This window comes from Lygodium microphyllum, chromosome 29 (genome assembly GCF_053477565.2).
Source record: "Lygodium microphyllum isolate KBCC chromosome 29, Lygodium_microphyllum_v1.1.10, whole genome shotgun sequence".
In the NCBI taxonomy this organism is placed as follows: Eukaryota; Viridiplantae; Streptophyta; class Polypodiopsida; order Schizaeales; family Lygodiaceae; genus Lygodium; species Lygodium microphyllum.
The window spans coordinates 25,727,131-25,871,309 of record NC_141163.1 but is presented as its reverse complement, the minus strand read 5'-3'; the positions used below and the strand labels follow the sequence as shown (position 1 = coordinate 25,871,309).

At 40.2% G+C, this 144,179-nt stretch overlaps 1 protein-coding gene across 1 annotated transcript; it reads right to left on the bottom strand.

Annotated features, from left to right (window-relative positions):
• Positions 1-111,570: 111,570 nt before the first annotated feature.
• Positions 111,571-114,035, bottom strand: NRS/ER (nucleotide-rhamnose synthase/epimerase-reductase). The gene is made up of 2 exons (XM_087671687.1): positions 112,959-114,035; positions 111,571-112,200 (listed from the first exon to the last, which is right to left on the bottom strand). The coding sequence occupies exons 1-2, from the start codon at positions 113,397-113,399 to the stop codon at positions 111,754-111,756; spliced, it is 888 nt and encodes a 295-aa protein (XP_087527813.1). The 5' UTR covers positions 113,400-114,035; the 3' UTR covers positions 111,571-111,753.
• Positions 114,036-144,179: the final 30,144 nt, after the last annotated feature.

The window sequence follows — 144,179 nt, the reverse complement described above, 5'->3', positions numbered from 1 at the left end:
CTAAAACTCATTGGACCTCTTGCATTTCTATTTCTTGCCTCAACCTTTGAGCTTGCTACTCCTAGTTGTAAACATCTATGTTGTGTAGTGCCATCTTGGCCAATCTCCGCTCTTTCTCAAGGTTAGTTATGATATCCTCAGCCGGCCTACCATGATGCTCCATCTTGGTTTATAAATTGTATTGATTGACCATTTATTGGATACCAACTAGAAACTCTCCCTAGTTGAGCTAGTCATTTTCATGGTTGAAGCTTGGCCTTGATATCTTGTCGGCCTCTTAGTCCACTAGTTTGTCAATCAAATTGATCAACTCAGGTAAGGTTGAGCCCTAATCTCGCTAGTCTGCTCGTTCTCCAAAAGGCTTGCTTTTAATACCCCGTATCCTTGGTTGTGCGTTTGCAATTTGAGGGCCTTCTCCTATTAGTGGGTTCATTTAGGTCACTTATCTTGCATGCGAGTTCCTTGTTAGTTCAACCAGTCCTTAAATTTAAGTGTACTCAAGCATTCATGGGGTGCTTCGTTTCATGTGCAGTGCAAAATTAGGCTATTTGCTTTCTTAGTGCACTTCAAGTGATAATTTAAGCAGTGTGTGACTATGACAAAAACAATGTGATGCAACAACTTTTCTAGTCCGCTCCCTAAGGTGGTCACTCTAATAGGTTCAATTGGTTTCTTTAAGGCGTTTTAGATGAGTGGTTTGAGGGACTTTGATTTGGGTCACTTCCTAGGTGGTTGAGTTGCGATCTTGAAGTATGGAGGCTCTATGAGCCGTCCAATGTGTTTGGATGCCTACAAGGGTGCTTCCTTGCTTCAAGTTTAGAGGTCTAATTTCCAAAATTGGACTATCCAATTTTGGGCATGTCCAATGGAGAAAATCAGATGGTCCGTGTCTGAGTTCGAGTCTCGTGTTTGAGGTGATTGTTCAAATCGGATGGTCTGATTCGATTGGGTGGCATCTGAGTCTGGCTATCCGATTTCAAGCTCGTTCAACATGGAATGGCTGGCATTGTGTGATCAAACAGAGTACTATAGATGTCCGAGGACTGACTTGGACTATTTGAGTTTGAGTGTTCAACTCTGGGAATTGGACTTTGCAATGGTGGGTGTCTGATTCCAGTGGTGCAAATGTCCCACAAGGCACAATTTCAATTCCTTCACCTTCCTTGGTCAATGCCAAGTGTTGAGAACTTCTACAATCAATGATTAGATGCTGATGAAGGTTTGTGTATGCCTAGGGTAGTCGAAATCCTCCAAATTGGTGTGCTTGATTTGGTCTTTGCCCTCTTGGAGCTCCAACACACACACACACACACACACACACTCTCTCTCTCTATATATATATATATATATATATATATATATATATATATATATATCTCAAAGTAGCAAAACTAAAAACAAATTCTCTCCATCCTTCCTCAAGGTTTTAGACCCCCTCTCCAACACTCCTTGGATGTCCTTTCCTCTTCTTTTCTAGATTACAACCCCGCTTTTCTTCGATTTAGGCCTATTGTTACACAAAACCCTGCTATGGTTTTCTTTCCTTTTTCTATTTTCTTACCTAAATGCGTACATATCACAAGCAAACACTAATGCTAATCAAACCAACTTATCCAAACTTCAAAAATCCAAAACACTTACTTGCATCAAAGATCAAATGCCCTTCCTTTTTACCTATCTACCTCAAGCACCAATTTGGAGAAAACTCTCCAATGCTCGATTTGGAGCATTCAAGCACTCAAAGCTTGAATCTATTGGTCCTAGCAATGGAGCCAAAATGTGGGAGCTTTTGCTTGACCGCCAAGACCCACATACCACTTATTGCTCAAGCATTTCAAGCTGAGTGCTAATTGCTACCTCTCACATAGTCGTACGTGGTCTCAAGCCTACAAGTGTAGTGAGCTTGCCTCAATGCCTAATCGAGTACCCTCCTATCTCAAGAACATTGGTAGCTCCATGATCCGCGATGCAAGCTCAAGCAAGCTCAATCCTCCACCTTCAAGCTCCATGCTCCATAGCTGTGCATGCGAGACAAGGGAAGAGAAGAAGAGAGGAGAAGATGGAGAGTTTCACTAATGACCAGGAAATTTGTGCAAATAAGGGCACCAAAATGTGCTCAACATGGAAACATTTTTTGTAAATTGACTCATTGCAATTGTACCCTTTTGTCAAAAATTCAAATATGAAGCAATGTAAAATGTATAGTCCAAAAGGCTCGCATTATAAAAATTGTCCTAGAAAAAGGAAAGGTCAAACACGTTTTGCCTCATGCTAACAATGAAGGGTCTTCTAGACCTTATTCTATGTATGCAAAATCAATTTTAATATCAAGAAAAAGGAAAGGTGGTTGCAGCCATGGGATTTGAGGAGGTGGGAGGTTGAGGTGGTTACACCCTCTCTCTTCCTTTATCTTCTCACCTTACGGTTCATTTCCCTCTCTCCCTCATTTTGGCATGACACTTGCCTTCTTGTTCTTGTCTCTTTCTCTTATGCTTCGTGCTCATTTTTATGGAGAGTGATGAAGAAGAAGAGGGTGAGGATGGTTTGGATCTCTCAATTTCTTGTGTGCCTTCCTCTTGTGTGTTTTTGGAGCAATGGTTTTTTGGTGAAGAAGATGGCTTTCTTGTAGGTTTTGGTAGTCAACAAGCATACTTGCAGCCTCTCTTGGCCAGTATGTGGTTCTCATGGTGCCGTGGCAGTAGGGTGCTACTCATTTGGTGCATTGGCCGAGAAAGAGGTGGTCATGGAGCTTGCAAGAGAAGGGTTTTGAGTTGCAATTTGGCCATGGAATGCTATCTTTCATGGCTGCATTTTTAGGAAAATAGCAAGGGGTGAAGACAATTGTGTTTCATTGTCAATGGAGAATGGAGGAGATGAAGTTAATGAGGCTATCAAAGAGCATTATGGTGTTGTCCTACATACGTGATGCCATCTATGCCATCCTTCACACTCCTTTCCCATGCTCCTCTTGGGAACTAGAAAGCTATGGCCTTGTGCTACATTTGTTGACCACCAAGCCCCCAACCATCCATCACCTCCATTTCCTATCTCCCACACTCTATCTTCCTTCCCCTCCCTCTCTTCCCTTTCCATACTCCTCATTCACCTCTGGAATACACTTTGATTCCCCCAATCTCCACCAGACAGCCCTACTTGATGTTTGCCTTCCCTTCCTAATCCACTCCTGTAGCCAACTCTTTCTACCCCACCTTCTCGCTTCTTCAGCAACCCCCTACCTGTCTTTCATCCATTATCTCATTTGGTTGTGGCCACTGTAATTGTTGGTATCAATTTATTATTCAATAGATTCAAGAGAGACATTGGCTTCATCATCATCATCATCATCATTCGACAATTGAAGGTGTCAATAGTCGTGGTGGCAACCATCGTCGACATCACATGAAGGTTAATGACAAGACAAGAGGTCCCATATAAGTTCTAAACCTTAGTGCATTCCTGTTGTCTAAGAATTTCAAGCCATCCTGCACCATCATCAACATCAGCTGCATACAATCTCAGAATTGAGGGAACAATAGCTTGCTATTGTCATCGTCCTTCTGCATCTTTCCATTCTTTGACACAATGTTGTAGCTACTATGAAAGAGGTTGTGTCCAAAGCTATGTAGAGGGTGGCACCCTTCCTCATCCTCTTGTTTCCACATGGTGGTTAAAGGCGTCTCTCCTTATCCATTAGCAAGAATGATTTAATTTCTTTTAAAGAAAAAAAAAACCCTTTTCGGTGGTTCACATGCATACCTTCTCTTACCTTCAATTCTACCTTTTTTTTTCACTAAGACGCTCCTCACACAAAAAAAACCCATAAATCTCCTTTTTGATCATTTATATTTTATTGTTATTAATTAAACTACCTTCCTTTCTCTTTCCAACAAACATGTTTTTGGGTGGGAGAACAATAATTTATCTTTCGTAAGGGTGTGCTTCAATTCTATATCTTTTTCGGGTTTCTTTTATTGAGCTTTATGGATTGGTTACATTTCAACTTATGCTAAGTGTGATGTTGCTTTAGCATGCAAATTTGCTGAAGAGCCCTATCTTTTGTGTTTTGATTGTGGTCTTATTTGCCATGCTTTTAACCCTAGGCCATATGACCTAGATGTGCAGTTTTTCTTTTATGTTTATGTGTTTCACTTGAATTCCCTCATCCAAGGAAAACAAGGAAAATTTAGAATATTGAAGATGAAGATTTCTCAAGTGCTAATTGTGGTTCTTCTTCAATTTTGTTAGTGGGGATGCTTCACACTTAAGTGTGGGAGGAATGATGACCAGTAAATTTGTGCAAATAAAGGTACCAAAATGTGCTCAACATGGAAACATTTTTTGTAAATTGACTCATTGCAATTGTACCCCTTTGTTAAAAAGTCAAATATGAAGCAATGCAAAATGTGTAGTCCAAAAGACTCACATTATAAAATATTGTTCTAGGAAAAGGAAAGGTCAAGCACCTTTTGTCTCATGCTAACAATGAAGGGTCTTCTATACCTTAGTCTATGTATGCAAACTCAATTTTAATATCAAGAAAAAGGAAAGGTGGTTGCAACCATGGGATTTGAGGAGGTGGGAGGTTGAGGTGGTTACACCCTCTCTCTTATCTTTTCACCTTATGGTTCATTTACCTCTCTCTCACATTTTGGCACAAAACTTGCCTTGTTCTTATCTCTTTCTCTTATGCTTCATGCTCATTTTTATGGAGAGTGACAAAGAAGAAGAGGGTGAGGATTGTTTGGATCTCTCAATTTCTTGTGTGCCTTTCTCTTGTGTGTTTTTGGAGCAATGGTTTCTTGTTGAAGAAGAGGGCTTTCTTGCAGGTTTTTGTGGCCAGTAAGCATACTTGCAGCCCTTGGCTGGTTTGTGGTTATCATGCTATCGTGGCAGGGTGTTGTTCATTCTCCACCATGACCCCTCACCCTCACACACTCACTCCCTCACACTCTCACACTCCCTCTCTCAAGAACAAGCACAAGCAAGCAAGAAAGCAAGAAGAAGAAGAAGAAGAAGAAGAAGAAGAAGAGCCACTTTTGCCACATACCAAGAATGAGCTTCTCTATTCACTTTTTAACTTTTATACATGCCCTCATCCCTTTGGCCATGCATTCCCCCTTTTACATGACCAGTCATCTTGCCAAGGTTGTCTTTTTCTTTTCCCTTCTATTTGCATTATGCCTTCACCTATGCGCGTCTACTCTTATAAATTGCATAAGAGGGAGCTGGTGCTCTTTTACACAAATTTGGGGGCGCATTTATATTTTAAAATGCACCTTTGCCTTTGCCTCGACTTTTAAGGTTGCTCTTGCTCATTTTGCATTTTCTCCTCTTATCCTTCTATCGGGCTACTTTCTTTTTCTTTGCACTCTGCATTTTTGAATTTTCTCAAATTTTCTCGACTTCCTTTTTCTCTGTCTCGAATTTGGGTTAACAACAACTAGGATGGTTGCCTAGGTCAAAAGCACATGACACAAAGGATAAGGCTCTTCATGGAATTATGCAAGCAAGCGTAACTACACAAAAGCAATATGGAAGGAAATGATCCACATGAAGCACATAAATTAACCCATGGAAAGATGTTCAAATTGGAAGCACCCTCACAAAGGATATCTCATGAAATTCTCCATCTAGTTAATGTAACATTTGCTTAGATATTGGAAAAGGAAGAAAAATGATTAAAGAAAACAAGCTATTTATAGAACCTAATAATAATTGGAAGGGATAAGATATAGGGCGCTTTTGGAGTCATGGAATGATTTGGAGGATAAAAGGGATAAGATATAGGGCACTTTTGGAGTCATGGAATGATTTGGAGGATAAAAGGGAAAATAAATGTTAATAGTAGGGTTTCAAGACAATGTGCAATCTACCTCCCTAGATTTCATCTTCTTTGAATCAAAATTTCTCACCTATAGGAAGCAAGTTGCAACCTTCGCTTTGCTTGTCCATGTTGGTTTAGGATTGAAAGAACATGTCAAACTTGGAAACACTCAAATTTATGAATATATGGATTTGAAAACTTGAACGACTAGAACCCCTTCTCCTTGGCATATTGCGCCCTTCCAAAATGATTGAAAATCTAAAGTAAAGGGCACAAAAATGGATTCGACTATTGGAGATAAAAAATGTAGTTCCATTTCTTTTCTTCTAAACCTTGATGTAGATTCCTTTTGCACAATATCTTCAAAATATGGTACGTTTCTTCATATATGACATTGTAGCTGAATATCTCTGCTTCTTTTGCTCAAGATAGATATTTTACTTTTCAATCCAATAGTCATATCTAGAGGGAAATCTTGCATTGAGAGATAAACACATAACACTGATGACCCTAATCAAATTTTTCTACATGTTTCAAAAGCTACCCTACATCCCCCTGGCAGGATCACCAAAAATGGAGAAGTCCAAGGAAGCACTAAAATATGCCTAGAAGCTAGGTTCTAGAGTCTTGTCTATAATGCCCAACCTTCAAAATTTGTGAAAAGTCTTGCTCTTCCACCCTAAATAAACACCTATACCCATTCATCAAGCACACAAAAGATTGACATCCTTATCGTCCTTCAAGTTCCCCCTCTTTCATGGATAGAATTAGAAAGCATAGAAAGAGAGATGCAAGAAAGTTGAGAGAGAGAGAGAGAGAGAGAGAGAGAGAGAGAGAGAGAGAGAGAGAGAGAGAGAGAGAGAGAGAGAGAGAGAGAGAGAGAGTCATGGAAAGGAAAATATAAAAGGAGAAGAGAGAGGAAGTTACAAATTCTATCAACCACTTTTTTCCTCCTCACAGCTCCTAAATCCTCCTTTTCATTTAATACCAAATCAATATTTATACATTGCTATGTTTCTAAGCTTCAATGACCTTTCTAAAAGTAATAACACCTAGGCTATTTATATAAAGAAGCTAATTCCCACATGTAACCATGAAACTAAAAATACAAAGAAATACACTAAATGCCAAGAAGCCATAGCCAAAGTGACTAGGCATGAAATGATATTACCATAATGATTGAGAATCAAATTATGAGAGGTTGCAGCATGGTATACACCCCAAGTTATAGTGGCCAAGATTATGCACCCTCTTAGATGGTGGGAGATTGAGACCTCAAACAACATGTAATGTTATAAAATGACAAAAAGATCCTTCATATGTTACATCTCCACCTTTTATACTTCACCCTAGCCTACCCTAGACTAAGGAATTTATGCTTTATTACAAGCCATCCCGACCTAAGAGAGCTTTGTCCTCAAAACTGGAATTGGGACAATTTACAAGGATAGCTTTGTAAGTAATGGATCCATGCTGAAATGAAACTCCAAGTTGAGTATAATATTTGAGTATACTGTTGGAAACTATCCAAAATAGGCTGTTGCACAAGAATGGCCATAACTTGAAGAAGAAATGTCCAATCTCCATGTATGAGATATATAAATGTAGAGGACAATCCCTAGTATCCAACCATGCCATAAAAATCAAATTTTGATGATAGTAGAGAAATTATTTTTATGACATAATTTTTATACAGCAAGCTTTCCTATTCAGATTTTACTCTGTTTCTTGCAAAAGCCATGGAAAAGAATCAAGATATGATGATGGTTTCCAAACCTCGCCATTTAATAAGGTATTCTAGCAGTGAATGATTCCTTAAAACCTTTTCTCTTTTTCCAATAATATTTTTGAGCTCATAGATGATGAGATCATCTTTATCTATGGGAGGTAACTCCTCTAAAACCTTTATGGCTCGACCCACATATTTCTTAAGTTGGAAAATGTAATGAACGAGGATCACAGAAACATGGCATGGGAACATACCAGTCACATTGACGGTATATAAGGTGTAAGAGGGTATTTTGAGGCATCACAGAAATTATCAAGAAACTCTCTTTTCACCTTCTCAAGCTTCCATGGCTTCTTCTTCTTCTTCCTCTCTCCCTCTTTCTCTCTCTTCTTCTTGCCCTTCTCTCTCCTCTCCCTCTTCTTCTGCAGTCCTTCTCTCTCTCCTTCCCCTTAGTTAGGACAGTTAGGTCTCTTTCATTACAAGTGGTATCAGAGCTTTGTCCTTGATCCTTCTCTTTTCCCATAGATTTAGGGCTCTCACAGTTTCCCACAGTTAGAAAACCCCAGTTACATATTTTTCACAGGTACATAGGAGTACTCAGGCAGGCTGTCAGCCCTCTTGAAGACTATGGCAGCCTTTCTTGGAGCTTTCCCAAGAACCATGGACACATTTGGAGGTGGGCAGACAAATTTGACAGGTCACCACTTCATGCAAGTTTTTTTTAGGGTTTTGGGCAAAAAGGTGGATAGCACAGTTAGTGAAGGCCAAAAACTCAGTTACTTTTCAAAAAGACCTTCTCTCTCCTCCTTCCTCCAAGCTGCCATCGAAGCTCTAGCCCAAGAACCTTAGGAATCTTACTTCCCCCCTCTTTCTCAGCAAGAAGGGCTTTTCCCAATGCTTTCCCCTAAGTTGGAGTAGCATATTGAGCAGCAACAACCCTAATCTACCCTGCCTGTAGCCCCCAGGACTAGCCCCAAAATTTGCGACGCAAAAAATAGGCTACTTCCTGGCCTACTGGACAGCCCCCCCAACCCTTCTCTCCTTCCTGACCTCACTCCTGGCTCTTGGCAACCTTCTTGGGCAGCATTAGAGGCCTCCTCCTCAGCTCTTGGACTCCCTTTTTCACTTCAAGAAACCCTGGTCTGGTATAGTCCATGGCAGTCATGGAACCTTGGCATCAAGCTCAAAAATCTTGAAGATTTTGGTCTTTTCTTGGTCCCCGGGAGTCCCTCTTCAAGCCTAGCTCAAGATTTCAGCCCATCAAGAAGCATGGGAAGAAGATTACAAGCAAGATTTGAAGGCATGCACTTGTGGGCAACCATGGCTATGGGAGTAGAACTTCAATTTCAAGAAGAACTCTTCATGGGAAGGTCCTGAGCCATCTTGCCCCAAGCTTGACTTCCCCCTTTCCTGATGGAGCACAACCATTTTGGAGCTATGGAGCATGCGGGATCAAAGTGGAGCTCTCATGAAGGACTCAGGTGGCATTAGTGGTTGCCTTCTTCTCCAAAAGACTCAAGGTAACCGATTCTTGGCTCTCATTCTCTCTGTTTAAGCCTCTTGTTGAATCCCATCCACTTGTTTGAGAGAATTTATGAGTCCAAGTAGATAATAGTAGTCCCAAACATTGAATGCATGCTGAGCATTAATCCCAGTCATTTCCCTTTGATCTTATGGTACTGAAATGGATTTTACTCATGCTGAAGCTTCATTGTGATTATATTTTTTCTTACCCATAACCCGTTTGGCTTCTTGTGAATTTGCTGAGCCAAGAAGTGATAAAAAAATCCATTGTATAAGGGTGAGTAGGTAGTGAGTCACTGCCGGTAAGCTCTCTATCCCTATTCCCCATTCTAATTCCATGCACTTCATGAAAAGCCCAAAATTTTGATTCTTGAAATGCATCTCATGCTGGGTGTTTAATTAATAAATGTCTGCCATGTATAGTCCGGGTGAGGAAAAGCCTGATGCCAGGCGAGGTGGCAAGACAGAAGAGGGATGACCCCCCCTTGCCATCAAAGACCCTGAAGGGGTGCACAACCCGGCCCGGGGGGGACTTTGCCCACCTCCCGGTGATCCGGAGCCCAAAGAATTATTGCAAGTGTAGGTACATTTGATGGAATAGCCCGAACCCTGATCATTTGAGTCTACAAGCCCCTACATGCATTGGTAATGTCACAAACCACTTGGTAATGTATGGTGGATGCAACGCAAGAAGGGCAGGGTACGCAGTTATGGAAATGGTCTCAGCAATGAACTATGGACAAAAAGGATGTATGGCTTTATGTGGCATTGAGAGCCACCATTGAGGCTCTGGATGTCTGGGATAAGACCCTCATCATTGGGATAAGGTATGCTCCTTGAGGGAGTCTTTGTAGGGTATTGCAAACAGCCAATCCCACACAGTCAGCCCGCAAAAGTTGATTACAGCAAAGCCTTCTTGTGTGATTGGGTATGGTCTCTATAGCTTGATTCAAAGAAGGCATACTCCCCTTCAATCTGAACTAAAAATCTCCCCATTTTGCCTTATGGTTTGGGAGATACACTCAATTTTGTGCTCAAAGGTACTGTGGGACAGAGGCAGCAATCCTACACAGTCAGCCCGCAGAAGTTGATTACATCAAAGCCTTCTTGTGTGATTGAGCACAGTCTCTATAGCTTAATTCGAAGATGGCATCCTTCCTTTGATCTGAACTAAAAACCTCCCCATTCCGCCCTACTTTTTGGGAGATAAACTCAGTTTTGTGCCTAGAGGTACTATGGGACAGGTAGTAGTCCTACACAGTCAGCCCACAAAAAGTGATTATAGCAAAGCCCTGATCATTTACCATCAGAGATATTTTTACATAGCCTCGTAGAGGGGATCGAGGGATTTCATTTGAATCAAAAATTTTGGCGATCGGAGTTCCTTAGCTCAAGATATTGTCATTTCTATAACAAGGAGTCTGGTGGACTGCACTTGGGATGGCAGGCCACAAGGGTAAAGCAAAGGCCCAGGAGGAATTTCAGCGTGAAATAAGGGATTCCCATGCCTCAATGAATGATCCTAGCTCAGCCCAGGAGGATTGTGAAGACATGTTTGAAGAGGGTGCCCCCGAGATAGACCGCTTATCTCCACTCAACCAAACCTTATGCCAACATGAGACCCATCATGCTGAACGACATCATCGAGAGATGGAGCAATGCCACAAGGAGATGGAAACCTGCCAAGATCACCATCATTCCGAGATGATGGCCAAGATGGACTTACTCATAGAGCGCATGGGCGCCCTCATCCCCGCCATTGCCCCCCCTCGGATCGACCCAAGGAGTATATCCCTCCCCGTGAGGCTAACTGCCCTCTCCCCTTGGAGATCGAGCGTAGCCCACAAGGTCTCGGTGGCACCCATGGCATTCCCCATAGCACTTATGAGACGGGTGAGCCCTCCACTCGACATGATGAGCCCCTCCTTCCCTCCCTCGTTACGAATCCTTCAAGCCCATCCTTGGCACCCCAACTCCCCTGTAACGAAAGCTACTTGCACACTCAAGGGAATGGCTCTAATGCAAATCTTGGGCAGCATGGAATGCACAAAGTGCATGGGCAGTATGCATATGGCAATGGGCAGCATGCATATGGCAATGGGAAGCATGCACATGGCAATGGGCAGCATGCATATGGCAATGGGTAGCATGTATATGGCAATGGGCAACATGGACATTTTGGATAGCAAGGTCCTAATGGGCAATTTGGTCCTGATGTAATGCATGGGCAGCATAGCCCCCATGGAAATTTTGGAGAGCCGGGGATTGGACAACAAGGCATGTATGGGCAGCATGTAGTACATGGCATTCATGGGTAGCAAGGCCCAAATGAGTTGTGTGATAAGATTTTGTTTACTAAATTCAATGGGCAGTCCTTATCCCCAGCTGAACTAGAGAAATGGACCTCTAAATTGGAAGCCTATTTTCTCATCTACCCCCGTACCGATGAGGCAAAGGTCATTTTTGCCTCCCTTCATTTAGAAGGTTTTGCCCACACATGGTGGAGATTTGTTCAAAGAGAAAATCAGCAATTTCGTGATTGGGAAGAGTTCAAGATGCATATGATCCAAGTTTTTGTCTCCCCAGTGGAAAAAGAACGCTTGGCTAGGCAATGGTATCAGTTTGATCAACGAAATCTCACCGTGAGGGAGTACACCAACCAATTTATGAACCTATCCATGTATGTTGAGGCAGTCAGTGATGAGACCAAATTGCATAAATACATTTATGGGCTAGATGTGTATCTCTCAGTTGATGTAATGGCTCAAAAGCTAGCCACCCCGTTTGTAGCCATAGAATTGGCCGAACGCTATGGTCGAAAATACCGCCGCAATGAGGGCATGCAACCCATTGCAGGACATCAAAGATACCCTATCAGGCAACCCCCATATGCTAATAATTATCGCAGCAACAATGCAGGGAATGGCAGTCCCAAAATTCCTACTTACCCCACTTTTAATGCTAAAAGGAAATATAGCAGTTTTGGGACAACACCACCCTCCAAAAGTGACCTAAAGTATGCTAAAAATAAGGCAAGAAATGGCTTCAGCCCTAATGGTCAAAAATTCATTCCTCCTAAAGTTTTCAAGGATAGAAAAGCCAAAGGCTTGTGCTTTAAATGCGGGGATAAATACACGACTGATCATGCATCCAAATGCCCCTTTAAGAATGCCATTGTCAAGTTTAATAGCATGTATGTGCTAGAAGATAGTGACAAGTTAGAGGAGGACTTGCATGACAACTCTCCAATGATGACACTTGCTTGGGAATGACCCTTGGCACCCCTCATTCACCACTATATCAGCTTGCTCGATCTCCATGGATGCATGGACCAGCTCTAGGAGTCCGAACACCCTACGAGTGCATGGTAACATTGATGACAAGAGTATATACATCCTCATAGATAGTGGCAGTACACACAGTTTTGTGAATAAATCGACTCTTGGCCATTTGACATGTGTTTCCACTAAATTACAGCAACCTCTTTGGGTTCAAGTGGCCAATGGAAATGAGGAAGTGAGCTCCCATGTATGCACACAAGTGTCTCTTATGTTGGCTGAAAATTACACAGCAAAGGTGGAATTAATCACCCTTGATATGGGCCCCGTGGATGTTGTTTTGGGATGTGATTGGCTTTAGCAATTGGGAAAAATCTCTATGGACTTCTCTCAACTATATATGGAGTTTGTAATGCATGGGCAGCTTGTATACTTGGAGGGAATCAAAGAAAATGCAGATTTTCAACTTATAATAGCAAGACAACTCAAAAAAGAATTCAAGAAACGCTCCCAAATCTTTGTCTTGCATTTGCATAAGGATAATGATGACCAACACACCTTGGGGAAGAAAAATGCAGCACTAAAAGTGCTTTTGGCTGAATATGAGGACCTACTTTAGCCCCCCACTACCCTTCCGCGTGGATCACCCGATTGACTTGGAGCCCCATGCCAAGCCCATCAATAAACCCCCATATCGACTCTCTAAATGTGAAAGAGAGGAAATACCAAAGCAAGTCAAGGAGCTCGCTGAGATGGGATTCATAGAGCCTAGCTCTTCCCCTTATGCCTCCCCGGTTCTATTGGTTAAGAAAAAGGACGGATCTTTCCGGTTGTGCATTGACAACCGTGATCTCAATAAGATCACCGTAAAAAATAGATACCCCATCCTTCGAATTGATGACTTGCTTGATGAATTCAAGGGAGCATGCTACTTCACCAAGATTGATTTGTGATCCGGTTACCACCAAATCCGAATGAGGGTGGGTGATGAAGTCAAAACAGCCTTTCAAACTGATCGTGGCTTGTACCATTTCCTTGTCATGCCATTTGAGCTCACTAATGCACCCACCACATTTCAGAGCTTAATGAACAAAATATTGCAGCCATGGCTTTTCCAATTTGTGTTGGTATTCTTTGATGATATACTCATTTACAGCAAGTCACTGCATGAGCATTTGAAGCATGTCAGGTAAATTTTTGATGTACTGAGAGAGCACTGGCTATTTGCCAAAGAAAGAAAGTGTGTCTTCATGCAAATAGAGGTTGAGTACTTAGGACACATTGTTAGTAAAAAAGGCATCCAAGCTGATCCCAAGAAAGTGCAATGTGTTTGGGAGTGGCCCACCCCCACTATCACTACCTCCTTGTGTGGTTTTCTTGGCCTCTCCTCTTTTTATCGGAGATTTATTCGCCATTATGCCATAATTGTAGCCCCGTTAACAAACAAGCTAAAAAAAGAGGCTTTCCTATGGGATGAATTGGCTGGCCGCAGTTTTCAGAGCAACTGAAAGACTTGCTCACTTCAGCTCCCATCCTCATATGCCCCAACTTTTCAAAGGATTTTACCATCCAGTGTGATGCTAGTGGACAGGGTATTGGTGCAGTCTTGCTGCAAGAACATGGGGTAATAGCATTTGAGAGCCGAAAATTGGATGATAAAGAGAGAGAGTTGCATGTCTATGATCAGGAGATGTTGGCAGTCATTCATGCTATCAAAAAGTGGCATCACTACTTGTATGGCAGCAGATTTAAGGTGAAAAGTGACCATTGTGTGCTCAATACTTCTTGACTCAGCCCAACCTCACTCCCAAACAGCGTAGATGGGTGGCTACCCTACAAAACTATGACTTTGAGATTACCCACACCCGTGGCAAGGACAATGTAGTGGCTGATGCACTCTCTCGCATGTGGGCATGCAAGGTTTCATCCATCACTGAACTCCACCATGATTGGATTGAAGAGGAATTCAACCCTCTTTTCTAGAAATTACAGCAAGGTTTCATGGATGACAATTCCCAATATCGGCTCCACAATGGCCTCATTTCGATCCATGGCTGTATTGTGATTCCCCATGCCTCGCGATTCACCCAAAGGATCCTTGAAGAGATGCATTCTTCACTGATTGTTGGCCACTTAGGGGTCTTCAAAACATATGACCGAGTTTCAAAAAGCTGCCATTGAAAAGGCCTATGGTGGGATGTTAAAGACTTTGTGTCTAGATGTGTGTCTTGCCAACAAAATAAAGATAGCACTCTTAAACCGGGTGGATTATTGCAACCTTTACATATCCCCGAAGGAAAATGGACCCACATTACCATGGATTTCATCACTAGTTTACCTACAACCAAGAAGGGTTGGGATAGCATATATGTGGTAGTTGACTGACTCACTAAAGTAGCCCATTTCACCCCTACAAAATCCCAGTTTACAGCATCCCAAGTTGCCACTCAGTTTATGGAGCATGTTTTTCAGTTGCATGGCTTACCCCAAGTCATAATACATGACCGGGACACCAAATTTATGAGTCAGTTTTGGTAGAAAATTTTAAGCTCCATGGGGACCAAATTAGCTCCGTCCATAGCATATCATCCCCAAACGGATGGGCAGACCGAGAGAGTCAATAAGTGGCTTGAAACTTATTTGCGACATTTTTGTCATGATGTGCAAAATTCTTGGGACGTATGCCTGCACGTGGCTGAATTTTCTTACAACAACTCCACTCATTTGAGCATTGGATTCTCTCCCTTCGAAGCATTGTATGGTTATCGGGTGCCCCTTCCTACCATGATCTTCAATGAAAAGCTCAACCCCCTTGGAAAAGAAGAGTTGGACCGCATGCAAGCTCTACTTCAACAATGCAAGGTAACCTCAAAAGGGCTCAAGAGCACATAAAGCTCCATATGATGCAAAAAGAAGACCCCTTGACTTTCAAGAGGGTGAATTGGTACTCCTCAAGGTCCCCAAGTCCCATTATGCCACACTAAAGGAAAGTTCTTGCAACAAGTTGGCACACAGTTACTATGGGCCCTACAAAATCATTAAGAAGCTCGAGGACTTGGCTTATCATCTCCAGCTCCCTCCCACTACTAAGATCCATGATGTCTTCCATGTGAGCCAATTGAAACCTTTCATTGGCACTCCCAAAGATCATGTAGAGGAGCTACCACCCATAGATGAGGAGGGCCTTATTCAATACATTCCTAAAGCGGTCATTGGGCAACATGAAAAGAAACTTCGCACCCATTCCATACATGAATACATGATCAAATGGCAAGGCCTACCAATAGAGGAAGCCTCTTGGCACCCAACATCTATATTGGATGAATTTCCACACCTCAAGGAGGCCGTATTGGCTGGAACTTAACCATGACACCTGTTTTGGGCTTCAGTCTGCATCTGGACAGCCACTTGTTTTGTACCAGTTTTGGTCCTGGTCCATTTTCAGCCCCATCCTCCATACATGGGCTGAAAGTACACCTTGAGGGCTCTGTGCCAACACCTTCTTGCCCCGATTGGAGTTCCCTAGTGGAAGTTATGACTGTTTTTCTCCAGCCATACCATCTGAGACAGCACACTACTAATTCCTGGACAGCGCTAATAGTTTTGGTCCTGACTTGATTGCAGCCCTGCCCCACCCACATGGGCTGAAAGTACATCTCATGGGCTCCGTAATGACACCTCAACTGTCCCATTCAGAGTTTCCCACAGAAAGTTATGGCTGATTTCCTACAGCACACCCTTACAGTCCATGACTACATCACTTGTTTTTTAGGACAAAAACTTTATGAGACGGGATGGTTTGTAATGAATGAGGATCACGGGAACATGGAATGGGAACATACCAGTCACACTGATGGTATATAAGGTGTAAGAGGGTATTTTGAGGCATCACAAAAATTATCAAGAAACTCTCTTTTCACCTTCTCAAGCTTCCATGGCATCATCTTCTTCTTCCTCTCTCCCTCTTTCTCTCTCTTCTTCTTGCCCTTCTCTCTCCTCTCCCTCTTCTTCTGCAGTCCTTCTCTCTCTCCTTCCCCTCAGTTAGGACAGTTAGGTCTCTTTCATTACAGAAAACATAAAAGGTAGAATGAATCCTTTTTTAAGAAGGCAAATCAAGCTTGTATACAAGCTCGCCAACTTGTTTGAGGATTTGATAAGGCCCATAGTAACAATGAGACAACTTATTATGACCCCCTTTGAGAGAAGCATACCTAGATTTAGTCACTTTGAGAAATACCCAATCTCCTTCTTCAAACTCCAAAGGCCTCTTCTTTTGATTGGCATAAGCCTTCGTAATATCTTGTGCCTTTCTAATGTTTTCTTTGCATTGATGTAAACAAGCTTCCATTTTCTCAACTTCAGCCTTGGCTTGTGGATTCACATCTTCATGAAAGAGAGCTGAGGGTATTTGCACTTTATATCCATAAAGTGCTTCAAATGGTGGCATGCCAATACTCATATGATGAATGTTATTATAACAAAATTCAACAAGATGCAACCAATGATCCCATGAAGCTTGAGTGTCAAAGATAGACTTCCAACCATTTATTGACATACTCCATTTTGTTGAGATATCGAGCTCCACTCGTGATACGCCAGGGTGACCGTTGTATATTTATGTCACCGACTTGTCAGTTGCAGACGCGGTTGGTACACCGCCCATGAATAATAGCTACATGATAGCTATCCTTATCTACTCTAGTTCGTGGCTCAGTTAGTATGCCACCTTAGTTAGTTGAGTTTGGTTTGAGACCCATATATAGGGTTCTTCTATTTCTTTGTACTAGAGTTCTTTTGGCTTACACAACTAAGAAGAGGAAAACTGTTTTCAGCCTCCACCCTTGTGTGTCTTCCCCCATTGTGCAAGCAAGAAAGCTTCAAGCGAGACTCCTTCCTTCTCTCCCACAATCTTGACATGGTATCAGAGCCTTGTTCGTGGTAAGGAGCTCAAGAAAGCAAGCCAAGCTCGCGGTGGTCTGGTAAGAGGAGCAGTGTTGCTTTCATTTCCTGTTTTGGGAGTAGATCTCTGCAGGTAGCACAGCCGGAAATTGCAGGAGTGCATTGTCTCAGGTTGAGACGCCCTTCGCGGTGAAGCAAGAGGGCAGTATATGCTGCGGGAGAGGGCTTTAGCCCTTGGCGACCTTGTTTTTTTTATTTGAGGCCATTTCGGGGCCTGTTTTGCAGACGGAAGTTTTCTGCACGCACTCAAGAAAAGGCTCAGTTTTATGCTGTGCGACCACTGTTCTACAGGTCGGTGAAAAGTTACTATAGAAATTGCATCGTATGCTTGTGCGCAGAGACATTGGGAGTTTCAGAATCATCCTTGGTTCCTGTTTATGCAAAATCGTCACTAGGAAGTGACTGTGTGGTCAAATACCACTTTCGCCAGTTTTGCAGATTTGCCCTTGTGAGGGTGAAGCTGTGTTTTTTGCAGTGACAGAATTTCTTGCAGTATTCTGTAATGGCGTCTGATTCTCTTTCACAGATTGTCACTGAAAAGCTTGACAAGAACAACTTCCAGGCATGGAAGTTTAGAATGACGAATTTCCTTATGGGAAAAGGATATTGGGAATTTGTTGCAGGAAATGAAGAAGAACCAGTTCTTCCTGATGTTCCCAATCAACAACAAATGCAGGCATTTAAAACATGGCATGAGAGAGCCAGGAAAGTTATGTATTGGCTGTCTATCAGTATTTCAGACTCTATGATTGTGCATATTCAGGATGCAAGTACGCCAAAGGAGGCATGGGATACTTTGTCAAAAATGTATAGCACAAATACTCAAGCCAGGAAAATGCAGCTCAAGCAAGAGTTGCATAATGTGCAAAGAGAAAGTATGAGCATCAACGACTACCACATGAAGGTGAAGAAGATTGCAGATGCACTTGCTTCCATTGGGTCGCCAGTGGAAGATGATGATTTAGTTTCCGTGACCTTGAATGGTCTAGGAAAGGATTATGCACAGTTTCGGACATCCATTTCAGTTCGTGAAAGATTTCCTGATTTTGAGGAGTTGATTGCTCTTCTAATTTCTGAGGAACAGAGAAATGGTGGTGCATCTTCTTCAGGAGGAACTTCAAAAGAAGCTGTCTTCTACTCAAATGCTGGAAGAGGTAGAGGCAGAGGTAGAGGAGGCCGATTTGGAGGCCATGGCAGAAATCAGAATATGCAGCAAACTCAAGAAAACCAGTCCTATGGAGGAGGACGTGGTAACTCTAGAGGCAGGGGGAGCCAAAGAGGTCGTGGTGGATGGCAAAGAGGCCAAAATGCAAACAGTAATGTTGAATGCTACTATTGTGGTAAAATGGGTCATATGGCTAAAGACTGCTATAAAAAGCAGAATGACATCATGAATGGAAAACTGCAACAAGGGAATTATGCATCTTCTAGTAGACAGGGTGATGACAGAAATGAGCATTTGTTCATGGTGCAGCACATGAACAATTCTATGACAAGTGCAGAAGAAAGCAATGATGTATGGTATGTTGACTCAGGTGCATCAAACCACATGACAGGTCATGCAGAATGGATGGAGGATGCAAGGAAAATGGAAAAACCAGGATTTGTGGAGACTGGTGATGATACTGCACATCCTATTGTGCAGATTGGAAAAATTCCATTGTCTATGCAGGGTGGGAAAAAGAAATACCTGTCCGATGTATTTCATGTCCCGAATATTACCAAGAATCTGGTTTCAGTTGGTCAAATGGTTGAACAGGGCTTGCAGGTCAGATTTAATCCTCATGGATGCTTTGTTGAGGATATGAAAAATAAAGGTCGCTTGATAGCAAAAGGAAAGAAGAAGGGCAGAATGTTTACATTGGATGCAGACATGTCTGAATTGAGTGCAGCAATGTTTGCACATGGGACCGGTGTAGTTGCAGATATTGATATCTGGCATAAACGCATTGGTCATGTTAATGTACAGCGACTTAAATCAATGCAGGCCCAAAATATTGTTGCAGGATTGCCCAAATTCAAGGTTGCAGAAATGCATAAGGTATGTGAAGCCTGTCAGTTTGGAAAACAGGCAAGGAAACCATTTCCTAGACATGTTCAAGAGAGTGAGAAGCCATTGGAATTAATTCACTCTGATGTGTGGACAACTAAAGCTGCATCTCTTGGAGGCTGTCATTATTTTGTCAGTTTTATTGATGACTATAGCAGAAAAGTTTGGGTGTATTTTATGAAAAAGAAAAGTGAAGTTTTTGGGCATTTCAAAACTCTTAAAGCTATGGTTGAAAAAGAAACAGGCTTGCAGATAAAATGCCTAAGGTCAGATGGAGGGGGAGAGTACCTCTCAAATGAGTTTGCAAAGTTCTTGCAGGAGCATGGCATAAAGCAGCAATATTCATGCAGTTATACCCCACAACAAAATGGAATTGCAGAAAGGAAAAACAGGCATATTGGAGAGATATCTCGTGCCATGCTCAATGAAAAAGACTTGCCAGATTTTTATTGGGCTGAAGCAGTTGCTACAGCAGTCTACATAATGAACAGGACTCCCACTGCAGCAATACATGGAATGACTCCAGAGGAGAGGTATACTGGTAGGAAACCAGATATTTCTCATTTGAAAATTTTTGGTTGCATTGCCTATGTACATGTGCCAGATGAGCTGAGATCCAAGTTGGATCCAAAAGCTGAGAAGTGCATCTTTATTGGTTACTCTCTGCAGCAAAAAGGGTATAGATGCTATAATCCTTCTACTCGTAAGTTTACAGTGAGCAGAGATGTTGTTTTTGATGAGATGAGTAGCTGGTATAGACCAGTAAATGTGATTGATGATGAAGATGCACAAAATGGTAATGCTACACAGAATTCACAGCAGCAGTCACAAAATATTAGTGGACCTGGAGCGTCCTCTAGCAGTGGTTCACATTCTTCGCCATGGACAGGCAGATTGAGATCAGGAGAATCTTCTCAAAGCAATGCAAATAGTGGTATGCAGGTATCACGAAAAGGAAAAGAGAAGGTTGATCAGCCCATGTTTGATGTGAATGCAGGTCACTCTTATGTGGATGGTGAATCCAGTGGCTCAGAACAGAGCATTGATGATGAGTTGGGTATTCCTTCTATTGTTACACCTGGAGTAAGGAAGACCAGGGATGTTTTGAGAGCACCTGGGAGCGAACCTACTTTGCGCAGGTCTACAAGAGCTAGGTATCCTGTGGATAGGCTGAAATATGATGGATTTACAGCCATTCACTATGCATATATGGTCAAAGTGATACAGGAACCAGAACCCACATCTTTTGAGCAAGCCATGGGAAAAGAAAAATGGGAGAAAGCCATGGATGAAGAAATGGATGCCTTGGAAGCAAATGCTACATGGGAGTTAGTACCTTTGCCTAAAGGTAAGAATGCAATTGGCTGTAAGTGGGTTTATAAGGTGAAGCACAATGCTGATGGTTCTGTGAACAGATACAAGGCAAGATTAGTAGTCAAGGGGTATGCACAAACATATGGCATTGACTATGAAGAAACATTTAGTCCGGTTGCAAGGATGGCAACCGTAAGAGCAGTCATTGCTATGGCTGCATCAAAGGGATGGTCTTTACATCAGATGGATGTAAAGAATGCCTTCTTGCATGGTGATTTGCAAGAAGAGGTCTATATGGAGCAGCCACCAGGTTATGTGCATGCTGTTCATCCTGAGTTTGTTTGCAGGTTGAAGAAAGCCTTGTATGGCTTGAAGCAAGCACCTAGAGCATGGTCTGACAAGATAGGACAGTATCTTGTCACTATTGGCTTTCAGATTTCCAAGGCAGATTTCTCACTTTATGTGAGAAAAACAGAGAAAGGTATTATGCTGCTTGTCATTTATGTTGATGATTTGATTATGACAGGTGACAGTGATGAAGATATCCTTCATGTGAAAATGCTATTGAAGCAGAAGTTTGAGATGAAGGATTTGGGAGAGCTGCGTTATTTCTTGGGCATTGAAGTGATTAGATCACCAAGTGGGATACAGCTCTTGCAGAGGCAGTATGGATTGGACATGCTGTCCAAATATGGGATGACAGGCTGTAAGCCTATTTCAGTTCCTTTGGAGCAAAATGTGAAGCTGAGCACAGATGCAGGTGAGCTTCTAGAAGACCCTACTATGTACAGACGCATAGTAGGAAGTTTGATTTATATGACTATTACCAGGCCAGATTTGAGCTATGCTGTTGGATTGGTAAGTCAGTTTATGCAGGCTCCAAGGAAACCACATTTGGATGCGGCTAGACGCATACTTAGGTATGTGAAGTCCACATTGCAGTATGGACTATTTTATGAGACTGGGGTTCAGATACAGTTGCATGGATACACTGATGCTGATTGGGCTGGTAGTATTTCTGATAGACGATCTACCAGTGGATATGTATTCTCTTTTGGGAGTGCTGCAGTCACTTGGAGCAGCAAGAAACAGCCTACAGTTGCCTTGTCGAGCACAGAGGCTGAGTACAGGGGTGCAGCAATGGCTGCATGTGAGGTAGCTTGGTTGCATAAGCTACTTTATGATATGCATCAGTCTACAGATGGGCCAGTTGTCATTTATTGTGACAACATGAGTAGTATACACTTGGCAAATAACCCAGTCTATCATGCTAGAACAAAGCACATTGAGGTGCATTATCACTATGTGCGAGAGAGGGTTTTACTAGGTCTTATTGATCTAGTTTATGTCAGCACAGAGGATCAGGTAGCTGACATATTCACGAAGGCATTGGGCGCAGAGAAGCTGCGCAAGTTCAGAGACCTGCTTGGTGTGCAGGAATTGGGATTGAGCTCGAGGGGGAGTGTTGAGATATCGAGCTCCACTCGTGATACGCCAGGGTGACCGTTGTATATTTATGTCACCGACTTGTCAGTTGCAGACGCGGTTGGTACACCGCCCATGAATAATAGCTACATGATAGCTATCCTTATCTACTCTAGTTCGTGGCTCAGTTAGTATGCCACCTTAGTTAGTTGAGTTTGGTTTGAGACCCATATATAGGGTTCTTCTATTTCTTTGTACTAGAGTTCTTTTGGCTTACACAACTAAGAAGAGGAAAACTGTTTTCAGCCTCCACCCTTGTGTGTCTTCCCCCATTGTGCAAGCAAGAAAGCTTCAAGCGAGACTCCTTCCTTCTCTCCCACAATCTTGACACATTTGGCCATCCGTTTGGGGATGATATATCATGCTAGGAGTCAAAATTATTCCCATAGATATGAAAAAACTCCTCTAGAAACTTCCCATGAACTTAGTATCACGATTGGATACGATCTTCAATGGCATATCATGAAGCTTAAAAATACATTCCATAAATTGTTCAACCACTTGCTTTACTGTAAATTGAGCCTTGATAGGGATGAAATGAGCCCAAATGTATCAACTGCAAAGGTTGAGAACTATTTTTGACATTTCTCATGGACGGGAATCTCACTTTTTTCCCAAACTGACAAGCAAAGCATACATGTCCAAGATCAATGTACTTGAACTTCGGCAAGCCAAGTACAGCCTCTTTATGGGATGCATATTTTTTAGCTTGTGTACATTAACGTGACTGATGCATTTGTGCGATATTTCTTACATCTCAAACTACTCCATTATCATGGGCAAGCATGGTTTCCTTCAATTTTGGGATAGATGCATCCAAAGTAAATATTTTGTCATCTCTCTTTCCTTTAGCAATCAATTTATGACCATTGCCATATTCTTCAATAAAACAACCATCCTTATTGAATTTGACTTGCAGATTTTGACAATAAATTATTGGTAATATAAGGTACATGTAGTACATCATGTAGGCTCTTCTTTTTGCTATCGGGTGGTATGAGCAATGAAACCACACCCCTATGCTGAATATTATGCTCTGTATCATCAGCAATACATACAAATCCATGAGACCTTGCTATTAACTCATCAAACCATTCACCATGAGGAGTCATATGATTGGATGCTCGTGAGTCTATGTACCACTTCTCATGTTTGCCTTGCTTAGGCGTATTCTTAGATACATGCTGCATAGAAAATATTCTATCTCCCTAGTCATCCTGAGTACCACTAGAAGATGCATAATGTTTGTGTTTCCTACCTTTTGCCTTCATATCAGCTTACTTTCTATGGCAATCCTTTGCAATATGCCCATATCTTCCAAAATAATGACAGTCTTTATCCCTGTTAGACTACTCATGCGACTACCACGAACCACCTCTACCTCTAGGTGATCTCTCATTTCCTCTAAAGGCTCCAAATCCTTGTTGTCCTTGCATATTTAAGCTATGCCAAGCATTTTGATACTACTGTCCATATGTGTTTCGAGTGTCTCCTCAACCTCAAAAAGCTCCACAAGCTCTACCACCTCTAGCTTGCTGACTTGAGTAAAAGACAATGTCTTTGCCTCGAGATGTGCTTGAACTTGTATTTAAGCCAATCTTTACTTCTTCAAGTAGCAACAGTGCAAGTAACTCATCCCAATCAGGGGGTTCTATTCTCACATAAATAGACATATCAAATGCCTTATACTCCTTGCCTAACCCATTCAATGTCACTGCAATCATATCATCCTCTGAAACACAAGATCCAATAGTAGCTAGCTGGTCAGCTATGGTCTTTATTTCAATTGTGTATGCTTGAATGCTCCTGCCATTTCTAGGCATGTTGTTGAATTGCTGCTTCAGCTGTATCTTTCTTGCATGCGTAACATTACCATAATTCTTCATGAGTGCATCCCAAGCATCCTTCAGGTTATAGCAATTTGTAATATGCATAGCCATCACATCATAAATGCATAAAGAAAGCCAATGCAGTACTTTACTAGCTCTTTCCCACCACTATCGGTGAGCTCTCCGTTGTTCTTGTGTAGGATTTCATTCAAGCAATTCGGGTTCAGTTTTAGCCCTCGTACATAAAACCCAATAGCTTCTACCAATCAAAAAGTTTTGCATCTTGAACTTCCATAGAGCAAAGTTTTTGTTATCAAGCTTCTCTCCCACAATTTGAGTGATATTGTGAGTGCCTTGAGCATTTGCCATATTTTCAACTAAGTTATTCAATGCTATATGTTATCAAGCTTCTCTCCCACAATTTGAGTGATATTGTGAGTGCCTTGAGCATTTGCCATATTTTCAACTAAGTTATTCAATGCTATATGTAATCTATAAGTGCTTAACTCCCTGTAGTTCAGGAGCAATTTTCCTACAATTCAAGAACAGACTTCCTGCAGTTCAGAAACAGTCTTTCTGTAATTCAAGAATAGTTTCATATAGTTCATGACCAGTTTTCTTGACAACCTGCTTGCTATAAGATATATCCCAAAAAAATTTTAAAAAACACAATCAACTGAGCATAAACCAAGCTCAAATCATCTCAAAACATTCTATGTTAGTGGAAAAATATCCCAAAACAAACTATGTCCATACAAGCATCAATAGATGCATAGAACTGATGTTGACATTCACTATACTTTTCCACAATTGATGACAGACAAGTAGCTTGTTATGACTAGTATCATAAACTCTACAATAATCAGGGTATTCTCGGCTCAAAAATATCCTTAAATCACCATAGACATGTCCCATTACATTCGGGATTCAAGTAGTAGTACCAAATACAGCCAATCCATTGCTATAATCAACAGTATTTTCTTTGTTAAAACAAGAGTATTTAGACCTCAAAACAGCCCCAAAACATCTCATTCAGTTGCCACTCTATGCAGGAGTTGAGTCATGTCCAACCGGTCACAATATATTGCATGTATGTCAAGTGAAGATGATAGGCATCCTTCTTGCAGACAATAACCAGTCAATACCTTGGTATAACCAGCAACAAATCAGTCCAAAATTTGGACTTTCAGCACTCAAAGTATCCCAAAAAGCATCTACTACTCAAGTGGTATGATCCAAGCATTTGACAATAGCAAATAAGCATCACATATACTTCAACCCTATATGTATATTGTTTTCAAATTTAGAACATCAACCAATTCATTGTTTCCAAATTTAGAACATCAACCAATTCATTGTTTCCAACCTGCAAATAAGCTCCAAAATTGAGCATTTAACACTCCAATATCATGTTCAAATGCATGATAATAAGGGCATATACATTGTTAGGATGAAAGCCACCAGTGCCCTGGAACCGTCGGATGTTTACTGCAATAAATAGCCAATCTGCATAGGTGTGCTATAAATATCTCAAAATTTAAGAGGAATTTGAAAAAAATTTATTCTGCAAAGTTGTAGAGCACGTCAAAATAGTCAAGATTGACGGGCCGTTTCTCCAAAATCCATTTTTATAGCAAGATATGGCTTCTACAAACAAACTGGCTGCATGCACAGTCTCCTTTTATGACATTTTTTTCAGATCTGATATCTTGATGTCAAGTGGCCACTTCCAAGCCTTTAGGCTTCAAGAATTTAGGCTCTAATACCATGTTTGAGATTTAGAGGGAGAGAGAAACAAAGATATGGAGTTGTAGCAGAGAGTAGTGAACTCTCATTGTTCTCATCATTTCATTCTTCCATAATGCTTACTAAATTCTAATCACACATAACTAAAAAACACACTAGGTCACTAGCTGACCGTACCACTAACTATGGTTGAGTCTGATCGACTCAGTTATTGCATCACACATGTAGAGAGACAACTAAGATGATAGCTGTCTAGATAAGGTTGGTCATGTGAAATGAGTGCCTTGGTCACTAACTAGTTTGATGGAGTAGTCGAATTGTGAGATCACTTGCTCCCAAAGGAACTTAGTTGTGGTTCTAGCATCATTCTTTCTCATGGCTTGAGCTTCGGCACATTTTGTAAGATTGTCTATTGATATAATGATGTATTTGGCTTGGGAGTACTGTGTTGTGGGGCTGATTGGCCCAATGAAGTCAATGCCCCATTTTTTGAATGGTTGGCATGCTATGACTAGGGCTAACTCCATCTTGTCCTTATGGAACCTTAGTCCTTTGACACTTGTCACAATGCTTTAAAAATTTAGAAGTATCGTGAATAGAGAGAGCCAACAAAATTGAGATTATAGCACCTTGTGGGGTGTAATATCTCTGTTAAAGTGTCCTCCAGCAATTCCACCATGCGCTTCAATTAGCACATCATGCATTTCAAGCTCACATACACATCTCCACAACTAGCCATCTTGGCCTAACTTATAGAGTTGGCCGGCGATCAATTGATAGGGTTGAATCTTAAGGATAAGGTGCCTTAGCCTAGCCTTCTCATAGGTCTCTTTGTTGAGATATCAAGCTCCACTCGTGATATGCCAGGGTGACCGTTGTGCATTTATGTCACCGACTTGTTAGCTGCATTGGTACACTGCCCATGAATAATAGCTAGATGGGAGCTATCCTTATCTACTCTAGTTCGTGGCTCGATTAGTATGCCACCTTAGTTAGTTGAGTTTGGTTTGAGACCCATATATAGGGTTCTTCTATTTCTCTGTACTAGAGTTCTTTTGGCTTACACAACTAAGAAGAGGAAAACTGTTTTCAGCCTCCACCTTTGTGTGTATTCCCCCATTGTGTAAGTGAGAAAGCTACAAATGAAACTCCTTCCTTCTCTCTCACAATCTTGACATGGTATCAGAGCCTGGTTCGTGGTAAGGAGCTCAAGAAAGCAAACCAAGTTCACAGCGTTCTAGTAAGAGGACCAGTGTTGATTTCATTTTTCGATTTTTGGGAGCAAGTCTCTGCAGGTAGCATAGCCGAAAAGTGCAAGAGTGCATTTTCTCACATTGAGACGCCCTTCACGGTGTAGCAAGAGGGTAGTATATGCTGCAAGAGAGGGCTTTAGCCTTGGTTGCCCTATTTTTTTGATTGGAGACCATTTCGGGGCCTATTTTGGAGGTGAAAGTTTTTCGCATGCACTCAGGAAAAGGCCCTGTTTTTTGCTGTGCGACCACTGTTCTACAAGTTAGGGAAAATTTACCATAGAAATTGCATCGTATGCTTGTGCGCAAAGACATTGGGAGTTATAGAATCATCCTTGTTGCCTGTTGATGCAAAATCGTCACTAGGAAGTGACTGTGTGGTCAAATACCACTTTCATCAGTTTTGCAAATTTTCCCTTGTGAGGCTGAAGCTGTGTTTTTTGTAGTGATATAATTTTTTGCAGTGTTCTGTAATGGTGTCTGATTCTCTTTCACAGATTGTCACTGAAAAGCTTGATAAGAACAACTTCCAAACATGGAAGTTTAGAATGACGAATTTCCTTATGGGAAAAGGATATTGGGAATTCGTTGCAGGAAATGAAGAAGAACCGGTTTTTCCTGATGTTCCCAATCAACAGCAAATGGAGGCATTTAAAGGATGGCATGAGAGAGCCAGAAAAGTTATGTACTAGCTGTCTATCAGTATTTCAGACTCTATGAAGGTGCATATTTAGGATGCAAGTACGCCAAAGGAGGCATGGGATACTTTGTCAAAAATGTATAGCACAAATATGCAAGCCAGTAACATGCAGTTCAAGCAAGAGTTGCACAATGTGCAAAGAGAAAGTATAAGCATCAATGACTACCACATGAAGGTGAAGAAGATTGCAGATGCACTTGCTTCCATTGGGTCACCAGTGGAAGATGATGATTTAGTTTCTATGACCTTGAATGGTCTAGGAAAGGATTATGCATAGTTCCGAACATCCATTTCCGTCCGTGAAAGATTTCCTGATTTTGAGGAGTTGATTGCTCTTCTAATTTCTGAGCAGAGAAATGGTGGTGCATCTTCTTCATGAGGAACTTCAAAAGAAGCTATCTTCTACTCAAATGCTGGAAGAGGTAGAGGCAGAGGTAGAGGAGGCCAATTTGGAGGCCGTGGTAGAAATCAGAATGTGCAGCAAACTCAAGAAAACCAATCCTATGGAGGAGGATGTGGTAACTCTAGAGGCAAGGGGAGCGAAAGAGGTCGTGGTGGATGGAAAAGAGGCCAAAATGCAAACATCAATGTTGAATGCTACTACTATGGTAAAATGGGTCATATGGCTAAAGACTGCTATAAAAAGCAGAATGACATCATGAATGGAAAATTGCAACAAGGGAATTATGCATCTTCTAGTAGACAGGGTGATGACAGAAATTAGCATTTGTTTATGGTGCAGCACATGACCAATTCTGTGACAAGTGCAAAAGAAAGCAACAATGTGTGTTGACTTAGGTGCATCAAACCACATGACAGGTCATGCAGAATGGATGCAGAATGCAAGGAAAATGGAAAAACCAGGATTTATGGAGACTGGTGATGATACTGCACATCTTTTTGTGTAGATTAGAAAAATTCATTTGCATATGCAGGATGGAAAAAGAAATACCTATCAAATGTATTTCATGTCCCGAATATCACCAAGAACCTGGTTTCTATTGATCAAATGGTTGAGCAGGGCTTGCAGGTCAGATTTAATCCTCATGGATGCTTTGTTGAGGATATGAAAAATAAAGGTCGCTTGATAGCAAAAGGAAATAAGAAGGGCAGATTGTTTACGTTGGATGCAGACATGCCTGAATTGAGTGTAGCAATGTTTGCACATGGGACCGGTGTAGTTGCAGATATTGATATCAGGCATAAACGCATTGCTCATGTTAATGTACAGCGACTTAAATCAATGCAGGCCCAAAATATTGTTGCAGGATTTCCTAAATTCAAGGTTGCAGAAATGCGTAAGGTATGTGAAGCCTGTCAATTTGGAAAACATGCAAGGAAACCATTTCCTAGATATGTTCAAGAGAGTAAGAAGCCATTGGAATTAATCCACTATGATGTGTGGACTACTAAAGCTGCATCTATTGGAGGCTATCATTATTTTGTCACTTTTATTGATGACTATAGCAGAAAAGTTTGGGTGTATTTTATGAAAAAGAAAAGTAAAGTGTTTGGGCATTTCAAAACTCTTAAAGCTATGGTTGAAAAAGAAACAGGCCTACAAATAAAATGCCTAAGGTTAGATGGAGGGGGAGAGTACCTCTCAAATGAGTTTGCAAGGTTCTTGCAGGAGCATGGCATAAAGCAGCAATATTCATGCAGTCATACCCCACAACAAAATGGAATTGCAAAAAGGAAAAACAGGCATATTAGAGAGGTATCTCGTGCCATGCTCAACGAAAAAGACTTGCCAAATTTTTACTGGGCTGAAGCAGTTGCTACATCAGTGAACATAATGAACAGGACTCCCACTGCAGCAATACATGGGATGACTCCAGAGGAGAGGTATACTGGTAGGAAACAAGATATTTCTCATTTGAAGATTTTTTGTTGCATTGCCTATGTTCATGTGCCAAATGAGTTGAGATCCAAGTTGGATCCAAAAGCTGAGAAATGCATCTTTATTGGTTACTCTCTACAGCAAAAAGGGTATAGATGCTATAACCCTTCTACTCGTAAGTTTATAGTGAGCAGAGATGTTGTTTTTGATGAGATAAATAGTTGGTATAAACCAATAAATGTGATTGATGATGTAGATGTACAAAATGGTAATGCTGCACAGAATTCACAATATCAGTCACAAAATATTAGTGGACCTGGAGTGTCCTCTAGCAGTGGTTCACATTCTTCGCCATGGACAGGAAGATTGAGATCAGGAGAATCTCCTCAAAACAATGCAGATAGTGGTATGCAGGTTTCACAAAAAGGAAAAGAGAAGGTAGATCAGCCCATGTTTGATGTGAATGCAGGTCACTCTTATGTGGATGGTGAATCCAGTGGCTCAGAACAGAGCATTGATGATGAGTTGGGTATTCCTTCTATTGTTATACATGGAGTAAGGAAGATCAGGGATGTTTTGAGAGCACCTGGGAGTGAACCTACTTTGCATAGGTCTACCAGAGCTAGGTATCCTATGGATAGTCTGAAATATGATGGATTTACAGCCATTCACTATGCCTATATGGTCAAAGTGATACATGAACCAGAACCCACTTCTTTTGAGCAAGCCATGGGAAAAGAAAAATGGGAGAAAGCCATGGATGAAGAAATGGATGCCTTAGAAGCAAATGCTACATGGGAATTGGTACCTTTGCCTAAAGATAAGAATGCAATTGGTTGTAAGTGGGTTTATAAGGTGAAGCACAATGCAGATGGTTATGTGAATAGATACAAGGCAAGATTAGTAGTCAAGGGGTATGCACAAACATGTGGCATTGATTATGAAGAAACATTTAGTCCGGTTGCAAGGATGGCAACCGTAAGAGCAGTCATTACTATGGCTGCATCAAAGGGATGGTCTTTACATCAGATGGATGTAAAGAATGCCTTCTTGCATGGTGATTTGCAAGAAGATGTCTATATGGAGCAGCCACCAGGTTATGTGCATGCCATTCATCCTCAGTTTGTTTGCAGGTTGAAGAAATCCTTGTATGGCTTGAAGCAAGCACCTAGAGCATGGTCTGACAAGATAGGACAGTATCTTGTCACTATTGGCTTTTAAATTTCCAAGGCAGATTTCTCACTTTATGTGAAAAAATAGAGAAAGGTATTATGCTACTTGTCATTTATGTTGATGATTTGATTATGACGGGTGATAGTGATGAAGATATCCTTCATGTGAAAATGTTATTGAAGCAGAAGTTTGAGATGAAGGATTTGGGAGAGCTGTGTTATTTCTTGGGCATTGAGGTGATTAGATCACCAAGTGGGATACGGCTCTTGCAGAGGCAGTATGGATTGGACATGCTGTCCAAATATGTTATGACAGGCTATAAGCCTATTTCAGTTCCTTTGGAGCAGAATGTGAAGCTGAGCAGCGCAGATCCAGGTGAGCTTCTCAAAGACCCTAATATGTACAAACGCACAGTAGGAAGTTTGATTTATATGACTATTACCAGGCCAGATTTGAGCTATGCTATTGGATTGGTAAGTCAGTTTATGCAGGCTCCAAGGAAACCGCATTTGGATGCGGCTAGACACATACTCAGGTATGTGAAGTCCACATTGCAGTATGGACTATTTTATGAGACTGGGGTTCAGATACAGTTGCATGGATACACTGATGTTGATTGGACTGGTAGTATTTCTGATAGACGATCTACTAGTGGATATGTGTTCTCTATTGGGAGTGTTGCACTCACTTGGAGCAGCAGGAAACAGCCTACAGTTACCTTGTCGAGCACAGAGGCTGAGTACAGGGGTGCAACAATGGCTGCATGTGAGGTAGCTTGGTTGCATAAGCTACTTTATGATATGCATCAGCCTACAGATGGGTCAGTTGTCATTTATTGTGACAACATGAGTAGTATACACTTGGTAAATAACCCAGTCTATCATGCTAGAACAAAGCACATTGAGGTGCATTATCACTATGTATGGGAGAGGGTTTTACTAGGTCTTATTGATCTAGTTTATGTCAGCACAGAGGATCAGGTAGCTGACATATTCACGAAGGAATTGGGTGCAGAGAAGCTATGCAAGTTCAGAGATCTGCTTGGTGTGCAGGAATTGGGATTGAGCTTGAGGGGGAGTGTTGAGATATCGATCTCCACTCGTGATATGCTAGGGTGACCATTGTGCATTTATGTCACCGACTTGTTAGCTGCAGATGCGGTTGGTACACCACCCATGAATAATAGCTAGATGACAGCTATCCTTATCTACTCTAGTTTGTGGCTCAGTTATTATGCCACCTTAGTTAGTTGAGTTTAGTTTGAGACCCATATATAGGGTTCTTCTATTTCTCTGTACTAGAGTTCTTTTGGCTTACACAACTAACAAGAGGAAAACTGTTTTCAGCCTCCACCTTTGTGTGTATTCCCCCATTGTGTAAGTGAGAAAGCTACAAGTGAGACTCCTTCCTTCTCTCCTACAATCTTGACACTCTCTGGTAGTCGATGCTCTAAGATCTGGACCATGTCGTTAGCCCAATAAGGCATCAAGTCAGCTATGAATAAATCCTTCTCATTGGACATGCTAAAAAGGTGTGCATTGGGTAGGTCATCTATAATGCCTTGTCCAGTGGCCTCTCCTGTGGGTATGTAGGACATGTGATCTGTCATCTAATGTTGCTTGCCCTTGCATACAACCACAAAAAAGTCAAACTCTAAAAGCATAAGCAACCATCAAGCTATGCATCTAGTAGTGCAAGGTTTATTGACAAGATAAAGCAAGCCTTGATGGTCAACAAAGAAGGTAAAGGGCATAGCCAAAAGATAGCCAACAAAGAAGGTAAAGGGCATAGGAAATATGCTCTTGCAAGAGAGCAATAAGATCAGCCTCTTCTTTCTTGGTTAGGTCATCAGCTATAGACATGGGTTGAGGCTTCTCCCCTTACCCCTCTAAGTCGACTTCCTTGACTTTAGCAAGTCCTTTTATCAGTTCACTTTTCTACCCTTGTCTCTTTGCACCCAACAAGATCACTACCCTATCCTCTTTCTTGAATTTAGTGAAGTGCTTTGGTATATCTTGGGGTTTTTTTTAACGTTCGACTTTTGACCCTTTTGGTTGTCCCCTCTTTACCTCCTTTAACCGTTTGCACCTTAGGTGGACTAGAATGTCCCCTTTGGTGCATTTGGTTTTAGGTAATCGAGGTATCTCTAAATGGCTCTCAGAGCTTACCTCCAATTTTGAGTTGAACTCACAACCCTTGCTAGAGGATGGAGTTTCCCCTAGTGGTTGTAGCTCTCTAAGGTCGACTCCATCCTAAAGAGAGGCATGATAGTTGGCTGGACTTGATAGTCCATCTCACCTAAGTGATCTAGCCAAGTATGATCACATTCAATTTTGAAAATTTCACTTTCAATTCTGAATGTGTTGGCTCTTTGTGGCTTGGAGTTTACCTCTATTTGTTGGATTACTCGGTCATCAATATCGTACTCTATCATCTCGACCTCTTCTTTACTACTTTTATTTAAGGAATAACAATTTTCGTACTCGTTATCTAAATTGCTACCTTCTTATTGCTCGTCCTCATCTAGGTCTCTATTCACGACTGTGTTTTCATCTATGATCAGTGCCCAATTGTACATAAGGTTTAGGTCGTGCACTTTGATCCATCGCCATCTTGGTTCATCCATGAGATCTTGGAGCAACTTGAGATTAGTAGCTAGGTGACCAGCTAGCTCCCTTGTTAGATACTCAAGAATCCCCTAGAGTTCAAGTTTGTTAAACAAGGTATGGAAATGGGTGGGTATTTGTTTCTTGATAGGGTTTTTGGCCATCATATAGAGTGGCACTGATGGTGATAGGGTCTTATCCCTTGGAATTTGAGGTGCAGTGGCTTTATGGGAGTCACTGGATGTCCTTGCATCCTACTTATAATTTTCTTTCTCATCCAAAAATTGCAGGTCGATGTTGACTAGCATGTGCATGTGATCCTGCTCATCTTCAAGGTAGGGAATGTACTTTGTCAAGCATCCACACGAATTCCTAGCTTGGGTGTCTCCTTTCAAGATAGAGGAGATGGCATCTAAGTTGATTAGCGTAGTCTTCTAGGTATCCATCTCAACTCTTGCTACCTCTGATTTGCTACCTAGGTGTTGGGACCTAAAATGAGCCTGATATTGGCTCTATGGCACTAGCTAGGCCTCTACTACTCACTCAAACCACCCCACATGGCCTCATGACCAGGAGTGTCCTAAGGGGTATACTACCCTAACCTCAAATACAAGGCTTTGCATTTGTTTAAAAATTGTAATCCAATGGATATCCTTTCCCACACTCCTCAGAGGGAATCCCTACACATATCAGTATAATACACTACGTAAGCATATACAAAGGGAGTGCCCCTATGCTAATTTCCTTTGCTCCACTACAGCTCTCCTAAACCCTGAGCATTGGCTCCAAGATGCGCCATGAACACATAAAGCACATTCAAAAAATAAGCTCCACTCTTTTGATTGATCGATCTAGAAGATAATAGATAGTCCTCACTGAATATTCCCCAAGGAACGGAACCTCTAACCCTACAACTTAGGTTACCTCACACTCTCAACATAGGTCATCGCTCATAAAAACAATTGCTATGCATCTAGGATGATACTATATGGTGTATGTAATGAAATTGTGTATGACTACCATGCTCAAACGAGTTTACATTAACAATCAGCATTGTGAAAGTTCAAAAATAGTTCTTTTCATGTCTTTCTTCCAATTTGCAATTGTTGTATTGCTTAGGGTTAGTACCTAGCATTATTGTACTACTAGAATCTTTTAATTTTAGACAACAATGTACCCTATATGTCATGTATCATAAAACATCAAAATTCAATGTACTTTAAGTACTCAACAACGCCCTTCTCCCTACTGCTTAAAGTTATGTATTCAATGATAGGTTTAAGGCACATTTTTCATGTATTTTTCTTTCATGAAAGCAATAAAAATCTACTTTACATGAGATAGGGCTGAACTGAGACTAAACCTCATGCTTTAGCTCTACCATACATTCGCAAATATAAATCTTATTTTTCGGATGCAAAAAACTAATTTTTCTTTTTTTATTATTTTTTACTATTTATTTAGAGATATTTACTTATATTTGTTGATTTATTATTTCAGATTGATTGAATCTTATTGAAAATGATTTTCTTATCATATTTCAATCCATAGGAACACTATATGCACGACAAAACCCCAAAACACATAATTTTCCTTAAACCACAATGTTGTGGGTTTTGCATGTTTAGCATAAAATTATTATACAAATTATTTCTCTTGATTACTTTAACATTGTTGATAAATCAAAGCACTGGCAACCATATATAATCATTTCCAACCAAAATGTATCATTAAACAATGAAATCTATGACTTACTCATGAAGTTGTGCCTTATGACATATATATTTCGTAATTTGAGGCCCGTTGACGCTCCCCAATAGTTGTTGATGATCCGTCCAACCTTGATCTATGCTCCTTTGCACTCCCATATCATTGCAGGATCAGAATCTTTCATCTCAACCCACCCTCTTCTCTCATACATTAACCCATGGAAATACACAACAAGAGGAGAGAGGAGAGAGGAGAGAGAAATACTAAAATCAAAAATATTTATTCAATGCATCATTTTTTGATCTACTTGTTACGATGGATGGTGAAGAAATCCTTCATTATGCTGCCCTCTCCATTTCTCTCAGTTTCATGACGGTAAGAAAATGGCATTTTTTATCAATTTTTGGGGTGCTGAAAAAAACGACGCCCCCCTCCCCCCATGTTTCATATTTCTTGTGCCTTTTCATATCTCAAGATTAACAAGCCTGTTAAGCTATAAAACCAAAAAATTTGGTTCCTCCTCTTGCGTTCACACTTGTGGTAAGTGATTTTTTGCATTTTGCCGAGGCAAATGGGCTTGGTTTCGAGATGCGATTGGCTAACTAGTTTTGTGACATCGAAATCTATGAAGCTGGTCTTTGTCATATGCACTTTTTAGCTCTCAAGTCACTTAGCTGCTTTATGACACCACACCTTATGGGGATTAAATGGGGGGTCAAACAAACTCCGATTGATGAACCAAGACTTGTATTGGGTTCCTGGCATCAAACTCCAGCTCATCGATCCGCAACTATTTCATTTTGCATTAAAAATTGGCCGTTGTTTATAGATCCCGAGTCACTTTTTCACTCCAAAAGAAAAATCTCTAAAAAGCTGCTCTCATAGCGACCACATGATAGGGAGACTCAGCCTGTCGAATCCCACAAATTGATTTTCACAAACAACAACCATAAAAAGCATCAAGCTGCCACAAAACAAAATCCACAACAAAGCACAAGTACAGATTTCACCCTACCCCATGACAAAATCAAGGCTTGAAAATCCTCAAGGGATAGGCCCAGCATAATCTAACAGAAATCTAGAGCGAGTTGCTAGCCAACTGCTCTAACACAGAATGGCTAAATAGAACCATTAAAGAGGTCAGCCTAGGTGGTGGCCTGAACTACCTACTTATTAACTTAGGACAACTGGACCAAGACCTCTTACTCGGTGAGAACTCCTATAGCTTGGACATCATATATTTTCTTATGACACATGTTTCTTTCAAGTTTCCATACTTAGGCATGTAAAATGGAGGGAGCTGAGCACAGTGACCCAAGGAGAACACGGCATTGGCCTCAAGTCTTGACTCAGTACCCAAGAACCTACCAAGCCTTGCAAGGCGACACTTAATCCTTTTCTTTTTTGCTCACTTTTATTTTCGCTCCAGCCTTCCTTATTTCTTTATTTTAGCAAGCTATTATCCCAAGGAGGGCAAGGCATCGGCCTTTGGTTCGGCCTTTGGTTTGACTTGTCTCTAGGAATCTACCAAGCCCTCACAAGGCAATAATCAACTGCTCTTCGGATTTTATTTTATTTTCTTTTCTTTTCCATTTTAGGGGTTAGAATCCTTTTTTGCACACCTTTTTATTGTTTTATCTTTCAAGTATATTCAGATTTTCCTCTTCTTTATACTTTGGCAGGCTTCTCTAACTATCTCACACCACTAGCAAGGACTCTTAGTAGGCTAGTAGAATAGGGTCACTTAGACTACCGTCCAAAACAGGTCTTCAATGCCTGACAATGTCGTGACAAGAGGTAGACAACTACTCAAACCTCTCCCAAATATACCTAACCTAACCCTAGGACTTCATGCCTTGATTGTTGGTCCCCAACCAAAGTACAAATTTTCCCAAAAGTACATAAACACATGTAACAAAAAAGAAAAGTACTCATAAAGAAAGAACATTACCTAGACTTTGGATCAGATATTCCCCAACCTTGGCACTCCCCTTCTCCACTGTTTTAGGTGCTAAAGTTTCAATCTTTGCATTTGCCACTTGCTTCCCTCTCGTTAGTGTGGTCGCATTGTTTGTTTTTAGTGTCACTTTGGCATCAACCCTCTTTTTCTTCCTTCAGCGAGTCTTCTTTCCTATTGAGGCCACATCTAGGTTGCTAGGTCTTGGCAATGAAATATCAGCATGCTTCATTTGTGCCCTAGTCATGATGTTCAATGAGATGGGAGTGGCCTCACCATCAAGTGTTTTGACTCCAAACGGCCCCAAGAGTGCATAAGGTATGATGGTTGAGCTAATAGACAGTTTTTGCATGGGATATTTGGCGTAAAAGTGAGTGATTCCACACTCATGACATCTCAAATCAGCCTATTCTTGATTATCTTGTTCTCATTTGGGGCAAGGAGATGAGATATGCCCTGGGTGGTTGCAAGTCTGCATGAGATTGGGTCTTGGCTTTGCCCTCCTAGGCCTCTACCCCTTCCCCGACCTAATGCCATCATCGGTACTAGTCTAAAGTCCATTAAGATAGGATTGCCCTCATTGTCATATGTGATGTAAGGGTTTACATATGTCTCGTCCTCAATTGGCTCCTCCACATAATGCATTGGAGTGTCACTCGGTGGATGGGTCACGAAGGGTCTAGATGGTCTAGATATATCTGTAGGATTGATGTCCATTCTAGGGACAGCTGGCCTAGCATCATTAGGTGCTAGTAGAGCTAATGAAGCTCCCCTTTTGAATTGGAGAATTCTATTCCCCAAGTAGCATGGCTAGTTGTAAAACTGCGGATATGGTAATCACCTCAGTAATCAGCAATGCATAGCATCATGACCGAACCTACTGCAATTGGCATAAGGTCTAGATCTAGGATCCATGCATTCAACTGCGAGGTGGTTCCCTCCACAATGGACACATTGCACATGAGGTCGTGCAGTTCTTCTAATCATTTCTTCGAGCTTGGCAAGCTCCAGCTTTATGTCTGCCAATTCTTGGCTCAAATCAGCACTCTTCCCTTTCTCTTGGTTACGCTGACTAGATCTCTCACTAGTGACGATAGCTCTCTTTGAGGCTCTAGAGGCTACACTATCTCGGCTTGTGGATCTTGAGATCCTCTCCTTGAGCAAATCGTCTATGTGTTGGATTCTTCAAAGACCCTAGCTAGCATGTCCCTTTGCAACTTCAAGTTGCTACCAAGGCCTTGTAGAGCTCTTCACTCCTAATTTAGCTTATGAATATGGTGGAGATGGCTTGCTCACTAGGTTGCTCTATGGCTAGGATTCTCTTAAAGAGAATCCACATATGGGTGACATAATCTCTAATGTCATCCTTGTCCTTTTGATTGACATTCAAACCACGAGGCTATCTGAATACCCCACCTCAAAAGAATCTCTTGATGAAGAGCTCTTGAGAATATTGAAGTTGTTACATTCAACGTCATCTAGACTAGTGTACCACATTCATCCTTTATCTCCAAGACAAAGACCACAAGATTGCACACATTGAGTAGGGTCGATTAGGCCATTCGTCTTGCACGCTTGCTCAAACTACTCTACAAAGCTATATGGGTCATTGTTGGACTAGTACTTGTCAAGTTGTTTGGAAACTACGGGTATCTTTGGTTGGCTCCTCAATTTTGGAGTGATTTCTAGTCCCGCTAGCAATAAATTTGATAGGGGTACTCTGCTCTACTCTGGAGCCATGTTGTCTAATGAATCTCTTCGTGGAGAAGCTCGCTCAATGTGATATTTGCTTCTAGTGCTCTTTCCCTCTCCACATTGGGTCATGTCCTATTCCAATTAGCAAGCGCTAAAACTCACTGGACCTCTTGTATTTCTATTTCCTGCCTCAGCCTTTGAGCTTGTTGCTCATGTGTTGAAATGCATGGATCTGAGCATGGCTATGGTGGCTTGAAGGTATAGAGTGAACTCATGAAGGCATAGGATTGAAGGTAGAATGCCACACAAGTGAATTAGGTTCCAAGATTGAGACTTGGACTCATTAAAAAAATGTGTGGCTGGACAATGACTCAAACACTTAACTGAAAGGACAAAAGTACCATCATATTGCATTGAAAATGAGAGGCAAGTACAATGCTTTATATCTTGAGGATAGGTGGTATTTTTCTGCTTTGTTCTTATGGGATTTTGGAAAGCTTGCATATCCTTTACCTAGACTGCTCCACAAAGATGCTATACTAGGTGTGATTGCCTAAATCCTAACACCCCTCCTCAATCAGAACCAGAAAGGAAAAAAGTGTGTAGAGGCTTTAGTGAGTCACCACCTGTAAAGTGTGGGCACACCACAAACATGGAAAACACCATATGCTATTGCAAAATATGCTAAGTGTGGTTACCAAACACATGGTGGACATTCAGAGGCTATAATAGGGGCCTCACAAAGTGTAAAGCAATTGTAATGCTAGGTTACATGAGGAGTTTACAAAGCTTATGATAGAAGCATTATGGCAAGGTTATACAAGGCTTCAAAAAAGTCTATCAGAAAATTGGGAATGGAAGGATTGGTGAGACTTGTCCTTCTGCTCCTGATGGTCTTCTTCTTCTTCTTCTTCTTCTTCTTCTACTTCTTTTACAGCTGCAAGATAGGCCTTTTGAGAACTCTTTCTAGCATGGCAAAACTTCTCTGTGTGTCCACGGTCCTTTTGCAAAAGTCACAAAATAGCCAGTCATTTCTTCCTTTGTTCCTGTTTTACTGACATAGAACATTTGTTCATCCTTAGGAGTACTTAATTCTTCTTTATTTTTTATCTTCGTTTCTTCTTCCAATAGAGAGGCCTTAATGTCAACCAATTCAGGATTTGGCATGTTGATTAAGGTGGTTGAAACATTATCATAATCAAAAGGAAAACTTTTTAGCAAAACACCAATACAAATATCTTCATCCATTTTGAGATTTATTCCTACAAGCTGGGTTAGGAGACTTTCCATATAGTTCAAATGAGATGTCAAGGATGTATTAGGCTTGATATCAAGTTGAAAAAATTCAATCAACAAACCATACTTTGAGGACTTGGACTGTGCACCAAACAAGGTATCTAATCTATCCCAAGTGTCATGGAATGTGTCACAAGAGTCCACATGATGGATATAGTTGTCATCCAACTCCAATTTGATGATGGATTGTGCTTTGTCATCATTCTTTTGCCAAGTAGCTGCAAGAGTTGCATCTTGATTCTTCTTTTCTTGTCCATTGGTAATGGCCCATAGGCCCTTCTTCATCAAGATAAGCTTGATACGGGTATGCCAGGTGTGAAACTCGACTCCTTTGAATCGACACATCAGTGAATATTTACCCATGTTGGATGTCTGGAGCAGTAGCAAATCAACACCTAATTTTTAGATTTGAGTAGCAAAAATTTTGATTGTGTCAAAAGACACAAGTGCTAAGAGCACTAGATTAGTTTCAATAGACACCGTGCTTCAAAATCCTAAATCCTCAAGATCTTCTAAAATCAAATCTTCCCCTGCATGATTTGATGATGGGGATTTCAATACTCAATAAGATTAGAGTATCAATAGGTCCCTTGAGCCAAGAGGAGTAAAGAAATGAAGAGAAAAGTGATCTTTATGTTTGAAGGTTATGGCTTCTCTTTAGGGTTTCATGGCAAGTGACTGTTTTTTCTATTCGTGCATCTCATGGACGTGATCATTTGGTGCAAGCCTTGATGAGAAGAAAGCATGAGTAGTGGGATTTCAAAGCCCTATGGTTAGAGTGGACGTCATGTTGTGCACAAGGAGAATGACCATACAACCAGATGATGGGTTATAGACAAGAAGCAACCACTAATTTTTATAATGCTAAGCTCTAGATGGCCTAATGTCATGGAGTGATGTGACAAGAAGTTGCACAGAGAGCCCAACGAGAGATGTCAAGAAGAGAGCTACTGAGATTTGGCCTATGGAGAGAGATATGAGTGCTCCAAGTAGACAGGGTTCTACAGGCTATGGTTGCCATGAAGGGTAAAGTGAAGATAGAGGTGGAAGATGAGACCTTTAGCTAGACTTGAGATGGTGAGCAATGATTAAGAGGAGTTGGCAAAGTAGACAAGGGAGCTGATCCATGCTCACCATGGCTCTGATACCATGTTGAAATGCATGGATCTGAGCACGGCTATGGTGGCTTGAAGGTATAGAGTGAACTCATGAAGACATAGAGTTGAAGGTAGAATGTCACACAAGTGAATTAAGTTCCAAGATTGAGACTTGGACTCATAAACACAATCTTGTGTGGTTGGACAATGACTCAAACACTTACCTGAAAGGACAAAAGTACCATCATATTGCATTGAAAATGAGAGGCAAGTACAATGCTTTATAGCTTGAGGATAGGTGGTATTTTCTTGCTTTGTGCTTATGGGATTCTGGAAAGCTTGCATATCCTTTACCTAGATTGCTCCTCAAAGAGGCTATACTAGGTGTGATTACCTAAATCTCAACATCCTAGTTGTAAGAAACTATGCCATGCAGCGAATTCTTGGCTAATATCCACTCTTCTTCAAAGTCAGCTATGATATCCCTAGCTGACCTACCATGATGCTTCATGTTGGTTTGTAAATCGTATTGATTGATCATGTGTTAGATATCTATTGGAAACTCTCCCAAGTTGAGCTAGTAATATTCATGGTTGGTCTCTTGGTCCACTAGGTTTTCGATCAAACTGATCAACTCAAGTAAGGTTGAGTCCCTAATCGTGTTGGTCTCCTTGCTCTCCAAGAGGCTTGCCTTTTATACTCGGTAGCCTTGGCCGCACGTTTCAGATTTGAGGGTCTTCTCCTATTAGTGGGTTTATTCAGGTCACTTATCTTGCATGTGAGTTCCTTGTTAGTTCAACCAATCCTCAAATTTAAGTGTGCTCAAGTGTTCGTGAAGTGCTTCTTTTCATGCGTAGTATGAAATCAGACTTTCTACCTTCTCAGTGCACTTCAAGTGATTATTCATGTAGTGTGTGACTGTGATGAAAACAATGTTAGGCAACACACTTTTCTAGTTTTCTCCCTTAGGTGATGGTCACTCTAACAGGTTTGGTTGGGTCTTTTAAGATATGTTGGATGGATGGTTTAGGGGGCTTTTTTCAAGGTCACTTTCTAGGTGATTGAGACACGATCTTTATAGTTTGGAGGCTCTATGAGCCTTTTGATGTGTCTAGATGCTTACATGGATCTTGCATTGCTTCGCATTGAGCTCTACCTGTTTGGCGCCTGGGATGTGCTCGACTGATCGATTTCCAAGCTTTGGTGAGTGTGTTCAATTATCAGATGTTAAATTCCCAAAATCGGACTATCCAGATCTTGGAATGTTTGAGTGAGAAAATTAGACAGAGTCCAAGTTCGAGTCTGGTACCCAAGTCCAAGTCTTCCTACCCAAATCTTGGTATGTTCGAGTGAGAAAATCAGATAGAGTCCAAGTATGAGTCTAGTACCCAAGTCCATTGTCCAAATCGAACAATTTGAGCTTGGTTGTTTGAGTCTCCAAGTCTAAGTCTATGTTATTTGCATCTATCCCCAACTCGGATTGATGGGCTAACGATGTCCAATCAAATAAGGACTACAGGTGTTTGAGTAGCCAAATTAGATTGTCCAACTCCTATTGGTTGGATTCTAGGAATCGAACTCCACCACGTGCATCTGATTTTGACGGTGCAAATGCCCCAAGATGCAAGATTTTGATTCATTTGACCTCTGTTGTTGATGCTAAGTACTAAGGGCTTCAAGAATCAATGATTAAGTGCTAATAAAAATTTGTGTATACCTGGAGTAGTCAAAAACCTTTGAATCGGTGTGCTCAATCTTGTCTTTGCCCTAAAGCTCCAACTATATATATATATAAATCAAAGCCTTGAAATTGAAAATGAGCTCTCTTCACCCTTTCTTAGGGTTTTAGACCCCCTCTCCAACAATCCTTGGATGCCTTTTCCTCTTCTTTGCTAGATTTCAACCCCATTTTTCTTCTATTTAGGCCTGCTTTTGCACAAAACCCTACTGTGGTTTTGTTTCTCTTCCCCTAATTTTCCTACCTAAATGCCTGCAAATCACAAGCAATTGCTAATGCTAATCCAACCAACTTATCCAAACTTCAAAAATACAAAATACTTACTTGCAATGAAGATCAAATGCCCTTTCTTCCTACCTATTTACCTCAAGCACCAGTTTGGGGAAAATCCTCCAATGCTTGATTCGGAGCATGTAAGCACTCAAAGCTCGAATCCATTGGGTCCAACAATGGAAGCAAAATGTGGGATATTTCTCTCAATCGCCAAGTTCCACGGATTGATCATTGCTCAAGCGTTTCAAGTTGAATGCCAAAGGCTACCTCTCACATAGCCGTATGTGATCTCTAGCCTATGAGTGTAGTGAGCTTACCTCAATGCCCAATCAAATATCCTTCTCTCTCTCACACACTGGTAGCTCCACAATTCAAGATGCAAGCTCAAGCAACCTCAATCCTCCACCTTCAAGCTCCATGCTCCATAGCCACGCATGTGAGATGAGAGAAGAGACGAAGAGAGGAGGAGATGGAGAGCTTCTCCACCGTGGTCCCTCACCCTCACACACTCATTCCCTCACACTCTCACACTCCCTCTCTCAAGCACAAGCACAAGCAAACAAGAAGAAGAATAGAAGAAAAAAGAGCCACTTTTTCCACACACCAAGAATGAGCTTCTCTATTTACTTCTTGGCTTTTATACATGTCGTTATCCCTTTGGGCACCCATCTCTTTTTTTCTCATGACTGACCATATTGCCAAGGTCCTCTTTTCCTATTCCCTTCTATTTACATTAAGCCTTCACCTATGCTCATCTACTCTTTACAACTTGCACAGGATGGAGCTTGGTGCTCTTTTACAAAAATTTGGGGATACCTTTACATTTTAAATTGTGCCTTTGCCTCGACTTTTAAGATTACCCTTGTGATTTTGGCCTTTTATCCTCTTATCCTTTTGTCGTGGCGGCCTTTTCTGCTTTGCTCCGCATTTTTAAATTTTATTGAATTTTCTTTTGCTTCCTTTTTCTCTATCTTATACTGGAGTTAACACTCTCTCAAGTATAAAAGTGGAAGATAGGGGTACAACATTGGCTATGTGTGAAGCTGCATGGCTGATTAAATTGATGGATGACTTGGGGATTTGTGTGGATAAACCAGCCAACCTATATTGTGATAACATGAGCAATGTTCTTATAGCAAGAAATGCAATTTATCATGCCATGTTAAAGCACATAGAGGTACATTACGATTTCATCAAAGAAATGGTGCTTGAAGGCATGATAGACCTTATACACGTGAAGACTAAAGACCAAGTGGCAAGTATCTTTACTAAATTACTTTGTAGAGATAAGTTCACTCATTTCAGATCACTACTTGGGATAGAGGAAGTGACTTGATCTTGAGGGGGAGTGTTGAGATAGCCAACTCAGTCTACCTACTACACCTACCGACTCTATCTAGCAGTAGATTAGATGGATGATGTGTGTGTAATAAAGTTGGTTAGACTTAGCTAGTATAGCTAGACTAAGTCTCTTTACACTTGACTTAGGTTGTAGTACATTGTACTTTTGTGTTACTCAGTTAGAGAAAGTGTGATGAATAATGAAGAAGAAGAACATTTAGAGCTGTCTGCTCTCTATTGCCCCTATCTCTCTCTCATTTTCAAACAATGATGAGGATCTAGATGTAGATGCACAATCTCAACCTTTGATTGTAGCTAATGCTAGCTTCCCCTTCCTCTTCTTTGGCCCTTCTTACCTCTCCTTCTACAATAGGCTCAATAGCCAAACTATAGAAAGAGACTAAGACCCCCACCACAACATGTTTTCCCAGAGGTGCTCGTAGAGCTTAGCAAGATAACCAATCCCAATGCCCTTTTGATTGCCATAGATGTTGCAGTTCATGGTAGGGTGGGCCTAAAGCCTATCTTGATCCACGAAGATCAAACTCAAGAGGAGAAGGAGCACCCTTGCAAACAAGGCATAGGAAGGCACAACCTTGATGCCAGTAAGCATCATCAAGTAAAGGGAAGGAAGTGATCAAAGTGGAGTCCATTCCCCTCACTGAGATGATGAAGCACCGCAAAGACCCCTTTCCCAATATTTATTTTCCTTCTCAATCAGCACTTCCTTTGAGGACCCCAAGTGGCTTTTGCTCATGGAACATTGTCAAGATCTTGAGCAACAATGGGATGTTTCCCTAGAGCAAGTTGAGGTGCTTCAAACAATCATCAACAACTTCTAGCAGATGTGGAGGCAAAAGCCAAGGATCATATCCTATGGAATACTTTGGACCAGACAATGTAGTGTGGTGTCATGCCTTCCTCTACTTCACCTCACTCAACCCCTTTAACTCTCACACCAAGAAGTCCTTGCACTAGCACTAGAGCATCCTCTTCTAAAGGAACAATGCAAAAGAAGCCCATTGTAGATCACAAAGACTAGCAACAGTGCAAGACCACATGGCACCTCACTCCGACATTGAATTGTGCTCCAAGGTGGAGCAACTCAATGGCAAGCTGATGCATGTGAAGGCTCCATCTTCTAAGTGTTCATGTGCATTCACTCTCTCGAGGACACTACTATCCACCAAATTGATTGTATTGAATACGTCAAGTAGAAGCTCACGCTGTTAAGAGTGGAAACGAATCAACTTCAGTAATTCATTCAGAAGGGTGCCTACTACCTAGAAACCTTGGCTATTGAACTCTTCTTCCATAACATCCTCAGCCTTCTCATTTGAACTGCATGGATCTCTGGCTATAGGAGCACCATCTAATCTATGATTTTCTTCCACCCCTACCCTTGGCACCTCCAAATCCTGAGCTAGTAACCTTGGCCTTCTCCTCCTCTAGGTCTAGCTTTTTTTCATAATATACTAGTATTGACTCCATCTCAGACCCTAGTACCAACACAACCAATAGTACCCTAAGATGCATCAACTTTAGAAGATGTAGGAGCCATCAAGGCATAACTCTTATGGGCTTGGGTTCACTGTGCATGCCATGTGTTAGGTGTAGGATGGCACAATTTGGTGGTAGACTAAGTGCTAATTAAAGATAGCATCATTGGCATAGTAATGAAAGGTGGTGGCTTGTTGAGGATAACCATAGAATGACTTTAAGGAACCACAAGAAAAAGGGCTATATAAGGAGTAGAGAGGAAGTGATGAGGTTCCAATTCACCCCATATATGCAGTTCCATACCATGCACAAATGGACACACACATAGAGTTAGATACATTGTCATGTTGCTATTGCAGCCATCACTATTTAGCTTATGCCTTGTAATTTCTGAGTAATTAATCTTTTGAATGTATCTATTGGTCTGATTCTTGCCATTTCTTATTGTTGTCTCCCAGAGCAACCATGGTAGCTTATATGGACCATCTAAACTAATTTATTGGAATGTATGAGCATTTGGTTTACTATCATTCTATCGACAATTATCTATTTAGATATGTTCTATTTGATACACTATGAGTGGTGTATCTACAATGATAGCATATCTCTATGTCGAGGTCTGAGTATGTTAGGATTCTATGGTTGTAATCAAATCCAAGCATCACCACCACAGGGTAGAGTGCAGTCATACTCAGAGCCCCAACATATGTGGACATCGACATCCTACTCTTTAGTTAGCATTCGAGGTACCATGACTGACATCGTTTAAACAATGGAGACAAAGACAAAGTACTTAAATTAAACTCCCAAGTGTGTATTGATATATGAAACCAACATAAGAGTCTTGATAGAGACAAAAATGATAGTAATCAGATACATAGGGACCAATCACTAGAGGAATCAGAGAATCCCATAGACTCAGAGGTAGACATAATACAATAAGGAGATGGTAGGACTCCTGCTATTCATATCTCAGGACATATAAAGGGGAATAACTTTATTGTAACACTTAGGAAGCTAGTCAAAGAGACCCAATAAGCATACAACAAACACATAGACGAACCCAAAAAGAGGAATGAATAGTCAAACCCCTTTACTTGGGTAGGCCTCTCCCTTATAAATCTTGCTACTAGCTGTAATATTCTCTCCACCCATGTATTGTGTTGATGGTTGAAATAACTACTATTGCACAAGTCTTCTCATCAATGCATCATTGGCTACCTGCTTTAACACCATAAATTGCCACCACTCTTAACATTAGCACACAACATGGTGGTCTCTTCTCTCCAATCTCTCCCTTGACAAGATACATGTTGAGAGAGTCAAGCTCATCACTAGAATCTCATCACTGACATGACAAATCTGTAGCTTAGCTATCACTAATAGTGTGTGCGTGCATGCATGCGTGCGTGCGTGCGTGCGTGCGTGCGTGCGTGCGTGCGTGTGCGCGTGCGTGCGCGTGCGCGTGCGTGTGCGTGTGCGTGTGTGTGTGTGTGCGTGTGTGTGTGTGTGTGTGTGTGTGTGTGTGTGTGTGTGTGTGCGTGCGTGCGTGCGTGCGTGCGTGCGTGCGTGTGTGTGTGTGTGTGTGTGTGTGTGTGTGTGTGTGTGTGTGTGTGTGTGTGTGTGTGTGTGTGTGTGTGTGTGTGTGTGTGTGTGTTCGAGCAATTAGGTTGACTTGAGTTAGTTAATCATGGTTGAGATGTATGACCTAGGTTGACTTACTAGTGTGGCTATAGATAGTATGAGTGTGATGGAACGAAATGAGAATAATAAACAAGATGTTGAAATGCATGCGTCTGAGTATGGCTATGGTGGCTTGAAGACATAGAGTGAACTCATGAAGACATAGAGTTGAAGGTAAAATGTCACACAAGTAAATTAGGTTCCAAGATTGAGACTTGGACTCATAAAAAAAATATTGTGTGGTTGGACAATGACTCAAATACTTAATTGAAAGGACAAAAGTACCATCATATTGCATTGAAAATGAGAGACAAGTACAATGCTTTATAGCTTGAGGATAGGTAGTATTTTCTTGCTTTGTGCTTATGGGATTCTAGACAGCTTGCATATCCTTTACCCAAACTGCTCCTCAAAGAGGCTATATTAGGTGTGATTGCATGAATCTCAACACCCTCCTCAATCACAACCAGAAAGGAAAAAAGTGTATAGATGCTTTAGTGAGTCATCCCCTATAAAGTGTGGGCACACCAGAAACATGGAAAACAGTGGAGGTTGTCACAAAAAATCTAAGTGTGGTTACCAAACACATGGTGGACATCCAATGGTTGTAACAAGGGCCTCACAAAGTGTACAGATGTTGTAATGTCAGGTTACATGAGGAGTTTACATATCTTATAATAGAAGCATTAGGGAAATGTTATACAAGGCTTCAAAAAAGTTTATCAAAAAATTGGGAATAGAAGGATTGATGAGGCTTGTCCTGCTTTTCCTAATGGTCGCCATTGTCGTCGTCTTCTTCTTCTTCTTCTTCTTCTTCTTCTTCTTCTTCTTCTTCTTCTTCTTCTTCTTCTTCTTCTTCTTCTTCTTCTTCTTCTTCTTCTACAGCTACAAGATAGGCCTTTTGAGACCTCTTTCTAGCATGGCAAAACTTCTCAATGTGTCTAGTCTTTTTGCAGAAGTCACAAAATAGCTGGTCCTTTCTTCCTTTGTTCATGTTACTAACATACAATTTTTTTTCATCCTTAGGAGTACTTGATTCTTCTTTATTTTTAATCTTCTTTTCTTCTTCCAATAGAGAGGCCTTAATGTCAATCAATTTAGGATTTGGCATGTTGATTAAGGTGGTTAAAACATTATCATAATCAAAAGGCAAACTTTTTAGCAAAACACCAATACAAATATCTTCATCCATTTTGAGATTTATTCATGCAAGTTGGGTTAGGAGACTTTCCATATAGTTTAGATGAGACACTAGGGATGTATTAGGCTTCATATCAAAAGTTGAAAGAATTCAATGAGTACAACATACTTTGAGGACTTGGACTATGCACCAAACAAAGTATCTAATTTGTCCCAAGTGTCTTGGGATGTGCTTTGTCATCATCCTTTTGCCAAAATTAGCTACAAGAGTTGTATCCCAAGGCTTCTTTTCTTGTCCATTGGTAATGGCCCCTAGGCCCTTCTTCATCAAGATGAGTTTGATGTGCTTTTGCTAGGTGTGAAACCTGACTCCTTTGAATTGACATGCTGGTGAATCTTTGCCCATGTTGGATGTCCGGTAGTAGCAAATCAACACAAATTTCTTAGATTTGAGCAGCAAAAAAATTGATTGTGTCAAAAGACACAAGTGATAAGAGCACTAGGTTAGTGTCAATAGACACCATTTTTGTGTCTTCCAAATCATCAAACTCCTTCAAGATCTTCTAAAATTGACATGTTGGTGAATCTTTGCCCATGTTGGATGTCTGAAGCAGTAGCAAATCAACACAAATTTCTCATTTTTTAGTAGTAGAAAATTTGATTGTGTCAAAAGACACAAGTGCTAATAGCACTAGATCTTCTAAAATCAAATCTTCCCCTCCTTGATTTGATGCTAGGAACTTCAGATTTGAGTGGCAAGAACTTTAGAGTGCTACAGCCAGTGGGAAGATGAAGTGAAAAAAGCTTTGAAGAAAGTTGTCTATGAAGAACTGAGAGTTAGGGTTTCTAGTGGCTAATTGTTTTGTCTCAGATTACAATAGCTACAGTAAAGGATTTGGGCTCAAAATTTCTCAGGAGGAAGCTCATGTGATGGGCTTCAAACACCCTATAAGCACAAATTGAATCGTGGTAGGCAAATGCAGATCCAGATGTACGAAATCATGCAAGTGCAAACAAGGCAATAACCACGAATTTTGCCAATGCTAAGCTCCAGATGGCCTAATGTTAGGAAGTGAGGTGATAGGAAGTTGCACAGAGAGTCCAACAAGGATAATGTCCAGAAGAGAGCAAGTTGAGATTTGGCCTATGGAGAGAGATATCAATGCTCCAAGTAGACAAGGTCCTACGAGCTATGGCTACCATGAAGGGTAAAGTGAAGATAGAGGTGGAAGATGAGACCTTTAGCTGGACATGAGCTAAGCAATGATGAAGAGGAGCTGGAGAGTAGAGAAGGGAGTTGATCCATGCTCACCATGGCTCTGATACCATGTTGAAATGCATGGATCTGAGCATGGTTATGGTGGCGTGAAGACACAGAGTGAACTCATGAAGACATAGAGTTGAAGGTAAAATGTTACACAAGTGAATTAGGTTCCAAGATTGAGAATTGGACTCATAAATATAATCTTGTGTGGTTGGAAAATGACTCAAACACTTAAATGAAAGGACAAAAGTACCATCATATTGCATTGAAAATGAGAGACAAGTACAATGCTTTATAGCTTGAGGATAGGTAGAATTTTCATGCTTTGTGCTTATGGGATTCTGGATAGCCTGCAAATCCTTTACCCAAACTGCTCCTCAACAAGGCTATACAAGGTGTGATTGCCTAAATCTCAACACAAGAGGAGAGCGTGTATCTCCTGACCTCTTCTTACTTCATCTTTGTCATCCTCTACTTGAAGTTTTATCATGTTATCAAATTTTATTATGGTCTAGGATACTCTTTGACATCCTCTATGACATCGGTCCAATGCAACTGCTATAGAAGGCATGTTGAGGCAGCATATGAAGGGGTTAATGGCCTACAATGGAGCTCAATAGGTGAGTTATGAGATCAACAACATCAATCCAAAGTATCAAACACATGGTTGTTTTGCCCAATGTGGATAGCATCAAGAGTGGCCAGATCTATGTGGTAGTGATTGAATCAATTACTATCTAGGCACAACCTACAGCCACCATGCCAAGATAATTTGCTTCTGAGAATAGCATTAATCCAAGTGCTAAGGATGTATGAACCACAAATACTCAAGTTTGTGTTGTTGTAAGTTCTGTCAAAATTCTTCCAATGTCACCCCTATTTATATTAGGTGGCAAAGCTTCATTTCAGACTAAGTGAACTCCTACTAACTCCAGTGCATCACCTAAGACCGTAGCTCCATTTGATCCAAAATCATCATTTGAGCATAGCATCAACATGGATAGTGCTAGAAAAGGGTGCATATTTATAATATTTCCATGCAATTAAAAGTTAGTTGGTTAGTTCGAAAGTTAGTTAGTCAATTAATAAGTTAGTAAGATTACTAACTAAAGACTAACTAAAGTAAAAAATTAACTAATGTTAATAATTAAGTATTTTTATTTAATTAAAAATATATGTTTTAAAAATAGAGAGTCATAAATCCGATATTTTTCTCGGATTGACAAGGACCGTAGCCATCCTTCACGTAAGTTACAACGTGAGCGAGGCTTATGAGCTATATTAATCACTAGTATTAATGTGTATAGTTTGGATGGTTCAAAAATATTAGATTTTGGGTAAAACTAGTATATTTTAAATTTTTTAGATATTATCCTAAAAAGATATGGAGATTTCTAGAACTGGATGTCATTTAAAAGAAAAGGCAAGTGATGTTTTAGTTAGTTTTGGAGATTTTATAAAAAGAAAAAATAAAGAGAGGGATTTGCAAAATTGCACGCGCCACAATCATAGTCTATAGACATAAAAATCACTTCGAATAGAGAAAAGAAGAAGGAGTGAACTAAGAGCTTTCTAACTAAGTGTCTTTGAAAGTGTCTTGGGGTTTTACCCCCCTTTTGGAGCCAATGGAACTATCAGATTTATGATCTGAGCATCAGATCACTGATCTTTCCAAGATCCCTCTCCACAAATAGCTCTACTTCTCACCCACAAGCCCTCTTCTCTAATTCGCTATAAATATGAGGCATGAGGAGGCACAAGTGAGGATAAGGAGACCCCGAGAGACTGCGAGAGGCTGCGAGAGAGAGGTACAAAGAAGGATACCCGTCCAAGAGATTGTGAGAGAGAGCTTGAGAGAGAGAGAGAGAGAGAGAGAGAGAGAGAGAGAGAGAGAGAGAGAGAAGAGTTACCCCAAGAGGTTACAAAATTCCCTCTATCTCGATCCTCAACTTACCCATCTTCTCTTACACTCTCCCATCTCGAATCTATTCCGCCTTCTTAATCTCTTGAGTCTACTTGCGAAGGATGGCTCCCAAGCAAAGAATGTCACGTGCGGATGGCAATCCCATAACTAACAATGAAGCTTTAGACGAAGGCATCACCGTCAATCCAATTACAGCTTCGGTAGTAAGTAATGTATTTCCAAATTGATAGATGCTTGTTTTGATTCTCGTATGAGATACATTAGGCCCATACTATGATTCACGAGTATAGATCATTTCATCTCACATATTCATAAGATGAAGCTTGCAAAGTTCATATATCAAGGAAAGTTAATTGCACCTAGTTGCATATGGCTTATTCATTGATAGAGCAATTACAAGGAAGAATTAGTCAATGATTATGAAGGATATAGTCATTAAAAGAATGACATTAAAAGATTGTGCATACAAGTGCTATGTTAAAGCATAGTCAAGGGTTATAAATAGTATAATTGCTAAAAGAATATGACATTAAGAATCCTGATTAGAAAGTACTAGTTTAGATACTTCAAAAGTTCTTAGCCTAAGAGCCCAAATATTAAGAAGAACTAGATTCTAGCTCAAGGTAAGGCCTGTTGGAGTCTAATTACTTGAGATAATCTCACACCTATCTTATCAAGTATTTACACATTATGCCTATAACATATTTTGATATATGAGGATAATTTCCTATTTGCCTCATGACTTGAGTAAGAGCTAGTACAAGAAATTAATCATAAGGGTTAAAACTAAGATGTCTTGAGATCCGTCAGATATAACGATGACTTTTGCCAATCCAAATTCAGGGTTGGGTTATGAATCAAGGTAAGTGACCTATAGAACTTACATCATGAATAGTGTTTGAACCCTTAACATATGCCCTAGCTAAAGGAAGGAAGTGTTAAAAAACATTTTTGCATAGTATTGCTCTTAGATCCCAAGGGGGAGAGCAAATATACGATGGAAATGTTATATCATCTATTCTTGCAATGTTTGGAAAGAATGCAATTGGTTTTGTTGGTTGATTGAACAACATCCTAAATGCTTTTACATTCAACTAGTTGTTAGTTGTTGTTTGGATGATTATTCCAAATGCTTGTGATTTATGGTAAATGCATGGCAAGGGTTTGTGATGACAAGTCACCATGGGAATAAAGGAATGTTTTCCTAGAAACTGAGTTTTGGGGTGAATGCCTTGTTTGTGCTTGATTCTTAAAGGATTTAATTTAGGAAGGATATTTTGCATGGTGGATCACCTCCATGACCACACCATAGATTAACCCAAAGAGGGCACTGCTCGATTCATGGGCCGAAGGTCGAGTGGTGAAAAGGCCAACCACAGGAATGATGTTTCACTCCTAGACAACTTGCGGGTCAATTGGAGCTCTCGACATCCCTTGTTAGGTCTAGAATGGAGTTGAAGACCTCCGTGGCCCCCAACGTCTGGGTATGTTGGGAGATCCTATTCTAGATAAAGGATTGAGTTTGTGGTGCCATGAGATCTAGACCAGTTACTTCTGCAGGGCAGAAGAGATACTTCTGTTGGATAGAAGGGATGCATAATTTCTCATGTCTGGGCGGGAGATAAAGATTAACTTGAAGATAAGTTAAGGAACTTGTTTGAACTTGTTTGTCAAATAGATTGCTTGATCTATTTTTGTGTCTCTACTATAAGTTATGCGAACAAACCATGTTCCCTAAAAGGCTTAATTAATGAAGCTGACTTTAAGTGTCACACATAAATATGGTAGGACCTAATTAGAAAACTAAAGCTATTAAGGAAAGCGGGTGGGCAGAACCCCCGACAGGTCCATCCTACGACAAGGTGGTCCTAGAGAACTGGGAGGCTTCTCATAATATTTTACCATCATTTGACCTTTAGCTATTGTTGGGTTAGAACCCGATTCATGCTGTTTTAGGGGACCGGAATGGGACTATGCCCTACAGGTAGAGAGTTTGAGCTATGCATCCCTCTTGTTTCCCACTCTCTTTGAACCAAGTGCGGCATGGGACTGCTTCGGCTTGGATATCTCTGCATAAAGTAGGATTTCCAAGATCTGATGCTAGGATGCTGATAGGAGACCTTGGCCACTAGGAGCCCAAATTTTAGGTCGATCCTAGTGGGTTTTGGCCATGAATGTTTCGTTGCGAGGTGAATTCGGAAAACCCTGGGTGACAAAACTCAAAATATTCCATGGGACTACCGGGCAGTGACGCTTAGATTCGTTTCTTGATAGACCACTAAAAGCATGCTTGGACAGCCGTTGGGCAAGCACCTTACAAGATTGAGGCTGATTACGTGGATGCCCTAGTTAATGGCATCAACACCTACTGCAAAGTAGCACCAATGCAACAACCTTGAGCATGTATGACTGAGTGTTGTGGAGATCAAATAACAATAGAAACCAAGTGGACAACAAGGAAAGATTGTGCCAATTTTCCTATAGATTGTAAGTCAATTAAGTAGGTCATGTGAGCTTGGATAACAAGTTCTGAATGAACATTCAAGCGGTTTTGAAGTTACTTGGTTTAACATGGAATGCAGTTAATGCTTTCTCTACATTGGTAATGACTAAGGCAATCCATTGTTGATGAATGGCATACTTGTAGAGGGTACAATGACTAATAAGTAATCATGATATTATTTTTTGGTTTGGTAAACCATTCATGGTCATTTCGGTAATCCTTTGACAAAATATTAATGTATATGAATAAGCAATTGGGGGAGTTTTGAGTGCATATTCCCTGCATGTAATGGATTGTTTTGTAGTCATATAAGTTGGAATGTTTACAATTAGTGAATTAATGTTTTTGTGGAGCTCAAGGTGCTGATTATTGATGTTGGTAGCATGGTGTTAAATTACCAATGATAAGCCCACGCATGTCCAAGAGTATTGTATGCTCAAGCTTATCTTATATGAGGATAGTTTGATAGACTATTAACTAGTTATAGTCTAGCTAGAGGTTGAAAAGTGTATGAGCAATAATATTTGCATACTTATGTATTGAGGTTCAGTGAGTGTGGCATATGTCTATGATATCATTGAGTTGAGTGGGTTATGTCACAGATTGTTTATCTATTTACTGCTGGACAACTTATTTGCACAACGGTTATGCAGTAGATAATGTCCACAATGGTATGATATCATTCCTAGATGTCATGTCAAATGTCTAGAGATGCAAAGTAGGGTATTAAGTTGATATATTACTGGTACAACAGAGATACTAGTGTAGTTACTTGGAATTAGAATTGCCTTAATTGAGAGAAAGTATATTTATGTTATTCAATAGGGATTTTTAGATATACTTGATGTATTAATAGTTTCTTGATGATTGAAATGAGCTGAAGTAGAATAAGTACAGAATGTATGGGTATTACATGAGAGTTATGCAAGCAGTGACTCATTAAAAAGACTATTGGTTGCATGTAGGGAGACATGCATTAATACCTAGAAGACTGAATTGAGAAACTTCAGTTTGCTACTATAGACATGGCAAATGCTGAGAGGGGTGATAACATTACACAAATAGTGGGTGAGAAGTTAGACAACAATAATTACACGATGTGAAATTCATAATGGAGAACTTTCTCATTGGAAAAGTCTACTAAGACTTAATCATACGTGTGAAAGCTGAACTTAAACTTCTTGAAAAGAATGCAATAGTTAATTAGGATAGGGCAAATCGTGCATGGATGGAACAAGCCCAAAGAGTGCCGCATTGGCTTTCTTTTATGTATCTCTAATACAATGGTCATGCAGATAATGAATTGCAAGTCACTAGAGGATGCTTGGAATATTTTGATGAGGAATTATGGCATGGCCACTAGTGCATGAAAAATTTAGTAAAAGCAAAAGTTTAACACAATGGATAGGAAAGGACGATCCATACAAGATTAAGTGATAGAGATAAATACCATTGCAAATCAATTAGTTCTAATAGAAGCTAATGTAGATGATGAGGATTTGGTAGTTGTGATCTTCAATGGCCTAGGACATGAACATAAATATTTTGACATCTCTATCTCAGTGAGATTTGAGATGCCTTGTAATGAGTTTTTTTCTTTGCTCATACATGAAGAGGTCAAATTGGAATTAGCTACTAGTTCAAGTAGTTTGACAGGTAGGGATGTCATATTCTATTCAAATCAAAGATACCTTGGTAGTCATGGAAGATGGTTTACTCGTGGTAGAGGAACTTGGTATAGCATGCAACTCAAGATGCCAGTAACTAGTAGGGGCAAAATGCTAGAGGTGGTGGATACTTCCAAGCAAAGGGGAGATCCAACTCTAGAGGTCGAGGATCATGGCAATCATAGACAATGCATGAAAATGCTAACAAGGATAATGAATATCATTACTATGGAAAATATGGCCACATTGCCAAAGATTGTTGGATAAAGTAAGCTAATCCAAAAGGCAAATAATAGGGACATTATGCATCATGGAGTCATGCTGAGGATGCTTTTATTGATAGGTTGTTTGCTATTATGTATGTTCAGAACCATGCAACTCAAGAAAATAAGATAGATGATGTTTGGTATATTGACTATGGATCATTCAATCATATGACACCACATGGTGAATGGTTTATTGACATGGTTCCAAAAGGCATGGGTATGTTTGTACAAGAGATGATACTTAGCATAGCATTAAGAATAAGGGTGTGGTTCCCTTGGTCATTTATGATGGGTAGAAGAAACGACTACATGATGTATTGCATGTGCCCTCTATTACAAAAAATTTGTTGTCAATAGGATAGATGACAGAGCAAAACTTGCAGGTTCACTTTAATAAGAATGGTTGTTTTATGGAGGAGTTTGGCAATGGTTGCAAGCTTATTGCTCATGGTAATAGACATGATCGGATATTTACATTGGATGTTGCATTTCCTCAGTTGAAATCAACCATGTTTGCACATGATCAGGGCACTATTAGATATCTTAAAATATGGCACATGAGAATTGAGCATCTAAAGATTTAGTAGTTGTAAATGTAGAAAGTAAATGGTCACAGGTTTGCCAAAGTTTTCATACACTGAGATAGGCCATGTCTGTGATGCCTGTCAGTTTTGAAAACGATCTAGATTCTCATTTGTAAAACATGTTTAAAATAGCTCAAGGCCACTACAATTAGTACACTCTGATGTATGGGGACTAGCCCATAATGCATCTCTTGGAGGCTCAAAGTACAATGTGACGTTCATAGATGACTTCAGTAGGTATACCTGAGTGTATGTTTTGAAATACAAAGATGATGTTTTTTCTATTTTTAAGGATTCAAGAGGCACGTTGAAAAGGAGTTTGATTGCTTTATCTCATGTTTGAGATCCAATAGTAGTGAGGAATATGTATTTAATGATTTTGATGCATGCTTAGCCAAAAATGACATTCACAAGCAGCTCTCATATAGTTATACTCCACAGTAGAATGGATGGGCTAAAGGAAAAATAGGGTATTTATGGAGACTACTCGTGCAATGCTCAATAAGAAGAACATGCCATTGTACTACTCGAATAAGGCTATTATGACAACAATGTATGTGCTAAATAAAACTCCAATTGTAGGCATTCATGAAATGACGCTATATTAGAAACTGTATGGGTATAATCAAACATTAGCCAATTGAAATTTTTTGGTTGCATTGCATATGTCCATATCCCAGATGAAAAGAGGAGGAAGTTGGATCCTAAGGCACACAAGGCTATATTCATTGGTTATCCTTACGAGTGGAAAGCCTACAAATGCTTTGATCCATCTATACAAAAAGCATTGTTTAGCAAAGATGTCATCTTTGATGAAATGGCTTCTTGGTATGCATCATCCTATTGTTGTTCCTAGTGATATGTCTTTAGAACATGGATCTACTATTGTTCTGCAGGTAGAGTACTATTGTCTCTAGGCATACATGTGATGTATCTCCTTGGACTAGCAAATTGCATAGCTATGCATCACCATCCATTGATAGAAATATGTCAACAAGGGGAGGAAATTATGTAGAAAGCAGAGGATAAGAAAAAGTTTTTGATGATTCATCTAGCATGATAACTCTTGGCATGATGACTTTGGGATATGATTCAGCTAAAATACTGGATAGTGAGCATGGAATTCCATTTATGTATACTCCTAGTGTTAAGCAGAGCAAATATATTCCACCTCATGAAAGAGGGTAATCAAACAATGCACCGCAATTGAGACACTTGTGGAGGGTGAGATACATAGTCGATAGATTCACATACAATGGATATTTTGCAAGCCATTATGCATACATAACTAAAGTCAAGGAGGACAAAGAACCCGCTACATTTGGTGAAGACGTCTTGGATAAGAACTGGTGCAAAGCAATGGATGAGGAAATGATTGCATCAATTGAAAATTGGACTTGGGAATCAATTGCATTGCCTAAAGGAAAAAGGAGTATTGACTATAAATGGGTGTATAAAGTTAAATGCTGAGAGCGGAATTTTGATGCCGAGAAATGCTTAAAAATAGCTAAAAATTACGAATATCAAGGGAAAAATATTCAACACCGAAGGCGGCGGCTCGATCTAGGACGATTTTAAGCGTCAAAGTGCTTTAAATGCGCCCGAGCGACACTTGTTGATTTTTCATAATTTTTCAAACTGTCGTGCGGGTTGACAAGAGTTACCAACCAATGCGGGATACTGAGCCAGACACCCAAGATTTTTCAGAGCTCAATTCGGAGTCCGGACGGGGAAATGGCCAAGAAATGGGCAAGATTTGAAGAGGTGGACAAAACTTTGGTCAAGTGGGCAAGTGACCTTTGGGGCCCAAATTTTATGCCACATGAAATGTGGATGAAAAAAAAACATGATGGGGAAGAAGAAGGCATGAGAAACAGGCGCCGATTTTTGCGCCATGATCTTGGGAGATGGAGGATGGAGGCTACAAGCAACCTACCTAATCGATCATACCCCCGATCTTCCCTCTCTCTGCTGGTCTTATCGCCGGTCTTCGCTCCTCCAATGGTGGCCTGAATGCAGAGATGGAAATCTAGTCTTTCTCTCTCCTCCCTCTCTCTCCCCTAAGGGCACATTCATGTGGTGAAGAAGAAGAAGAAGAATGGATGACCGATGCTTATCCAATGAAGACCGGATTGCTGCGTGGTTCAAGAGGAAGGAAGATTGCTAATTGTGGACTATCATGAGCATTAATGGTGGCTGGAAATCAGTCCCGAGATATGGCAAATAAAAACCCGCAACCCGCAAAGAACAGTAATCTCATTTTTTCAAAGGAAATTGATGTTTTATGCAATTTGCTTTATAAATATTTGTTCCCCATGGGATGATTATGCATTCTAATGTTGTTTGCAATGTCTTCCAACTATTTGAAATTAGAAAATTAGAAAATCATAAGTGTTGTGGATGAAATTAATGGTGTAAAACCCGTATAACATGCGAAATATGGGAAAATTGGGTGTTTTTGAGATATAAATGGAAAATATAATAAGACGCACCAACTAAATTTGTGTTTTTGCTGCAAATGAACTTCAGGGCCACCGCCCACAACTCATTTTGAATTTTTATTCATTTAATATTGCGAAAAAATATAAGAAAAATAGGAAAAATTGGGAAAAAATAAGGGGAAAATGGATTTTGAGTGCCGAATATTAAGAGAAAATAAGATTCATGTTTGTGGATGTATGGGGGGTCTGAAGTATGAGGTTTAGCCTTAGTTCAACCCTACCTTTATGTTTTAGTGAGTTTTTATTGCTTTTCATACAATAAAAGCATGGAAATATCACCCTAAACCGTTCAATAATGCACAACCTAAACGGGTGAGGGGGTAGAGCGTATAAAAGGTGTTTAAATGCTGAATGAAATGATGAAAAGCTTGATGGTTTTATGCATACCATTTAGTTTGGTCGATATTTAAAAATTAAGAACCTAGTAGCACGAGGGTTTCTCGGTGCTAGGTTCATGCACGCCGCATACGAGCGATAGTCAAAATCCTTAAAAGAAATGTTTTCCACATGTGCACCAATGCTGATTTTCTTAATTGTTTGAGCACGTGGACATTCACCATTTGCATGAATCATAAATAAATTTAAAAGGTATCAAAAATACCTCCTGGATGCTTGGCAATTGCTTTCTAGAGGAACGTGACTAACGTTGAGTGAGTAAGGTTGTTCCAAGCTGTAGGCTAGGTGTTGGGCCTAAGGGGAAAGTAAAGTGAGGTATGGTACATTCCTGGATACGATTAGTTGGTACCTTGAGAGAACTATGTGCGATGTTGTGTTATATATGTTTAGCGACGTATCGAGGGGCCAATCCCCAAGGTGTAGGAGAGTCGCAGTGAGGTAGCGGCAGTCAGCCATGGGAGGACCTCCTATGTTTGTACTTCGTGCTATTTGGCAATGTGCTGGGACTCCCCCTGAGGAGTGTTAGTTGGGTTAGAGTTGGACTACGAGACGTGATACAAACCCAAGATGTTTAAGAAGATGATGTATGTGTCATCCACGCTCCTGGCCGCGAGGCCGTGGGGTTGTTGAGCGCATGATAGAGGTCCGGCTAGTGCATGAGCTAGTGCCGGCCCGTTTTAGGTTCCAACAGTGGTGCGTCTGTCGGGAGCCGCTTAGAAGTGGCGGTCCTCGAATCCTGGTTGTCTAGGGACCAATTAGCAGTTTATGCCAAAGGATACCGAGTTTGACCCATTATTCATCGATAAGCATCGTCTAGCCAAAATCCAAAAGCAAGAGAGAGACGAAAGAGCTAGGCGACGTGCTGAAATTCTTAGGAGGTATTCCCCTAGGCATAGTGGTGCTGAACCCTTACGAGGGAGTGAATCTAGTGGTCTTGGTTCCACAAGCAGTAAGTTAGGAGAAGGTGGAAGCTCTAGTGCTCCCCTTTCTTCCATAAGGCAGTCTACATCAAGTGCAGGAGGGGTAACCCCACCGTCCCCTATTCCTAGTGCAAATCCAATTTCCGTCATGGCGCAGCCCATTGCAATTCTTGCAGGAACGACGGATTTTCCGGCTCTAGGTTACCCGCTACCCATTTTTAATGGGCTAGTTGAGGAAGATGCGGAGCTCCATATCAGGGAGTTTCAAAAGTTGATGTTTAACTATCGCATCCAAGAATAAGGACATTTAATGATGTTCTTCAACATGACTCTCAAAGGATATGGTATCATGGCTTAGAAGCCGGAACCATATTGAATATTGATTCATTTTATGGAGCTTTTCGAAGGGAGTTTGCCCCTAAAAGGGGTGGGCAATATTGGTTGCGTGTACTCAATGTGACCCGCCAAGAACCACACGAGGATATTCGTGCTTATGCAAAGAAAATAAAAGAGGTTTTCCGTAAGTTGGGACACCTCTAGTCCTATCCCTGTAGCTGCCCAATTGCAATATTTTCTGCATGGTCTGGACTTTAACATCTAGTTGCAGTTGCGTAGTGTCCCTTTGGGGGATATAGATCTGCCATTACACGAGCACAAGAAGTGGAATCCCGACTACAAGTAGCCTATGCCTCTCGAGGCAATCCAAATATAGGTCTAGCAATGGGAAATAATATGGTGACAGCCAATGGCAGTGGTAGCCAAGGGATAGCGATGGCTAATCCTAATGGGAGAGGGAACATGATGCAGAATGTTTGGCGAGGTTAAGGACATGATGAAGCATTATATCGACATGATTACGGAGCAGTATCGACAAATAGCCATTGATGTTAATTTTCTTAAAAAACAACAAAATTTGATAGGAAGTAGATACCCAGATGAGGATGCACCTTCAAGGTTTAGCTGCAAATGGTGTGGTGGGCAGCATTATCCACGAAATTTCCCAAATGTCAAGTGCGACATCTGTGGAAAATCCGGCCATTTAGCAGCCACTTGCTAGAGTAAGATTAGTTCCCTCCAGCGAGGTAGTCGGCAACCAGGGCCTGTTAATCATCGTGCGCAAGGAAATGATTCCCAGCGAGAAGACGGACCTAAACAAATACTCCAACGACCAAAGACTACAGTGGAGGAGCTGCCTAGTGGTAGTGGGGTTAGTTTGATTGAGGATGTGCGCATTAATGACGCTGAAACCTCTAATCTGCGAGCTGTCCTTACAAGAGGTCAAAAGGGTAGAGAGGCCAACAAGGATAAGCCTGTCACGAAAACCCTAAACAGGGCGACAAAGGAACGCAAGTTCTGGATCCTGCCATGGAAGGGGGACCTCTGAAGCCCGTGGAGAGTAAAGCCAATGTTAAGAAGGATAAGGAACCACCAAGGAAGAAGGTGAAAGTTACAAAAGAAGCAATAAAGCCGGTTCAGCGACCTAAAGAGCAGATGGTTTGGCATGAAAAGCGAACTCTACCGAACTATCATAAATTCTATTTGGCGAGCTCTCTTTGCGAAGTCAAGCCAGATGTGAATCTTTTACAGCTTATTAAGCTTTCTCTAGGAGTACGCAAGGAATTCAGAAAGATCCTACGTACTGGGTATATCGCAGAACCTTTGGGTATTGCGCGAGTTGGTGATGACTGATTCGAGCATGCTGAGAAGCATTGCCCAAGGGTTGCAACCTATGTCGATGGGATATTAGTAGATTATGCCATTGTCGACACGGGATCATCTGTTAACATTATGAGTTCTGAATTGATGGAAAGGTTGGGTCTTGCAATCCAGAAAGATACCTCCACAATTTTTAGAATGGCGGATGATAGTTTGAGACAACCGAAAGGCTGCATTACTAAGGTCCATGTCACTGTTGCAAATGTAGAATGCCTGTTGGACTTTAGGGTGATTCGTTTTGCAGGCCATCCAAGTTACTGCCAAGTATTACTTGGACGACCTTGGATCTTGCAAGTGGACTCCCAAGTGGATATACCTGCCGGTCGGCTGATATTCGGCAGAGGTGCTCAGCGCGTGGTGATTGATGCCTATCCTGAGTCCCCGCAGAGTGAGAGAGCTCCTCTATCTTCCACAGAATTGGAGACATTAGAGGATTTATCTACCAGTGAGACATCATCGAGTGATGAGTCCAAAGAGGGATCCACCACGGAAGACATCTATCAGATCGCTTTGAACGAGCCGATAGAGGCCCAAGATCGTATAAGAGATGCAGATGTTATCGAGCTAGACCTGGGCACTCCAAATGATTCGCGGCCAATTAAATTAGGTTCTATGCTCAGTTCAGCAGAAAGGGAGGACTATGTGTCCTTGATTCAAGAATTCCGCGATATCTTTGCTTGGAGTTATGACAAGCTGAGAGGTATTCCTCCCAGCTTGGCTGTTCATACTATTCCTGTAAAAGAAGGCAGTCATCCTGTGCGTCAAAAAGTAAGGCATATGCCTTTTGAATTGAGGGATGAGCTGTTTGAAGAGTTATAGAATCTTCGAAAAGCGGGTTTGATTTTTCCTGTGCAACACATGGAATGGTGTTCGCCAGTTGTGATCAGAAAGAAAAAAAATAATCAAATCTAATTGTGTGTAGATTTTAGAGAGTTGAATAAGCAGACGGTTAAGGATTACTACCCATTGCCATTCATTGACTAGATTTTGGATCAATTAGCAGGTAGGGAGATATATTCTTTTATGGATTGCTTTGCAGGATATAACCAGATGGCAATTGCAGAAGAGGACAAGTTGAAAACAACTTTTATTATTGTCTTTGGTACTTTTGCGTACCATGTGATGGCCTTTGGTTTATGTAATGTGCCTAGTTCGTGGCAACGAACAGCAGATAAGACATTCGGTGACATATCCCCTCAAGAGTTGAAGGTGTTTATTGATGACTTAGGGGCCGCCACCGTGAGAGAAAGGTAGTTAATCATCTTAAGAAAGTGCTTTGAGCACTGCAGACAATTTTGTATCGCTCTTAACCTACGGAAGTGTGTTTTTGGTGTACCTTATGGGCTCTTGCTGGGCCATGTGGTCAGTTCGGTAGGAATTGCGACAGATCCCAAGAAGGTCAAAGTCATAGTTGCCATGGGTCCACCACGCACTCTGAAAGAAGTTCATAGCTTTCTGTCTTTGGTTGGTTATTACCGTAGATTCATAAATGACTTGGCAGAAAGAACGTTATTGCTTACAAATCTATTGTCCTTTAGCTGTTTGTTTGTATGGAGTGACCCTTGTAAGGTAGCTTTCGAGGATGTGAAACAGGAGCTAGTAAAAGCTCCCGTTTTAAAAGCACCTAAAAGGGGTGAGGTGTTCTATATATTTTCAGCAGCCACCATGCATAGTATCAGCTATTGTTTAGCCCAAATCTGGGAGGAAAAGTGGTATCATCCGATAGCCTTTGCTAGTCGAAAATTGGGCATGTTAGAGATCAATTATACCTACATGGAGAAGTTGTGTCTTGCGATGGTCTTTGGGACCAAGAAATTCAGGCACTATATCCTCTATGAGAAAGTTGTGCTTTATACGAAGGCAGAGGGGCTTCGATTATTGATGAATAAGCTGCAGCCGCATGATCGTCTAGTGAAGTGGTTAATCACTTTGCAGGAGTTTGATTATGAGATCAGGAGTAAGCCACCAAGGTTACAGGGTATTGTGGAATGTCTTGTGGACTTTGGGGAGCCGAAAGAATCTGTGGTGGCTGAAGGTAGTGACATGGAGTCATTATTTAAGATAGATACTGCGTCTATTCCCTCCTGGTATGATGCGATAATGCATTATTTATCGACAGGAGAGGCTGGATCTATCTAAAGCTGAGAGAAGGAAAATTAAGCAGCAGGCATTAAAGTTTGCCTTGATCGCAGGTACATTATATCGGCAAGGGGTTGATGACATCTATCGCCAATGTGTGATGCTTAACGAGGTGCCATTCATTTTGGAAGAGTGCCATGATTCCGCTTGCGGAGGCCATTTTGATGGACAGCTTACAGCACAAAAGGCTTTACGAGCAGGTTACTAGTGGCCTGCCATCTTCCAGGATACGTTCGCGTATGTTAAGAGATGTGATATTTGTCAACGACATGATAGTTGAGAGAATAGGAAAAGACCACTCACCCCTATTATGGCGATACTTCCATTTGAGAAGTGGGGAATAGACTTTGTGGGTCCTATTACTCCGTCGTTGACTGCGCAAAAGAGGTATATTATTGTAGCAACTGACTACTTCACAAAGTGGTCAGAAGCACGTGCAACAAGGAAAGATGATGCTAAAGAAACTGCTAGTTTTCTTTTAGAGCAGATAATATGCCGTTTTGGTCCACCGAAAGAATTAGTGTCGGACCATGGAATCCATTTCTTGAACAAGGTTATCAAAAGCTTGAATGAGGCTTGGCAAATCAAGCACAATAAAATGACTCCTTATAATCTGCAGACAAATGGGCAGTTGAAAGTACCAACAAACAGCTTGTGGCTATCTTGTCTAAGATAGTCTTTGAAAAGAAACGAGACTAGGATAAGAAGCTATATGTGGCAGTATGGGCATATAATACCACGTTCAAGCGAGCCACTGGCCACACGCCGTTCAAACTAGTTTATGGTGAGGAGTGCATTTTACCCTTAGAAATTGAGTTACCGACCATTAGATTCGCAATAAACCATTCTTTGGGTAGTGAAGACGCCCTATTAGAGAGATTTACGACTTTAGCGCACCTAGATGAACTTAAGTTGCAAAGCCTGTTACATCAAGAGGTGGCTAAACGTCGCATGAAACAATCGGTTAATCCCTTATTTGGAGCACCCATATCTGGAGCAGAGATACCATCAGGGAAAACTCATGTGGTGGAGCAAAGGATACAAAGTGATTGAGCAAGAAGACGGAACCTTTGTGTGGGAGATTAAAGTCTTCTGCCATCACTGCTTACGGCTATTGACGAGTATCCCTATTGAGCTCAATGAAGAAGGTGGGATGGAGCCATCCGTTCATCCTCTCAACATGCTAAACTTTGATTACCATAATTACGAATAGAGGAGTTCGTGATGGCCAGCTGTGTAAACCCATTGTGGATGTATACATTATATTTTGATGGAGCGTCTAGGGGCCCTAATAAAAAAGGAAGTGTTGGAGTAGTAATCCGAGACCCCCGACGTAGAGTTATGATGAAGTTGGCTACTTATCTCGGGGTAGGATTCACTAACAACATGGCGGAGTATAAATCCTTGATTGTGGGACTGCATATTGCCAAACAAGGTGGTATTCGTCGGTTGTTAGTAAAAGGGGATTCCCAGTTGATCCTGAATCAGCTAGATGGGACATACACAGTGCGGAATCCCATTCTTTGTATGTATCATCGGACTGCTATGACCCTATTAGAGGAGTTTGAGAGAGTGTGTTTTCAGCTGATTCCACGTTACTGGAATCAGTTTGTGAATTCATTAGCAAATCTTGCTTATGAAGAAGACCTCTTCTTTAATTGTGGTCCTAGTCTGGATATTGTTATCAATGATGAAACAGGACCCGGTCGCTTGTGGGGTATGTTATCAGAACATGCAGTATATGGCAGACGATGGTTGATATGGGTGATGCAAAGAGTAGCCGAGACCAATTTACCGTTATTATCTGGGACCCATAGGTTGATTAGACAACATGTTATGCGTACGCCTCTTGCTATTTATGCAGGAGGGATGGGTCATAACCTTATGCATTTAGTTTAGGGCTACGAGCCTATTTTTCCTCCTTGGGAAGGAGCCTATTATTGTATATCTGTGCTCTATCAAGGAGGGATGTGTAGGTGTTATTCTGTTTGATCTCATTAGGCCAAGAGGGCCGATCAAGTTTTGTAGTGAAGTGTTTTATTTCATTCGGCCAAGAGGGCCAATTGTCTGTTTAGTGCAAGTGCGGTTAATGGTTTCTTGTTTGAGTTTTGTGCTAGACAGGTTTGAAGAAGAGCTTGGAAGGAGCCTTTTGTTGCGTGGAAGCTTCTTATGGCCCTCTCCAGGTGATATCTTTCCTTTATGAGTACTGTGGTTGTTATGTTATATGTGTTTGCGTACTTGTTAAAGGGGTTTTTCGTTTCTTGTTGGGGATCAGCGTCCAAGGCATGAAGTCCCAGGTTTAGGTTCAGTATGTCTGAGGGAGGTCGGAGTAGTCATTGCCTCCTGTAAAGACATTGTCAAGCATCAGAAGACCTGTTTTAGAAGGGAGTCCTAGTGACCCTATTCTGCTAGCCTGCTAGGCAGCCGTTCTAGGAGCTCTTGTTAGTTGTGAGGCAGTTAGAGAAGCTTGCCAGAAGAAAATATTGATGATGAAAAGAAACCCTGAATATCTTAAAGATAATAAATATATACAAAGGTGTGTAAAAAGGGGTTCTAACCCCTATCAAATAAAAGAAAAGAAACAAAACTTTATACGCAGTTGATCATTGCCTAGCGAGGGCCTGGTAGGTTCCTGGGGACGAGTCAGACCCGGGGCCGATGCCTTGTCTTCCTAGGGGTGGCATCTTGCTGGAAAAGAAGAAAGTAAGGAAGGTTGGAGCGAAAATAAAAGTGAGCGTCAGAAAAGGATTAAGTGTCGCCTTGCAAGGGCTTGGTAGGTTCTTGGGTACCGAGACAGGTCCTGAGGCCGATGCCCTGTTCTCCTCGGGTCACTACGCTCAGCTCCCTCCTTTTTACATACCCGTGTATGTCAATGAAATAAAACCCTAAGCTGAAATGTGCTGAAAGAAAATACTTCTTGATCAAGCTATAGGAGTCCTCGCCCAGTAGGAGCTCCTAGTTGTGTTGTCCTTAGTTAGGTAGGTAGTTCAGACCACCACTTAGGGCAACCTCTTTGATAGTCTTTTTAGTTTGGTTGTGTTGGAGCAGATGGTTAGTGACTAGCTTCGAAACCTTTTATCAGATGATGCTAGGCCTACTCCTTGTGGATGTCATGCCTTGGTTCTGTCCGGGGGTAGGGTGAGCATTGTGCTGTGTTAAGTATCTATCTATTTTGTATCAGCTTGATGCTTCCTTTGGTTGTTTTTGTGCAGATCTATTGTGGGATTCGATGGGCTAAATCGCCCTATCCCGTGGTCACCAATGAGAGCGGAATTTTGATGCCGAGAAATGCTTAAAAATAGCTAAAATTTACGAATATCAAGGGAAAAATATTCAACGTCGAAGGCGGCTACTCGATCTAGGACGATTTTAAGCGTCAAAGTGCTTTAAATGTGCCCAAGCGACACTTGTTAATTTTTCATAATTTTTCAGATTATCGTGCAGGTTGACAAGAGTTACCGACCAATGCGGGATGCCGAGCCAGACGCCCAGGATTTTTCAGAGCTCAATTCGAAGTCCGGACGGGGAAATGGCCAAGAAATGGGCAAGATTTGAAGAGATGGACAAAACTTTGGTCAAGTGGGCAAGTGACCTTTGGGGCCCAAATTTTATGCCACATGAAATGTGGATGAAAAAAAACATGATGGGGAAGAAGAAGGTGTGAGAAACAGGCGCCGATTTTTGCGCCATGATCTTGGGAGATGGAGGATGGAGGCTACAAGTAACCTACCTAATCGATCATACCCCCGATCTTCCCTCTCTCTGCTGGTCTTATCGCCGGTCTTCGCTCCTCCAATGGTGGCCTGAATGCAGAGATGGAAATCTAGTCTTTCTCTCTCCTCCCTCTCTCTCCCCTAAGGGCAGATTCATGTGGTAAAGAAGAAGAAGAAGAATGGATGACAGATGCTTATCCAATGAAGACCGGATTGCTGCGTGGTTCAAGAGGAAGGAAGATTGCTAATTGTGGACTATCATGAGCATTAATGGTGGCTGGAAATCAGTCCCGAGATATGGCAAATAAAAACCCGCAACCCGCAAAGAACGGTAATCTCATTTTTTCAAAGGAAATTGATGTTTTATGCAATTTGCTTTATAAATATTTGTTCCCCATGGGATGATTATGCATTATAATGTTGTTTGCAATGTCTTCCAACTATTTGAAATTAGAAAATCAGAAAATCATAAGTGTTGTGGATGAAATTAATGGTGTAAAACCCGTATAACATGCGAAATATGGAAAAATTGGGTGTTTTTGAGATATAAATGGAAAATATAATTAGATACACCAACTAAATTTGTGTTTTTGCTGCAAACAAACTTAAGGGCCATAGCCCACAACTCATTTTGAATTTTTGGTCGTTTAATATTGTGAAAAAAATACAAGAAAAATAGGAAAAATAGAGGAAAAATAAGGAAAAAATGGATTTTGAGTGCCGAAAATTAAGAAAAAATAAGATTCATGTTTGTGGATGTATGGGGGGTCTGAAGTATGAGGTTTAGTCTCAGTTAAGCCCTATCTTTATGTTTTAGTGAGTTTTTATTGCTTTTCATACAATAAAAACATGGAAATATCACCCTAAACCATTCAATAATGCACAACCTAAACGGGTGAGGGGGTAGAGTGTATAAAAGGTGTTTAAATGCTGAATGAAATGATGAAAAGATTGCTGGTTTTAAGCATACCATTTAGTTTGGTCGATATTTAAAAATTAAGAACCTAGTAGCACGAGGGTTTCTCGGTGCTAGGTTCATGCAACGCCGCATACGAGCGATAGTCAAAATCCTTAAAAGAAATGTTTTCCACATGTGCACCAATGCTGATTTTCTTGATTGTTTGAGCACGTGGACATTCACCATTTGCATGAATCATAAAGAAATTTAAAAGGTATCAGATAATACCTCCTGGATGCATGGTAATTGCTTTCTAGAGGAACATGACCAACGTTGAGTGAGTAAGGTTGTTCCAAGCTGTAGGCTAGGCGTTGGGCCTAAGGGGAAAGTAAAGTGAGGTATGGTACATTCTTGGATACGATTAGTTGGTACCTTGAGAGAACTATGTGTGATGTTGTGTTATATATGTTTAGCGACGCATCGAGGGGCCAATCCCCAAGGTGTAGGAGAGTCGCAGTGAGGTAGCGGCAGTCAGTCGTGGGAGGACCTCCTATGTTTGTACTTCGTGCTATTTGGCAATGTGTTGGGACTCCCTCTGAGGAGTGTTAGTTGGGTTAGAGTTGGACTACGAGACGTGATACAAACGCAAGATGTTTAGGAAGATGATGTATGTGTCATCCACGCTCCTAGCCGCGAGGCCATGGGGTTGTTGAGCGCATGATAGAGGTCCGGCTAGTGTATGAGCCAGTGCCGGCCCGTTTTAGGTCCCATCAAATGCAATTTTGATGGTAGCATTGAAAGATACAAGGCTAGGTTGGTAGCAAAAGGGTATGCTCAGCAATCTTGTTTAGACTATAAAGAAATATTTAGGTTGGTTACCAATATGGAAAGTGTTATAATTGGCTATAGCAAAGGGCTAGAAATTATAGCAAATGGATGTGAATAATACATTCCTAAATGGTAACCTGGAAGAAGAGGTATTGATGGATCATCCTAAAGGATATGTACACCCACAGTATCCAAATTTTGTCTATAAGCTGGAACTGGAAAAAGGCTCTCAATGGGTTGAAACAGGATCCAAGAGCCTATCACGCACACATTAATAGTTACTTGCAGACTCTTGGCTTTACAGTTGGCAGAGTTGATCATAGTTTATTTACCAAAAAGATAGATGCAGGTTTGGTTATGCTAGTCATCTATGTAGATGATCTCATTATTGCAAGTGATGATGACATTGGAATACAAGATGTGATGACTATGTTGAAAACTAAATTTGATATGAAAGATTTGGGTGAGTTGAAGTTGTTTTTGGGCATTGAAGTGGTACATTTAGTCAAGGGAATTCGGCTAATGCAAAGATAATATGCTTTGGAAATGGTGGAGTAATGCATGCCAGATTGTAAACCACTTGAGACTCCATTAGATTAGAATATCTAATTGGATACAAACACTGGAGCTGAAATTGCAAATGTTAGCATCTATAGGCAGATGGGATATACTTAACCATCACTAGAATTGATCTTAGTCATGCAATTGGGCTTATCAATTAGTTTATGTAGAAGCCCAAAAAACTTCATTTGGATTCAGTAAGAAGGATCATGCATTATGTCAAGGCAATGGTAGACTATGCACTCTTTTATGAGAGAGATAAGGACCTCAAGCTCATGGGATACACTGATGTAGATTGGGCGCAGGATGTCCTTATGATAGACAGTCTACTAGTGTTTATGCATTTGGCCTAGGTAGTGGGATGATTAGTTGGAGTAGTAAGAAGCAACCAATAGTTGCACTATCTAGTATTGAGATGATAGAGTACAAAGATGCCGCATTAGCAACCTATGAGATTGCTTGGTTATTGAAGTTGATGGCCAATTTGGATATGCAAATAGAGGCTCCAGTGACACTGTATCGTGATAATATGAGTAGTGTACTTTTGGCTACAAAAATTTTTTACCATGCTAGAACAAAATATATAGAGATACACTATCACTTCATATGTGAGATAGTACTTGTAAGAAAGATGGATCTCCTGCATGTCAAGATAGATGATCAAGTAGTTGATATCTTTACTAAGTCACTAGGTAAAGATAAGTTTAGTCACTTCAGATAGCTACTTGGAGTACACTACCCTTCTTGAGCTTGAGGGGGAGTGTTGAGAGAGTCAAGCTCATCACTAGTATCTCATCCCTAACATGACAACTATGTAGCTTAGCTGTCACTAGTAGGTGTGTGTGTGTGCTCTAAATAAGTCAGGCAACTAGGCTGACTTGAGTTATTTAATCATGGTTGAGATGTATGACCTAGGTTGACTTACTAATCTGGTTGTAGACAATATGAGTGTGATGGAATGAAATGAGAATAATGAACAAGAGGAGAGCATGTAGCTCTCCTGACCTCTGCTTGCTTCATCTTTGCCTTCCTCTACTTGAAGTTTTATCAATCCAACCCCACCCAAAGGTTTTTTCCCTCAAAAGCAAAGAAGGGACTTATTATAAATGGATCCAAACAATGGAGATGACAGAGTACTTTTCTGTTTCAGCATTGCATGAATTTAACAATTTTGAAAAATCTAAAAAAGTGCATTGGATTTAGATTTTAAGATCAACATATATACATCCATCCAAGAGTATAAAGCTAAAAACTTGGCTATAGAATCATCATGAATAGACTCTTGTAGATAGTAGTTAGCATGCTATCCACTACAATAACCTTGTTGTAATAAAACTAGGATAACTTTGTATAGACTAGTATGCATCAAATATGATATATGTCAAAACAAAGCTCACTTCAAACACTTTTAGTATATATAAGTTGTATTTTGCTATCATCAATCCATGGTAAAAAATTTTCTAAAAGAATGAGTAGTCTAGAATAAAATAAGGGCCAAATTTTACTATTCCTCAACCAAGATAACATCTTTGAGATAAGGAAGCTCCTCTAAGATGGTTTCTAGTCTCCAAGAAGCTTCTTTACGAGACATACTTTTCCATTTGACCAAATACTTCCAAATTGATTGGGATCCAGGCTTGTTCTCACATTTCCCTCTATGTTTTCCTTAGGCATGTCTTGAATCATGCCCTCTTCATCCTAGTTATTTCGCATAATCCATTTGGGATCAAATAAAATGATTGAGCGTGACTCGCATGGAAAACATTGGGTATCTTTGTGGGAGAAGGAAGTTCTAGGAAAACATTGGGTATCTTTGTAGGAGAAGGCAGTTCTAGGAAATAAGCCAAATCGCCCATATGCTTGCTGACAATCATGTATGTCCCCTAAAACATATATGTGAGCATATTACTAAAGCTATCTTTAAGAGTAGAATAATTAACTTGGGAAAATGTAGAAGCATTAAGTGTCCTTGAGACTCCATAGGCTACTTCTTCTCATTAGTAGATTGAATAGTCTAGTAATATGAGAGGATGGTGGGTTGAAATTGAACTTAGCCCCAAATATTCACTCCATGAGCAACATTGGTTGCAAGAATTCCTTCAACCTTAATAATCTTGATGCTTGCTTCACGATTCTTTATGTATAATGACCAAAGAAGCTATAGATGAAGCCTTCTTGCAAGATCTGAAAGATTAAGGCTATGGTCTAATGGCTACTCTAGTGTCCATACAGTTTCAAGAGAGGGAAAAAGCACAAATAGAAAGAAAATTGAGTTCTAACTTGACCAATAGAGTGCCAAGATTGAGGAGAATGGCTAGAGCAATGATCTTGGAGAGATCAAGAAGCACATAATGGTTGAAATCCCATGAAATCAAGCTGTGAGTTGGCACAAACCACTAGATGGATAGATGTGACCCTTGCTCAAGTTGCCAAAAAAAATTTAAGATCCAAGAGGGAAAAGGAGATCATTGGCTATGGTCTCCATGGAAACTTAAACAAGAGAAGAGAATAAAGCTAGTATTCTAAAAAGTAACTGAGATTTTAGCCTTCTCTAACTACAATAAACTCCCTTTTGCCAAGATGTCTTCTAAAACAACCTCAAAAAGAGTGACAAGCTTCTAATTTATCCATCCATCTCCATATCTATTCCTTCTAGCTTCAAAGGTCTCCAAACTTGTCTATTTTCTGATTATAAAAGTCTTCTGGTTGCAAAGGCTTACCATTAATGGCCTACAATGTTAAGAATCGTGTGATAGGGGGACTTGCTTGAGTTGCTATATCAAACACACACCATACACATAAGAGGAAACTCACTCAATGACATAAGAAGAGAGATGGAGACCAAAACGTTTTCTTGTTGGTTTTGTTTTCTTCTTCTTCTTCAACACACAATACAATGTACACAAAGTTTAGATAATATACAACATAAAGGAAAGTGGCCTACTAAGTCAAAATAGTGCATAACTAACTATACTAATCAACTGGCACTATAACTATGCCAATTATAGGTAGGTGTAACAAAATAAATATAATAAGTGATAATTTAGTGGCCACGTGAGGATCATAATGACCACTAATATACTAAGTGTAGATGTGCATACCCATTTAGCTAGGTAGTCCATCATCAATGTCCACACATATTGAGCTTTCCATCTCAATACTCCTCCTCAAACTCAATTGTATCTCTATAACTCCAAGTAAGCTTTAAAACTTTGAAGCTTCTCTATACCCAATGCCTTTGTGAAAATATCAGCTATCTGATCATGTGTGTTGACATATACCAAGTCAATCTCTCTTGCAAATGTGCCTTCTCTCTTACAAAGTGGTACTGCACCTCAATGTGTTTTGTCCTAGCATGGAACATTGGGTTCCTAGCTAGCTATATATTGCTCATGTTGTCACAGTGAATGACAACTGGACCATCTCCCTACATATCCAAATCACCCAATAACTTTTGCATCCATACCACCTCACATGCTGCCATTGCAGCACCTCTATACTCAGGATCTGTACTTAATAAAGCAATTGTAGGTTGCTTTTTGTTGCTCCATATAATTGTTGCACTACCAAGGGAAGATATGAATCCACTGGTGGATCTTCTGTCTAACGTGCTACCAACCCAATCTACATCTATGTATCCAAACACTTGTACATCCTTACCTATCTCATAAAAAATTCCATAATGTAAAGTGGACTTCACATACCTCAATATACATCTACCTACATCCAAATGAGGCTTTCTAGGCATCTGCATAAACTAATTCACAAAGCCAATAGCATAGGTCACACCTGGCCTTGTGATAGTCATGTAAATTAGATCCCTACTATCCTTTTGAACATAGTAGGGTCTTCTATCTCATCCCCAATGTCAACACTCTTCACATTTTTCTCTAGTGGCACTGAAAGAGGTTAACTACTGTTAGGATAACATATCCAAGCCATACTACCTTTGGGATAGCCATATACCATCATCACATTTGATCATCTCAATACCAAGAAAGTATCTCAACTTACCCAAACTCTTCATTTCAAACTTTTTCTTCAAAAACTCCTTAACTTTAGCAATTCCATTGTCACTATCACTTGTAATAATCAAGTCATCCACATAGATGACTATGATGAGCAAACCTGTATCTCCCTTTTTCATATAAAGTGAGTGATCAACATCAGAAATATAAAAGCCAATATTAACAAGATACTCTCTGATCTTGTAAGAGAAGGTGCTTGGTTCGGCCCATAGGGTGCCTTATTTAACTTGCACACATATGTTTGGGGGGGGGGGGGGGGGGGGAGGGGGGTGCTCTAAATCCTTATAACCTGTTCGCTACTCCATATACATCTCTTCTTGCAATTCATCATGTAAGAAGGCATTCTTAACATCTATTTTCTACAAACCTCAACCTTTGTCTACTTCCAAAGTAATCATGCATCTAACAATTGCCATCCTAGCAACTACATTGAATGTCTATTCATAATCTATGCCATATATTTGAGCATAGCCTTTTGCAAACTAGCCTGGCCTTATACATGCTAACCAACCATCTGCATTATGCTTGATTTTTTAAACCCACTTATAGCCCATAGCTTTCTTATCCTTAGGCAAGGGTACTAAATTCCAAGTCTTATCAGCTTCTAATGCAACCATCTCCTCTTGCTACATCCCCATGAGCATGACCAATAAAATCCTCAAAACAAGTGGCCTCGACATCCTCAACTATCTTCAACATATAAGCATAATGGTGAGCTACATAACCTTCAAAAACAAATCTTTGAACAAGGTATTTGGTCCTGCTAGAACTCCTTACCACTAAATCACTCAATGGAGCCTTTACACTACTATGTGCTCTTTGTACACCTGGTGTCCTAACTGAAGGAATACTAAGCTCATCATCTAAACTCTTTGAACCACTAGAATCTCCAAATGACTAGTAGATGCATGGTTACCATCCAATAATTTCTTTTCTTTCCTTTGTCTTTATATCTGCAACACTTGTAGATCGGCCTAAAGATGTGGGGCAATTCCTTAGTCTCCCAGACCAAGGGCTAAATGTAGATGTAGTACTAGATGATGTTTCTTGTCCACTAAGGCTCCATGATTCTTGCTTTTCTTTCTGCACATAACTATCATGATCATTATCATCATCCAATACATCACCAGTAGATGTATACCAACTTCTCATCAATAACATCCTTGATCATTTTAAACTCACCTATGACTGGGTTATAACAATGATACCCTCTCTAATCTAAAGAGTATCCAATAAAAATACATTTTTCATCCTTTGGATCGATCTTCTTTTGTAGCTCATCTAGCACATGAACATATGCAATACAACCAAACACTTTCAAGTGTGACACATTGGGCTTCTTGCCTATAAAGCATTCTTCGAGGGTCATCTAATGAACTACAACTATGGGAGTTCTATTCATAATATAGATAGTAAAATGAACAACTTCAAACCAAAAAAAATTTGGCATATTCTTTTCAGCCACCATTATTGCCCATGCAAGTTCTGCAATATGCTTATTTTTCCTTTCTACAATCCCATTTACCTACAAACTATCTCTTTATCTCATGAGACCTCAAGAAGCCACTAAACTCATTAGAGAGGTACTCTCCCCCTCCATCTAATCGCAAGTACTTAAATTTCAAGCATGATTCTATTTCAACAACCACCTTGAAATATTTGAAGTGCTCAAATACATCACTCTTTTCTTTCATGAAATATACCCATAACTTCCTTGAACAATCATCACAAAGTATCTACTGCTAGTAAGAGAGATAGATTTTGTGCATGCCCCAAAACATCTATATGCACAACATTAAGTATATTTCTGCTCACATCTCTGTCATGCAAAAAGTGTTGTCTTGCCTGCTTACCAAACTAGCATGCTTTACATACGTTATGAAATTCTGCAACTCTATAGGCAAGCAACCCTATAACCAATCCTTTGGATTGCATTAATTTTAGTCTTTGCATATTTGTATGTCCAATATGTTTATGCCATATTTCAATGTCTACAACCACTCCTTTTTCTTTAGCATATTTAGCAGCATCCATTACAAGAAATCCAGCATCTAAAGTGAATATGTGGCCAACTCTACTTCCTTTTGCAACTAACTTACACTTATCATTAAAACCTTCTATAAAATAACCTTTTGCATTAAATCAAACTAGCTAACCTTACTCTATCATTTGGCCAGTATACACTAAGTTCTTTGTGTGATTGATGGCCATCATGCAAGGACAAGGGTAACTTTCCAATGTAATTAGGTGACATGAATCATCACCTATCTTCACATAACCTGGATCTTGTAAGTCATGCATCTCTCCAAACCATATAACATAATTGGTCATATGATTAGATGCACTTGAATCAGCATACCATACATCATCAATGTGTCTCTTTTCCTATAACAGCATTCATCATATGTTACATAATAAACAAACACGCATTTTTGTATTCATTCTATCATGAAGATGATGCATAGTTTACTTGTTGCAATTTACCACTATGGATATCATCCTTCTTAGCATAAAAATGGGCTACAATATGACCTATTTTGCCACAATAATGGCAAACAGAACCTCTGTTTTTCTATCCACCTCTTCCTCTAGAGCTCCCCTACCTCTAAAGTTTCCTCCACCTCTTGAAACTTGCATTTCACCAAATTACTTATTTAACTTGTTTTATCTGTTATCACCAGCATGTCCCATACCATGGCCTCTCGAAGAGGATCTACCTCATCCCCTTCCTAAATTTGAGTAAAATGCTTGGACATGCTCGCCATTTTGTTCAGATGAGTCACCCTACATATTGATCTCTTTGGTAATCATGAGAGAGACTAACTCATCAAAATTTGGAAATATCTTTCGTACATATACAAAAGTGAGATGATTTCGAATCCTTCTCATTATTAAGGCCACCTAAAGTAGATGAAATCATATCATCATCATCAGGCATTACATCAATCATTGCTAAAGCATCTGCAATACTCCTCATCTTCAAAACATACTCATTGACAAACATTTTCTCTTTCTTCAAGATATTCAACTCTTGCTTGAGTTGAACCTTTTGTGTCTCTATATTTACTGAAAACATGTTCTCAAAAATTGTTCAAGCTACATGTGAAGTTTCTGCATTCCTGATATGTCCCAGCAGTATTATCAATGACTATAGATAGCCAATACATCACCTTTTTGTCTTTTGCATTCAATTCTTTCCATGCCTTTAATTCATCTATAATCGCATCGATACTCAACTTTGGCTCCTTTGCTTCACTTGAAATGAACTCATAAAGGTCCTTTCCAACAATGAGGAATTTTATCACGTGGAACTTCCATGAAGGGTAGTTGTTCTTATCTAGTTTCTCAATTATGGGATTTCCACTATTCTCTACCATTATCACAAAAATGATATAGAATAGTAACCTCAAAAATTACAAATTTGAAATCTACAACTTGTGTACCTACTTTCAGTTGATACAGTCGAAATCGCAATATAATCTGAAACTGCTATCTGCAACCTTGCAGCTCTAAAATAGAGCCTGACACAGTCTCAGATGCTTTTGATGCCCAAAAAAGCAATGGGATAGTCTTAAAGGGCTGATTTGTAGAGTATATAGAGCTTTTCTTGCACACCAAATCTCACAGCAATCTAAGATTTTCACTTTGACGTGCTTCCAGTGCCTCCACATGCACTATCAGAGAAAGAGTGGAAGAATGGAAGAGCTTCTTACTCTTTACTTGGTTGCTCAAATCTTTGCTTTTTCTCCTTCACTTCAGCCTTCAAAACCAATCTCTCTTAATGGCATTGCTATGATACCATGTCAAGAATCACATGGTGGGGGGACTTGCCTGAGTTGTTGCACTAAATACATACCATATACACATAAGAGGAAGCTCACTCAATGACATAAAAAGAGAGATGGAGGCCAAAACATGTTCTTGTTGGTATTTTTCTTCTTCTTCCATACACAATACAATATACACAAAGTATAGATATGATAGAATATAAAGAAAAGTGGCTTACTAAGTCAAATAATACATAACTGGCTATACTAATTAACTGGCACTATAACTATGCCAACTATAGGTAGATACAACAAACTAAATATAATAAGTGATAAGTTAGTGGCCATGTGAAGATCATAATGACCATCGACATGCCAGGTGTAGACATGTGGACCCATCTAGCTAGGTGGTCCATCATCAATGTCCACAGGTGTTGAGCTTACCATCTCAACATACAACAATTGTACTATCATGGATTTTCTTGAGGTGAAAATGACATGGGATATGAGAATATGAAAGAAAAGTGGATCAATATTTTTGCTCTAATACCACTTTTCAAGAGAGATTGGAAAGGAGAGAGAAGACCACAACATAGAGAGAAAGAGGAGAGAGAAATACTAATAGAAGAGAGATAAAGAAATGAAGAAAAGAAATAAGGTAAATGAAGCCATGAACGTTTTCCAAGAAGGATGAACGATATAAGAGAATTTTACTATTACTAAATGATAAAATAAATAAGGTAAATGAAGCCATGAACGTTTTCCAAGAAGGATGAACGATATAAGAGAATTTGACTATTACTAAATGATGAAAGAAAATAATCTCTTTACATCTTTTATACCATGCTAGTGTAGGAGGTATTTTCACTTATTTTCCTCAAACAATAGTGTCTTTCCACTTCTTTACACCCCAAAAAATGAAGAGTCATGAGGATATTCTTATCTTCTATTAATTCCTATAATAAGGCTTGCAATTTTGAGAACCCCTAATTTCAACTCTTTGAGAGGTATGTTTCCTTTCCACAATGGCTGAGATTCTTGAGCAACAATTAGAAGTTTCCATGGATGAAGTGGATAAATACATATTTCTTAACTTTGGATAGCCATTATGAATTTTGCAATGGATTAAACCATTGCTTATGAATTCTAAGGATGTTGCTATGTATACTAAGATATAGGGTTCCCCACATAAAGAAAAGTTCAAAAGGCTTCAAGAAAAGCACATAGACATTTGCATATTGGAGAACTTTTGAGCACAAAGTCATTTAAAGTAAAATAAATAACAACCATCAACATTTAGATGAACATGTACATGTCTTTTATGAAAAGGTGAGTTATGTCTTCTAAACTTATTTGTTATGATCCTAGTACCTACAAGTGTTTCTACTTGACACCAAATTTTGGCTTGCAAATATTTGTTCCCTTCATCGATATGTTTTTTAATCATCTTTGTAAAAATGGAAATGGTTGACTGGGGTTTAAATCTAGCTATGCAATGTAATTTTAAATATGAACATGGATTCTCCTAGCTATCTTACCCATGACATTTGAAACAAACATACAACAAATATGAATGACATAGAAAAGGGTGATAAAATTGCAAAAGCTATAAAATTAGGCACAACAAATTATGATGCATATATTGCTACCTTTACTTCCTTTAGATGTAGATCTATTTGATTACAAAGGAGATATCTTCCTTAGAAAAAATAAGAATTAATTTGTATAAGAATTTTGAGGATTCCTCGTTGCAAAGGATCTTGTTGAAGAACATTTATTGGATTTTCAATAAAATTAGGTGGCCATATTCAAGTGTTTAAATTGCTTTAAGTTACTTATCACAATCAACACATAAGAAAATAGTAATCACATCCTAATCTAAATTTTCATTTGAAAATTTAACAATTGATTTTGATTAAACTTTCAAGAGGTACCTAGAAACACAAGGATAATGCTTGATTACTATGGATTTTGATTAGACTTGTAAATCATGTCAATTATTGTCTCATCATTAGAAGTGAAAAATGTAAACAATATCTCTTTTTGAAGCATACAAATTATGACAATTTGATCATGAATGTCAAATAGTAAGAAAATCAACCAAAACTTTTTTCCACAAGCAAAATGCATAACCTAACTATTTATTGATTTGGAAGGGCCATACTTTACAAAAGAAATAATCAAATGAGAATGATGGCTTGTGAGACTTCAAAAATTTTGTTGCATGGAAAACATTGTCGATTTTGGATGCTCTTATTGGTTATTGATAAATATGTAGTTAATGTATAAAAATTAGGCTTATTAAATAAATATTACCCTTTGTCTTTGAGTTAATAGTTTGTAAAGAAATGAAGTGGTTTCTATGTGGAATCATATCATACCAAAAAAAAAAATCAATCATATTGAATATGTTTTTCATTGATGTAAATATAAACTCTTCTCTAGAAGACACATGGATTTTGATAGTAAGTTAATTGAGATGTAAAAATTTCATGGAGACTTCCTTCATCTATAGTCTCCATTTCTTTATAATGTCATATAGGTTCATTAGTAAGGAATAGTTGTAGATGGCATAATATCATTTGATTCACTTCACGGTCATTATAAAGTTTTATCTGAGTGCTCCTCCTAGTGCATGCATGAGGAAGAAAACAAGACATTGTCCTTTTTTTTTTTGTGGAGGAGGGAGGGGGTTAGATTTATATAGATTAGAGAATTCTATACCCTACTTTGATGCTAACATGAATACTTGAAAAGTGAATGTTTGTCAAAGCTGTTGAAAATGATTTTATCTAATTAAATATGTCTGCTTACAGCCACTAAAAAATGATATGACCAACTTCCCTTAATACTCTGATAAATTTTACACGTGGACTAGAGATAGCACAATTAGTAGTTCATTAAAATCTCCATGGAAGGAGTTTTTTTCTTTATTGTCACAATCATAAATGAGAATACTTTTTGTAGTCATGAGTTATAAGCATCTCTATTCCAAGACACGCACAAAAACTGAAGCCATTATTTCAATGTAATGTACTCTGAAGTTGATTGAAAAGTGGCTTTGCACTGAAGAAGACACTAAAGTTGATCACATATGATCTAAACACACATAGTTCTACATGAAAAAACATTTGTTGGTTTTGTATTTTGCTTACAAGTGCTCAAGTTTTACACGTTTAACCACATGCTTTTTGTTTTCATGATTAGTTCATTGAAAAGAGTATCCTTTGTCAAATAACATACATAGATAGTTCAAACTATACACATACTTTATTGATACTAAAGGAAGGTGCTTCATAACTTCAACAATGTTCAATTTTTCAAAAACCTTCATATAGGTTGACATATAAGGGGAACAACTAGTACATATAGATTGACAATATTAAATCATGTTGATAAATGGTTGGCTTACTTAGAATATTAGAAACATTAAACATGTCATTTTCCATTATGGCATTGCCCTTTACGTTCACAAAAGTGAGACATTCTATTAGTAGGCATTTTTACTAAGTTTTTATGTAGGAAATTTTTTATTAATCTTTGATAGGTTTTGTTTTCAACTTTTTTTTCCTCAAATTGGGCTTATTGTATTCTGTAAGGCCTATCTTTAACTGATATAAAGTTTGAAATATCCATAATATTTGGTTAGCATATAGGAGGAGGTTTTGTACTTTTATTGCAAAAATATTAGTTTGAACATTTTTAGATAAACAAGATATTTGGTCTCTTTCCAATAAAGTAACATCTACTATTACAAGAGTAAATTTGAAGATGTGTGACCATTTGGGCTATGGGGACCTAGGTTGCATGATATGAAATATGTGGTTTGTATTACACATAAAATATGAGACTATTTGATGGCTCTTAGATATGGTGACCTAGATTGCATTATATGAAATATGGAATTCATATAATAAAAAATATAAGGCTATCAATCTATATTAGAAGAGAAGTATTTCATATAAATTAGTCTTTAATATGAAATATGTTTAGTACAAAAGAAATATGTGGTACATATAGCAAGCATTTAGTGTAAAATTATTTTGTATCGAAGAATTATAATTTATAGGTACTAGCCTCACCTAAGACAAAACACAAACAAAAGTATGCATTGTCTCTTTGGCAAAATCTTAAGAGATGTTTGCTAGCCAATCAAAAACTTTAAGTTAAAAAAATAAATTAATTCTAATTTGGGTTAATATTCTAAATTGTATTTTACCTAGTAGACCAATATGCATGTTTGATGGATTTATTCTTCGAATAGATGCATAGACAAGTTTAGGATTAACACATTTTGAATCTTAGTTTGACAAATTTAATTTTTGTAAGAGAGAGATCTTAGATGAGAGAGGAAATAGAAGAAGAGAGAGAAAGATAGAATAGAGGAGAGAGACTAGAATATGTGAGAGAAAGATAGGAAGAAGATAGAGAAAGAGGTGGAAGCCATTAAAGCTTGAAAGATTATCAATCTTCACTTGGTGATAGCCTTGAATAAATCTCCCATCATCAAAGATAAGAAATTGAAGCATTATGTCCATTTGCCTCAAATGTTGATTCCATGGAGACTCCATTGATCCAATCTTGCTCTAATTTCTTCAATTCTTCAAGAATATTTGTTGAAGATGAATCCCTGAGCTGAAATGAAGTGTTCACATCAAGAAATTACTAGAGATCCAAAGCTTGCAACCAAGCTTTCATGGATGCCATAACTAGGGTTTGAAGAGCCTAAAAGGGAGAGAGAATGCTCAATTGTGTTGATAAATCTTCAAGCTTTGTAGTTGCCAAAGACTAGAGCAAGCATGCCATGTATGGTTTAAATAAAAAATGATGAAGAATGAAGCCATATTCAGCTTTAAAAAATACACTACAATTTTTGGAGTTGTTTTGCCCTACTAGACAGCTTGGAAGCTCATGAGAATGGTTGTTGATTTATTGAAATGATGATTATAAGCTTTCTAAAGAGTTCTTTGATGTTTGAGAGTTAGGGTTTAGATGAAATGAGGAGATCCTTGATCACTGCCTATATCAAAACTTTTTGAAATATTGAGGGAATGGAACCTTGACTTTCAAAATTAGTCACAACTTATAACTCTACTAACATTGGTTAGCCTTTTTTCTCCAAAATGCTTGTGAAAGTGGTTGAATTTTGATCCATTAAGTACTATTTTGGCCATAGTTACCAAACTTGTCCAAGACTCCTATGAAAGCCTTCAAAGATGGTCACCACTACATGTAGAGAAGTCCTACAATGTCTAATGTACATGGTGGCTTAGATTTTTTGAGATGAAATAAGAAAATGGATATGGAGAATATCAAATGGATCAAAAGCTTAATCTCTGAAAACACTTATGAGAGAGAGACCTAAGAGGAGAGAGAAAATAGAAGAAGAGGAGAGAGATAGACTAGAACATGTGAAAGAAAGATAAGAGAAACATAGAGAAAGAGGTGGAAGCCATTAAAACTATGAAGAAGAAGGCACAAGATGAAGAGGATTGTTTAATATTGAATCATGATTTTAAAATTTAATCCTCTTATATGTTACAGACTCATGCCTGTGTGTTTAGAAAATTCCCTACTTATTTTCTCTAAAATAATAGTCTCTTTTCACTTATTTACAATTTCTAAAATAGACTTACAAATTAAGTAGTAGAGACTTTGCTAAGTATGAAAAGCAAAATAACTTAATAAAACAAAGGTCTTAATAATATAATGTTGAAGATGATAATAATATAATAAATAATTAAAGTATAAATATGTATTTATTAATAATTAATTATTTTTATAATATAATATATTAAGGATATAATAAATTATATAATTATGTTTTATTAATAATAATTACTAATAATATTTTGTACAAATATTCGTTCATACAAAAGAATAGTAAAAGTATGCTAACTAAACTAAAATATATGCCTTATAGGATTGTGTTGAGCTTGTAAAACATGTTTTGACATAAGATTGTTGCATAAATATGACCTACATGTGGAGCCACCACTAAGGCATGTTTTTATTACTATTAAATGATCATTAAAACAAAGCACATGATTTAACATCATATGTAGGCTCATGTGCTACACATTATCTTAGTCATCCCTCATTGGCATCGAGTTTTCAATATGGAAATAAGATGTTGAGGTCTTGTAGACAAACTCACTAAAATCCAAACAATACCATATATTAAAATATAATACTACACTGGCTTAGGTAATTTCATGCATCATGGTCCAAATAACACAAGAGAGGGATGTGTGTGTGTGTGTGTGTGTGTGTGTGTGTGTGTGTGTGTGTGTGTGTGTGTGTGTGTGTGTGTGTGTGTGTGTGTGTGTGTGTGTGTGTGTGTGTGTGTGTGTGTGTGTGTGTGTGTGTGTGTGTGTGTGTGTGTGTGTGTGTGTGTGTGTGTGTGTGTGTGTGTGTGTGTGTGTGTGTGTGTGTGTGTGTGTGTGTGTGTGTGTGTGTGTGTGTGTGTGTGTGTGTGTGTGTGTGTGTGTGTGTGTGTGTGTGTGTGTTAAAATATAATACTACACTGGCTTAGGTAATTTCATGCATCATGGTCCAAATAACACAAGAGAGGGATGTGTGTGTGTGTGTGTGTGTGTGTGTGTGTGTGTGTGTGTGTGTGTGTGTGTGTGTGTGTGTGTGTGTGTGTGTGTGTGTGTGTGTGTGTGTGTGTGTGTGTGTGTGTGTGTGTGTGTGTGTGTGTGTGTGTGTGTGTGTGTGTGTGTGTGTGTGTGTGTGTGTGTGTGTGTGTGTGTGTGTGTGTGTGTGTGTGTGTGTGTGTGTGTGTGTGTGTGTGTGTGTGTGTGTGTGTGTGTGTGTGTGTGTGTGTGTGTGTGTGTGTGTGTGTGTGTGTGTGTGTGTGTGTGTGTGTGTGTGTGTGTGTGTGTGTGTGTGTGTGTGTGTGTGTGTGTGAAGGGTGAATTGTGGAAAATCAGGTGAGTGAGTATCTACCTAGTGAAGAAGAAAGGTATCCCCTATGTAAAGAGGAGAAGAGTGTGCTAACAAAAATCTAGAAAAGATAACAAGTACTTGAAAAGGATCTATACAATGGGTGCAATAGAGTTGCATTGCACTAAGTATGGTCATTTACCAATCTATGGTTACAAAATTACTCAGCAAGGATCAAGAAGAGAGATTGAGAGGCATTCATCATAACTCGCACTGATTGAGTTATGCATGAAAATAAAACAAAGAAGGGGCCCTTAGCCTATGATTTTTCTCTATTGTTTAGGGACATATGGCTTTGTTTTATCCTTAAATTTTTGAAAGAGGCATTCTCAAAATGATCTCAAGGATAAATCTTATTTTACAAATAAACAATTTAAGCGATATGTTCTTAGAAGATGAGGGAAAAACTTGTTCAATTTTCAAATTCCTCTTAAAAGACCCTTCAATTATGGCTCAACCCAAAATGTTTCCCAAATCATAACCTATTCTCACTAGAATTTTGAGAGTTTAAAATTTAAGAAGAAATTTAACAAGATTATCATGTCTTTTTTGCAGTTGTGCACCATCCATGTCAACTTTTCTCTTTTCATCCTAATCCTTTAACTCTTCTAATCCTAGTCCTTTAAAGGAAGAAAGCTCTTAAAAGTTAAAATTTTCAAAGTTACTAATTTTCATGTATCAATGCAATATATCACATTAGTTCATAACATTTATACTTACACTATTAAACAACTCTTGAAAGGGTGAGGGGCTCTTCCATTAAATAATATGATACTTTACGTGGCATATATAGACATTGCCTATGCATCTTGAACAAGTAGACCACCCATGCATGTCCACTAGTCTCATCTATTTTCAAAATGACATCAATACTTATTTCTTATTATTGTCTCTTTTTTAGAGAAGGCCGCAAGAGGAAACTCATTAAGATCTACTACAACAAAAAACAAGTTTTCTAGATGTTACAATGATGAAAGACAAAATCATGATCAAGACTCAACAAGATCCAACAATAAGAATTGAAAAAGGAAGTTGTCAATCATTTTGCCACATGTAACCAAAGTGAATCCCAATAAACTTGTTGTAAAGATGCCAATAATCTACCAATGGTGGGGGCACTCTATTTTCAACTACCTGAGAACATTAGAAGGTAATATGTTTGAGTCACATGGCTAGGGGAAAATGGGGAAATCTATGCTTAAATCAATGTTATAATTTGCCATTACACTTCATCCTTAAGGGGGATATTTAAATATAAGAATACATTAAGATAAGTGAGTGTTTTCCTAGAGAAGAAGAAAAGTATCCCACATGCAAAGAGGAGAAGACTATATTAACAAAACCCTAATGTTATAGCTTACTGGTAAGGAGAAACAACATCTCCACCATAAGAGGAGCAACCTTGGCTCATTGTAACATTTTTTCAAGAAATACAAAGAGCTCTTTTTATCATATCTTGTTTAATGAATTATTTAATTTAACTTTCTCAATTAATTGCTTTTTATTTCAATGTAATATAGAATATTCTCTTGTTTCTCGCAAAGTATGAATCCCCATTAAACTCTTTATTATTTGGCATGTAACTAGGCCTTAAAGACCATAGCTTTACATAAATGTTTTCTTCTCCTTCTTCCTAGCTCCATAGGTTGAGTGAGAAAAAACTTGAGAGAGCTTGAGAGTGTGATATAGAGAGCATGAGAGAGTGAAAGAGGAATCCACCATCATTGTTGTTGCTTTCTATCTTCTTCTTCTTCTTCTTCTTCTTCTTCTTCTTCTTCTTCTTCTTCTTCTTCTTCTTCTTCTTCTTCTTCTTCTTCTTCACTTTTGGAAGCACAAGAGAATGGATCGAGGAAGAGTGGAGGCAAGTAGATCTTCCATCTCTCATGCACCTTGAATTAAGGTCAGTACCAAAGCTTCACTTTGAATGAAGGTGAGTACCAAGATTTCCCCTTTAGAATCAATATCACAATAACAAAATATGGGCATCATCAATATTTCCCATGCTATCTTGTGTTCTATTCTTATTGTCTTGCATTCACAAGATAATGAGTAAAGTAGGCAAGAGATAGAGAATAGCAAGAGTGTTAAGATAGAGTCATCCATGTGAGAGGAAAATGTGCCAAGTGTCAAAAATTTTCTTGAAGAAATAACAATATTCCATCAATGTCCCATCATGGAGCTTATAGAGTGCAACATTTTTAGTTTGTTATTGAGAAAACAAAAATCACTTACTTACAATGCACCATCTAGTTACATGATTAGGATTGAGTTGTGATCTACTCTTATTTCAAGAAGGGATAGCTTATGAAACACAATGATGGGACTAGAGTAGAATAGGCCAAATCAGGAGGAGCAGCTCATATATGTATATTAGGACCCTAAAATTTCCATTAAAGTTTCAAGGGCCACTAAAAATGATTGTTTTTTGTGTATGGATCTATATGTTTGAGCTTCCAAGTCAAATCCTTATGCTTAGAATGCATTACTTGTCATGGGAAGTGGAAGACATAAAATAAAAAATTTCAACATTATTTTTGTAAATGATCCATAACCTAATTTAGGAATTATTTGACCTCCTAATGATGATTAATTTTCATTTCATTCATCAAACAACCAAAAGTATATCTAATTTTTACCTTGTAGATCACTCACATTGTGAACATTCGTTTGTGCTCAAGGAAGAGATTTCATGTGATTTAACATCAAAGAGTGCAACATTTTGCAAAATTCTTATCTTCGTATCATATGGAAATGTACTTTGGTGGTCTATCGTCATGCATTTGAATGTCCTTTTGATTAGCATAGATCATCAATAAGCTCCAACCTTACAAATTTCTATATTTTTTAATCTTCAAACCAAAATATGATCGATTTTATTTATGATCAGGATAAATCTCTAGCTCATTGTGTTTCTCATCACCAATTGTATATTGATAATATAGATCTACACAGATTTGAGTTCTTTGTGCTTAAACATGCTTGCTTGTGTATCCATGAAGTCAACATGCCTTACCTTTGAGGTTTGGAATTCACCTCTTCCATGATGATTTTGAGCTTGAGTATCCTTGAATTCAGCACCCTACCCTTAATGTCTCCTTAATGTTTGGAATTCACCTCTTGCATGATGATTTTGACCTTCATTGAAAATACTTGCACTAGCGTCTAGCACATATAGGTATGCATTGGACTAGCATCTAGCACATATAGGTATGCATTGGACTAGCGTCTAGCACATATAGGTATGCATTGGACTTGAGTATTATCTTTCATTCCACTTGAATATCTTCATTGAAAATACTTGCACTAGCATCTAGCACATATAGGTATGCATTGGACTTGAGTATTGTCTTTCATTCCACTTGAATATCTTAAGCTTTGGTATTCTCAAGAAAACCATGTTATATTTAGACTTTGACCTCTAAGATGGGCTTCTCGACTTTCCTTTAGAAGAAAACATAAGAAACATATTTGGAGTAAGTTTTCCATCTCATAGGTAGGAGATCCTCTTACCTTGACCAAGGTTCCACCATCCTATAGAGTTGCTTTGCAACCAACATTACTTTAAGGTAGAGAGGTGTGTCATTAGTATAGAGAAGGCTTGCATCAATAGTTATCTTGCTCAAAAATCTCTCCAAAATATATCACACCTAAACATATCCTCAATATAATCTAATCAAGGGTGATTTCTCATCTTTGTGCTTGCACTTGCATATTACATAGCCTCTCTCTTGGTGGGCACTAGTCCTCTTAGGCAAGACACCCTCAATCTTGGGAGCTTGGCACAACCTTGAACTTGGTCATTTTATGGTTTATACCCCACAAAAGAAGCCACAATAGCAAAAGGTTTCCAACCTCAAGGGCATGCTTTCATGCCTTGGAGCATCTTTGACATCTCCTTTCATCAAGAAGTCATATAATACCTTAAATTCTAGCAATTGTTTTGTTAAAAATGTGGTATATTTGGACTTGAAAGAAACTTTAAAAACTCATGTGGTATGTTTGTACTTGAAAGAAGCTTAAAAATGCATGTTTTCTATGTCATTTCATGCTAAAATCATCCCTCTAGGTAAAATAAATTGAGTCTTGGTTGATTAAGTCTTGGACATATTTAGAGTGCATGTTATTGCTTTATTAACATTGGAAACTTTGACCTTGGAGTTGCAATGCCTCCTTCGGAGATGGAAGTGTGAGTGGCTCACTCCAATGAATGAGGCCACTATAAAAATAGTATTCTAAGCTAAAGCAACCTCCTTGATAAGGAAAATTTTGTGGCCAAGATAGAGGTACAACAAGAGGAGGAAGAGGAGGGCTGCTATAGTGACTCTCATAGAGGAATGGTCTATGCCACTCTCGACAAGAAGAGACCAAATTGTGAGTTCTCCATGATTAAGACACCAAATTTCCATCAAGGTAAACCCTTCCACATTTTTATAGATTACGAAAGTACTCATTCATTTATTTCTCCAAACTATGCACATAAACTAGACACAAAGGTTGCATAAGCATCTAAAACTTCTAGTAGAGTTAAGAAATGGAAAGGAAATTATATCAGCATAGCAAATAGGAATGTGGAGTTTGATCTAGGCAATGAGCCCACTAGCATTGAATTATGAGTTCTCCATGATTTAGACACTAGAAAACCATCAAGGTAATACACATAAACTAGACATAAAGGTTACAAAATCATCTAAACTTTTGTTAGAGTTAAGAAATGGAAAGGAAATTGTATTAGCATAGCAAACTAGGAATGTGGAATTTGATCTAGGCAATGAGCCCACTAGCACTGAATTACAAGTTCTCCATGATTCAAACACTGGAAAACCATCAAGGTAAACCCTTCCACATTTTGATAGACTACGAAGGCACTCATTCCTTTATTTCTCCAAATTGTGCACATAAACTAGACATAAAGGTTGCATATGCATCTAAACTTCTAATAGAGTTAACAAATGGAAAGTAAATTGCATCAACATAGCAAACTAGGAATGTAGAGTTTGATATAGGCAATGAGCCTACTAGCATAAGGTTCCATGTCATGCAATTGGACACCTATGAATGCTTGTTAGAAATGGACACCCCAAATTTCTCATATCCATTGTGAAAGAGACTAAATCTCACTTTGAAACCTATGATAAAATCCATGACAACGCAAGGCAAAGTTGGTAAGCCAAAAATCTAATTAGCCAAATCTTCATGAATAGTACAAGGGCTAAGAAAAGGATTTCTTATATACTTAATCAAACCCAATAAATATAGTCAAGACAAAGACAAAAGAGGCACCTTCCTAGATGAATGAGCATGTAGATATTTTCTAAGAATAGTTAACTGAACTTCCACCTCAAAGAGTAGTTGACCATGAAATCAAGCTAGTACCAAGAGTTTCTCCAATTGCAAGAAGATTATATCAATGTGTGGCCCTAATTCTCTCCAATTGAGTGAACAACTCAAGAAATTATTTGATCAAGGGATACATCCAACCAAGAAATTCACCATCATAGGGAGCCCAGTTTGAAGGGAGAAGCCTAAGTGGAAGCACGAGCAAGCATAAGTAAGAGAGATGTGAGCTATGGCAGATGGAGCAGGAGAGCGAGAGAGAGAGAGAGAGAGAGAGACGCAAGATGTGGGAACTCCAACAGTCATAATGTGTGACTAGTCTTTCCTTTATTCAAATGTCACTGAAAGAATAAAGGATAAAGTGACAGTGATGGGCACCCATCACTTGTAGTGAGCAGGTGCAGATACTGTCAGTGTAGTAATACACGTGCAGCCAGGCACAAGTGCCTTTACCCCCAACAACCTCCCACTTAAAGGAGAATGTGCCTCGAGTGAAGAGGGAATAAGAAAAAAAATGTGACAAACTACAATGTGTACATAGAGTACAACAAGATCAGGAATAGATGTCATCTCATCCAATGCCCATCAACTTCCTAAGGAAAGCAAAACGCTCTGCTAAGAGACTTTTCATAAGCAGATCTATAGGATTTTGGTCAATTGAGATCTTGACAAGATCAACATACTTGTCCTCAATGACGTCTCTGATAAAGTGGTAATGCACCTCAATGTGCTTCGTCTTCACATATGGAAGACCAAATTCTTGGCTAATTGGATGGAACTCATAGAATTTGAATGCCGTGTAGAAACCATGTTAGTCATACCAAGGTTTGCCACCGAACGGCCTAACCAGAGAGCCAGGCCTTAGTGACTGCAACATACTCGGTCTCTATAGTAGAGAGTGTTGTGCATTTTTGCACCCTAGACATCCAAGAAAGAGCACCCCCAGCAAAGATAAACACATAGCCAAAGGTGGATTTTCTACTATCTGCATGTCCTGCATAATCAAAGTTAGTGTACCCCGTGACTCTTGTATCCTCGCCACCATAACATATACATATATATTTTGTGCCCTTCAAGTACCTCATGATACCCTTGACTATATCCCAATACTATCTCTGAGGTGTAGCCATATAGCATCCCACAACTCCCACTACAAAAGCTATGTCAAGACGAGTGGCTATCATGCCATACATCAACCTGCCTACTGTGGACGCATAAGGGATCTTGGCCATCTTGGCCTTCTGCTCATTAGACTATGGACAATCGGCATGGCTCACATCAGAAGGCAAAGGAGGACAACCAATAAGCTTAACATCCTACATATGAAACCGCTCAAGGACGTTTTGGATATACTCCTTTTCTAACAAGTAAAGAATCCCCTAAGAGCAATCAGGCATAATGCGCATCCCAAGAATATGTGAGGCATGTCCCATGTCTTTCATCTCAAAGCTCTTCTTGAGTTGACTTTTCAAAGCATCATGCTCATCAAGAGCTCTCCCAATCAACATATCATCTACATAGAGTGCCAAAATCAAAAGACTGCCATCACGATCCTTCTTCTATATAAACACATATCCATATCATTGCGTGTATAGCCTTGTGAATGCATAAAAGCATCAAACTTGTGGTATCATTCCCTAGGTGCCTACTTAAGGCCATAAAGACTCTTTCTCAATCCATGAACTAGATGTTCCCTATCTTTTTCCTCAAAGCCCTTAGACTACTACATATAAATCTCCTCATGCAAGTCCCCATGTATCAAACCTATCTTAACATTGATTTGATAAAGGTCCAAATCTAACTGAGCAACCAATGCTAGTACCAGACATAGGGTAGTCATCTTGACTAAGGAGAAAAGACTTCTTTGAAGTCAACACCATGCTCTTGTTTAAAATCTTTAGCAACCAATCTGGCTTGATAGGCAAGCTTGGGGCATCCAAGAGTGCTTTTCAACTTGTACACCCACTTGCATGGCAATGCACACTTTCCACCAGGCAAAGGAACCAACTCCCATGTATGATTTTTATGTAAAGATTCAAACTCTGAATGAATGGCCCTCTTCTAAGAGTGACTATCACCACAACACATGGCCTCATCACGTAGGGGATTCACTAGTAATAAGAAGACGTCACCTGCGTGCAAGAAACATATGAAAATACCCCTTATCTACCCCCTATTTATGGGACCTTACCTTATAAAATGTACCTTTCTTCCCTTAAATAACCCCCATCCCTTACACTCACATGGTACCATATGGTAAACCCTAGTGGACCCCCCAAGCCTCATCATAAGCGAGAGGCCTACATCTATCACTATCACATAATCAATGAAGGGCTCAAACTGCTCCAAGAGGACATTTGGCTCTAGCAAAGCATCTCAAGGTAGGCTGAGGAGCTTGCACATTCTATCTAACATCATGGTCATGGGCCACTGGAGCATTAGGTGCTACTGCAAGCTGTCTAGCTAGCTATATGGGAGCAAGAGACTCCTCCTAAAATATAGCCCTACGTATCTCGACTTTCTGTTCAAGCTGCTTATGCATCTTTTCCTCATGGAAAACTAAATCATGGTTGTGGCTGACTTTTTGAGCATCTGGATCCCATAGGTGATAGCCCATCTCACCTGCATCCCCATGACCAAGAAAGATGTATTTCACGGACTTAGGATCCATCTTTGTGTCCTTTTCCTTGGCCACATAGTGAAAAGCCTCACAACCAAAGACACATAAATCATCATACGAGGGAGGTTTACTAGACCACACCTCCTCTGCAACTTGAAATTTAATAGAACTACAAGGAGATCGATTGATGAAATCTACGGTAATAGTCATTGCCTCATCCCAAAATTGCTGTGGTAAGTCTACCTGGCTAAGCATACTACGGGCTCTTTCATGTATTGTCCTATTCATGTGCTCAGTCATACCATTTTGGGGTGGGGTGTACAAGGTATTCAAATGACACTTAATACCCCTCTCATTCCAAAATTTCTCAAAATCTTTAGAGGCATACTCACCCCTATAATTTGGCCATAGGCATTTCAGTCTATACCCAGTCTGGTTCTCAAACCAATGCAAGCCAACACTGAAAGGTAGCCAAAACATCATATTTCAGCTTTATGGGATATGCCCAGACCTTATGTGAGGAATCATCAATGCATGTAACAAAGTACTTCTCACCTCCTAACAATTGACAAGACATAGGTCCACAACATCAAAATGAACAAGAGCCAAAGACCCACCCATGCGTAGAGTGCCAAACATTTTATGTGTATTACGTGTTTGCCTACCATACAAACAATGATCACATGACTCAATTCCCTTTAAGGACATGTGCCCAAGGTGACAATGCCAAAGCTATACATGTGGAACTATAGCCATCAAACAAAACATGATCTATGGATCTAGATACAACCAAGGGATATAAAGTGTCAAACTTGGAACCACTTGCTAGAACAAGGTTCCCACATGTGATCTTCCAAGAAGAATCCCCAAAGGAAACAAAGTAACCCTCATCATGCAATGCACCAACAGTAGAGATAAGACTCTTCCTGGGAGAACATTATGTAAAGTAAACATACTACCTAAACCAAATTGCAAACAAATATCACCAATACCAACTATCTTCAATGCCAAGTCATTCCCCAAATGGACGGATGCAGTCATACTGTGATAGGAGTGGAATCACTCTCTATGAGGGGTCGCATGAAAGAAAGCCCCTGAATCCATTAACCAACACTGAGTAAAACCAGGCAAGGAATTGGACAGTTGTTACTCCTCCAAAGAAGAAGCTGCATGTAATCAACATCAGAGTCAGGTTGTTGCACTACATTGATCTCTTCAATCTTAACACTGAACTTAGCATGGACACATTGCTGCGATTATCAAACTTGTCCTATGCTTTGTTAGATATGATCAATGCCCCACCCTCATTAGGTACTACCAATGATCCATGGTGCTCAAAGTTGTAAGGCCCCCATTATGAGGAGAAGCCAAGTGTGAGCCCGGACATTGGTGGAGTCCTGACTTGTATATCAGATGAGGTCTATGTGACCGGATGGCAAAAAGGTGACCATTGTGGGTCTAATCTTTGGGTTAGACAGAGTGGTTAAGCTGGTAGCAACTCGAGGCACATTGCATTGAGTTGCGTAGTAAGGGAGTTAAAAGGGGCCCCTATTGTGGGGTCCGGGGGCCGCGGAAGCGGCCCCTAGCTGGGGGGTCCCAGGGGGGCCAGCGGCCCCCCTGGCGGGGGTCCGGGGGCAGCGTCCCCGGCCCGATGGTAAAGGGAATATTCCCTGGAATATTCCCTGGCCGACTAGTGGAGGCTCATATGGTAGGTCGGTCAGCAGGCCGACCTAACGACCTTCGCGGGCTATAAAAGCTAAACCCCTTCGCAGCCATCTTACACTCATCTTTCACCCAGTCAGAGTTGTTGTTCTAGCTAGCCTTAAGCTCTTCACCTATCTTCTGTCTAGATCGCCATCTAAGCTTCACACAGTGGAAGCGCACGGGTGGACAGAGCCATCTTTGTATCAGTTGTTTGGAGTTAAAGAATTTACTGATTCTCCTCTTATCTGTTGTGTACTCTCTATCTCTTTCTCAGATTCTGTTCGCTGCGCCGTGTAATATTTTACATGGTATCAGAGCCCAGGGGGCTCTAGAGATCGGAGACGTGCAAGAGGCAAAGGCTTCAACAGCAAAGAGAAACGATGTTGACTCCGGGAAGCAGTTATGGCGCATCAGGAAGCGGTGCAGGAGGTGGTGCTGCTGTACCGGCTATTCAAACACTGAGGATTCGTCCACCAACCTTCAGCAAAGGCAAGTTAGATGGTACAAACTACACCTTGTGGAAGTTCAAAATTACAACTATCCTTGATTCTTATGAGCTTCTGGAGACTGTGCTGGGGACTGACGTAGAACCACAGCCTATCCCCGACCCATCAAATCCTAGTGTGATGATTCCTCCGAATGCAGATCTTCTACGAGCTTGGAAACGAAGGAATGCAGATGCATTGTGTGCCTTAGTTACAAGCTGTTCTGACAGTGTTTTGACTCTGATTCAGCATACAACCAAAGCGTCAGAGGCTTGGAATGTACTAAGGAGTCAGTATGAAACACGAAACCAAACAAGGATTCAAAACTTGGAGAATCAACTAGCAGCGGAGAAGTTTGCTGAAGGAGAGACAGTTGAAGCATTCATCACTCGGATTAAGAATCTGCGCGACCAGATGGCTGGCGCTGGGATACAAAAGACTAGCGAAGAGCTAGCTCGGAGGTGTCTTCGGATTTGTCCACAAAAGTTTGATGGACTAGTAACTGCCCTTAATACTCAGGTGAGACCTCAAGCTTTGACTTTTGAGGAGTTTTGTGCATTATTAATGGAGGAGGAGTTGAGGCTGAAAGCCCGAGAAGGAAGCAACAATGGAGATGCTGCATTCTCTGCCAATGCAAAAGGCAAAGGTGTTTCCTCCACCAAAAATGATGGTGACAAAAAGAAAAAGGGCGGCAAGAAGAAGTTTCAAGGAGAGTGCTTCTACTGTAAGAAGAAAGGACATGCAATTGCAGATTGTCGTGTCAAGAAGGCAGATGAAAAGAATGGTACCCTTAAAACTAAAGGGAAAGAGACAGCCAATACGGCTGAAGCAGAGTTGGAATTATTCATGGCGACCATTGAGGAAGTGTGCTCCTCGGCGCAAGAAGAATCTACCACTGACTCTTGGGTGTTGGATAGTGGGGCCTCCCATCACATGACCAACAAGAAAGGTCTATACAGTTCTATGCAGCCTCTACAAGAATCCATCACTGTGACGGTTGGAAATGATGCTAAATGCCCTGCTGCGGGCACAGGTACTATTTCTTTTGTTGCTGCAAATGGTGAAGTCAAAAAGCTTTCAAATGTGTTGTATGTTCCCGAAATCAGGAGAAATCTCTTATCAGTTGTTGCCATAACTGATCTTGGTCATGAAGTGAGGTTCAAGAAGACAGGTGCAGAAATTATTGATAGTGCTGGCACAATTGTTGGCAAAGGAGAAAGAAGGAACAACCTGTATGAGCTAAGTGCTCTTACAGCCACCGCTGGAGTGGGCACAAGTAAGCTTTGGCATGAAAGGTTTGGACACATCGGATTTGCAGTATTGAAGGAGATGCAAAAGCAAGGTATGGTTGCTCACCTACCTACAATAACTGAATTGAAGGAACCATGTGAAGCTTGTATGATGGGCAAGCAACAGAGAAAGGCATTTCCACAAGAAAGCAAGAATAGAGCACATGCTCCTCTAGAGTTGGTGCATGCTGACTTGTGTGGTAAGATGCCTACACAGGCCTTGGGGGGATCTTCTTATTTTATGTTGATTGTCGACGACTACAGTAGGAAGATGTGGGTGTACTTCCTTCGTGATAAGGCTCAAGCTTTTGGTAAGTTTAAAGAATGGCTAATACTTGTTGAGAATGAAACAGGGAAAAGTGTGAAGAAATTTAGAACAGATGGTGGTGGTGAGTTCAACTCAAAGGAGTTTGAAGGCTTTTGCAAGAGCAAAGGGATCAAGCGTCAATTGACGACGCCTCACACACCTCAGCAGAATGGTGTTGTGGAACGCAGGAATCGTACCATTGTGGAGATGGCAAGATGCATGCTAAAGGGCAAGGGATTGCCTAACCATTTTTGGGCTGAAGCTGTTAATACTGCAGTCTACATTCTAAATCGGAGCTACACAAAGGCTCTCAAGGGAAAAACACCTCATGAGGTTTACACTGGTAAGAAACCATCTGTTTCACATTTCAGAATTTTTGGATGTGAATGTTATGCACATGTTCCAGATGAGAAGAGAAACAAGTTACAACCAAAAAGCAGAAAATGTATCTTCTTGGGTTATAGTGATGAGCAGAAGGCTTACAAGTTATATGACCAAGAGGCAAAGAAGATCATCGCGAGCCGTGATGTGGTGTTCAAGGAGGAGCCGCATACAGTGGAGGAGAAGGCAAGGTCTTCCACTTTATCATCAAGCGAAGAAGTAGTCCACTATGAACCTGTCCCGAGAGCTATCCCTATCCTTAAGGAGGAGGAAGCATCATCTTCAGATGATGAGGAAAAAGTTTACCAACCTGACATCACCCCACCGGAAAAGCCATTGCCGCGTTGGGTGAAACAGCTCTATGACCACAATAATCCTATGCCTGCATCTATTGAGGAGAAGGCAGACGGACCAAGGAGATCTCAGAGAATAGAGGAGCAAAGGAGGGCTTCTGCTCACATAGTCAACATGGCCTTGATGGTTGATATTATGAGAGAAGTAAAGGAGCCAACTGACTTAGAAGAAGCACTTGCAGATCCATCATGGAAGGCTGCTATGCAGGCGGAGTATGACAGCATAATGAAGAATGACACTTGGGAGCTAGTGGATCGGCCAGCAAAGCGGAAGATTATTGGCACCAAGTGGATCTGGAAGGTAAAGTACAAGGCTGATGGTACCTTAGAAAAGTACAAAGCTAGACTGGTTGCCCAAGGATTTTCACAAGTTGAAGGGTTTGATTTTCAAGAGTCATTTGCCCCAACTGCCAGAATGACCACTATTCGCACGGTACTTGCAGTGGCTGCCCACAAGAAGTGGCCAGTGTACCAATTGGATATTAAGTCAGCATTCTTAAATGGTGACCTCAAGGAGGAGGTGTATGTGGCTCAGCCACCAGGGTTTGAGGCCCCCCATTCTGAGAACAAAGTGTGTAAACTGAAGAAGGCATTGTATGGGCTGAAACAAGCCCCCAGAGCATGGTACCAGCGGATAGATAGGTTCTTTTTAAACCTAAACTTCAAAAGATGTGCCTCAGATGCTAACTTGTATGTTTACAGGGATGGTAAAAAGTCTATAGTGATTGTCCTATATGTGGACGACCTTCTTATTACAGGTGACTATGAAGATATGATCAACCAAACTCGAAAGGCTTTGAGTTTTGAGTTTAAAATGGCAGACTTGGGCTTGCTACACTATTGTTTGGGGATTGAAGTCTGGCAAGAGCCAGGAAAGATCTTCATCTCTCAGAAGAAGTATGCATGGGAGATCTTGAAGGCATTTGGCATGACCGAGTGCAAGGAGATAGCTACACCTATGGAGGTGAATGTAAAGTTATCCGTTGAGGATACATCAGCACTAGCAGACATTGGGAGGTATAGGAGGTTGGTCGGCAGTCTAATCTACTTGTGTAACACCAGACCAGATATCAGTTTTGCTGTTGGTGTTTTGAGCAGGTTCTCAAACAAACCTCATGAGAGTCATTGGAAGGCTGGGATGCGGGTGCTCAGATACTTGAAGAAAACTCTTGACTATGGTATCACATACAGTTTCGGAACTTCTCTTTTGGGGAACTGTGACTCAGATTGGGCAGGAGACATTGATTCCAGGAAGTCAGTTTCTGGTTATTGTTTCTCTTTGGGTTCAGGAATTTTCTCTTGGATTAGTAAGAAGCAACCAACAGTGGCATTGTCTTCTACCGAAGCAGAGTACAAGGCAGCTTGTTTTGCTGCATGTGAGGCCGTATGGTTGAGAAGGATTCTATGGCATATGGAAGTGCAGGATGAAGAACCAACTATGCTGAGATGTGACAATCAGAGTTGCATCGCCATTGCCAAAAATCCAGTGTTTCATGCACGCACCAAACATATAGAGATCCAGTATCACTATGTGCGTGATTTGATGGAGGATGGGATAGTGGAATTGGTCTACTGTCCAACAGAGGAGAATGGAGCAGATATCTTCACCAAAGCACTTACGAAGGATCTGCTTCAAGTTTATCTTCAGAGACTCGGCATTGGGCCGAGGAGATAGTTCACCTATGGGTGGACATTGAGGGGGGGTGTTAGATATGATCAATGCCCCACCCTCATTAGGTACTACCAATGATCCATGGTGCTCAAAGTTGTAAGGCCCCCATTATGAGGAGAAGCCAAGTGTGAGCCCGGACATTGGTGGAGTCCTGACTTGTATATCAGATGAGGTCTATGTGACCGGATGGCAAAAAGGTGACCATTGTGGGTCTAATCTTTGGGTTAGACAGAGTGGTTAAGCTGGTAGCAACTCGAGGCACATTGCAAGGCGGGGGTCCGGGGGCAGCGCCCCCGGCCCGATGGTAAAGGGAATATTCCTAGAATATTCCCTGGCCAACTAGTGGAGGCTCATATGGTAGGTCGGTCAGCAGGCCGACCTAACGACCTTCACGGGCTATAAAAGCTAAACCCCTTCGCAGCCATCTTACACTCATCTTTCACCCAGTCAGAGTTGTTGTTCCAGCTAGCCTTAAGCTCTTCACCTATCTTCTGTCTAGATCGCCATCTAAGCTTCACACAGTGGAAGCGCACGGGTGGACAGAGCCATCTTTGTATCAGTTGTTTGGAGTTAAAGAATTTACTGATTCTCCTCTTATCTGTTGTGTACTCTCTATCTCTTTCTCAGATTCTGTTCACTGCGCCGTGTAATATTTTACATGCTTTCCCTTTGTCCTTTTCCTTATGCTTGTCATTATGTATTTTATGGCACTACAGCCTAATATGTTTTTCTTTCCCACAATAATGGCATATTAAATCAAACTTACATCCATGGGACTTACTGCGAGATTATCCACGGGACTTATAATGAGACTTCTGCGAGTCTCTACCACAGCAGTCATTCCCACTCTTGCCATCATGGCAACCCCGAATAGTTAAAGCATGAGAAGTACTAGAAGCATCCACAATCTTCCTATTGATCTCCTCTGTCAAGAGTGCACCCTTAGATAATTTCAGCCCATTCTCAGGCATATTTGCACACATAGCAGTATGGAATGTGTCCCAAGACTTAGACAATGTGAATAACAAGAACAAAGGTGGAAGATTGTCCCCTTAAAGTCGATACCTTGCGATGACAGATGGCCAATGATAGCATGAAACTCATTCAAATATTAAGAAACATTGGTATCTTCCTTCATACGAAGATCCATAAGCTGCTTTAGCCAATACATATCTAAGAAGCAAGGCTCTACTTATCATAGAGATTATAGATTTTCTCCCAAAGATCCCATGCAAACTACCCATTTGTGACAACATTATAATAAACCTAATTGTTGAGGGATAGGATAATTGTGGACTTGCAAAGCTCATCTAAGTCATCCCATACATCCTGATCTTGACCTTCAAGCTTAATTCTTTTACATTTGATCAGTATAATCTAAGATTTCTATATCAAAAACTACCAAATTTGGGTCTTCCAATAGCCATAATTGATGCCATCTAACTTTTCAATGTTGAAGACGACATTGAAATTTGAATAACTAGCCATACTGCAAGAAAAAGAGCATAGTACAAACCAAACAAGTTATTGTAATACCTACAAACAGCCCAAAAACCACTGCCAAAACAAGGTGAGAACAAGAGGTACAGATTAAATAATGAGGTGTCCACAAACTATGACCAAAATAGTATCAAGTGAAGAAGACTACTCTCAAGTACAACAGTCTATAATTACAGCATGCTAAAAATGAGGTAGAGCATACTCAAGCTCACTATAAATAAAATCCAAAGCTCAATGTAACATCCAAGTGTCAAGTAAATAGCTCTGACTGGAACAATAGTCAAATTCCAAACAAGCAAACAAAGCTCAAATCCTCATGTGAGTGGCATCCAAGCATCCAAGATACATCAAGTACATAGTTGGGAGCATAAGACCCAATAAAAGCTTCAAGCCCATAAGGTTATAGACCTTTGAAGCATCCAATGAAGTAACTAACAATAGATGTCAAATGTCGTAAGCTCAAATCAAAGCTCAAATGTATTTGATAGCATAACCAAGCATAGAGCTTCAATGCCATGCACCAATACATCTAATAGAATGCTTGAATAGCATGAAAGAGCATTAGACATAGACTATCCCTATTAAAAGCTTGATGTCCACACTGTATGTACAACAGTAAAATGATAGTCACGACTGAGAAAAAGTGAGCTCAATCCAAGCCCAAAAGCATTCTAGGAGCATGGACAAGCATGTGGCATCAACCATAGACATCAATGTATCATCCCAAGTAAGTGCGAAGCATCAACAAGCAATAGGCATATGCTTTATCAATCCAAAATCATTCCAATACATTGACCAAACATTCCCCAAGTGTCCAACATCAAATGAGCATCTAGAGAGGAGCATCACATAAGCCAAGAGCATGATATTGCCCAAATAAATAGCATTTGGCCCTATTATGACAATAGTGATATCTATAAGAGAAATGAGCTAAAAGAGTATTCAAATAAGTCCAATAGCATCTCAAACCAATGACATATGATCCCCCAAGTATCTTGCAATAAAACATAGGTATATGGGCATCTTGAGAAGCAAATACAAGCTCCAAACATTGAAGATATGGTTGTCTTTGTCTTATGGCATAATGCTACCCTTTTTGCACAATTAATAGCCAAAGATCAATGACTAAAAAACAATGCTCAATATTAATGCTCAATGCTGAGAGGCGTGGCAAACAATGCCAAAGCCTTTGTCCAATGTGAGCAAGCACAAGTACTTGAAAGTGGCCATAGCTTAAAAAACGTGTTTGTACTTCCAGCCATGAATATTGAGCTAAATACTCCCTAAAATAAGCTCAATGTAAACTCAAGATTTCCCTGAGATATCCCCAATAGATCCTAAGAAGTCCTAGAGCAATGAGAGCTCAATATGAATCTCAAGTGGTGGAGCTATGGTTGCCAACACTGAAGCCCTGCTATAGGTAACTCTCGAATGAGAGATGAAGCAATGTTGGATTAAGCTCAATCTCACGGAGAACATGACTCTAATACCAATTGAAGGGAGAAGCCCAAGTGGAAGCACAAGCAAATAGAAGCAAGAGAGGTGTAAGCTATGGTGGATGGAGCAAGAGAGCAAGAGAGCAAGAGATAGAGACTCAAGATATGGAACTTCAACAGTCGTAATGTGTTACCGGCCTTCCCTTTATTCAAATGTCACTAAAAGAATAAATAATCAAGTGACAGTGATAGGCACCCGTTGCTTGCAGTGTGCAGGTGCCGGTACTATTAGTGTAGTAATACATGGGTGGCTAGGCATAGGCACCTTTACCCCCAACATTGTTCCTATTTCAATAAAAAATAAAAAAAGATGGATCGAGTTGCTAGAATGCCAACTATTACAAGTATAATTATTTTTCTAGTAGCCAAATGTTGGAGTTTGCAACAAATGCATGTCAAGAATGCCTTCTTACATGGTGAATTGTAAGAAGAGGTGTTTATGGAGCAACCAACTAGTTATGAGGATTTAGAGTATCTCATATAAGTGTGCAGGTTAAATAGTTCACTCTATGGGTTGAAGAAAGTACCTAGAGCATGGTCTAACAAGATTGGAGAGTATCTTGTTAAGAACAACTTTTATATTTTTGATGTTGATCACTCATTTTATGTGAGAAAGGAGATGTAGATTTGTTCGTGATAGTCATCTATGTGGATGACTTAATACAAGAGTGACAGTGACATTGGGATTGTGAAGTTAAGGACTTCTTGAAGAATAAGTTTGAGATGAAGGATTTGGGTGAGCCTCATGAGGTACTTTCTTAGTATTGAGGGAATCAAATGTGATAATGGTATATGGCTATCTGAAAGGCAGCACAACTTGATATGTTGTCCAAGTATGTTATGACAGCATGTAAGTCTCTTTTAGTGCCATTGGAGCAAAATGTGAAGTTGAGTGCCAATGTTGGAGATGATATAGAAGACCATACTATGTTCAAGAGGATAGTAGGAAGTTTAATATATATGAATATCACAAGGCCAGACTTGAGCTATGCATAGTGAAAGTGATGGTGAGAGAAAGAGAGAGAGAGAGAATAAGTCAATGAGATGGAGGATGAATCACACACTTGTATTGCACACTTGCTTACACACTTACATTGCAATAGTTGAGAGTATACATATATATACAATAAAGATGTGGATATGGTAGGTCTTCTTAGTGAAGTATGAAGTACACATGAGTACATTTGTATAAACTACTTTGTATGGATAAAAGAGCACATTTATATTAAGTATACTATTACTAAAGTTGTTATGCCCACCAACTATTGGAGTTTTCTCAAAGACAATATGCTTGAAATTACTCATCAATCATTAGCTATTCATTCCAAAACATCAAGTCACAAGCACCTTATCAATTTCTAACTTACAATGATATCTAGTAGCATTGGGATCATATTTCCATCTACAAACATGCTCTCACCATTATTTCACTCCATAACTATCAAGTTTCAATTGCAGTACATCATCTGTCTACATGATGAGTCCATCTCTTATCAAATCTATCATGAAGCAAACTATGGTGATCAACTCTTCATCAAGGTATCCATCAACCAAAGCCCAAAGATCTTTGTCATCAACTTCATTGTAAGCAAAGATTAGATTGATGTACATCTTCTGCAACAACAAGGATAATGTCTCATGCTATACTCATCATTGTAATCTTACTACTCTTGTAGCCAAGATGATTGGCAAAAAGTCTTTGTATTGCAAAAGAAAATAATGTTTTCTTTTGAGAAGGAATGAAGAATATTAAAAGATATTGTTAACCTTTTCTAGAGAGGGGGAATGTTAGAATGTACTCATATGAACATGTGCTTAGAGAATATCTAGGAAGAAAATATCTAGATATTTAGAAGAACTAGATAAGATAGATCTAGAACATGTGGAGGATACTTCACTAAGGAGACCTACCATATCCACAGTTTTACTATATATATATGTGTGTACTCTCAACTACTGCAATGTAAGTGTGTAAGCAAGTGTGCAACACAAGTGTATGATTCATCTTCCATCTCATTGTCTCATTATCTCTCTCTCTTTCTCTCACCATCACTTTCTCTACACTATGATATTGGCCTTATCTATTAGTTTATGCAAATGCTTAGAAATCCTCATTTAGATGCAATTAGATGCATATTGAGATATTTGAAGTTTACTTTACACTATGGACTTTTTTATGAGGTGGGTAAGAATATACAGATGTTTGGATACACAGATGCAGATTGGGCTTGTAGCATGTCTCATAGAATATCTACCAATGGATTTATGTATTCCCTTGGTAGTGCAATAATTATGTGGAGTAGCAAAAAGAAATCTACAATTACTTTATTGAGTAGTACAAATGTGTTGCTATGGTGGCATGTGAGTTGGTATGGTTGCAAAAGTTACTGGATGATTTGGATGTGCATGGAGATGGTCCAATTATCATTCACTCTATGACAACATGAGTAGCATATAGTTAGCTAGAAACCCAGTGTTCCATGCTAGGAAAAAATACATTGAGATGCATTACCACTTTGTCAGAGAGAAGATACTTGCAAGAGAGATTGACTTGGTATATGTCCCGTCGTACACATGATCAAATAGCTGACATTTTCACAAAGGCATTGGGTACAAAGAAGCTTCAAAATTTCCGAAGCTTTCTTGGAGTTGCAAAGATACAATTAAGGTTGAGTGGGAATGTCAAGATGCCAAGCTCAACACATTTGGACATTGATAAATGGACCGCTTGGTTAGATGGATCTGCATGTCTACACTTAGTACATCGGCGGTCATTATGATCCTCACATGGTTATTGGCTTATCACTTACTATATTTGGTTTGTTGCGCCTACCTATAACTGGCGTAGTTATAATGCTAGTCGATTAGTATAGTTAGTTATGCACGATTTGACTTAGTAGGCCACTTTTCTTTATGTTATATCTTATATATACTTTGTGTGCATTGTATTGTGTGTGAAAGAAGAAGAAACCAGCAAGAAAATGTTTTGGCCTCCATCTCTCTTGTGTCGTTGAGTGAGCTTTCTCTTATGTGTACGGTGTGTGTTTGGTGTAATAGCTTAAGAAAGTCCCCCCATCACATGATTAGTAACACCCTTAACACCTAGGTGAGACCTCAAGCTTTGACATTTGATGAATTTTGTGCACTACTAATGGAGTAGGAGTTGCAGCTAAAAACTTGTCAAGAAAAAGTAATAATGGAGATGTTACATTCTACTAACACAAAAGGCATTCCTCCACCAAAAGTGCTATTGACAAAAAGAAGAAGGGTGGTAGCCAAAAGTTTTAGGGAGAGTGTTTCTATTGTAAGAAGAAACTTGGGCGTGCAATTGCACATTGTTATGTCAAGAAGAAAGATTAAAAGAATGGTATCTTGAAAAGTAGAGGAAATAAGATAGCCAATACAACTAAAGTAGAGCTAAAGTCATTTATGGTGGCACTTGAGGAAGTGTCTTCATCATTGTAAGAACCATCTATGTGACTGGCTCATGAATATTGGATAGTAGTATCTCCCATCACACATGGCCAACAAGAAAGGTCCGTACAATTCTCTTCAACCTCTACAAGTATCCATCACTATGACAATTGGAAATGATGTAAAATGCCATGTTGATGGTACACATACTATTTTCTTTGTTTCCACTAATGGTGAAGTAAAAAAGCTTTGAATGTGTTGTATGTTTTAGATATTAATAGAAATTTATTTCATTAATTGCTTCCATAACTAGCCTTGGCTATGATATCAATCTACCAAGACAGATGTGGAAATTATTGATGGTGTTGGCAAAATTGTTGGAAAAGAAGAAAGAAGGAATAAGCTATGTGAGCTAAGTACTCTTATACCTACCGCTAGAGTAGGCACAAGTATTATTTCCGTACAAAAGGTTTAGTCACATTGGATTTGCAACATTAAAGGATACGCATAAGCAAGATATGGTTACTCACCTACCTACAATGGTTAAAATGAACCATATGAAGCTTGTATAATAAACAAGCAACAACAAAAGTTGTTTCCACAAGAAAGCAAGAATAGAGCAAAGGTCCTCTAAAGTTGGTGCGTGCCAACTTGTACATTGGTAAGATGCCTACATAAGCCTCAAGAAGCTCTTCATATTTCATGTTAATCATAAAGACTAAAATAGGAAGATATGGGTGTACTTCCTTCTTGATAAGGTAAGTTTGTAAAATTGCTAGAACTTATTGAGAATGAAATAGGAAAAAGTGTGAAGAAATTTAGAATAGATGGCAATGGTGAGTTCAACTCAAAGGAGTTTGAAGATTTTTTCAAAAGTAAAGGGATGAAGCATCAATTGATGACAACTCGTACATCTCAACAGAATGGTATTGTTAAATGTTCAAATTGCAACATTATGAAACTAGTAAGGTGTATGCTCAAGAGCCAGGATTGCTTAACTAATTTTGGGTTGAAGCTATTAATACTACAGTTTATATTCTCAACCAGAGTTATACAAAGGCTCTCTAGGGCTATACTAGTAAGAAACCATCTATCTCATATTTTAAAACTTTTGGATGGGAATGTTATGCATATGTTTCAAAGGATAAGCTAAAAGAGTTAAAAACAAAGAGCAGTAAATATATCCTCTTGGGCTATAATGATGAGCAAATGTATTACAAATTGTATAACCAAGAGGCAAAGAAGATCATAGCAAGCCATGATGTGGTGTTCAAGGAACAACCATATACAATGAAGGCATATGGAAAAGCCAAGGAAGATAGATGGACCAAGGAGGTCTCACAAAATAGAGAAGAAAGAAAGGATTCTAGTCACATAGTCAATATGGCCTTGATGGCTAAGGTTATGGAAAAGTAAAGGAGCCAGCTGACTTGGAAGAAGCACTTGTAAATCTAGCATGGAGAGTAGCTATGCAAGTTGAGTATGGCAGCATAATGAAGAATGACACTTGGTAACTAGTTAATCGACCAAACAAGAGGAAGGTTATTGGCACCAAGTGGATGTGGAAGATAGAGTAGACTAATATATTCTTAGAAAAGTACAAAGCTAGATCATTACATAGGGATTTTCACATGAGAAAGGGCTTGATTTTCAAGAAATGTTTTCTCCAACTCCTAAATTGACTACTATTTTCACAATACTTGCAATGGTTGCCACAAGAAGTGGCAAGTTTATTGAATGGATGTTAAACAAGCACTCTTGAATGGTTGTTGGGGTAAAGGCGCCTCCGCCGTGCCGCCCCGTGTATTACTACACTGACAGTACCCGCCACTGCACACTGCAGGTGGCGGGTGCCCGTTACGTCACTTTATTCTTTACATTCATTTTTTAGTGACTAGTAAATAAAGGAAGGCCCGGTCACACATTGTGACTGTTGGAGTTCCCATTTTTTGTCTCTCTCTTTCTTGCTCTTGCTCTCCCGCCATAGCTCGCGTGCAAGCTTCGATCCTTCTCACCTTTCAATGGTAACCTCAAGGAGGAGATGTACATGGTAGCTCAACCACTAGGGTTTTGAGGCCTTTCATTTTGAGAACAAATTCTATAAGCTAAAAAATGTATTGTATGTGTTGAGATTATCAACAATAGTATTTTTACATCCTCTTTTGTCCTTTTGCTAAGAAATCCACTTTTCAACCTTCCAAGTTCCCTTCATAATTCATTCTCTATTAGGGAGGTGCAACTACTACTCAAACTCTTTCATATATGCTCAATCAAGTGGCTGAAATGGGTTCCCTAGGGTGATTAAAATATAGAGAGAAACAATTTCTTGGCGAAGTATGGGTAGATGATGTCCTCATGGTGCTAAAAGTTGTCTAAGGACATGCCAATGCCATGCAATGAGCTTGCTCATTATTCCATTAACTAATATAGATCTATCTTGGTTAATGTTCCTAAAATTGATCTCTACCTAATTGGCTTTAAAGGGGGGGATTGCGGGGGTCTCAATTCCTTAGATATTTGTCTCTCATTTAGTTACACGTCTCCAAAATTATAAAACCCCCTAGGTTCTTAACAAGCTTAGGAAAAAGATTTTCTCTTGGTCCACTATTGACTCACCTCTTCATGTAATCAAATTTTTCATTTTCTTATCCATGATATTCTATGTACTTCTATGAGATGGTCTAACAACATCTAGGAATGGCACTCTCTTGTAAGCAACACTTTATGGTGTGCTATGGCAAAGGAGAACCTCCGCAACTATTTTGTACAAATATTTCAAATCAAGTTTGTGTCAGGGAGGTCTAGACATGGTTCATATTGAAACTCTTGCCACTACTTCAAGAGTGAAGTTGCTTGCATACCCATGATCTAAACTTTTGGGCCCATGAGAAGAAACTTTGTGAATAATTGGAATCGCCCAAGCTCTTTCCAAAAATCTCTTTTTAAGCATCATCACTACAGTATGAGGATTACCTAATAAGGACTTATTACTTTTCCTAAGCATAAGCATTGCTGCTTAAATAGCTCGTATGGTTAACAAGAAATATAGGTCCTAACTTTGTAAGCTAGTGTATGGCCTTGGGATTCCATTTGGTTGCAAATCTATTTAGAGTGTCATCCCAATTGGACTAATACATATACACTTAAGACAAAATTTTCACACACAATATAAAGGAAAATCTAGAACTTCATTTATGTTGAGAAAAGGAGCCCCGTCTTGCTCTAAACTCTTCTTTTGTTAAGAAGTATTTAATGCAAACTCCTTCACCCCTCAAGAATCTTGAAAGTCTGAGAATGTGCCAAAAGTTAGACAAAGACCCCACAAGTCTTAAAAAGATCAAAGGTCATAAAGTTCAATACAATTAAGAGTTAAATTAGTATGTGGCAATACATGATTAGTTTAATTAAAAATCATTAAATGTCCTACATATTTCATTTGAGTTGTTTTGGCAGTATTTGTTTGAACTCTTAACTGATTAGTCAATTGTCATGTTGTGTCACCACCACTATCCCCTTCTCTTTTTTCTATACTCTAGGGCTCTTAGTAGGGGATGGGGATAATCAACCATTTAATGCACTTGCATACAAAGGTTTTATTTTTTCTTGTCCATGTCCATTTTCCTTTAGCACTTTTCTATTTGTTTTCCTTATTATAGCTACAATTGCACATTACATTTCATTTTCATATTCGAATAGTTGATGTTTGCATGGTAAATTTGAGTTCTTTATTTCCCCCTCTATATTTGGTATGATTATTGGTAGTTTTGGGCTCTTGTTTATTTTTGGCAACGATCTAGGATGCTTGGAAATGTAAGTTTCCTAAAAGAAAGACTTTGTGCTTGAAGAGTCATCATAGGGATCTTCAATTGTTGCCATCTCAAAACAAACATATTAAGGTTTTAACAACAAATGCAAAACATATGCTTGGCAAGAACAATTTCAAGTGCAATTTGCTTCAAATTTATTATGCACAGTATCTAATTGAAATGACAAAGTTTATTTCACTGCAATACACCATCATTCTACAATACAAAGAAATCAATAAAACTTGTTTACTATCATAAACCATTCCCTAGACATGTAAAACAAAATAGATAAATTCATCCACTATTATCAATATTTCCCTTATGAATATAATTCTTGTTTATAGCTTGTAGAACTTTGATTTGTGTAAGGCTTTCGAACTTTTAACCATCCACTATAAGTTAAAAACAATGTACTTCAAAAAAAGTTTTCTTTGGATCTTGCTTCCTTCACATCAAACACATTTCAACTCTTTTTTGGCCTATTATAGGTAGGGCTATAGCGTGAATTTAGGCTTGTAAAAATTTCCTTAGTTTGGAATCTATGCTGAAAGAAAATGTTTGTTTGCTTCCATTCTCTTCCTATTTGTCTCACTTCTTCACAATGTTCACCACCATGTGGCTTCTTTTACAGATATTGTCCCATTCCTCATCATCTTCCTCATGATTCTTTTCTTTGTCCATCATGGTTAAAACACTTGTATATCTAAGCCATGCTAACATGTGGCATAAGTACTTGCAATCATATTGTCTTCTCGAGCATCATGGAAAACTAGGCGCTCCGAGCCTGGACTCAGCCCGGCGCTTCACACCAGGGCGGGCGCGATTTTTGCGGGCGGGGGCGGGTGCTGGACGCGTGGCACCCACCCCCGCATTCTCTTTTTTTCTTGTGGGGGAGGTGGGGGGCTGCCGCGTGGCACCCGCCCCCCACCTCTCGTTAACTAATAGTAAAGATAAGGGCCATAAAAGTAAAAGGTTCATGATCATGCAAGGGTAATTAGTCATGAGAATGAAAGGTCAAGGGTTATGGGAACAAGAAAGTCATCTGTTAAAATTATTTAGTTATCCAAACAAGTAGAGACAAAAGGATCTCAGATAACTTTTCTCTGACAAAAGACTAGCATAATTTCTGCACTTTGCTAGGACAAAAACTGTCAAGGGGTCATCACTTAAAACTATTCAGTTCCCCAAACAAGTAAAGAAATATAATCTCAGAGAACTTAAACCATGAGGAGAGATTGACACAATTGCTACACTTAGCTAGGACAAAAACTATAACTGCACATCATGTCTACCCTCAGATTCCTTTCTAGAATAAAGCTCCTACACGTAATACAGGCTAGCCCTGAACCACTCCCTCCCCATATGACCCAATGCAGTATTGATACAACAGGGTTATCTGCCCATGTCCACACCCAGTTTCAAAGATTGTGTGCCCCCACTCCGGGCAAGGGATGGGCATCTAGCATTTGGTATGTAACCAGCTTAACTTCTTCCTCGTTATCTGTGTACCTCCCTACTGGCGAGAAGCATAAGTGTCCAAGGTGGTGTTTATCATACTGATAATCAAAACATCCTATGCCAACCAGGAGTATTTGATCATTGGAGGCATCTGTAGAGAGGCATAATGACAGAGGAAGAGAGAGGCTTGCAGAATGTACAAGATTAGAATCATGCATCCAAGAAGACTAGAACATATCACCCATATTTCACTTGCTACATGCAAGTAAATTTGCATTTTCCTGGTTAAATCTTTAGGCACCAGCATCACTTAATAGCTTACTTATGAGCCTACCATGATGTACAGGGTAACCTTTGTTTTTTGAAATATAAGAAAAACCATTATAAACTAGTACCAAATGATATTAATTCTTGCAGTCCAATAACAAGCAAGGATGCCTTGGAACTCAAACAGATCAAATGGGGGCATGAACCCAATGCAGCAACAACCAGGATTGGATGATTGCTTTTGAATATAAAGAATGGCAGCTCCCTGCAACCTAAAATATAAGCTCTGAGCTTCATTGAACTCCTCTCACACAACCTTCTTGTTGGGCTCAAAAACAAACTTGATCAGAGACTCCTTAATGGAAAGGAGCTGAGGAAACTCCTTTTTGAGCTTGCTTGCATCCAGCTCATTGTTGCTTCTAGGTGCCACTATAACCTTGGCTTGCTCCTCCAAAGTGAAGTTTTTCCATGTGAAGCTTGGATCAATAAAGTCCTTGTACATCTGCAGAATCTCGTTGTGACTCACCACACCTGGATTTGTGAAATTCCAGATGCCAGTTAAGTTCCTCTTGGCCATCTCCAGTGATATGGGCAGCAGTTCATCCAGTATAGTCATGGAATTGGGGATGTTTACCACTTTCTCATACCGACAGATCTTAGTAATAAAATTGCGTGGATTCTGAAGGTCTGATGAGATGGGCATGCGTACTCTGAGAGTGCAAACATTTTCATAGTTCCCAAGAAGATCCTCCACCTGCAACAGAACATATTTAAATGTAAAGTTAGGGGTACGACCGTAAGAAACAATACAGACAACACAACACTGGCAGATCATCACTATTTCAGGTCAAAATAGACCAAGTCGGCATTAGCTTGTCAATTCCTTATAAGGCCTCTATTTCAGTGTACTGCTGCGATTGGTGACAGTTGTGCTCATGGAGTAAATGGGCCAATAGGAAACAAGAAGACCAGTTCTGTAGCTTGTCCTATGTTTGTTTAACATTTTCACATTCTATAAGCTCCTCCAGATAGATGCAACAAGTCTGAGAATATTGAAGCTATCATAAAGGGAGGTTTGAGATGTCAAAACCCTCTCACAAGTTTCGGAAAAAGAAGATGGTCTTTGGAACAAATCTACAAGCACCAAATTTTGGACTACATCCACCCATAACACAACTAGATACAGAAATAAAATCCAACCTTACTTGTCCTCAATTACCAGGCATTATCGCAGGGTGATAACAAGTCTCATGGGTCAATATGAAGGTATTGATGTGAAACTCAAGATAGGCAATAGATGCCCACTTGAAAACATCTAGAGTTACCATTTACTTGGAAAGTGCACTATCCCAAACCTTTGAATCGTTTACCCAAACTGCATGTTCCCAAACTTTTTAATCAATTATCCAAGCTGCATGTAGCTAGTAAAGCTACAGATACAGATCTGACGATGAAACAAAGAAAGGCCATTTATCAGACTAAAAGACAAAGAGTTAAATTTAGCAGACTTACCATGGCCTTAGTCTTGGAATAAAAAGATCCGATGAAATTGGGCTTGTCTTCCTCTTTGAAGCCCACCCCACTTCCCAGAGGGTACTTCTCATCATACTCAAAGATGCAGCCGGTAGCATAGTTGATGAGAAGCAGCCCATTCTCTCTACACACATCAGCCAGGGTAAGAGTCCCCACAACATTGGCACGTATCGTCTCGACTTTGTGCGTCTCACACCAGTCCACATTCGGCCTTCCTGTCACACCTGCTGCATTGAACACATGGGTTGGCTTCACTGTGGCTATATCCCCCTCCAGAGAGGTTCTGTTCTCCAGCCTACCCTTGCCATACTCATAGGGGATGCCCTGCTTCTCACACAGCTTGCCCAGTAGCCCGCCGATCCAGCCAGTTCGCCCATAGATAAGGAACTTGAGGCTACCATTCTCGCCAGAAGCCACCATCTTGTCTAGGTGAGATGTATGGGCAACGAAGTCGAGGACGCTGATCTGCACCGCTTAGATCAGATTGTCCTGTTTCTGCTGAGCCAGTGCAAATGGATGGATGCACTATGAGAGTGTGCACAATCTGTAACGTACTGATTCTTCCCAGAGACTAGATCTTGCAGGGTGTTATGCTCCAGCAATGGCTATTCAAACAAAGCAAGACTGGCCGAGACGAGCTTATAAAACGTTCCAAATGGGCAATCAAAAGGCCTGAGCTGGAAAAGGAGCAAAGGGAACTCTCAAAAAGGAAGATACATAAAGGAACAGCAAGCCTGCCTGCCTGCCTCTCTCTCTCTCTCTCTCTCTCTCTCTCTCTCTCTCTCTCTCCTGTCCGTCTCGAGCCGAACAAAACAATATAGAACCTGCTTTAAAAACTCAAGAAAAGGGCAAGATCCAAAATCTGCGTTGGGACTGCCTCCTCTTCTCTTTATCTATTTGTCCCTCTCTCTCTCTCTCTCTCTCTCTCTGTGCTGCTGCTGCTGCTTCTTCTTCTTCTGTGTTCTCCAAGATAATAATATCTGGGGCGAGGAAGGGAGCCACGATGCTGCCATGGCGTCTCGACAGGTAGGGCCAAGACGCGGTCAGAATGGGAGGGCGAATCAAAATCAAACCTCCAAGCAAGACCAGAATATAACAAACGTCAATTTTTTACATTTGCCCTCGCCTTAATAGGCCCTTTCCATCGTGGCTGACCATCATCCACCCTCCATCATGTCACGAGACAAGGAGCCCTTCACCAACCCTCCTTCAAGGTCCCAAATCAATCCTCCTTAAAGTCAATGTTCATGAAAAACTAAGGTTAATGTCTAAGGAATTGGAAAACTTTCCAAAAAAAAACATTCAAAACTTAAAAGAATAAGGCCCAAAACCTCTTCAACGTTGCAAGATTTTTTTGGTTATAGGTTGGGAAAGTCTCGAACTTCTAGAGGGTTTCCAAGACTTACTCCTTTTTCTAAACCTCCCTTTTTTAATTAAAACCCTCTCCCCTCTCTCTCACCAGGTGTAATCTCTCATTTTCTCTTCCCCCTCCTTTTTTAAATTAAAAGTCTCATTCCCCCATGTGTAGGGCCTAGTCTCTCTCTCTCTCTCTCTCTCTCTCTCTCTTTTTAAAATTAAAATACCCTCCCCTCTCTCACCTTTAATCTCTCCCTTTCTCTTCCCCCTCCCTTTTTTAATTAAATTCCTCCCCCCTCCTCCCTCTCTCTCATTTGTAGGGCCTAGGCTCTCTCTCTCTCTCAATTAGATTAAACTTTTTAATATTTTTAAAAGATTTTTTTTTTAATTTGAAGTTTTTTAGACATAGTTTTTCACACTTTGAGAGGGAGATAGAAGAAGAAGAGGGAGGAGAGAGAGATAAAGAGAGAGAGAGAGAGAGAAGAAAAAGAAGAGAGGAATAATAAATTCTAAAAGATGAGAGGGAGAGAGAAGAGAGAAGAGAAGAAGAAGAAAGAGAGGGGGGAGAAAGAGGAGAGAGAATAGTGTTTTTTCATTAAATCTTTTTTAACAATTTTTTACTTAGAGAGAGAGAGACATAAAGAAAATATATAATTTGAGAGAGAAAGGAAATAGGGGGAGAGAAAGGTGAAGAGAGAAAAGAGAAAAATAGAGAGAAAAGAGAGCAAGAGAAAAACTTGAAAAAGAAATAGAGAGAAAAAGAAAAATGAGGAGAGAGAGATAGAGAACAAAAATGGAAAAAAGTGAGAGAAATATACAAAGAAGAAAATAAAGAAGAGGAGAGAGAGGGGAAACTGAGGGAATTACAGTAAGAGGAAAGATAAAATTAAAGAGAGAGAGAGAGAGAGAGAGAGAGAAAGAGGAGAGAGAAGAAAAGAAGGAGAAGAAGAAGAAGAGATAATATAAATATAGAGAAAGAGAATTATAGAGAGAGAAAATATAAAATTAGAGAGAGACAAAGGAAAAAATTTAAGAGAGAGAAGAAGAAAAGAAAAGGAAAAAAGAGGAGTGAGAAAGAGAGAAGAAAAAGAGAGGAGATAGAGAGAGAGAGAGAGAGAAGAAGAAGAAGAAGAAAGAAAAAGGAGAGAGAGGGAAAAAAAGAGGAAAGAGAATGGTTTTTTTTTAAATTAAAACTTTTTTATATAGTTTTTTACTTAGAGAGAGAGGGAGGGTGAAAATATATAATTTGTGAGAGAGGAAATAGGGGAAGAGAAAGGGAAAGAGAGGAAAGAGAAAAATAAAGAGAGAAAATAGAGTAAGAGAAAAAGACTTGAAAGCGAAAGAGAGAGAAAAAGAGAAATTAGGAGAGAGAGAGAGAGAGAGAACAAAAAATTGAGAGAAAGATACAAAGAAAGCAAAAATGAAAGAAGAGGAAAGAGAGAGGGAACAAAGAGAAGGAGAATTATAGAGAGAAAATATAAAATTTAAGAGAGAGAGAGAAAAGAAGAAGAAGAAGAAGAGAGAGAATTTGAACACAATGAGAGAATTATAGAGAAAGAAAATATAAAATTTTAAAGAAAGAGAAAAAATAGATTGTTGAGCAAAGATGTCGTGTAGTAGCAAGGCAACTTTTGCTTGCTGCTTTCGTGGTAGTGAAGCTACCGTGAAGCGACCTTGCATTGTCGTGCCACTCCACGGACACAGTATGAAAAACTCTAGAATGCATTGTCATTCAGCTTTTTTATTAATCTAGAGAGCCAATGCCATTAGTGTCAGTGTTCGCAGTGTGGATGATTCAAAAACACTAGATTTTTGGACAAGTTTAGCCAATTTTTGGTATTTTAGATATTATCTCTTGTACAAAACCAAAAACCGTAGACAACTTTTAGAATAAGATGACATGTAAAAGAAAGCAGGTAGCCTTCAGCCATTTTGGAAGGATTTTATGTAAAAAAAAGGATTAGCGAAATCGCACGATGCGCGATTGCAGTTTTCAGGTAGTGAACAACACTCTAAACTGGGAGATGAAGAAGGAGTAATCTGGCATAATTCTTGCCAGGTGTCTTAGTATTTTACCCCCCTTTCGGAGCCAATGGAAGCATCAGATTGGTGCTCTCAGTAGCAAAGATGAAGCCATTGTTTTATGCACGTTTTAGTCTACAAGAGATTTATATTCTCAGAATGCAAAAATAAATTAACAGGCTTCACCTCTATGAGTATTCTTCTATATCTTCTATTTTTTAAACCCCTTCTCTTCCGTCTACTCCTCTCCTTGAATCTCCCTTCACCCTATTATCTCTTACCCCCGTGGTAGACTCTCGACCCCAAACACTTTGATAGTGGAACCCGACATGAAAGTCGGCAATAGGTGTATAAAGATGGGGGATTCTGCATGTTCAAGTGGTGGTGGTGATGCTTTACAACAGATGACTGCTTTGTTGCAACAACAACAACAACAATAGTTGTTATAACAACAGATGCAAACTCGGCACAAAGTAGAAAGAATTGATTCCTTAGCTATGAATGCATTATAGGCAATGAGACAAGAATTGAAGGAGCTTAAGGGTCAAAATATTTCAACCTTCATCAAGTTATATGAAGAAAAGATGTTGTTTATGGAGTACCACAATATGCATGGAGTCGGTATTTCTCCCATTTGGCCATGCATGCATTGCATGATCGGATTGATGAGTTACATAGAAGAGATAATGATTAGATAGCTTTTAAGAAAGCTTTGAGAGAAGAGTTTTTCTTGGAAGATGCAAGATTGGTAACTAAAAAGACATTTACAGATTGGATTGAAAAGCCCAATAAAGGGTTGGATGCTATAGCTTTGCTTTGTGAATTTGAAAGTCGATACACACAGTTGGATGTCGATGAACTGCAATCATTGGAGAGTCAAAAAATTGATTTATTTTTTAAGGTTACAAATCTTATTTTGCAGAAGAAGCTGATTGATCGTTTAGAAAATGCCTATTTTAAAATGAAGCTGAAATCATATTGAGCTAATGTAATTGAGGTAGTGCATATGTTGATAAAGAGAGAGCAGATGAAATTAAGATGGGGTATAGGCACCACACCAAGTGCTCAGAAACGGGCTGAAATTACAACCAAGGTGCTTGTAGCTATGGCTGAACAACCGACTATACCTATTGGTCCGGCTCTTAAAGGCGATGTTGTGGATGAACTAATCAAAGGCATGCGTGATTTGAGGATAAATTTGACAGAAATCTATACAAAGGTTGAAAAATTGGATGTCAAAGTAGAAGAGAAGGCTCGAGTAACAGCCCAAAGACCATACAAAGAAGGATACAAGAGGAGATGCATTTGGTGTGACAATTTACATCATGAAAAGAAAGACTATACAGCCTACCTTGAAGCTGAAGCAAAAAGGTTAGTATTTTGGAAAGATGGCAAAATACATGCAGCAGAAGCTGGTCTTCCAATAGTGCCAAATTTTGAAAATAGAGGCATGCAGAAGAGGTTGGAAGATATAGATGCAAGGACAGCATTTGTTGCCATAGATGTAGCCACATATAGGTTGAGAATTGAAAGGACCAAATAAGCTCGTAAAGGAGGCATGGCTAAAGCAAAATCTCACATTTGGATGCAAGCATTAGATTGCATGGAAAAAGGTAAAACAGCAAAGTCTGAATTGGCTAATGCAAGTCAGAGTATATGAGGGAGAACAAGATGGAGTGCACCAATGGATTCATTTTCAGCCTATGCTTATTTGGTTGAGATTCATAATCAAGAAGCTCTTGTAGAAGAAAAGAGAAGAAGAGATGAGGACATTGCTAATCCTTCCTCTTCAGGCCCATCTAAACGCATAACACGAAGTAAAATGGAGCAGCGTTCTTGGAATCGCAAAGCGTGAATTTCATGATGCAATCATTGATATGCTGAAACGAAAAAGACAGTTTGATGGTGAAGTTTTGCAAGCATTGATGTAAGTTGACAAAGATATAGAGAAATATCTTCAGAGGGAATATGATGATGGATGTAATGCTATTTTGGAACAACTGATGTTGAAAATGGGCTAAATGGGAGTAAGCCTATGGCTAAAAATGGTATTATGGGCAGCACTAAGCATAGAGAGAAGGCTATGTATAATGGGGATTTCCATCAACAAACACATGACGAAGAAGATGCTCATTTTATTCCAAGCAATCATTATTCACGAATGCATTAGGCTCATGCTACAACAAAGACAATTGTTAAAGTGGGAGAAAGAGAGATGCCTTGTATAACTCTCTTGGATCATGCTTCCGAAATCAATGTCATGGCACATAGCTTGTATGAGAATGGAGGTTGACCGATTGATGTAGATCCAAGATGGTGCATGCAAGCAACAAACAATTTATCAAGGGATCTTTATGCAACTTGTCCAAATGTACCCCCTTGACTATTGGAGATGTTAGGGATGAATATCATTTTTTTGTGCAGGATTCATGTAATTATCCGGCAATTTTGGGGCAACTCTATATTTCGAAATCAAGGCTAGAAACAAAAGCCTTAGATGATGTTCTTCATATGCTCGGGTTCGGAGTAAAGACAATACAAAGGCCGCACAGTTTCTTACTATTTGTGTAAATCATCCCCACAATTGGGATAGGTTGCAGGATAATCCCATGCCACCTAATGCACAGTTGTAAGTGGAGGCTATGGCAGTGCCTCTAGGAAGATAATTATGCCTCCAAGAAAGGGGGAAACTGTGTTTGTATCTGGATTGCAGGAATGGACAACATTTAGTCTTGGCAGTTTTAGGAATATTTTAACCATGTGCAAGACTGAAAAGAAATATATATGATGGGCTAAAAAAGAGCTGAAGACATATGGTTTGATGGCTACAAATGAAGATATTTCAGGGCTATTTTCACGACTGGTTGATGTGATACAGTGGCTGAAATTTTTGCAAGCAGATAATGCTGAAAACAGGGTAGAAAAAGAGGTTATTTATGTTGACACTTTAGATATGTATGAAGTCATTCAAGAGTTTGCTGAGCATGAACATGAGAATATGGATGAAGAAGAGGTAGAAGATGAAGACATTGACATGACAGAGGATACTTCTTTTGACACTGCAGATCCGTGTAAGACTTTGGTATATGCCAAAGGATGTGCAAGTTAAGAGGGGGTGGATATCGTGCTGCTATGCAGACACAGTGTGAAAAACTCTAGAATACATTGTCATTTGGCTTTCTTATTGATCTAGAGAGCCAATGCCATTAGTGTCAATGTCCCTAGTATGGATGGTTCAAAAGTACTAGATTTTTGGACAACTTTGGCCAATTTTTGATATTTTAGATATTATCTCTTGTAAAAATTCAAAAACTATAGACAACTTCTAGAATAAGATGACATGTAAAAGAAAGCATGTAGCTTTTAGCCATTTTGTGGGGATTTTATGTAAAAATAAGGATTGGCAAAATCACGCAACGTGCGATCGTAGTTTTTAGGAAGTGAACAACACTTCGAACTGGGAGATGAAGGAGTGATCTGGCAGAATTCTAGTCAGGTATCCTAGTATTTTACCCCCCAATCAAATTGGTGATCTGAGCACCATATTTGTGGTCTGAACATCAGATTGGTGGTTTGAGCAGCACAAAGGAAGCCATTGTTTTATGGACGTTTTAGTCTACAATAGATTTATCCTATCAGAATATAGAAATAAATTGACAAGCTTCACCTCTGTGAGTATTCTTCTACATCTTCTATTTCTTTAAGCCCATTCTCTTCCGTCTACTCCTCTCCCTGAATCTCCCTTCACCCTACTTTTTCTTACCCCCATAGTAGACTTTTGACCCCAAACGCTCCGACAACATTTTGTACACGCGAAGCATGCGCGGAATGCTACTACATTACTTTCGATTTATTATCAGTAAATTTCTAAAATACATCCAAAGTTTTGAGTCAAAGGGTGTGCTACCAAGAAAGTGTCTCATGAACATTGGTTTCAATTTAATATTGGTAAATTTGTAATTTTTGCAAAGTAGTTATACATCCTTCAAATCTCTTTGAAAAGAAAACATCAGCTCTACTAGGACTTCCAAAAAAAAAGTTGGCATTTGGCACTTAATGTTTGGCATAAGGGTGGTTAGTTAGAATACGACAAGGGTCCACTCACCAATGCGTGTGTTTGTGTGTGTGTTTTTCTCCTCTCTCTCTCTCTCTCTCTCTCTCTCTCTCTCTCTCTCTCTCTCTGTGGACTAATGAAAGCCCTCCTCTTATTTGGCAAGCATAGCTCCCCTCTCAGCAAAACTCCCATTCTCATAACATGAAGGTCAAACAAGCTTCCTCCTCCTATGTGTGTGTGTGTGTGTGTGTGTGTATATATATATATATATATATATATATATATCTCTCTCTCTCTCTCTCTCTCTCAGGACTGATGAAAGCCCTCCTATGTGGCAAGCGTAGCTCCCCTCCTAGCACAACTCCCTTTCTCATAAGTTAAAGGTCAAACAAGATTCCTTATTCACACCTAGTATATTTTGGATAGGGCAACTTTCTAGTGAGTAAGTTGTCCATCCACTCCATGGCTAGGTTAAAGGAAGAATTCAATCAATTATCAAACAATGGTGAAACATGTCTTCATAAGAAGCTAATGTGGAAAGTCTAATATCTATATATACCTACCATTTTAACATAAAAAAGGTTCATTACCCAATGTATAAAAAGTTGTCCAATACACGCTAACCAAATGTGTGTGTTCACAAAAATAACACCAAAATAGCAATATGTAACCAAGTTAACAAATTTTGGGTGCCCCTCATTGTACTAGCCACTTAAGCTAGGCAAATGCCAATTGAGATGCTTTGATTTTCTCCTTTTCTATCAATTTGTCTAAGGCCCACCATGAACATAGATAAACAACAGGTTGGATCAACATAAAGAGTTAAAATGATGTTAGATAAAGGAGAAATACAAATTGGAGGGCCTCAAATGTAATCCTTTTGAGAAAAATAATAGACCTATACCCAACACAAACACCTCATGTGAATACCTCCTAATGAAATAGTCAGATGTCTCTACCAATGGTAATAAGTTCACAATCTTTCGGCATATTGGTTGTAGCCAATATCTATCTAGCTCTCGAACCAAACCAAAAAAGGTGATGATTGTGCATGATTAGGAGCATAGAGACGTACATGGTCTCTTTCCTCCTTTCTCTCTCTCTCTCTCTCTCTGTGTCTCTCTCTCTCACTTTGTCTTTTTGACACTCCACATCTGCAAGCAGCACAAGGAGAAGCAAGGAGAAACAGCAGGTAGCAGTCTTTTCCACACTCCACAACTACAAGCATAGGCAGTAGTAGGTAGTAGTTGGCAATTGAGGGCAGCAGGTAGGTGAGTCGTCATTCTCTCTCCTTGTTATCATTTCCTTCTCTCTCTCTCTCTCTCTCTCTCTACACTCACAAGTGTGGGGGGCCTTCCGTCATTGATCCTCCCTCTCTCTCCAATGCATTGATTCATGATGGTTGAAAGGAGCTCAGTTATGGGGTCGGCCTCACATTGACAAACAACATTCTGGTTGTTCCCTTGGGAGCCCAACCAGCTGTGGGTCCGCATCACACTGTAGTAGAGAGAGGAGATGACGAACAACATTCTGGCTACACCCTTGCAGGGGGAGAGAGAGAGAGAGATGCGGGTTGCACCTGCGATGGCTAGTGATCTTCTAGCTCCATCCTTGTCTTCTTCATCATCTTCGTCTTCCTGCCCGTCTTCTTCATCTTCTTGCTTGTCTTCTTCACCAACTAGATGTTGCCATGGTGAGAGAGAGAGAGAGAGAGAGAGAGAGAGAGAGAGAAGAGATCTTGTATTTCCAGCTTTGTGTGGGGGACTGTCGATGATTTGCGCATGGAGAGAGAGAGAGAGACAAAGAAGACCTATGATTTGCCCATCTTCTTCGTCAACCGGTCTATGCAGGGGTTGTGGCTACACGAGAGAGAGAGAGAGAGAGAGAGAGAGAGAGAGAGAGAGAGAGAGAGAGAGAGAGAGAGAGAGAGAGAGAGAAAGAGAAAGAGAGAGAGGTGAGGAGAGAGAGAGGGAGAGAGGAGAGAGAGAGGGAGAGAGGAGAGAGGAGAGAGGAGAGAGGAGAGAGAGCAAGAGAGAGGGGGGAGAAAAGAGGGAGAGAGAGGTGAGAAGAGGGAGAGGGAAAGGGAGAAGGAGAGAGAGAGAGAGGGGGGTGAGAAGAGAGAGAGAGAGAGAGGGAGAGGTGAGAGATGAGAGATGAGAGACGAGAAGAGAGAGGGAGAAGAAAAAAGAGAGAGGTGGGAAGAGGGAGGGAGAGGGAGAGGGAGGGAGAGAGGAGAGGAGAGAGGAGAGAGAAAGAGAGAGGGGAGAGGGAGAAGAAAGAGAGAGGGAGAGAGAAGAATAAGAAAGAGGGAGAGAGAAGTAGAAGAAAGAGGGAGAGAGGTGAGAGAGAGAGAGAGAGAGAGAGAGAGAGAGAGAGAGAGAGAGAGAGAGAGAGAGAGAGAGAGAGAGAGAGAGAGAGAGAGAGAGAGAGAGAAGCATTGGTGGAGAGAGAGATAAAGGGAGAGGTGAGAAGAGAGAGAGGGCGAAGAAGAAAGAGAGAGGTGGGAAGAGGGAGAGAGAGAGGGGGGAGAAAGGTGAGAGGAGAGAGGAGAGAGAAAAAGAGAGGTGAGAGGGAGAAGAAGAGAGAGAGAGGGAGAGAGAAGAAGAAGAAAGAGGGAGGGGAGAGGTGAGAGGAGAGAGAGAGAGAAGCATTGGTGGAGAGAGAGAGGGAGGGAGAAAGAGAGACGTGAGAAGAGAGAGAAAGAGAGGGAGGGGTGAGAAGAGAGATAGAGGGAAGAAGAAAGAGAGGTGAGAAGAGAGAGAGGGAGAAGAGAAAAGAGAGGTGGGAAGGGAGAGGGAGGATGAGAGAGAGAGGGATGGAGAGAGGGGAGAGAAGAGGAAGAGAAAGAGAGAGGAGAGGGGGAGAAGAAGAGAGAGGGAGGGAGAGGGAGAGAGGTGAGGAGAGAGAGAGAAAGAAAAAGAGAAGTGAGAGTCAGAAGAAGAGAGATGTGTGAGAAGTGAGGAGAGAGAGAGAGAGATGGTAGCTTAGTTTGTGATGTTATTAGTTAGCGGGTTATTATAAGTTAGTTGTTAGTTGGTTAGTTTATGATGTTTTAGTTAGTAGTTAGTAGGTTATTGTAAGCTAGGTGGTTAGAGAGAGCGAGAGAGAGAGAGAGAGAGAGAGAGAGAGAGAGAGAGAGAGAGAGAGAGAGTGTGTGTGTGTGTGTGTGTGTGTGTGTGTGTGTGTTATTAGTTAGTGAGTTATTGTTGGTTAGTTAGTAGGTTATTGTAAGTTAGTTGTTAGTAGGCTAATTTATGATGTTATTTGTTGGCAAGTTTAGAGAGAGAGAGATGGTGGCTCAGTTAGTTAGTGTTTATGTAGGTTAGTTAGAGTACATTATTGTAAGTTAGTTATGGGTTAGTTATGAGAGGGAGAGGGAGAGGGAGAGAGAGAGAGATGGTAGGTTGGTTTGCTTGGTATGGTTTAAATTATTGTCTTATTCTTTGTTGGTGTTTTGGTTTGCTTGGTGCAATTTTTTTTGCAAGGATTGGTCATTTGGGCAGTTTTTGACGACTATTATCCAGGTTGGTGGTCTCTCTTTCTCTCTTTTGGGTTGTAATTTTGTTTTGCTATATTTGTTGTTTTATTTGTTATTATTGGTTTGGAGAGAGAGAGAGAGAGAGAGAGAGAGAGAGAGAGAGAGTTTTGTTTATGTTAGTGTCAGTTTGTTAATAGCGCTCTCTCTCTCTCTCTCTCAGTTGGTTGGTTAGTTAGTGGGTTGGTTGGTTGGTTGGGTAGTTATGTTAGTAGGTTTTGTCTTCTTTATTGTGAGTTAGTAAGTTATTGTAAGTTAGTAAGTTACAATATTAGTTTATGATGTTACTTATGATGTGAGTTAGTAGGTTCTCTCTGCTCTCTCTCCCTGATCTCTCTCTCTCTCTCTTTCTTTTTCTTAGTTGATTAGTTGGGTAATTATTATTACTAGTAGATTGCCTTCTTAATTGGGAGTTGGTAAGTTATTATAAGTTAGTAAGCTATAATTATGTTAGTGTCAATTTTGTTAATAGGTTTCTCTCTCTCTCTCTCTCTCTCTCTCTCTCCTTTGTGTTCATCATCATCATCATCTTCTTCTTCTTCATCATCTTCTTCTCTTAGTTGGTTAGTTAGTTAGTAGGTTGGCTAGTTGGGTAGTTAGGTTAGTAGGTTCTGCCTTCTTTATTGTTAGTTAGTAAGTTATTATAGGTTAGTATGCTATAATTATGTTAGTGTTAGTTTTGGTTAGTTAGTTATTAGTAGGTTGGGTTATTAGATAGTTAGGTTAAAAGGTTCTATCTTCTTTATTGTGAGTTAGTAAGTTATTGTAAGTTAGTAAGTTATGATGTTAGTCAGTAGTTGGAGAGAGAGAGAGAGTGGGGACACATAGAGAGAGATACGGTATTAGTTGGTTGGTTTTATTATATAGTTTGTGTTTATGTTAGTTGGTAAGTTAGTTAGTTAGGTGGTTGCAGAGAGAGAGATATATGATATTAGTTGGTTGGTTAGCTATTAGTAGGTTCTCTCTTCTTCTTCTTCCTCTCTCTCTCTCTCTCTATCTGTTATAAGATCCGAGATACATGCTTGACCTTCTTATATACTTAAAAGATATATGGTGAATATTATGTTGGCACAAAGAGAGAACAAATGAGAGAAAAGAAAGATGTAGAGAGAAAGAGAGAGAGAGAGAGAGATTGACAACACACTAGGGATTGGAAGATTGGATAGTCCCACCCTTGTGGAGTTATATTATTGATAATGAGCTTCTCCATTACACATAAATTAGTTCTTAACTTCTAGATCTTGGGAACAAGATCATGCTTCCTTGCACAATATACAAATGGCTAACACTTGCATAACTTGGAAATGTTGAGATGACAAGCTCAACACATGTGGACATTGATGATGGACTACCTGGTTAGATGGGTCCACACGTCTACACTTAGCATGTCGGTGGTCATTATGACTCTCACATGGCCACTGACTCATTACTTATTATATTCAGGTTGTTACACCTATTTACAGTTGGCATAGTTATAGTGCCAGTCGACTAGTGTAGTCGGTTATGCATTGTTTGACTTAGTAGGCCACTTTCCTTTATGTTGTATCTCATCTATACTTTGTGTACATTGTAAAGTGTGTGGAAGAAGAAGAAGAAACCAACAAGAAAACGTTTTGGCCTCCATCTCTCTTCTTGTCTCTTGAGTGAGTTTCTCCTTGTGCATTCTGTGTGTGTGTTCAGCGCAGCATCTTGAGCAAGTCCCCCCACCATGCGATTCTTGACATGGTATCAGAGCCGCGCCACTGAGAGAGGCTGATTTCGAAGGCTGAAGCGAAGGAGAAGAAGCAAGGTTCGAGCAAGCAAGCCACGGGTAAGAAGCTCTCCCATTCTTCCACTCTCTCTCTTGGATAGTGCCTGTGGAGGCACCGGAAGCAGGGTCGAGCAAAAATCTCAGATTGCAATGAGATTTGGTGTGCGCGAAGAGCGCTGTGTATTCTGCAATTGTGTCCTTTAGGGATTTTCCGCAGTTATTTTGGGCATCTGAGGCCGTTTCAGGCCCCTTTTTAGAGCCGCAAGGTTGCGGACAACAGTTTCAAGGTACACTGTGACTTCGACTATATTGACCGAAAGTGGGTGCGCAGGTTACAGATTTCAGATCTGTAAGTTCAAAGGTGTTTATCAGCAAGTAAACACAAGGTTTATCTGCAAACTGGTTGTAGATTGCATGTATTGTTGAGTAGACAGTGAAAAAGGCTGTTTGGTGTATTGCTGTGCACTACAGGTCGAGGGTTGCAGAAGATTTGCTTGCTGTTTGGTATTAATTTTGTGATAATGGTAGAGAACAGTGGAAGCCCCATCATTGAGAAGCTCGACAAGAACAACTACCCATCATGGAACTTTCGTGTCATGAACTTCCTTATTGGAAAAGGCCTCTACGAGTTTGTTTCAGGTGAAGAAAAGGAGCCGGAGGTGAGTGATCCTCCAACTGCTCTGTAGAAGAGACAAAAGCACGGAAGGAATGGAATGCAAAAGATAAAAAGGTCATGTATTGGTTGTCTACAGTAATTGACAATAATATGCTGGGATATATTAGAAATGCAGAGAATTCATATGCAACTTGGACCATACTTGAAAGTATGTTTTCTGTAAATACAAAGGCAAGAAAGATTCAACTCAAGCAAGAGTTGAATACATTGAAGAAAGGGAAGATGTCTATCAATGAGTATGCATTAAAGGTAAGGAGCATTGCAGATGCATTGGCAGCGATTGATGCAATGCCCGATGATGATGATTTGGTGTCGTCTACCTTGGGTGGACTTAATAATGAAAAGGCTTGGAAGTCTTTTGTAACTTCCATATATGTCAGAAAGCAATTTCCAGATTTCGATGAGTTGGTCTCCCTTATGATCACTGAAGAGATCAACATGCAGAGTGAGACATCTGAAAAAAGTGGTGAACAGGTCCAAGCTTTCTACTCCAGTTCAGAAAGGGGACGTGGCAGGTTCTCTTCAAGAGGCCGTGGTACAGGACGTGGTAATGACAACCAGCAAAACAGATTGAATCAGCAATTTGGCGATATGCAGGTTTCAGGAGGTCATGGTAACTTTAGAGGCAGGGGGAGCTTTAGAGGAAGAGGTGGATGGCAGAACAGAGGTTCTAACAACTCTGGTATTGTGTGTCACTATTGTTGCAAAATAAGTCATATTGCAGCCCTATGTTATGCTAAGAAAGATGATATTCGCAGTGGTAAGTTGCAGCAAGGAAACTATGCATCGTCTTCACGACAGAATGAAGACAAAAATGAACGTCTGTCTGTTATGCAACATATGCTGAATGTTGTTACAAGAAAGGGAACACATGATGATGTTTGGTATGTTGATTCAGGTGCATCCAATCATATGACCAGCCATGCAGAATGGTTTGGAGAGATGCAGGATTTGCAAAATGCAGGTTATGTGTAGATGGGTGATGATTCATGCCACCCAATTTCACACATTGGAAAAGTTCCCTTATCCTTGCATGATGGTAAGACAAAGAGTCTTTCAGATGTATTACATGTGCCATCTATTACAAAGAACTTGGTGTCTGTCGGTCAAATGGTAGAGCAAGGGCTGCAAGTCAGATTTAATGCAAAGGGCTGCTTTGTAGAAGACTTCAATGACAAGTGTAGGTTAGTTGCAAAGGGAAGTAGAGTTGGACGTATGTTTACTCTGGATGCTGGAATTCCTACTATGAATGCTGCTATGTATACTAAAGGAAAAGGTGTTGTTGCAGACATTGAAATTTGGCACAAACGCATTGGACATGCAAATGTACAAAGGCTGAAATTAATGCATAGAGTTGCAGAATTTCATAAGGTATGCGAAGCATGTCAGTTCAATAAGCAGGCAAGACAACCCTTTTCACATGACAGAGATGTAAGCAGAAATATCTCTGATGTTGTGCATACAGACATTTGGGGGCCTACACAAATGTGTCTCTTGGAGGCAGTTCATACTTTGTCACATTCATTGATGATTGTTCTAGAAAGCTATGGGTATATTTTATGAAGGAAAAGAGTGAAGCTTTTGAGCACTTTAGAACTTTCAAGGCTACAGTTGAAAGAGAAACAGGCTTGAAAGTAAAGTGCTTGAGGTCAGATGGAGGGGGAGAGTACCTCTCGAATGAGTTTAGTGATTTTCTGAGGTCTCATGGGATAAAGAGACAGTTCACATGATGCAGATATACCCCACATCAAAATGGGGTTGCAGAAAGGAAAAATAGGCATATTGCAGAAGTTGCACGCGCCTTGATGGGGCTGAAAAGAATATGCCTAAGCATTTTTTGTTTGAGGATGTTCATACTGCTGTTTATATTATGAACAGAACTCCCACAGCTGCAGTCCATGGGATGACTCCCAAAGAATGTTTTACAGGTAAGAAGCTTGATGTCTCACACTTGAAAGTGTTTGGCTGCATTGCATATGTTCATGTGCAAGATGAGTTGCGGAAGAAACTGGATCCAAAGGCTGAAAAGTGTGTCTTTATTGGATACTCCTTAGAGCAGAAAGGGTATCGCTGTTACAACCCTATCACATGTAAGTTCAGAGTGAGCAGGGATGTCATCTTTGATGAAATGAGCAATTGGTATGCATTTAGTGGTGATGCATTGGATGATGATGATGATCATGACACTCATGTGCAGGCTGAAAAGCAAGAATCACGGACTCTTAGTGGACCAGAGACATCATCTATTAGTCCTTGGTCTAGGAGACTAAGGAGTACCTCTACATCTTCAGGTGCATCTAGTAGCACTACAAGTAAAGACAAAGGAAAGAATAAAGTGTCAGAAGGCATTGATGCAGTTCTTGATGGAGACTCCAGTGGCTCAGAGAGCTTGGATGATGAGCTTGGCATTCCTTCAGTGAGGACTGCAGGTATGCAGAGAGCACGTGTTAATGCAAAGACTCCATTGAGTGATCCAGTGGTACGTAGGTCTAGCAGGGTGAGATACCCTGTTAAAAGATTTCATTTTGAAGGATATGCAACTCACCATTATGCTTATATGGTGCAACTAGTTGAGGATGTTGAGCCCACATGTTTTGAGGAGGTTATTGGTCATGCTCATTGGGATGCAGCAATGGACGAGGAGATGGCTGCATTAGAGGCCAATAAGACTTGGAATCTAGTATCATTACCAAAGGGCGAGAAAGCTATTGGATGTAAGTGGGTTTATAAGATTAAGTACAATGTAGATGGTTCTATTAGTAGGTACAAAGCTAGGTTGGTTGCAAAAGGCTATGCCCAAACATATGGCATAGATTATGATGAAACCTTCAGTCCAGTCGCTAGGATGGCAACTGTCAGATGTGTGATTGCTTTGGCAACAGCCAAAGGTTGGAGGTTGCAGCAAATGGATGTGAAGAATGCCTTCTTGCATGGTGATTTGCAGAAAGAAGTGTATATGGATCAGCCAGCAGGTTATGAAGATTTAGAGTATCCCACGTACGTGTGCAGGTTGAAGAAGGCGCTCTATGGACTCAAGCAAGCACCTAGAGCATGGTTTGACAAGATCAGAGAGTATCTTGTCAATATTGGCTTTTGTATTTTTGATGCTGATCACTCACTTTATGTGAGAAAGGGAGATGCAGGTTTGGTCATCATAGTCATCTATGTGGATGACTTGATTATTACAGGTGATAGTGATAGTGGGATTGCTGAAGTTAAGGATTCTTTGAAGAAGAAGTTTGAGATGAAGGATTTAGGTGAGCTAAGCTACTTCCTTGGCATTGAGGTGATCAGATGTGATGATGGTATATGGCTGTCCCAAAGACAGTATGGCTTGGATATGTTGTCGAAGTATGGTATGACAGCATGCAAATCACTTTCAGTCCCGTTGGAGCAGAATGTAAAGTTGAGTGCTGATGTTGGGGATGAGATAGAAGACCCTACTATGTTCAGGAGGATAGTGGGGAGTTTGATGTACATGACCATTACAAGGCCAGACTTGAGCTACGCTGTTGGTCTTGTGAGCCAGTTTATGCAAGTACCTAGAAAGCCACATTTGGATGTAGTCAGATGCATATTGAGATATGTGAAGTCCACATTACATTATGGACTTTTCTACGAGGCAGGTACAGATGTACAGGTGTTTGGATACACAGATGCAGATTGGGCTGGTAGTATGTCTGATAGAAGATCTACCAGCGGATACATGTTCTCTCTTGGTAGTGCAGCAGTTGCTTGGATCAGCAAAAAGCAATCTACAGTTGCTTTGTCGAGTACAGAGGTTGAGTATAGAGGTGCTGCTATTGCAACATGTGAGGTAGTATGGCTACAAAAGTTAATGGTTGATTTGGATGTGCAGGTGGAAGGTCCAGTTGTCATTTATTGTGACAACATGAGTAGTATACAGTTGGCTAGGAACCCTGTGTTCCATGCCAGGACAAAACATATTGAGGTACACTACCACTTTGTGAGAGAGAAGGTACTAGCAGGTGAGATTGACTTGGTGTATATTAGCACACAGGATCAGATAGCTGACATCTTCACGAAGGCATTGGGTACAGAGAAGCTTCAAAAGTTTCGAAGCTTACTTGGAGTTACAGAGATGCAGTTGAGCTTGAGGGGGAGTGTTGAGATGACAAGCTCAACACATGTGGATATTGATGATGGACCGCTTGGTTAGATGGGTTCACACATCTACACTTAGCACGTCGGTGGTCATTATGACTCTCACATGGCCACTGACTCATTACTTATTATCTTCAGGTTGTTACACCTATTTACAACTGGCATAGTTATAGTGCCAATCGACTAGTGTAGTCGGTTATGCATTGTTTGACTTAGTATGCCACTTTCCTTTATGTTGTATCTTATCCATACTTTGTGTACATTGTAAAATGTGTGGAAGAAGAAGAAGAAACCAGCAAGAAAACGTTTTGGCCTCCGTCTCTCTTCTTGTCTCTTGAGTGAGCTTCTCCTTGTGCATTCTGTGTGTGTGTTCGGCGCAGCATCTTGAGCAAGTCCCCTCACCACGCGATTCTTGACAGGAAATTGACACCTTTTGATCCTTCTTGAGTCTCTCCTTCTCTCCTACACAACATGTGTAGGGATCTCCTCTTGGAGCTTGATTTCAATAGAGGAAATTGACACCTTTTGATCCTTCTTGAGTCTCTCCTTCTCTCTTACACAACATGTGTAGCAATCTCCTCTTGGAGCTTGATTTCAATAGAGCTTCCGTAGCACTTGCACAACTCGAGGGTTGGCGAGCTTGAACTTACACAGATCCTTGCATGGTATACAATCGACGAGCACTTGTACAACTTGGAAGTTGGCTCCTTTGATCTTCTTGATTTCTCTTCTTTTCTCCTACATAATATGTGTAGGGCTCTCTTCTTAGTACTTGATTTCAGCAGAGCTTATGCAACACTTTGTGAGACTCAAACCACCTTCTCTCCTCCTCTTTCTTGCATGCAAAGTGATGCTTCCTTCACCTCCTCCACACCCAAGGGGAGCCTCCCTTTTATAGGCTCCAAGAGCTTCTCTTCTTGGAGAGAGACTTGAGTGCCAAGATTGGAAAGGTTGATCTTCATGCAAGATGTGGTTGTTTTAGGACCTACTTTGTAGCACCAACTTTAGAATATATCTCTATGCATTGCTCAAATGCAAAAATGTTCAACACAAAAGTTGTAGATCTCACCATTTTTTTAAGGCCGTTTTTAGAGATTGGCTTTCTATTGCGAGATATTTTAAAAATGGATTCAGCATGTCTATTTTAAGAAAAGTAGCTTTTTAAATTCTATTCGTAACTTATGGTCCATGCAACCACCTTGAGCCATAGATAAGGAGAGTTCATTAGATTGCCTTGGGTCTCAACCTTAAGATTGACTTCCACACAAAATCTTGTGTCATCTTAGACCTTAGAAAGAGAAAATCACTTCTATCCTCACTTCTAGAGGATCACGTCTCTAGTTTTTCTTAGCGAGATAATTACCTCTCTCGTCTTTCTTAGTGAAAGAATTACTTCTCTCCTTAATTTATTAAGAGAGAAAATACCTTAAATCTTGACTTGTAAGGGAGAGGATGACCCCAAATGAATGCAATGCCCATTACACATAAGTAAACGTTCCTAGGTGTCCTCGGATACACACATAAATACATATACACAATGCTAATGTACTTTCTCTTATTAGAACTCAATCCATCTTCATTTATGTGTAACCCTTGGTTCTTGTGTACACTCTTACACTTGGCAAGCACTTCCTTCCCCGTTCATAACTTGTACTGCTTGTACCAGATATGCCTGTCACAGTGCTCTGATCACCCCATTAAGTGATGCACTAGGATTGTTGGTCTCTAAATGGTCTCATGGCCATGCTAGATCATCATCAACACTTAAAGAAAAGTGAGTCATTATTTTATTGACATAAATTTACTAAATAGAGAATGCATAACAAGTAATCAATTTAGTAACACAAACACACACTCTCTCTTCTTCACTGAATGTGTCTCTCTTGCTCATTCTTCTTCATTATCGTAAGCTAGTAAGTTATTGTAAGTTTATGATGTTAGTTGGTAGGTTAGAGAGAGAGAGAGGGAACACACACACACACACACACATATGGTATTAGTTGGTTGGTTTTATGATGTTAGTTTGTGTTTATGTTAGTTAGTAGGTTAGTTAGTTAGGTAGTTACAGAGAGAGATCTATATGATATTAGTTAGTTGGTTAGCTATTAGTAGGTTCTCTCTTCTTCTTCTTTTTACACACACACACACACACACACACACACACTCTCTCTCTCTCTCTCACACACACACACACACACACACACACACACTCTCTCTCTCTCTCTCTCTCTCTCTCTCTCACACACACACACACACACACACACACACACACACACACACACACACACACACACACACACACACACACTCTCTCTCTCTCTCTCTCTCTCTCTCTCTCTCTCTCTCTCTCTCTCTCTCTCTCTCTCTCTCTCTCTCAACCTTCTTTATGTTAATGTATGCTTTTTGTCCAGCATGATATTAGTTAGTAAGTTAGCTATTAGTAATAGGTTATTTAAGGTTGATTAGTTGGTTAGTTAGTAAGTTAGTTAGTTAGTTAGTTAAATAGAGAGAGAGAGAGAGAGAGAGAGAGAGAGAGAGAGAGAGAGAGAGAGTGTGTGTGTGTGTGTAGGTTAATTATGTTGGTCATGTTAGTTGGTTACCTAGGTAGAGAGAGAGAGAGAGAGAGAGAGGTTTAGTTTAACTTTGTTGATATTAGATTTGGGACTTTTCATTGTTTATAAATTTTGAGAATATTTTATATATCCCTCAAGGTTAATGAGTGATTTTTGTCCAGTATGGAGGCTTCTACAGCAGCAAATAAGAATATGTTTGGAGAAGATGTTATACAACATACTCCTAATGTGCAAATGAATGTACGTAAAATGAAGGAGGTCATAAGGAAAAATGCAATTTGTCATGCACTCAAGCATGTTGGAGGGCATGATAGTTATGTTAGTTTCTTGAGGTTCATTCGTTGCTTGGATAGGATTCAAAAGCAAGTGAAGACACTATTTCACTGTCAAAAGGCTTCGATTTCCCTTTATGAGAACATTGGTGACCCGTACAGAGGATTGAGAGAATGTTGGAAGATATGAAGGGTACCTTGTTGCTGATGGAGTAACGATATAGGGCAAATTAGAAGAGATCGGGGGTTATATAGGTGACATTTATGAACACATCTAGAAATATTGGTGGCCGCGTGCTAGATCTTCAGATGATCAAGAAGAGAAGTTGAAAGATCTTCTTAATAGTGCAGGTTGTATAGAGGATGGAGTATGTGAGTTAATTGCTCACAAGAACAATAGCTTGGTTGCATCGGAGAACATTTCTCTTGATGTGGAACTTATTTCTTTGAAAGTTTATCTTAATAGATTTTCAGCAATGCTAACACCATAGATGAATCAGTGTGCAGGCTCATCTTCGTGTATTTGAGAATATTGCCCTTGATATACAGCTTGCTTCTTTGAAAGTTTATCATAATAGGTTTGTGGCAATGTTAACCCATGCTTCTTTGCCATGGTGTGCTTGGTATATGTAATCCCTACAAGACTTCTTAATGAGTTGTTTGATGGAAATCTCCATTTTGAAACACATTGTTTGTCTCTTGCAAATTATAAAACCATTTTTAAACCATTTTAATAGTCCCTCTTTCTCTCTATCTCTCTCTCAATTACTATACAATTTTATTAAAGTGCTTTCGTAACTTAGATTAGATTAGACACATAGAATGGTTGAAGCTTAGATGTATTGGGACACTGTGTAGTTTGGTTTTGCAACCAAGGTACATATGCCTCTCTCTCTATCTCTGTCTCTCTCTTGTGGATGGCTTATGTGTGGCTCCCCTGTTGTGTCTCACACACTCTCTCATTCTTCTTCTCTCACACACATACACACACACACTCTCTCCTCTCATTCTTCTTCTTCTTCTTCTTATTCTTCTTCTCTCTCTCTCTCTCTCTCTCTCTCTCTCTCTCTCTCTCTCTCTCTCTCTCTCTCTCTCTCTCAGTTGGTTGGTTGGTTGCTTGGGTAGTTAGGTTAGAAGGTTATGTCTTCTTTATTGTGAGTTAGTAAGTTATTGTAAGTAATCTCAAAATGTAGTCCTATGGGATTCGCACCAATAAGTATTTCAAGAGTCAAACACCTTCCAATGTAGGACATACTCTTGTCTCTCAAGAATATGCATATGTATATGAATGAACATCCATTGGCATGGTCTTTAGAAAATGCTTGGCTGCCTTAGTAAGTGCCATGTGTGCATGGCACTCATGCATAGCAATACATGCATTTAGGGTTTGCGATTGGGAATGTGTCTATTTGCTTATATCTTGAATAACTTTGAGATTTATTTGTTGTGTGACTTTTATGTTTTCTTTAAAGTTTGGTGTAGTCATGAGACAAAGCAAAGCCCTGGGAGATATTCCCGATGTAGTGCTTTTGACTCCATTGAATATAGTGGATTCAATAGAATTAAACAAAATGGGATGATGTCATCTCTTTTATGCTTGCTAGCTTGGAGCAGTTTGCATGGGTATGGAAGATAGTTGCTTTAATTATGCTTGCATCAAAGTGCTATATATTTTTGGAGATGATCATTTATATATTTCATTGCAGCCAATGTATGGGATCTAATAGAATGAATGTGCAAAGAATGAAAGATGTGGAAAGGGGATAAAGAATGCATGTTGCTAAATATACAAGAATTGCAATGATTCAGATAAATGCAAGGACTACTTCAAGTTCTTCGGACTTTAAAAATCTTGAGACCAAGATGAACGAGTTGATGGAAATGCAGATGGGTCTATGCCTATATGTTGATCATGCTCTTGCCATATACTCAACGAAGTTACATGAACATACTAAAGGTTTGTATGGTGTTGTGTGTGAAACAAAGCACACCTTGTTAACCCTAGTTTGAGACAGAGAAAAAGAAGTCCAAGAAAACCCCAAATGTGGACACAAAGGAAGAAGTAGGAAGGAAAATGGCCAAAAGCACAAGAGTGGCCTCAAAAGCTAAGTCAAAGGCAAAAGTGCGTTTTTAAATGCAAGGCACCCATAAAACTTTTATAAAAGAGCGATAGGCTCTCTCTTGTGGTGCAAATTGTAAAGGGTAGACTGGCATAGGTAAAGAGAAAGGGAAACTAGAAGGGAATGGAAAATAGGGCCTTGCCACAATGGCCAATCATGTAAAAAAGGGAATGGGTGCCCAAAGGGATAAGGGTTTTGTATATAAACTCAAAAAGTGAATGAGAAGATCATTCTTTGATGTTTGGCAAAAGCTATTATTATTATTCTTCTTCTTCTTTCCTTCTTGCTTGTGCTTGAACGAGGGAGTGTGAGAGTGAGTGAGGGAGTGAGGGACCGGGGTGGAGAAGCTCCCACAATCTCTTCTCTTGTCTCGTGTGGCTATGGAGGATGGATCTTGAAGGAGAGGGATTGAGGTTTCTCGAGCTCGCATCATGAATCGTGGAGCTACCGGTTTGCACGAGGGAGGAGGGGTACTTAACCGGGCATCGAGGTAAGCTCACTACACTCGTAGAGAGTGATGGTGCATCGGCTATGTGAGAGGTAGCCATTAGTGCTCCGCTTGAAACGCTTGAAGGAATAAGTGGTCTATGGGTCCTAGCAATTGAGCGTGAGCTCCCAACACACCCAAAGTGTCCTTCATCAAGTGTCGACTGATTTGGGTGATGAAGTAAGGGCACTTTTGGCAATTATTTTTTAGATAAGCAGGTTAATGAATCTACTGGTGAATGATATGTGGGCATCATTATGGAGGCTTGGAGATGACCACGAGCTTGTGATTTGCTAGAGGGATTGACGATTGATATTCTTGTAGTTTCAAATGAATGTTAATAGAGTAGGTTTAATGCCTTGTTGCAAAAATTGATTCATCAAATGAACGTTTGCAACTAAGGAGGAAGACTTGCTTAGGGTGGAACTTACAAGTTTGGATTGTCTTGCATATTTTAAAGTGCTTGGGCTAACACTTTTTTGTGATAATATATGTTTCTTTTTTGTGAAGTCTACATGGAATGTGCTAAAATGTGTAATGCTTTTGGTATAACAAAGCATATTTGAGTAAAATATATTGAGTATGTATAATATGATGTCTCTTTCTCGAGGTTTACATGGAGTAGTTTTGATAATCTAGTGATGGTTGGTATATTCACATTTGATACTTTATATTGGATATTCAAATATACACAATATATTTAATTTTGAAATCAGACCATGCCTTTGACAAAATGTGTTGATAACCATTTCTGTGGTTGCATATTTACATTGTTTTCTTTGTTAGTTGGAACATATTAATTGTGCATGTGTTTATACCTAAATTCTCTATCTCACCAAAAAGGCTCTCTCTCTCTCTCTCTCTCTCTCTCTCTCTCTCTCTCGGGTGAGCTCAAAGTCTTTATATTCAAATACATTGACTGGGTTGCAAAAATTGACTCAAATACATTGACTTGGTATTGTGTATCTTGATATTTAGTATTTAGTATTTATTGTGCATATACGTATATGTTGAGCCATGCCTTCAATGGAATGTGTTGATAACATATTCTGTTAGAATCCAATCAATATGGGATGTTTGCATCGAGCAACTGGCAGAGACTATGTGTTGCGTGTTCATAGGGGCGTGCTTATCTCCACAAGGTATGAGCGACAGCGGATTTCTAGGCTCAGGGCTCAAAAAGGGATTTAAGATTATGATAAACCCATTCATAGGGATGTTGAAAACTTGCCTTTTCATCAAGAGATTCCAAGTGATCATCATGAACTAGGCCAACAATAGTTTGTTATATACTTGCCTAATGCTTTGCCATCATCGGTTGGTTGCAATGCCTAACATCACATGGATGTAGAGAATCATGTGATTGGTGAGTCATGTGTTAATATTGTTCTAACATTTAACTCCTAGAGAGGGATTTCAAGTTGTGATAGAACCATTAGGGGATCCTGCCGAAGGATGCATAATGCTCGGAGCATGCCTTTTTATGTTGAGATTGCAAGTGGTGATAATGAACTAGCTCAACAATAGTTTGGTGTGGAGTTGATGAATGCTTTGCCATTATTAGGTGGTTGCAATGGCCTTAATCATGTGATTATCGAATCACATGTTAATAATGTTTCAATGTCTAACTACCAAAATGGGGGAAAATCATAATGGAGTGGTTTATGAGAGTGTATCTCACCGTGCTGAAATTGTAAATGGGGATAATGAGCTAGTTGAACAACATGTTGATATAGATTTGGCTATGATGCATATTGATTGTATTGTGCCTAATATTTTGATATCAACAGATGGTTGTGAGGTTGGAAATCACCACAACATGAAAAATTCTATAGTCAATGAGTCTCGTGTTGATAATTTGCAATTTTGATCCCCAAAATGGTGGATTGTGCTCCATTTTACATGCTTTCCATGCAATGGATGTTCATCTAGCAATAATGGTATTGTCATTTTAAGAGCTAGATGTGCATTCCATGGGGAGTCTTTTTGAAATATGGAGAGACGTTTAGCTAAGTTGTGGAGATGCAAGACTCAAGTGCAATGGTCGATTTTTCTTGGAAAGCACTGTTGTCAAAATGGAAAAGTAATGTTGCCACCGTTACAATGGAAAAGTAATGTTGCCACCATTACAATGTCCACCATAGCCCCATCGCATGGTTTGTTGCATGGTATGCACCCTCAGAGTAGGATATTTAAAAATAACATACGAGCATACAATAGTGCTCTGGACATTTGTATCACTTGGAGCTATTGTTGATGAGCTACTTGTTGTCAGGAATGGTTACATCTTTAGAGTGCATGGCTCTGTTTATTACCGTATAGGTCCTCTACTTACTGATGTGCAACATCAAGAAAGGCTAAGATTTGCACAACTCTATGTTTATGATACTGAGTATGAATTGTTTAATCGGTTGGGGGTTATGCATGATTTATTACCTGATGTGCAACATCAAGATGCCTTGCTCTCTGCGATGATTTTCTCCTTTCCTTCCAGAGCAAGGCATCGCGCCAGTGTCTTCACCCTCTTTTCGTTGTGCGCAACCCACTCCTCTGCTCTTTTGTTCATCACTTCCAAGCCCTCTCCCTATCTTAGGGTTAGCATCATAAGTTTCTGCTCATAATCTTCCAATTCCCTGACTAGCCTCTCTTGTTCTTCTCTTTCAGAGGTTAGCTGGTCTGTCAGGCGCTCGAGTTCCTCCTCCTGTTCCTCCATGCCTCGTTTTCTTTCTTCGTCCCTGGCATTCAGCTTCGCCACGAGTGCATCAATCTGAGTAGATTTTGCAGCAAGCTCCTAGTATTGTGCTATTAGGAGCTTGTGCTCTCTTTGCATTTTTACTAATTCATGTGTCTCATTTTCGAGCAGTTGCCTCCAGTGTTCCTCCCTCTCAACGGAGTCCAGGCAAGAGCCCAAAGTAAAAAGTCGAAGCCTCAACCTCGCCCATCCACGCCATTGACTAATTACGGTCTCCCAATTGGAGAAAAGCTAAGGAGGAACCAACATAGCCATGGCTATCTTGCGTTCCTCCTTAGCTTTCTCCAATTGGGAGAGCAGCTCGGCGACGTATTCGTCGTAATTAGTCAATGGCGTCATCGTTGTGTGGATGGGCGAGGTTGAGGCTTCGACTTTTTACTTTTTGGGCTCTTGCCTGGACTCCGCATCCGTGGCTGGCCTCTTCTGTCCTGTGGCCGTAGTCTCTGTGCTCTGTCCCTGGCCTATCTCCTTGTTGATGAAATACTGCATCCACACCACGAAGTTTGACACATCTACACTGGTCGGGATGCTGGGGGTGATGGTGGCGAGTTCAGCGGAAGGCACCAGGAGGGTAGGGATTGGATGGAGCAGGGCCTTGCCCTTGCCTTCAGGGATTGGAGGTGGCACAAACTCTGGCACCTGTGTGCTAGACCTTGGCCCCTCTTCTTTATGCGGGCTCAGGCTCCTTAGTTCATTTACTCGGCTCTGTTGTTCGATGGACCGGTGGGGGTGGCTTCCACTAGGTCCTCTTTCTCCTTCTTCGTAGCTCTTCCTCTTCCTCATCCGCTTTTCTCTTCATTTCCTCCTCCGCTTTTCTCTGCTCTTCCTTCTTTTTCCCTTTCTATTCTTTTTTCCTCCTTTTCTTCTCTTCTGCTTCTTGTTTCGATGCCTCCTTTGCTTTCTATAACTCCTCTCTTTCCCTCTCCTCCTCCTGTCTCTTTGTCCTCTCTCTCTCCTTTTTTTCTTTCAGGGATTCTTTCTTCGCCCTTTCCAAGTCTTCTCTCTCCTTCTTCCTGTCTTCGTCATTCTTCTTCTTCCTCTGTGTTGTCTTCTTCTTGGTTTTCCTGATTGTCTTTTTACTAGTCTGTCCCTCCCCTTCTTCTTCTGTTTCAGTTCTGTCGGTGGACCTGTCTTTGTCCTAGTGAGGAGATGACCTCTCTAGCGTTTCTCCTTCTCCCTCTTCTACCTCCTGTGCTTCCTTTACTGCCTCCTAGACGAGTGCAGTCAAGAATCCTCCATACCCAATGAAGGAGGCTTTGGAGGAGGCTTTCTTCCTTTCCGTAACTTTAGAAGCCGGAGATTCTCCTCCTATTGGTGCACTTCCTAGGGCTAGCGCTTTGGCCGCTTGATCAATCGTTTTTCACATGTACCCATTCCAATCTACTTCGTCTAGGGTGTGGGCTGCTACATTCTCTAGCACTGGCACACTAATTTGATGCATTAAGGAATTGTAACGCCGGCTGGAGAAGAGCACATGCACCAACTTGGCCTGCAACCTGGCTTCTATGTCAGGGATGTCCTGGATGCTTATGCCACCATTCGTGAGCACCTCTTCCTTCTTCATTTTCAGCATGGCATAAACATCCCTTTTTTGTTTCCTTTCTGACCTTGGTACCAATCCCAAAGCCTTCTCCACCAAGGCTGGATCCAACCGGACTTACCTGCTTTGCACACTCTCCTCGGCCCACTGTTACAATGCCACCTTCTTGGTCTGGGTTGTATGTTCTGAGAAATTCTATGCACTTTAGGTGATCCGGCTCCTGTGAGAAATTTTCAATATACTTTGTGAGGTTGCATTGTTCCACCACCTTCCTAGCTGCTTCCTCCTTGGCCACCATGACTTCTATGTTGTGGATGGTTTGGAACTTGAGCTGGCCGAAGGCGCGGTTCTCCAGATGGATGCGATACTGCTCCCTTTCCTCGTCTGTGAAAGGGAGTTGATGGGTGCGGTCTTGCTACGACATTTTATGCTCCTGCCATAATTCATAACTTTCGTTAGCATTTTCCACATATCACTTCGCTGGAAACTCTTGAATGAATTTCTTAGGAAACCATTTTTTCATACTATATACTTATGCTTTTCACTACCTTTACTTTATTGTATCCCCTTTTGATTCATTTTCCATTTGATTTCTTTCACCTTCACCACATACCCCAGAAAAGAATCCTTCCTAGGATTGGGGGTCAAAAGGTTAGGGGCTTTGGGCTTGTTGGGGTAGGAGTTACTTGTGAAGGAGCCAAATGTAGAAATTTGGATTGTATTCCAATTGAGCGGCGCGGTCCAGATCAAAGGGTCGAATTCCTACGTGTGTGACGTATGTGAGGACATCTGTGAGGAAGTCACCAGAGGCGACCCGACTTGCGATGTGGAGCTCTTCCTCTGTTAAGAGGCGGTCAAGATAGGGATGCCCGCTGATATGCTCGTCCATGGGTCGGCCTTGAAGAGTGGTTAACACTCTATACGAGGTAGGCGTGACGTAGATGGGATCATACTCTGCCGTTTTGATGGCTCGGCATTGCTCGGCGTTGGTCATTATGCGACATCCGTCAACCTCCCATTGCAACCTAAGAGCGTACCACTGCCTCAAGAAGGGTGATCCAATATTAGCAAGGTGGGATAACCTTGAGATCTCTTGGTCAGTGATAGCAAAAGTGGTCCGTGGATCGTATGACGTGATGAGACGGTGCTTAATGGCTTGTTCTTTGGAGACCTCGCTACCGAGGAACTCAACATCAGAGCGAGAAGCTTTTGCAAATGCGAATTCAAAAGTCTCCCACGAGCAAGGTATATTGCGCACTTTCGTTGCAAAGGGTTCTTCTAATAGACCCAAGTCCAAGTGGTCATAGCTGAGGGTGAATGACATGAAGGTGGCATCGAGTCGTTTAATGCAGTCCACCACATCATCACCGATGTCCTCGGCAAGGTCAATGGCTAGTGCTAGAAATGATTTTTGTTCATAGGAGGGCGTAAGGCCGATGGGCGGTCGAGGTTTGCTAGAACTAGAGGCCTTGACAATACATAGTTGCTGTTGGGAGTTTCCTTGAGTCTGCAGTCGGGCTGTTTGGGAGATGGGCGGGTTAGGATCAGTCACAATAGCTGGGCTGCTGCAGTTAGCTTTGCTGTGGAGGGTCAGATTGATGTGGTCAGATGATGCCACCTATGACAGTGGTGGCTGTTGCTTGGGTCGATAGGTTTGTGCGACTCTCTTTGGCCGAAGCGTAGATGAGTCGGATGGCTGGGGCTCTGGAGAGCACTGCAACCTATGGTTTTGAGGTGTTGGGGGACGTGGGCTGATGAAGCTTGAGGGTGGTGTATGACTATTGCCTTTGGTCGTGGGGGCCTTAGGGATCCACAGTGAGGCATTTCCCTCATAGTAGCCTTGCGCATGCAAGAGGGCTTTAGGGACCCATCTTTGCTTAATCACGCGGCTCTTCCTGTGATTGCGTCTTGGCCTCCTCGGTTTAGAGTTTTGGGTCTTATGCGGATAGGTGCGTCTAGTCCTAGGCGGTTCTCGAGGCTGTTTAGGCACCCATTGAAAGCGAGGCTGTTGTGCCCTTGCTTTGGTTGCTGCGGTTTGTGGTTTATGGAAGTCGGAGAGTGGCAGATGTGCCCTACCCCCTCCTTAATCTTGCCTATGGATGTTTCTATCGGTGGCCCTGTGGACGGTGATGGTGTTGCGTAGCCCTTGCTAACAGTTGTGACAATGCGCACGTTGCCGATTGCTAGGTGGATGCGCTGCAACTCATAATCAACATTGCAGTGAGTCTGCTTTTTGAAGGTTCGCCCGAGCAGTGACTCCATGCCTGCGTCTGTAGCACTGGGAAACACGTAAAACATCATTGGAACAGTCTCAAACTTGATAGAAAGGGCGATTCTGCACTTGCCGAGAAGTGCGTAAGATTGAGCCCCATATGGGCTTAATTTGGCAGTTGTGGGTCGAAGTAGTGGTTTGTCAAGTTGGATCCAATGCTTGTGCGTTAAGACATTGAAATCTGCTCCCTCATCAAAATCAAGGCGTTGAAAGCGCATGTTTGCTTGGCAGTGACCGTGACACGGAGGTAAGTGGGTTCTACAACTTCCTCATCATCATCATTGATTTCAGTGATTGTGGCTACTCGTATTTTGACCGGCGGTTCTAGCATTGGTGGCTCATGCAAAGGATGAGTGGGAGGGAAGTACTTCTTGACACGACTGCCATTGAAGAAGCCTATTCCTTCACCATCTAGGGTCTTGAGCTTGACATTGACGGTTCAGCTGATTGCCCGAACCTTGAAGGGTCCGAGACATCTGAATTTCATCTTTTGCTTATGTCCTTTAACTGAGTAGAGGAGCACTAAGTCACCCTACTCAAACTCACGCTGCTTGACATGCTTGTCAAACCAGCTCTTGTGTCGGGCTTTCTCGTAGATAAGCGTGTGGGTGGCTAGAAGACGAGTCTCTGATAGGCGTTCCAGCTCGACCAGGCGTTGCGTCCATGCTTCCTTCCCTTCCCATCGTCTTGAAGTGCTATTCTTAGGCTGGGGACGAAGAATTCTAATGGTAGAATTGCTTCAGTCCCATAGGTCAGCCTAAAGGGGGTTTGGCCGACAGCCGTTTTATAAGCTGTGCGGTAGGCCCACAAGGCTGCCATCAACTTATTGTCCCAGTCGCTTCGTGAGGCTGAGACTACTTTAGTCAGGACGTTGATAAGAATTTTGTTAGTTGATTCTGCCTAGCCATTAGCCTGAGGGTAGTATGGTGAGAATTTGCGATGGATGATGAGAAAGGTGGATAGGAGATGTGTTATCACTTCATTGATGAAGTGTGTGCCTTGGTTGCTAACCAGTTCGATGGGGCAACCGAAGTGCGAGATCACTTGCTCCCATAAGAACTTGGCGGTCGTCCTAGCGTCATTTTTTCGTGTGACTCTTGCCTCTGCCCATTTCGTGAGGTAATCTGTGTCCACTACGATGTACTTGGCTTGTGAGTACTGCGCCGTAGGACCGATGGGTCATATGAAGTCAATTCCCCATTTTTCGAAGGGTTGGCGAGCAATGATTGGGGTCAACTGCATTTGATCTTTACGAGTCGGGACTTTTGTTTGTTGGCACTCGTCACAATGCTTGACGAATCGCGTGGCGTCGCAGAAAAGTGTAGGCCACCATATTGAGATTGCAGCACCTTCCGTGCTATTGTGTCTCCGCTAAAGTGTCCTCTCGCGATGCCGCTATGCACCTCTGAGAGCACATCGTGCATCTCATGCTCACACATGCACCTACGCAGCAATCCGTCTTGCCCCAGCCTATAGAGTTGGCCTGCAATCATTTGGTAGGGCTAGATCTTCAGGATCAAGTGCCTAAGTTGTGCCTTTTCTATTGGTCGCTCTGATAGTCCGTGCTCGAGCACTTGGACTATGTCATCCGCCCAATATGGCGTTAGCCTAAAATAAATCTCTCTTGCTGGACAAGTGGAATAAGTGGGCGTTAGGTAACTCGTCA

Coding starts and splice junctions, on each gene's coding strand:
- NRS/ER (XM_087671687.1), bottom strand. CDS start 113,399: ATGGTGGCTTCTGGCGAGAATGGTAGCCTCAAGTTCCTTATCTATGGG. Junction 112,201..112,958: donor ATTCCAAGACTAAGGCCATG/GTAAGTCTGCTA, acceptor GTTCTGTTGCAG/GTGGAGGATCTTCTTGGGAA.